The sequence below is a fragment of the Coregonus clupeaformis genome, chromosome 38 (assembly GCF_020615455.1).
Source record: "Coregonus clupeaformis isolate EN_2021a chromosome 38, ASM2061545v1, whole genome shotgun sequence".
NCBI lineage: Eukaryota > Metazoa > Chordata > Actinopteri > Salmoniformes > Salmonidae > Coregonus > Coregonus clupeaformis.
Window position 1 is genome coordinate 3497870 of NC_059229.1, and position 116559 is coordinate 3614428.

The 116559-nt window shown below is 43.7% G+C and overlaps 3 protein-coding genes and 1 long non-coding RNA gene across 4 annotated transcripts in view; 3 read left to right on the forward strand and 1 right to left on the reverse strand.

Annotated features, from left to right (window-relative positions):
- Positions 1-13551, reverse strand: part of LOC121553967 — a 17842-nt gene extending 4291 nt beyond the window's left edge. Inside the window, exons 1-2 of the long non-coding RNA XR_005997603.1 lie at positions 13163-13551; positions 12844-12900 (exon numbers count right to left, since the gene is read on the reverse strand). This is a non-coding gene — a long non-coding RNA (uncharacterized LOC121553967). The remainder of the gene's footprint in view (positions 1-12843; positions 12901-13162) is intronic.
- Positions 13552-16210: 2659 nt separating this feature from the next.
- Positions 16211-79941, forward strand: LOC121554008 (low-density lipoprotein receptor-related protein 12). Its single transcript, XM_041867438.2, has 10 exons — positions 16211-17373; positions 24510-24566; positions 31613-31748; positions 33628-33830; positions 34699-34877; positions 35186-35416; positions 61111-61332; positions 73828-74297; positions 74702-74834; positions 77907-79941. Exons 1-10 carry the CDS (start codon positions 17295-17297, stop codon positions 78837-78839), a joined length of 2643 nt encoding a protein of 880 aa, XP_041723372.1. The 5' UTR covers positions 16211-17294; the 3' UTR covers positions 78840-79941.
- LOC123482801 (zinc finger BED domain-containing protein 4-like) lies at positions 26662-28103 on the forward strand. The gene is made up of 2 exons (XM_045211714.1): positions 26662-27230; positions 27435-28103. Exons 1-2 carry the CDS (start codon positions 26845-26847, stop codon positions 28093-28095), a joined length of 1047 nt encoding a protein of 348 aa, XP_045067649.1. The 5' UTR covers positions 26662-26844; the 3' UTR covers positions 28096-28103.
- Positions 79942-89601: 9660 nt separating the features above from the next.
- On the forward strand, positions 89602-106594 carry LOC121553973 (vacuolar protein sorting-associated protein 72 homolog). The gene is made up of 6 exons (XM_041867385.2): positions 89602-89878; positions 91484-91636; positions 92028-92142; positions 97563-97739; positions 98312-98456; positions 105901-106594. The coding sequence occupies exons 1-6, from the start codon at positions 89765-89767 to the stop codon at positions 106292-106294; spliced, it is 1098 nt and encodes a 365-aa protein (XP_041723319.1). The 5' UTR covers positions 89602-89764; the 3' UTR covers positions 106295-106594.
- Positions 106595-116559: the final 9965 nt, after the last annotated feature.

Below are 116559 nucleotides of genomic sequence, written 5' to 3' on the forward strand. Positions count from 1 at the left end.
AATTGGTGTCCCTGCAGGCCAACTCACGTTGAACGTCCTCCCGTAGGCTACATCGAAATTGGTCGATGAGGGCCCGTTCATTCCACCCTGCGTCTGCCGCTAGAGTCCGGAACTCCAGCGCGAACGCCTGTGCGCTCCTCCTCCCTGTCTCAGGTGGAATAGACGCTCCCCGCCGCTTTGCCCTCAGGTGGATGGTCGAACACGGCCTTGAAGCGACGGGAGAACTCGGCGTAGGAGATGGTGGTGGCGTCCATCCTCCTCCACTCGGCGTTGGCCCATTCCAACGCCTTGCCCGTGAGACAGGAGATGAGGGCGGAACGCTCTCGTGTCCCGAGGGCACCGGGTGTACAGTGGCCAGGTAGAGCTCCACCTGCAGGAGGAACCCCTGACACCCGGCAGCTGTTCCGTCATACGCCCTCGGGAGCGAGAGCCGAATCCCACTGGGTTCCGGACCTGGGACTGGTGGACCGGCCGATGGGGGTGGCAGGGTAGGTGGAGGTGTGGGTACCCCTCTGGACTCCCATCGGTGCAGGGTGTTGATGACGTCCTGCAGAGCGGTCCCCAGTTGTCTGATCTGGTCATCCTGGCCGCGGACATGCTCCTCCAGCGACTCAGGCGTGACTGTTGCTCCTGCTGATTCCATTCATAAAGGTGTGTGATTCTGTCAGGGGTGCTGAAGGTGGGTGTGGTGCAGGAATTAAGCGCAGGACGCAGAAGCTAAGTCCAAAAGACTTTAGTGAATTATTCACGTAGTACACGAGCACAATAAGCCCAGAGGCGAAATAAAGGCGCACACAGGCGTCAAACAAAAGGCGCACTAACATGTGCGAAAACCTCTCCAAACAACGGAGGGAAGTACGTAGCTCAGAACACCAAACAGAAGAGCAATCACACACAACACCAAACACACACAACGAGAACTAAATAGGACACTAATGAGGACTAACTAGACACAGGTGTACAACATCAAGACAAAACCAAACGAACATGAAACATAGATCGGTGGCAGCTAGTACTCCGGGGACGACGACCGCCGAAACCTGCCCGAACAAGGAGGAGGAGCAGCCTCGGCCGAAACCGTGACAGCGCCCCATGCATTGACTCAATCACTGAAGGAATGAGGGGGAGAGGATAACTAAATCTTATTGTCTCCTTGTTCAGTGGTCGATAATCAATGCAAAGGCGCAGACTGCCGTCTTTGTTCTTCACAAAAAAAGAAACTTGAGGAAGCGGGTGAAGTGGAGGAACGTATATACCCCTGGCGCAGGGACTCAGTGACGTATGTTTCCATAGCCTCCGTTTCAGCCTGTGACAGGGGATACACATGACTCCTGGGAGGCACAGCGTCTACCCGGAGGTTTATCGCGCAATCCCCCGCCCGATGAGGTGGTAACTTGGTCGCCCGTGTTCTAGAAAACTTGTGCACCAATTCAAGGTATTCGGGGGGAATGCGCACGGTGGAGGTACTGTCTGGACTTTCCACCGTGGTTGCACCAACGGAAACACCTAGACACCTACCCTGACACTCTCGCGACCACCCCGTGAGAACCCTCTGCGGCCATGAGAAGGTGGGGTTGTGGAGTGCTAACCAAGGGATACCTAATACCACAGGGAAAGCAGGAGACTCAATAATAATGAAAAGTGACTTGCTTGCAATATATCTCATGGGTAATCATGATGACTGGTGCTGTAACTTCCCTAACAAACCCGGACCCTAATGGTCGACTATCAAGTGCTCTGATGGGGAGTGGAATGGATAGGGGAACCAATGAAATGCCTAGACTGTGTGAGAATGCCCTGTCCATAAAGTTCCCAGCTGCGCCTGAATCGACTAGTGCCTTACACTGGGGAACTACCATGTGATCAGGAAAGTAGATGGGTAGGGTACAGTGCGCAGCAGAGGGCTCTGAACGAGTGTGGGTGTTCGATACCTGGGGTGATGCAAGAGTGCCCTGCCTGCCGCGTCCAGAACCAAAAGAATGCTGACGACAACGTGCGGTGTAATGTCCCTTCGTGCCACCAGAGTGACACTGGCGCTGTCATCCTCCACTCTCTCAGATCGTGGTTCCACCCAGCTCCATCAGCTCGGGATCCGAGTCGGCCGGGGTGGGAACGGGCAGACCCCCTCCAGGACATCCTCTGGCTGCCAGCAGGTTGTCCAAACGGATGGCCATGTCCACCAGTTGTGTGAAGGACAACATGGTGTCCTGGCAGGCTAGCCTACTTCGGACGTCCTCCCGCAGATGGCACCGGAAGTGGTCGATAAGGGCCCGCTCGTTCCACCCGGACCCAGCTGCTAGAGTCCAAAACTCCAAGGTGAAGTCCTGCGCAGTCCTCATCCCCTGCCTCAGACGGACCAGCTGCTCGCCTGCCTCTCGACCTTCGGGCGGGTGATCGAAGACAGCTCGAAAGAGGCGAGCGACCTCCCCGTAGTTGTCCAACGCGGCTCCTCCTTCGTTCCAGACCGCGTTGGCCCACTCCAGGGCTTTCCCCGAGAGGCAGGAGACGAGGGCGGACACCTTCTCCCGCTCTGATGGGACCAGCCTGATGCTGGAGAAGTAGAGCTCCAGTTGGAGGAGGAATCCTTGGCAGAGAGCAGCTGTCCCGTCGAACTCCCGTGTTCGGGATATATGGATCCCTCTGGGTGCTGGAGTGTGGGTGGCTGGATCGGGTTGCCCAGCTGGTCTCGACAGACGGGTCCTGTCCTCTCCAGGCGTTGGACGACCTGAAGAACCCGATCCATCGCTTCTCCCAAGCTGGCTAGCATCGTTGAATGCTCCTGGACCCGTGCCACGACTCCAGGCATGCACTCCTCTCCCGCTGACTCCATAGCGGGTGGGTGATTCTGTGAGAGTGTGATTTGAAGGAGTCAGGTGCAGGAGGGTAAATCACAGAATACAGAGTTTATTTCTGTAGTACACAGTTACGCTTGATAGCGTGAACAGTCCAGTGCGCAAAACAGGCGCACTGGAACAAATACAGGCACACAGGGAAAATATACCCGGGCAATACAAAGTACAGGTAGCGCCACCGAGCTACACTCATCTCACATGACACAATCACCCACAAGAACAAGGGGGCAGAGGGAACACTTATACATGTACTAATGAGGGGAATATGAACCAGGTGTGTGTAATTGACAAGACAAGACACATGGAATGATGAGATATGGAGCGGCAGTGGATAGAAGGCTGGTGACGACGAATGTCAAAGCATGCCCGAACAAGGAGGGGAGGTAGCTTCGGAGGAAGTCGTGACACTCATTCAAGGGTTTTTCTTTATTTTTACTATTGTCTACATTGTAGAATAATAGTGAAGACATCAACACTATGAAATAACACATATGGAATCATGTAGTAACCAAAAAAGTGTTAATCAAAATATATTTTATATTTGAGATTCTTCAAATAGCCACCCTTTGCCTTGATGACAGCTTTGCACACTCTTGGCATTTTCTCAACCAGCTTCACCTGGAATGCTTTTCCAACAGTCGTGAAAGAGTTCCCACATATGCTGAGCACTTGTTGGCTGCTTTTCCATCACTCTGCCGTCCTACTCATCCCAAACCATCTCAATTGGGTTGAGGTCGGGAGATTGTGGAGGCCAGGTCATCTGATGCAGTACTCCATCACTCTCCTTCTTGGTAAAATAGCCCTTACACAGCCTGGAGGTGTGTTGGGTCATTGTCGAGAAGGCCAGCCGAGTGTCAGCTGAGACCCTGCAGAAGAACCTGGAGCAGATGGGCTGTGCGCTGAAGACTCTGGACAAAGACCTGGAGACCTTCCCTCCTCCACAGAGTGATAGGGACATGTTCATAGAGAAAATGACTAGCTTTGTGGCCAGTGCCAGTGCCAGAGAGCAACATGAGAAGTTGGACATGATGCATAAGAACATGGAGAAGCAGTACTCTGACCTGGGGGAATACTTTGTGTTCCCTCGCAAGATTTCTGTCGAAGAGTTCTTCATTGACCTCAACAACTTCAAGAACATGTTCCAGCAAGCAGTGAAGGAGAATGCGAAGAGGAGGGAGTCAGAGGAGAAGATGAAGAGAGCCAAGCTGGCCAAGGAGAAGGCTGACAGGGAGAAGGAGGAGAAACAGAAGAGAAGCCAACAACTGGACCTCAAGGCAGAGGGTGATGAGACTGGTATCATGGATGGCCTGATGGAGGCGCTGCAGTCTGGTGCTGCCTTCAGGAGGAAGAGAGGACCACGACAAGCTGCCAACCATAGAGCTGGTCATGCAGTGACGAACATCTTGGCCAAAGAGTTGATGCCGTAGGACACCCCGCCCAGCTTCAGCAAACCCCCCATTAAGAAGACCAAGATGGAGCAGAAGGAGGAGCCTAGCACAGAGGGGGCGGGGTCACTAGAGGACCTCTTAGAGGACAGCCTATCACGGTCCAGTTAAAGGAGATGGGTAGAGGTTGTCCCTTAGCCACAGATCTAGGGTCAGCTCATCTTACCCATATCCTAACCTTAACCATAGAAAAATGTAGACACTACGGCAACTTCATCCTCCTGCCAGTTAAAGGAAGAGTCTGTGCCCCTTGTCCTTCATGGGACCACGGGACTGGACATACTGGGTCTGAAGGGACTAATGGGTGAGGGCGGGGCTCTCAACATGACCACACCCCCAGGGTTTTCCATGCTGAGGGACGACTCTTGCTTTGCTATATAAACATATCAATGTTCAAGCATCAGCATCTGCACACAGCCACTGCACTCTATCTATTTCTCTCTCTATTTCTCTCACACAGACTATCACTATGTATCCATCTACTTTCCTCTGTCTGAAGTGCATTGTGAGAATCCAAAGACTCTTTCTCAGGAGTGGTCCTACATTTTTCCAGAGGGATATGATGGAATTCCCAACTGCTTTTTTTCGACATGGTTTGATTTAAACCCTATTAAATGTTGCTCTTTAATTGTCAAATATACTGTATGTAAATGTAAATGAAAAAGAAACAAGTGCCAACCAATACAATTCCAAGCTTCAGATTTCAGCCGTTGTGTTGTCCAATAGGGATAGGGCGGACCAATCAAAAGCCTACCTAAACTGTGTCTGTATCTATCTCTCTCTGTGTGTGTGTGTCTCTGTGTGTGTCTCTGTGTGTGTCTCTGTGTGTGTGTGTGTGTGTGTGTGTGTGTTTGTGTTATATGATATTACATGTTGAGTGTGTTCCACAATCCTCATCTCTACTGTTCTAGCTCTCTGGTTCACAGGGAGGAGTCACTGATTTACTGGCTATATATAGAGCACTAATGGGCTTTTTCAAAGGTTGTCTCCATGTAAGTCGCTTTGGATAAAAGCGTCTGCTAAATGGCATATATTATTATTATATATTATTGTCCTGTTGAAAAACAAATGACAGTCCCACTAAGCCCAAACCAGATGGGATGGCGTATCGCTGCAGAATGCTGTGGTAGCCATGCTGGTTAAGTGTGCCTTGAATTCTAAATAATTCACAGACAGTGTCACCAGCAAAGCACCCCCACACCATAACACCTCCTCCTCCATGCTTTACGGTGGGAACTACACATGCGGAGATCATCCGTTCACCCACACCGTGTCTCACAAAGACACGGCGGTTGGAACCAAAAATCTCAAACTTGGACTCCAGACCAAAGGACACATTTCCACCGGTCTAATGTCCATTGCTCGTGTTTCTTGGCCCAAGCAGGTCTCTTCTTATTGTTGTCCTTTAGTAGTGGTTTCTTTGCAGCAATTCGACCATGAAGGCCTGATTCACACAGTCTCCTCTGAACAGTTGATGTTGAGATGTGTCTGTGACTTGAACTCTGTGAAGCATTTATTTGGGCTGCAATTTCTGAGGCTGGTAACTCTAATGAACTTATCCTCTGCAGCAGAGGTAACTCTGAGTCTTCCATTCCTGTGGCGGTCCTCATGAGAGCCAGTTTCATCACAGCGATTGATGGTTTTTACGACTGCACTTGAATACATTTTAAGGGTTCCTGACATTTTCCAGATTGACTGACCTTCATGTCTTAAAGTAATGATGGACTGTCATTTCTCTTTGCTTATTTGAGCTGTTCTTGCCATAATATGGACTTGGTCTTTTACCAAATAGGGCTATCTTCTGTATAACCCCCTACCTTGTCACAACACAACTGATTGGCTCAAATTCATTAAGAAGGAAAGAAATTCCACAAATTAACTTTCATGAAGGCACACCTGTTAATTGAAATGCATTCCAGGTGACTACCTCATGAAGCTGGTTGAGAGAATGGCAAGAGTGTGCAAAGCTGTCATCAAGGCAAAGGGTGGCTATTTGAAGAATCTCAAATATAAAATATATTTTGATTTGTTGAACACTTTTTTGGTTACTACATGATTCCATATGTGTTATTTCAAAGTTTTGATGTCTTCACTATTATTTTACAATGTAGAAAACAGTAAAAATAAAGAAAAACCCTTGAATGAGTAGGTGTGTCCAACCTTTTGACTGGTACTGTACGTCTGCTTTTTTTTTCTCTATTTCTGTACATGCTGTATACATGTAAATTTTTTCATTGTCATTATCCTCCCCCCTTGACAATGTATAGAGGATTGATCCACTTATGTTACTTGCATGATCAGAGGACAGGCAGACAGGTCCTCATGCATGTTGACTGGCAACATGCGTTTTTATAGCATAAGGAGTCTACTGCAGAACTATGTGCATGTGGTACCACCCATTGTGGAATAGTTTCTGTACTGCAGATATTGTAGCTAATACCTCACGAAAGATGGACTTACATCCAAGTCAGTTCCTTGAAAAACTAAGAATAGGTCTCAGTAAACCCACAGTTTTACTCCTTGATGTTTAAACCACATTCTAACATGAAAGGGCAATATGGTTCTGTTGATAAAGACTCTTTTGGGGTAGAGTTTCAGCCTGGCTTTGAACTGGTCAAAGCTTAATCCATTTAAGTTATTAAGACCATGGAAGATGTAATGAGCTCAGCCCTCTTGCTTAAGAGCAGGGAATAGATGTGTGTGAATGTCACGGTTTACTAAGCCAGAACCCAGAAGCAGACCAGGACAAGGTAAGTGGTGTCAAAAGGTGAGTGTTTATTTACTGAACCAAGGGTGAAGGGAAATAATCCAGGGAACAGAGCGGCGGCGTGGAGGAGTTGTAGAGGGTCCAGTGGTTGATCCGATGATGGCTCGGCAGCCGCCGACCATCAGGCAGAGGTTGGGTAGAGGTTCCGGACGAGTGATGTTCATGGCTAACGATCCGGCAGGAACTGGATGTTGGGCCAGACCCTAAGAAGGGTGATGATTAGGCCCAGGTGTGCCGATTGCTGATGGGAAGCAGGTGCGGAAACAAGCGCGCTCCCCGGAGCGTTCCCGAACCCTCGGGAAACAGGAGCTACGACCAGAAACACTCGTCACCAGACAGGACCCGACTCAGACCGCCGGGATCGTTACAGTACCCCCCTCCGCGAACGCCACCGGGCGGACTCCCGGAGCGCCAGGATGGAGGCGGTAGAAGTCCCTGATGAGATCCGGATCTAGGACCTGTCGCCGCGAATCCAACTCCTCTCCTCAGGACCATACCCCTCCCAGTCCACGAGATACTGGAAACCCCGGCCCCGCCGTCGGGGAATCCATGATGCGCCGCACCGTGTAGGCAGGACCACCTCCGATCATCCGAGGAGGAGGAGGAGGAGGCGGAGGAGGCAACAGAGGACTGAGGAGGACAGGCTTGAGGCAGGAGACATGAAAGGTGGGATGGACTCTGAGCGTCCTCGGTAGTTTGAGTCGAACTGCCACTGGATTGATCACCTTCTCCACCACAAACGGACCAATGAACCTCGGTAACAACTTCCTAGACTCAGTCCGTAACGGAAGATCCCGTGTGGCCAACCAAACCCTATCTCCGATGGTATAGGTGGGAGCGGGGATCCGGCGACGATTCGCCTGGAGCTGATACCGGTCCGAACCTCTAAGGAGTGCCTTTCTGGCCCGATGCCAGGTCCGGTGGCAACGACGAATGTGGGCCTGAACAGAAGGCACTGAGAGCTCCTTCTCCTGAGAAGGGAACAGGGGAGGTTGGTAGCCATACAGGCACTGGAAGGGAGACATCCCAGTGGCAGATGTAGGGAGAGTATTGTGGGCATACTCAACCCAAGGCAACTGAGAGGCCCAGGAGGTGGGGTTGGAAGAGACCAGACAGCGTAGCGTGGATTCCATCTTCTGGTTGGCTCTCTCCGCCTGACCATTGGATTGGGGGTGAAAACCAGATGTGAGACTGACTGTAGCTCCAATGGCCGAACAGAAGGACTTCCAGACAGCAGAGGTAAACTGAGGGCCACGGTCGGAAACGATATCACTGGGCAAACCGTGGACCCTGAAAACCTCCCTAACCAGGATCTCGGACGTCTCCGAGGCAGAGGGAAGCTTGGCAATCGGCACAAAGTGGGCGAACTTGCTGAATCTGTCCACGATAGTCAGAACGACCGTGTTCCCCTCAGAAGCGGGCAACCCCGTGACGAAGTCCAGGGCCAGATGCGACCATGGACGCCGGGGAATAGGAAGGGGGTGAAGTAGTCCAGAGCTGGGCCGATTGGTACTCTTATTCTGCGCACACACTGGACAGGCAGCAACAAAACCCCGAGTATCCTCGGCCATGGCAGGCCACCAAAAACGTCTGCGAAGAAACGCCATAGTCCGAGCCACGCCAGGGTGACAAGCCATCTTACTGGCGTGGGACCACTTGAGAACAGCAGGACGAACCGACTCAGGCACAAACAACCGACCGGGTGGACCGTTACCGGGACCGGGCTGAGTCCGAAGGGCCGCCAGCACCTCCTCCTCAATCTTCCACATGACTGCTCCCACGACGCAGTTCCGGGGAGAATAGTCTCGGTCTTGGACCCACTCTCCTCCGTCTTGGAGAACATCCGGGACAAGGCGTCCGCCTTGCCGTTCTTAGACCCAGGTCGGAACGTCAGGACAAACTTGAATCGTCCGAAAAACAACGCCCACCTGGCCTGGACGGGGAGTTGAGACGTTTCGCCGATTGCACGTAAGCAAGATTCTTGTGGTCAGTCCAGACAATAAACGGTTGCTCCGCCCCCCTCCAACCAGTGGCGCCACTCCTCCAAGGCAAGTTTCACCGCGAGAAGCTCCCGGTTACCCACATCGTAATTCCTCTCCGCAGGTGAAAGGCGACGAGAGTAGTAGGCGCAGGGATGGAGTTTACTGTCCGTGGAGCATCGCTGCGACAGGATGGCGCCAACTCCCACATCAGACGCGTCCACTTCAACAACGAACTGACGGGCCGTGTCCGGTTGAGAGAGAATCGGTGCGTTGGTGAATCGCCTCTTCAAATCCAGAAACGCTCGATCCGCCTCCGGATTCCACTTGAAGGTCCTGATGCTGGAAGTCAAGGCAGTTAATGGAGCGGCCACACGGCTGTAATCCCGGATGAATCTGCGGTAGAAATTCGCAAACCCCAAAAATCTCTGGAGCTGCAATCTCGTACCGGGCTGGGCCCATTCCAGAACCGCTCTAACCTTCTCCTGGTCCATCCTAATCTCTCCCCTGGAGATGATGTACCCGAGAAAGGATGTTGTGTGGGCGTGAAACTCGCACTTCTCGGCCTTCACGAACAGGCGATTCTCCAACAATCGCTGCAGAACCTGCCGGACATGCTGGACGTGGTCGGTAGGTTCCTTCGAGAAGATCAGAATGTCATCCAGGTAAACAAACACGAAGAGACCGATCATATCTCTCAGGACGTCGTTCACCATACTCTGGAATACCGCTGGAGCATTGGTCAGTCCAAACGGCATCACCTGATACTCGAAGTGCCCCATCGGTGTATTGAAACCCGTCAACCACTCGTCCCCCTCTCTGATCCGGACCAGGTGATACGCATTGCGTAGGTCTAACTTGGTGAACACCGTAGCACCCTGTAAGGAGTCGAAGGCAGAACTCATCAAGGGCAGGGGATACTTGTTCTTGACCGTGATGTCATTCAACCCCCGATAGTCAATACATGGTCGAAGAGAGCCATCCTTCTTACCCACAAAGAAGAATCCTGCCCCCAGGGGTGATGACGAGGACGAACGAGACCAGCAGCTAGGGACTCCTTGATGTAGGTCTCCAACGCCTCACGTTCAGGTCGGGAGATACTGTATAACCTTCCCTTGGGGTAGACAGCTCCAGGGACCAGGTTGATGGCACAATCATATGGTCGGGTGGGGAGGGAGTGACAGAGCCTTCTGCTTACTGAAAACCTCCCCCAAATCGTGATATGTCTCGGGAACCAGGGACAAATCTGGAGGTTTAGCCTCAATCACCTGACTGGGAACCGAATGGGGGCAGGCAGTCTTGAGACAGTTAGCATGACAATCCAGGCTCCAACTCGTTACCTTGCCCGTCACCCAATCGAACGTGGGATTGTGTTCCTTCAGCCAGGGGTATCCAAGGACCAGAGGAACATGGGAAGACGGCAGAATGAAAAATGAAATCATCTCAGAATGATTCCCTGACAACCGCATCTTAACCGGTTCAGTCCTCATCGTGATACGTGCCAGACTACTGCCGTTCAGAGTGGTCGCTTCAATGGCTTCCGGCAATTGCTCCTTGGAAAGCCCCAGCTGTTCCACCAACTCGGCATCAAGAAAGCTTCCATCGGCACCTGAATCGATAAAAGCGTTAAGCGCTAAGCTCTGATTCCTGTTCACAAGGGTAGCCGGGAAGCGGGGTCTGACAGAGGTACTGAGAGGTTGAAACTGGCTCGCTAAAAGTCCTCCCAACTTTAGCGAGCCGGGCAGTTTGACGACCGCCGGGAACAAGTGGAGATGTAATGTCCCGAGCTACCACAGTAGAGGCAGCAGTTGGTCTTACGTCTATGTTGACGCTCCTCCTTGGTTAACCCGTGCCGCCCCACTTGCATGGGTTCCGAATCGGGAGAGAGGACCTCTCCACTAATCCACTGTGGTGGAGAATGATCGATGTGTTCTGGTCCACCACCCGACCCGACTGGGAACTGAGAAACTGATCGATTGGACGGACCCCATTGCTTCTCCCTCCTTCGCTCTCGGACTCGATTATCCACCCGAATGGACAAGGCTACCAAGCTGTCCAGGTCACTAGGCTCGGATAGGAGATCAACTCATCCTTGAGCTGCTCCGACAGACCCTGGTAAAAGGCCGCTTGCAGAGACTCCTCGTTCCACCCACTCTCCACAGCCAACGTCTTGAACTCAATCACGAAGTCGGCCACGCTGCGAGTTCCTTGGCGAAGCGAAAACAGGCGCCTAGCTGCGTCCCTCCCTCGGACGGAATGGTCGAAGAGCTTCCTCATCTCGGTCGTGAACCCCTGGTATGAAGCCATGCAGGGATCCTGTCGTTCCCAAACGGCTGAAGCCCACTCCAGCGCACGACCACGCAGCAACTCAATCACAAAGGCTATCCTAGCCTTGTCTGTGGCATAAGAGTAGGGCTGTAGATCGAACACTAGTCCACACTGCATAAGGAAGGAACGGCATCTTCCCAGCTCCCCCTCATATTTATCCGGCGTCGGAACCTTGGGCTCACGGATGGCCACAGCTTCAGAAGCGGCAGGCGAGATGGATGAAACCGGTAGTGGATCCTCCACCGGCCACTTGCGTTGGTTCTGGACCTCCGTCAGACCGGTAGAAAGGTTCCGAACTGACAACGCGATCTCCTGTAGTACCGTGCTATGATGACCCAACATCTTCTCCTGCTGGGTAATAGCATGGCGAACAGAGTCCAGGTCCGCTGGGTTCATTACTGGCCGGATCGTTCTGTCACGGTTTACTAAGCCAGAACCCAGAAGCAGACCAGGACAAGGTAAGTGGTGTCAAAAGGTGAGTGTTTATTTACTGAACCAAGGGTGAAGGGAAATAATCCAGGGAACAGAGCGGCGGCGTGGAGGAGTTGTAGAGGGTCCAGTGGTTGATCCGATGATGGCTCGGCAGCCGCCGACCATCAGGCAGAGGTTGGGTAGAGGTTCCGGACGAGTGATGTTCATGGCTAACGATCCGGCAGGAACTGGATGTTGGGCCAGACCCTAAGAAGGGTGATGATTAGGCCCAGGTGTGCCGATTGCTGATGGGAAGCAGGTGCGGAAACAAGCGCGCTCCCCGGAGCGTTCCCGAACCCTCGGGAAACAGGAGCTACGACCAGAAACACTCGTCACCAGACAGGACCCGACTCAGACCGCCGGGATCGTTACAGTGAATACAAAGCCAAATGTGGATATGTTTAGCACCGTGTAGATACAACCAACTAACATTGCCTTTTGGATCACACTTCCATGGATCTTTTCTTCATTCATATTGGGGTTGTTTCTTCAAGCAATTGTATGTGTACAGAGAGAACTTGAATTAAAGAATGTAAATAATAATCAAATCAAATCGTCTCGTCTCACATCATCATTACATCTGTCACTCTCACTCTCACCATAAGGTCACGTTAAATTGTTGATACAAAAGTGGGATTTTATGTTATTCACTCGATTTTAAGAAAAGTAGCTTTGATGAGTCTGACAAGGAATATCATGCCTAACCGAATTTGTAGAAATGTGTGAATGCTATTATTTTCTACATTACCAAAAATGTTACCATTTTTTATTCAAAGACACTGTTTATCATGAACAACGCCTGGATTAACAAAATAACATGAACAGATCGAACATTGCAGTATGAACAACTGCAAAATAAAGTCATTTCACATGGAAAGAAAATACAATTTATTACAGCATTTATTTGGGTAAAAAGTATGCTATTTGGGAAAAATATTACTATGTTATGTTGACTTCACTTTCAATGTGAAATGTGTATCTAATTAATGTTATTAACATACCTGCACATGAGGTGAATGGCCATACTTCTCCTCACTCTCCTTACACCATGCAGTTATCTAGGTAACATACATGACACCGATCAGTGAACCACAAGATATCCTGTCTTTTTATCAATGTGATCTAAATACACGTATAAAGTCACAAATATAGGCTATATTCTATTTAAACATACTCTTAGTTAGATAAGGTAAAATTATCTGTTAGCATTAATTTATAATTATTCTACAGACCTATATTGAAACTATATCTGTCAAATAACAAAATAGTATTGTACTTGACAGGCTACTGTGGAATTTCAATGGTCATAATGACATTTACCTTTTTTTCAATAGACTGCCAGCATGAGAAATGGAACCTCCACTGTTTATAGTTCTCATTTCTCGGCCGGAACTTGGGTGTCTCGGAGACAGAAAATATAATTAAGAAACATAATTAAGAAACACCATGAACATAGTCTGAATGGTTCTACAGGCATTACAGATGTAGAACACTGGAACAATTCTGGAATACCGGAGCTAAGGTGGATGAGAGTTTTGCCACCGATTGGATGCTGGAAGTCATTGGCCACAAGCTTGACCCAAGACAGCTTGGATGCAAAAATGGCAGGTCGACGACAGATGTCTTGGTCACCCTCCTATCCATTATGTAAGTCCCCTGTAGCTCAGTTGGTAGAGCATGGCGCTTGCAACGCCAGGTTTGTGGGTTCGTTTCCCACGGGGGGCCAGTATGAAAAATGTATGCACTCACTAACTGTAAGTCACTCTGGATAAGAGCGTCTGCTAAATGACGAAAATGTAAAAAATGGAAATGTAAAATTCACTAATGCAAGTAAGACCATTACATATGCACTATAATAACAGCAGCTTCATCTCCAAAAGGAAGCAGAGGGTGCGGTACTAAGGCACCCTTTCGCCATGGCAACATCTGACCTGTGGAGTGACTCAAGGTACACTTCTTGGACCCCTTATCTTCCTGGCCCTCATCGACAGCGCACTTCAGAAGTTCGATCACAGGTGGAAATACATTGATGACATGAACATTGCAGAGTGCATTAGGGTAAGGCAGCTCTCCAGCCTTCAACATGGTCTAGAAAATATGTGCTCCTAGGTAGATGAGAACTCCACGCAGCTCAACCCAAACAAGTGCAAAGTCCTGCATGTTTGCTTTACACACAACCCACCCCCTTTGGAACCCTTGTACCTAAATGGGAACACTCTGCAAACAACATCTGATATTAAACTGCTGGGATCCAGGATGACCTGAGCTGGACCAACAAGTGGAAAAGCGTAACCAGAAACTCTTTGTGGTTCTCTGTGGCTCAGTTGGTAGACGTTGCAGTTGCAACGCCGGGATGATGGGTTTCATTCCCAAACCCAGCCTAGTAACCATCTACACCACCAACTTTGGGCCTGTACTAGAATACAGTGCCCCTGCACGGCACTAGTATCTCACCTCAACCATTACTGGACATTTGGAGTGAATAAAGAAACAAGCATGCTGGAATATCCTTGGACCATGATACAGCAGCTACACATCAGCACACTCAACCCTCAATCTCTGCCCAGTCTGCCCATCATCTCCTCCAGTCTGGCAACAGGAACTTCCTACCACAACCAATCATCACAACCTCTGGAAGTCAGGAAACTCAGAGCTGTCAATGCAAGAACTGAATGATCTAAAAGATCATCCATCCCGTACATGACTCAATTATTGAACGGCAACTCATAACATCCACAACAATAGTTCCCTAAACTTATGTTACATGTATGTTAGTTTTGTTGTCTTTTTATTAAATGTTCTATCATGCAATTCAGAATCCAATTGTATTCTGCCATTTGAATGAACTAAATGAATTTGAACTTGTAATAGCTCATGAAAAATAAGGACAAAGCCCTAGTCATGTCTTATAGATATGTCACTGTGTAATTTTAGCCATGAATTTGCTATGAGCCACAGCATCCTGAGAAGTTTTCTAGATTGCTTGTCATCCACATGCCGTATGCGGCGGACAAGGCTCCCTTGCTATCAGAGTATGACAGGGTCAACAACTTTAAGAGAATGGCCTTTATCTTCTCCCAATGTATTTATCAGATACATCATGCAACATATTTACAATTAAACATTTCAGGTTTTAATGCAGTTATTAATGCTAGCACACACTGAGGAATCAGTTTTAACTTACGATGACGATGCAAGTGCGGATATTGCCCTCCCCTTAAAGCCAAGGTAACTTATGACCTGCCCTGCGAGTACTAAGTGGTCACCATCCAACCCTGCCTATCATAAATAGGCATAGTCTACCATATCTGCTCTTATACCTGTAGCTATGTTGTAGAGTAATTATATAGCATGCCTACATGCAACAGGACAGTAGACAATATTTAACCATGTGGAGCTGTGGGGTAAGCAGTGGGGTCAAGCCCAACACTTACAAACCCTCCAGTGTATTAGTCCTCATAGTGTTAGCTGGGACAGAAGCCCGCATGCCCTGTGGCTCTCCAGGAACAGGGTTGGTGAGCAATGCATATATACCATGACAGGTCAGGAAAGACTGATCCCTACTAACCCTAGTATAGGCAGGCTTACTATACTTAATAGCACAGACAGTCTCTTGTTATTGTGGTGTTGGCCATTAGACCACATAAATGCAGTGTTGATCTGGCCTGGACTCAGAGCCCAGGGTCTTGGTCCATTGCCACTAATCCCTGAAACTTGTTGTGTAGCTCCATCTTGACATCTGATAGGCCAGGTGGGATTATGGAAATGTCCTGTTGTGGTGTGTTGTTTTTGTATGGGTATTGGTACACACGGTTAGCTAAACAATTGCCAGCTGATCGTTATCTGAATAGGACTTGTGTGCATCTCATTCAGATATTTTTTTTATATTTTTTTAATGAAATATGTTTTGCAGTACACTAACTATGTAGCTATACACTTAGCTATCTATATGTAGCAGTTTCTGATGATCCATAGATCTCATCCATGATGTATTGACGTTTGTGTCGCAAGCTACATGCAGAAAACGTAAACAGATTATTACGACCAATGAGAGTAGAGCTACTAAATGCTGACGTCACACACATGTCCACATATGGTATTGCGTTGGCAGCCATATTGGATTTTCTATCCGGTGATGTCCTTGGAACCTGGACCACGTTATACCTCTACTGGAGCGCCCCCGCCTTCCGCCTGTCCTAGCTCAGATGCAGGAATGCCCACATGCAGGAACACCCCGAATTGCAGGCCGCAATTGCACCCTTCCCCAATGCGAATGCAGCTAAACCAATGAAAACGCGTGGTGGGCGGGGCAGGGCGTTCCATGTGCCGCAGCAAGGAGAGGAGGAGGGTTTACGATACCCTATCCATGGCTGTAACAACATTCAGCCAATGCGAAGCTAGTTGTGGCTACACGGGGTGTACATACAGTTTAGGGCCCGGAGTGTTACGGACTTATGCTTTAGAACATTTTCAATGATGATTAAACATTTTAGCCACCTTCATTAGAAGAAGACAGTGAAGTGACATTTCAAGGATACCTCTCAGGAATATTTTCGTTCCGTTCTGACATTGCTTTGGAAGCTAGCTAACGGTAGCAGGCTAGCTTGTAGCTAGCATTAGCGAGACCAGATGCGTTAAAACGAGAGAAGAGACGCAACCCTCGTTAGTTTTTTTAGTTCACAGTTTTCTTTCGGTTATATTTTATTTATTTATTTAGTTTATATTTGGTGACAATGTTGGGAAGGAAACGTAATTGTGATAACGTAGCTAGCTAACTTTGTTAACGATTCCTAACGTTAGCGTTGATCACTAACGTTATTTAGCTAACACAAAGGGGAGTTCTAGCTGGTTAGCTAACCGGGAAGTTGACTATTGCTAGCAATGCCTTTGTCGTTTCCTCTGTTCTGGCACAATGCTTAACACGAAGGTTCATCTCATACTAGGAGATGGAGATCCACTCAGACATATATCAACACATGTAATGTAAAGATACATTAATATTGGCTAGGAATAGATAGCTTACGTTAGCGTAATAGTTGCTAACAGTTTGATTAGCTAGAATTCAATTTCGCTCCTTTGTTGTTATGCTAGCTAACTAGCCAGACAGTTTCAACGCATTGTTTTGTTTAACCGTTTGATTGCAGTATTTTGTCAAGACATTTACATTTACATTGTCATCTAGCTAGCATTATAACTTGATCTGTATTGGCTGTATAATTGATTGTCAATCAGTTTCTGTTGTCTGGCCAGAAAGGAATTGGCTAACGTTAGCTAGAATAACTTTAAATCCATATTAATCTATTTTGTTGCTTTTTGTTTTTGACACTGCTTATGTGTTTTTGGGACCCCAAAGAAGAGAGCTTGCTTAGTTATATTTTTGGGAACAGTGTAACTATCTGAAGCAAGTAACAAAGTAGCAACAAATATAATTAGGGCTAGTTCAATAGCTATAATGGCCTACTACTACACTTTGGCCTCAAATGGGATGTCATCATGGATATCTCTACACATGGTCCTCTTCATATTCACTGGTAAGTATTTGATAATGGTTAAATATTCGTTAGAACTCGCATACAATTTATACCACAGCAACTCGAACACACTCAAGCACACAGCAGGATATGGTCATGTCCATCTAAAAGTACCCATGAACACCAACATGAAGTTTATAGGAGCATATAACATTTGGTGTCAAATGAAAGCCGAGTATATTTTTGGGAGATTCGATATTGCGATTTGATGATCCAAACATATTACTCGTCTGCTGCAGAGAGACGAGAGAACATGAGTTTTTCATCTATTGAAGAAAAAAAAAACTGACTTTTAATATAAAGCGCATAGTTTAAAACGCAGATTTCTGAAAGCTAATATGAGCCTTGCTGTACTCAACTGTGCTGTACTTTACTCTACTGTGATTAGGGATGGGCATGATTAATTGAGTACTCGAACTGACGTCAAAACACCATCTTTACAATATATATATTTTAAAATCGAATACTGTAAAACTATTTGGTGGAAATGCTGTTTTGAAAACAACGTTAATTTGCTTTGACTAGTGTTCCATTTCTACGTGTATTTGCCCTCCATGTCTCACTCACTCGCGTTCTGAACGCTCCCTCTACACACGGGTGCTGTGTTCGCCTACAGAAACAAATGACTATAAAAACATATCTAACTGATGGGATACACAAGCTACATTCCTTGCCAAATGGACTTTTTGACTGAAGTAGAGAAATATGTGTTCCAACAATGAGCTGCAGTTTTGGAATAATTGCGTTATTTCCCGCTTTGGCTGCTTTGCGGTTGTCACTAGTTACCACATCCACAAAGTGAAAATCATAAAAACAAACATTTGCTATTTAGGCATATTTAAGGTTAGCTTTTTAGGCATATTAAAGGTTAGCAGTGTGGTTAGGGTTAAAATGAGATTTTAAGAAGTTAAATTGTAGAAATAGGCAGCGTTATGACTTTGCGGCTGTGGTAACTAACATTAGTGGCGACCCTACTTTGCGAACTGCTAGTGGCATTTAGACGTGGTTAGCCTATTACCCCACTAAACATAAACATGTTCCACACTGAAAATATGCAAAAACATTAGTTTGAAAAAGACAGCGTATTTTCATTAAGAATCATTAAGCCTAGGCCTACTCACAAACGGATGTCCTGGACATAGTTCATCCCCATGCAGTGTTCAATGTAGAATTGTTAATCCATTTAGAAAATTCCAAGGAATAGGCATAGTAAACTAAATCGAACGTCTGTATATCGAAAAGAAGACAGATTGTATTTTGTTACCCTGAATTTTTTTTGGCCCTGTTTCAAGTTATCACTCTTTGAGAATAACTGTTCCAGAGGCGAGATGCGAATCACATCGCAATATTCTGTTCTATTTTATTCTGTTATATTACATCATGTTTTTTTTACTGTAAAATAGGTGTCTTGACTGTGATAAGGGCTCGGGAAATAAGTGTCTTGTCTGCTAAATTAAGAAAACAAGGCTATGCCATTGCACAGCCATAGGCTTCTACAAGCAAGCGCCACACTGCTGAGGTTAGTACCTTTTTGAAGATTGTCTTCCACGATATAATATAACCGGTTTATATTACAGTTTCAATAAATGAATCTTAAAAGGCATTCGTTTTTTTATTGACTGTATATGAGGCAATTAGGATTTGCTATCTGCAATCGTTATGATAAATTAGTAATTGTTGCTCACTGTTGGCATAGACAAATGCGCACTTTAAATACTTTTTTGGGTAGTCATACTTGGGGAAAAATAATGTGAATACTCAAACAGTCAAAAAAGGTAAAATGGCCATCCCTAACTGTGATGTCCAAACTTGTGAAACGTGTTCACATCTATGATTGGTAGAGATTTGGTCCTGTCTGGACCAACCAAATTTGGTCTTGTTTAGGGGCTGAGCTCCAGTGTGTAGAATAATACCCAAAAATGCAAAGGAGGATATTACATTTTTCTACCTTTGTACATCACCATGATGAGAATGACATTCATAATTATGCATTTCTCTATAATACAGATCAAGGACCCATGATGTCATTCTGTTACCGGGTGCTGATCCACTTTACTTACTGTAATTCAAAAACCCAAATATATATTTTTTAATTAACTCAAGGTGTCAGTGTGGCGCAGTGGTCTAAGGCACTGCATCGCAGTGCTAGCTGTGCCACTAGAGATCCTGGTTCGAATCTCTGTCGTAGCCGGCCGCGACCGGGAGACCCATGGGGTGGCGCACAATTGGCCCAGCATCGTCCAGGGTAGGGGAGGGAATGGCCGGCAGGGATGTAGCTCAGTTGGTAGAGCACGCTTTTTGAAAAATTAATAACAAATAATGTATGCACTCACTAACTGTTAATCGCTCTGGATAAGATCGTCTGCTAAATGACTAAAATGTAAAATGTGTCATATCATAGCTGACACCCCATTCTTTCAGCAGACATCTTTGAATCTTAATTTGGAGTAGATACCAAACTTTGCATCTGCACTGCATTGTTTAAAGTATACTTTTGCGTATGGTTTGTTAAACTTTGCAATCAATTATTTTTTTGGAATACATTTTAAAGTGAAAAAATGAGTCTCAACATCCCTCTGTTTCTGTGGAATTGCCCATATGAGAATTGCATTCAGGATTTGTTTTCTCCTTCTAGGATACATCAAATCACAGTGGAAAAGACAGGTAGAAATTGGTTTGTGATTTACTGAATTATTTCTCCTATTCAGAGCCTATGCCTATGTGAAATCGTGCAGCTGTGTATCTCAATGAGGGATATGAGCCTGAGAAGTGTGACAGATGTGATCTAGTGACAGTGTGACAATAGCATCACTCTTCCGGTTAATGAAAACCATCTCCAAACTGTCAAATACTTCTGCTTCACAGTGTAGTGTTGAGAGAAAGCCATGGGAGCAGCTCTAATGTTGTGCTTCTCAGAATTTAGCATTAGCCTATTCAGAGACATAGGGCATTAGTATGTGTAGTATGACATGAATAACCATTACCACCAACCTCAGTCAAAATACTGTAAACGTACCTATTAAGCCAAGAACCGGAGTTCTACTGTTAGCACTGAGGCGGTGTGCCCTAAATCAAATCACATTTTATTTGTCACATACACGTGTTTAGCAGATGTTATAGCGGGTATAGCGAAATGCTTGTGCTTCTAGCTCTGTCAGTGCAGTAATATCTAACAAGTAATATCTAACAATTTCATAACATATACCTAATACACACAAAACTAGTAAGGAATGGAAATTAAGAAAATATACATATATGGACAAGTAATGACAGAGCGGCATGGACTAAGATACTATAGAATAGAATGCAGTATATACATATGAGATGAGTAGTGCAAGATAGAGTTGAAGTCGGAAGTTTACATACATCTTAGCCAAATACATTTAAACTCAGTTTATCACAATTCCTGACATTTAATCCTAGTAAAAATGCCCTGTTTTAGGTCAGTTAGGATCACCACTTTATTTTAAGAATGTGAAATGTCAGAATAATAGTAGAGAGTGATTTATTACAGCTTGTATTTCTTTCATCACATTCCCAGTGGGTCAGAAGTTTACATACACTCAATTAGTATTTGGTAGCATTGCCTTTAAATTGTTTAACTTGGATCAAACGTTTCGGGTAGCCTTCCACAAGGTTCCCACAATAAGTTGGGTGAATTTTGGCCCATTCCTCCTGACAGAGCTGGTGTAACTGAGTCAGGTTTGTAGGCCTCCTTGCTCGCACACGCTTTTACAGTTCTGCCCACACATTTTCTATAGGATTGAGGGCAGGGCTTTGTGATGGCCACTCCAATACGTTGACTTTGTTGTCCTTAAGCGATTTTGCCACAACTTTGGAAGTATGCTTGGGGTCATTGTCAATTTGGAAAACCCATTTGTGACCAAGCTTAAACTTCCTGACTGATTTCTTGAGATGTTGCTTCAATATATCCACATAAAAGTCCTTCCTCATAATGCCATTTATTTTGTGAAGTGCACCAGTCCTTCCTGCAGCAAAGCACCCCCACAGCATGATGCTGCCACCCCGTGCTTCACGGTTGGGATGGTGTTCTTCGGCTTGCAAGCGTGCCCCTTTTTCCTCCAAACATAACAATGGTCATTATGGCCAAACAGTTCTATTTTTGTTTCATCAGATCAGAGGACATTTCACCAAAAAGTACGATCTTTGTCCCCATGTGCAGTTGCAAACCGTAGTCTGGCTTTTTTATGGCGGTTTTGGAGCAGTGGCTTCTTCCTTGCTGAGTGGCCTTTCAGTTTATGTCGATATATGACTCGTTTGACTGTTTTATATAGATACTTTTTTACCTGTTTCCTCCAGCATCTTCACACGGTCCTTTGCTGTTGTTCTGGGATTGATTTGCACTTTTCGCACCAAAGTATGTTTATCTCTAGGAGATAGAACGCGTCTCCTTCCTGAGCGGTATGACGGCTGCGTGGTCCCATGGTGTTTATACTTGCGTACTATTGTTTGTACAGATGAACGTGGTACCTTCAGGCGTTTGGAAATTGCTCCCAAGGATGAACCAGACTTGTGGAGGTCTACAATTATTTTCTGAGGTCTTGGCTGATTTCTTTTGATTTTCCCATGATGTCAAGCAAAGAGGCACTGAGTTTGAAGGTAGGCCTTGAAATGCATCCACAGGTACACCTCCAATTGACTCAAATAATGTCAATTAGCCTATCAGAAGCTTCTAAAGCCATGACATCATTTTCTTGAATTTTCTAAGACGTTTAAAGGCACAGTCAACTTAGTGTATGTAAACTTCTGACCCACTGGAATTGTGATACATTGAAATAATCTGTAAACAATTGTTGGAAAAATTACTTGTGTCAAGCACAAAGTAGATGTCCTAACCGACTTGCCAAAACTATAGTTTGTTAACAAGAAATTTGTGGAGTGGTTGAAAAACGAGTTTGAATAGCTCCAACCTAAGTGTATGTACACTTCCGACTTCAACTGTATGTAAACATTATTAAAGTGACTAGTGTTCCATTTCTTAAATTGGCCAGTGATTTCAATAGGCAGCAGCAGCCTCTAATGTGCTAGTGATGGCTATTTAACAGTCTGATGGCCTTGAGATAGAAGCTGTTTTTCATTCTATCGGTCCCAGCTTTGATGCACCTGTACTGACCTCGCCTTCTGGATAATAGTGGGGTGAACAGGCAGTGGCTTGGGTGGTTGATGTCCTTGATGATATTTTTGGCCTTCCTGTGACATCGGGTGATGGATGTGTCTTAGAGATGGGTAGTTTGCCCCCAATAATGCGTTCGGCAGACCGCACCACCCTCTGGAGAGCTCTGCGGTTGCGGGCGGTGCAGTTGCTGTACCAGGTGGTGATACAGCCCGACAGGATGCTCTCAGTTGTGCATCTGTAAAAGTTTGTGAGGGTTTTAGGTGCCAAGCTGAATTTCTTCAGCCTCCTGAGGTTGAAGAGGCTCTGTTGCGCTTTCTTCACCACATTGTCTGCGTGGGTGGACCATTTCAGTTTGTTGGTGATGTGTACGCCAAGGAACTTGAAACTTTGCACCTTCTCCAATGCGGTCCCGTCGATGTGGATAGGGGGGTGCACCCTCTGCTGTTTCCTGAAGTCCACGATCATCTCCTTTGTTTTGTTGATGTTGAGTGAGAGGTTATTTTCCACTCCCAGAGCCCTCACCTCCTCCCTGTAGGCGGTCTCGTTATTGTTGGTAATCAAGCCTACTACTGTTGTGTCGTCTGCAAACTTGATGATTGAGTTGGAAGCGTGCCTCCCGAGTGGCGCAGTGGTCTAAGGCACTTCATCGCAGTGCTAGCTGTGCCACTAGAGATCCTGGTTCGAATCCAGGCTCTGTCGTAGCCGGCCGCGACCGGGAGACCCATGGGGCGGCGTACAATTGGCCCAGCGTCGTCCAGGGTAGGGGAGGGATTGGCCGGCAGGGATGTAGCTCAGTTGGTAGATTATGGCGTTTGCAACGCCAGGGTTGTGGGTTCGTTTCCCACGGGGGGCCAGTATGAAAAATAAAACAATAATGTATGCACTCACTAACTGTAAGTCGCTCTGGATAAGAGCGTCTGCTAAATGACTAAAATGTAAATGTGCTTGGCCACGCAGTCATGGGTGAACAGGGAGTACAGGAGGGGGCTGAGCACGCACCCTTGTGGGGCCCCAGTGTTGAGGATTAGAGAAGTGGAGATGTTGTTTCCAACTTCACCACCTGGGGGCGGCCCGTCAGGAAGTACAGGACCCAGTTGCACAGGGCGGGGTTCAGACCCAGCGCCTCGAGCTTGGAGGGGACTATGGTGTTGAATGCTGAACTATAGTCAATGAACATCATTCTTACATAGGTATTCCTCTTGTCCAGCTGGAATAGGACAGTGTGCAGTGTGATGGCGATTGCATCGTCTGTTGATCTATTGGGGCGGTAAGCAAATTGAAGAGGGTCTAGGGTGGCAGGTAAGGTAGAGGTGATATGATCCTTGACTGGTCTCTCAAAGCACTTCATGATGACAGAGGTGAGTGCTACGGGGCGATAGTCATTTAGTTCAGTTACCTTTGCTTTCTTGGGTACTGGAACAATGGTGGCGTCTTGAAGCATGTGGGAACAGCAGACTGGGAAAGGGAGAGATTGAATATGTCCATAAACACACCAGCCAGCTGTTGTGTTTGTTATTTTTTTTCTTCATTTTGTATGATCCTCGTAACCTGCAAGAATGTTTAGTCTTGTTTTCCATTTCCACCCTTTTTCACTCAGTTGTTGACCAACGTTTACGTGTGACATTTTGGGCTAGTGTAATCGTCCTCTGTAACTGCCCTTTGTTCCCTTACACATTAGCCTACACACTGTCTCAAAGCTTCTCAAATTCTCCCGCTGCAAGACTACAAATGTAATTTCAGTTGCCTGTTGATCGACCCGTTGTTTTTAGCCCATGTCTAAAGTCAGTCTTAGGTTTTATTGATTCAATAGGTCAACATTTATATTTTCCCTAGAACCAGTGGACTTGCCTCCGAGGGGCCAGAGTTGTTATGAATAAGCCCAAGTTCCAAATCATTTTTACACAAAAGATATGTGTCCAAAGCTCCATCTTGTGATCCCACGGTCATTCATCAGAAAAATAAAAACCTGTTTATTGAATTTTTGTCTTATCTTTTCTAGGAAATGCAGTTTGCTCCCAGCACAACGAGAACATTTACGTATCAGGGATTTCTAATGGTAAGTTGGTTTCATCATAAATAATCTCTCAGCTCCCGAGTGGCGCAGTGGTCTAAGGCATTGCATCGCAGTGCTAGCTGTTCCACTAGAGATCCTGGTTCGAATCCAGGCTCTGTCGTAGCCGGCCGCGACCAGGAGACCCATGGGGCGGCGTACAATTGGCCCAGCGTCGTCCAGGGTAGGGGAGGGATTGGCCGGCAGGGATGTAGCTCAGTTGGTAGAGCATGGCGTTTGCAACGCCAGGGTTGTGGGTTTGTTTCCCACGGGGGGCCAGTATGAAAAATAAAACAGTAATGTATGCACTCACTAACTGTAAGTCGCTCTGGATAAGAGCGTCTGCTAAATGACTAAAATGGAAGACATTCACACATAGCATTTTGTGTGACAGTGTTGAGTTACTACTGTGTTTTTAGGCAGGAGAGTGGGATAGGCCTACTCTCTTAAGAGGCGTTACGGAAGCCTGAAAACTACTTATGTTTTTATTTAAACCTCCCGTTTTCGGCTTGACTTGTCAATGTATTTTATGCATTTTTCTTAGCGTTTTAACATTAAGAACAATTGTCCATTTGTCACATCCCTAGGCTGGACCAGAAATAACAATCGATGTGAAATGTGTGGGCATTTCAGCCGCAAATACATTTGATCATTTTCAACCCGAGCAGAAACAGTGGTCACAATCCTATTTCCTAAATGGTGTCACTGATGTGCGTTGTTGAATTTGGGGACTATTTCATAAGGATTTTAGCTTACTATTTTGTATTTTGTACCCTGTTTTTCTCCCCAATTTTGTGATATCCAATTGCGATCCAATCTTGTCTCATCGCTGCAACTCCCCAACGGGCTCGGGAGAGGCGAGTCATGTGTCCTCTGAAACATGACCCGCTGCTTCTTAACCCGGAAGCCAGCCGCACCAATGTGTCGGAGGAAACACTGTTCAACTGACGACAGAAGTCAGCTTGCAGGCTCCCGGTCCCCCACAAGGTGTCGCTAGAGTGCATTTAGCCAAGGAAAGCCCACCGGCCAAACCCTCTTCTAACCCGGACAACGCTGGGCCAATTGTGCACCGCCCTATGGGACTCCCGGATCCCCAGGCTGTAGTGACGCCTTAACACTGCAATGCAGTGCCTTAGACCGCTGCGCCACTCAGGAGGGCCACGACACATTTTTAGTCACTCCATAAATGTATACGCTACAGAAGCTAACAGTTTTCTTTCACCCACTATTGATAAGAAAATTGTGGACTACCTTCCTGATTCCATAGTGTCCTTTATTATTATTATTATTATTATTATTATTATTATTATTATTATTATTATTATATATCTTTTTTAATTTAGGGGGTAGATCAGCTTTAATATTGCAGATAGATTGTAACTTCCTTCAATGTAATTGTTTGCATCACTTCCAATCCCCCATGTTTTCTTTCTTTAAAAAAAATAATATATATATATATTAGGGCTGTCAAAAATAGCGCGTTAACGACGTTAATTAGTTGTTTGCTGTTAATTACGTCAAATTTTTTAACGCATTTCACGCATGCGCAGTGTGACAAATTATTCAGGTCAGGAAAGTGGTTGGGAGCTAGAGGCGAGATGGAGCAAGGTGAGCAAAGTGGGCCTATTGACGGATTCAAATATAAAAAGAATGATGATGGTACAGTTAACAAGTACAAGGTTATTTGCAAGATTTGTAAGAAGGAGTTTCAATTTCACCGGAGCTGTTCAAGCTTGAAGTACCATGTCAACGCCAAACATGCGTTTGCTGGGCCGTCAGATTCAGCAAGTGGTTTGCGCCAGACCACGCTGAATGTTTGCAGGCAATTAACAAAATCAACCTCAGATAATTTGACCAACACAATAGCAAAATGGATTGCAAAGGATTGTAGACCCATTAGCATTGTAGAAGACTCAGGTTTCCTTGATGTTTTGCAAGTGGCGTCTCAAGACTCATTCTATAAGCCACCGTCAAGAGCCACAGTTATGAAGAAAATCCACGAGCTCTATGAAAACGAAAAGAAAAAAGGAAAGAGGTCTTGGCTCAAGTAAATCATATCGCCCTGACAGGAGACCATTGGACATCAGTGAGTAACAACAATTACCTCGGAGTAACTGCACATTTAATCAGTGACACGTGGGAACTGAAGTCTTTTGCGCTGACTATATTAAAAACTGAGGAGCGTCATTTTGCGGAGGCTTGTAAAGAACAGTTCCTGTCTGTTGCACGTGAGTGGGACATCGAGGGCAAGACTACAACCATTGGGACTGACAGTGCACGCAACATGGTTGCCGCAATTCGACTTACACGCTATGAACACATGAACTGTGTCGCTCACATGGTGCAGAGAAGTGTCACAGTGAGTCTTGCTGACAGCGGCTTTGTAAATGCTTTGGCCAAGGCTCGCAAAGTTGTCGGTCATTTTAAGCACAGCCCAGCAAATGCTGCGGAGCTTCAAGCACAACAAGTCAGCCTGGGAAAGAAGCAAGAGCCATTGATCCAGGATGTTCCAACACGTTGGAATTCGACGCTGGAAATGGTCAAGCGCGTGAGCAGAAATAAAGAGGCTGTCATCGCAGCCCTGGACAATCAGGAGCACAAACTCGTTTTGCCGACCGCAGCAGAGTGGGATAAACTGCAGAGGCTGGAGACACTTCTAGAGCCATGCAGGTAAATCAGTCTGTAACTTATCAAATAACATCGCTTTGATTATTTTCTGGAATGAATTAAACCAAGTCAAATATCAATAACATGTATCTATGTAAAAAATGATGATGATAATAATAATAATAATAATAATAATAATAATATGTTGATAACCACTGTTCTAATAATACACTGTCTCTGTGTGCATGTGTGTGTTTGTGTGCGTAGGTATGTAACTGAGCTCCTGGGTGGAGAGGCCTATGTCTCCTGTTCTGTGGTACTACCTTCTCTCTGCCACTTGCGTCTCAAGATGGAAGCCTGTGATGAGGACCCTGCATATGTGGTGAGATTCAAGACCAAGTTCAAGGAGGATCTAGCATCCCGTCAAGAACAGCTCAACAATGCATGGCTCCAGATTGCTACAGTTTTGGATCCTCGTTTCAAAGACTTGAAATGCCTGCCCAAGACAGACAGGGAAGAGGTGTGGACCACACTTGAAGGGATGCTGCAACAAGAATCACCCAGAAGGTCTTCACAGACACATGATGATGGGCCACCCAGGAAGAAAATCAGCCTTCTGCAAATGGGCTCAGATTCAGAATCAGAAGATGAAGAGGTCCAACCTGCCATACAGAGGTACAGAGCAGAGCCCACCATTAAATTGGAGGACTGCCCCTTGAGGTGGTGGGCATCTCATTCAGGAGCCCATGAGAAGCTGGCCTCACTAGCTCACAAATATCTAGCCACTCCTGCAACCACTGTTCCCTGTGAACGACTTTTCTCAGTTGCAGGTCACATTGTGAACAAGAAAAGGTCAGCTTTACTTTCAGAAAATGTGAACAAGTTAGTTTGCCTCAGCAACTGGCTGAAAGATGATGAAGCTCAGTAGATTTGAAAGGTGATGTTCAAACAAAAAGACCAGTTTCAGTGCAACATGTTATAGTAGTTAGCAACTGGATTTTTGAGCAACTGGATTAAAGAATGGAGGAAAAGGTAAAAGATTGTTCTTTGGTTTGATTTAAAAGTTTTATTGAAAATGTTTTTTTCCACAGATGACTCAAATTGTGCAAAAATGTGGTAGGTCACTGTTATGATTTGACTACATTTATTGCTTTCTGTTCAATTGAATACTGTAAATTGTACATCCTGGTTAAGAGGAATGCCAAAGAGGAAGTGATGGAACATTACAAAGACAAATATTATGGTGTGTAGTATGTTTCAGCTTGATTTAAAACACTATTATTTGGCTGTGTTAATAAACAGACATAATATGAAAATTATGTATCTGTGTCCTGTTATTTATCTTTTGGTATGCATTTCAGGAAAAAAATTGTTAGGATTCAGGTGTAATTGCAAATAGTGATTAATCATGATTAATCCACTGAAAATTCTGATTAATTTGATAAAAATTTTTAATCATTTGACAGCCCTAATATATATATATATATATATACAGTGAGGGGAAAAAAGTATTTGATCCCCTGCTGATTTTGTATATTTGCCCACTGACAAAGACATGATCAGTCTGTAATTTTAATGGTAGGTTTATTTGAACAGTGAGAGACAGAATAACAACAACAAAATCCAGAAAAATGCATGTAAAGAATGTTATAAATTGATTTGCATTTTAATGAGGGAAATAAGTATTTGACCCCTCTGCAAAACATGACTTAGTACTTGGTGGCAAACCCTTGTTGGCAATCACAGAGGTCAGACGTTTCTTGTAGTTGGCCACCAGGTTTGCACACATCTCAGGAGGGATTTTGTCCCGCTCTTCTCCAAGTCATTAAGGTTTCGAGGCTGACATTTGGCAACTCGAACCTTCAGCTCCCTCCACAGATTTTCTGGAGACTGGCTAGGCCACTCCTGGACCTTAATGTGCTTATTCTTGAGCCACTCCTTTGTTGCCTTGGCCGTGTGTTTTGGTTCATTGTCATGCTGGAATACCCATCCACGACCCATTTTCAATGCCCTGGCTGAGGGAAGGAGGTTCTCACCCAAGATTTGACGGTACATGGCCCCGTCCATCGTCCCTTTGATGCGGTGAAGTTGTCCTGCCCCCTTAGAAGAAAAACACCCCCAAAGCATAATGTTTCCACCTCCATGTTTGACGGTGGGAATGGTGTTCTTGGGGTCATAGGCAGCATTCCTCCTCCTCCAAACACGGTGAGTTGAGTTGATGCCAAAGAGCTCGATTTTGTTCTCATCTGACCACAACACTTTCACCCAGTTCTCCTCTGAATCATTCAGATGTTCATTGGCAAACTTCTGACGGGCCTGTATATGTGCTTTCTTGAGCAGGGGGACCTTGCGTCGCTGCAGGATTTCAGTCCTTCACGGCGTAGTGTGTTACCAATTGTTTTCTTGGTGACTATGGTCCCAGCTGCCTTGAGATCATTGACAAGATCCTCCCGTATAGTTCTGGGCTGATTCCTCACCGTTCTCATGATCATTGCAACTCCACGAGGTGAGATCTTGCATGGAGCCCCAGGCCGAGATTGACAGTTCATTTGTGTTTCTTCCATTTGCGAATAATCACACCAACTGTTGTCACCTTCTCACCAAGCTGCTTGGCGATGGTCTTGTAGCCCTTTCCAGCCTTGTGTAGGTCTACAATCTTGTCCCTGACATCCGTGGAGAGCTCTTTGGTCTTCGCCATGGTGGAGAGTTTGGAATCTGATTGATTGATTGCTTCTGTGGACAGGTGTCTTTTATACAGGTAACAAGCTGAGATTAGGAGCACTCCCTTTAAGAGTGTGCTCCTAATCTCAGCTCGTTACCTGTATAAAAGACACCTGGGAGCCAGAAATCTTTCTGATTGAGAGGGGGTCAAATACTTATTTCCCTCATTAAAATGCAAATCAATTTATAACATTTTTGACATGTGTTTTTCTGGATTTATTTGTTGTTATTCTGTCTCTCACTGTTCAAATAAACCTACCATTAAAATTATAGACTGATCATTTCTTTGTCAGTTTTTTCCCTCACTGTATATATACATTATATATATTATATATATATATTAGGTCTGCACGATATATCGTTTCAGCATCGACATTGCGATGTATGCATCCGCAATAGTCACATCACAGAATGTGCGATTTAGTAAGGTAAACATATATCAGTCTACAATGTATATCTTTTTAAAATGTTAAACTAGTATTATATCTGTCTGATATAATGTAATTTACTCCGATTTATGGGTTATTGGATACACAGTTTATTATTATTATTATTATTATTATTATTTTAAACACTGAGTTCGTTGCTGCACGTAGTTGACATGCAGGCTCTGCTTGCGTGTGACGAAATAATTAGCGAGGAACAGGCAAAAAAGACCGAAATGGATAATGTGGTTGCAAAAAGAAATGCTTTGGAGGGCATTGAGATGCTTTGCACTCGTCATACGAAGATTTGTGGTGCCGCCTTAAATGATCAAACAAATTGGTCGTGTTGCCTCGTGTTTTGCCAACAATTGCAAGGCACTCTCGACAAAGTACCTGTTTTTGGTCAACATCATCCTGTCTGTAGCCAAAATATTTCCACATAATTGACGATGCATTTCGAAATTCTCCATTTCGGTCTTTTTTGCCTGTTCCTCGCTAATTATTTCATCACATCGCACGTTCTGCGACGTGACTATTGCGGATGCATACATCGCAATGTCAATGCTGAAACGATATATAGCCCTAGTTTTAAGAAAAATAATTGTTAAGTACAAAATAGATAAGTAACAAATAATTAAGGAGCAGCAGTAAAATAAAATAACAATAGGGAGGCTATATACAGGGATACCGGTACAGAGTCAATGTGCTTATTTGAGCTGTTCTTGCCATAATATGGACTTGGTCTTTTACCAAATAGGGCTTTCTTCTGTATACCCCCCCTACCTTGTCACAACACAACTGATTGACTCAAGCTCATTAAGAAGGACAGGAATTCCACAAATTAACTTTTAGCAAGGCACACCTGTTAGTTGAAGTGCATTCCAGGTGACTAACTCGTGAAATTGAGAGAATGCCAAGAGTGTGCAAAGCTGTCATCAAGGCAAAGGGTGGCTACTTTGAAGAATCTCAAATATAAAATATATTTTGATTTGTTTAACACTTTTTTGGTTACTACATGATTCCATATGTGTTATTTCATAATTGTGATATCTTCACTCTTATTCTACAATGTAGAAAATAGTACAAATAAAGAAAAACCCTGGAATGAGTAGGTGTGTCCAAACCTTTTGACTGGTAGTGTATGTAAGGTGGTTCCCAATCGGGGACCCGTTTTGGCTTGCGAGCACTACTTTCAAAACTACCGGCCAAAATAATTCAAAACCTCTAACATCACTTGAAATGCTCATTTGTGTGTGTGTGTGCGCGCCTGTCTGTGTCCGTGTGTGTCTCTCTGGCCAGCCTGTGGAGATATGGCGGAGCAGATCAGGGCGTCCAGTGGAGTGATAACCAGCCCTGGCTGGCCCTTCCAGTACCCGTCCAGGATCAACTGCAGCTGGAACATCAGGACCAACCCTGGGGAAATCATCACCATCAGGTACAGCTGAACACCATCTCCTCTCCACAATCTATACCTCTCCTCCTTTCCTCTTCCTCCTCTCCCTCAGCACTTCTCTCCATCTCTCCCCTTCCTCTTCCCTCCCTCAGTCTGTCATCAGCCTGGCTGGCTGCGCACACTTCCCACGCGCTAAAAGGGCCTGATTAATGCAGAGGCTGAAGCCCCGGGGCCCAAGCCAGTATGGTGCCCTTGAGCAGATAAATATGTGTATCTTTAATTTTGTTTTACTGCAACCACCAACCACAGGAGCCCGCTCTCAATGAGTGTAGATAGTCTGCCACTCTGCAAATCAACAGATGGGGGAGGAGGTCGGGGGAGAGTAATTTTAGCAGTTTTAAAGCTAATTACCAGCAATTCTACACATTTTGCCATGACATGCCATGTTAATGATGTCTGAATGAGATCGATTAACAAAATCAATGGGGGCCCACTGGAGCCCTGTGTGTCCAGTCGGTATTCGGCCATGATTACTACAAGTTTAGATTGCTGGTAAGGATATGACAAATGGACAATTTTTCATAACATTTAAATGACCTTTTATTTTTATTTTATATTGGTTTTCTGTTAAAACTGTTAAGAAAAAAACAAAGCCCTGGGGCCTATGATTTGTTAATCCGGCCCTGCGTGCTAGCTTCTCCTCAGAGTACTAGCTCAGCTCAGCTGAAACAGTTAGGGCTTGGATTTGCGGTACTGTAGACTATAGGCCTAGGTGCTGCTGTGTAATGCTCTGATGAAGGTCTGTTTAGACCGAATGCTTCGCTCATGAAATGTCAGTGTGCAGAGATCTTTCTTCAGGTACTGTATACTGCACATGACAACGCCCTCTCTCACACTCATTGTGTGTTTTATACAGTTTAAATGTGTCCATTTGAAGTAATGTGTTTTTTATTCATTTTGATGATGCTCTTCAGATGGGCTTTCATTGTGCTTGTAGTGTCCTGTTTGTTCGCGAAGCATCAGCTCAAGTACAAGTATTGTGTTTTCTGTCTGGACCGACCAGAGCGCTGAAAGGAACCCGCCTTTTCTTTATTCCAGTGCTGTGTCCATGGTTACCAGCACAGAAATAGACCCTCTGTGTTTGTGTTGTTTTTTCTACAGGATGTGATTTAATTGCAAGATGAAAACCGAAAACGCAATCTATCAATGACCAAAAATGGGCAACAGAGCTTGCACACAAACACTTGATAAATTCACTAAATTAGTGAATGTGTTAGTAATAGGTTAGTAGTAAGTGTTTATACTCAAGTGGTGGTTATGCACATTAATAATATAAGTGGTTATGCTTTACTTTTAAGTAAAAGCAGTTGAGTTATTTGCTATGTCATTGATTTAACTGTTTTCATTGAGTCTCATCCAATGTACTCTAACCCTGGAGGAAAGTCACTCAGTCTTACCAGTGATCATCTTTATTGTTGGGGAATTTCTTTCAACTGTTTGCTTTTTTCCAGCATGTACCCTATGAAAGTCGCTCATATCGGTGACATCCAGTTTACAGACTTCGACTAGCAATTAATGTGATGTGGTTTTCTTACCTACTTCAGTTGAATGCACTTATTGTAATTCACTCTGGATAAGAGTGTCCAAAAGCTAGAATCCTTAATTGGTGAAACTGCCACGTCCGTTTGGGATATTACAAGAAGTTACTGCAAACAACAAACACTTTTTTTCCCTCTAACATCAATGCACGTATCATAGAACAGCAGAACATTTACTGAAAAACAATAAAGGCGCTGGGGCGAACAGTGGTGCTCTTTCCCCAAATGCGGATTTGTCCTTTAACTTAGTAAAATGTACAGTACATGAATCATTTTTACTGTCTGTAAACCTTATTTAACCCCTTTGCCATTTCTCCCCCCAGCTTCCAGGACTTCGAGATCCAGAACTCTCACCGTTGCGGGCTGGACTGGGTTTCCATCGGCACCTACAAGAACGTGGATGGCTACCGGGCATGTGGCTCGTCCATCCCAGCCCCCTACATTTCTTCCCAGGACCACGTGTGGATCAAGTTCCACTCGGACGACATCATGACCGGCAAGGGCTTCAGGCTGTCTTACATAACAGGTAGCACAGCTCGCAGAGTCATCTTATTTATATCTGTCAGCGAGGGCTACTGTACGGTCTGGTCAGCGATGACACCCGGTGTCATATGGACGGACGTCTAGTGGTGGTGGTGATGATTTTGCCGTGGCCAGGCAGTGCGGCTGACAGCTGAGCTGAGCTCCTGTACAGTAGTCTCTCAAATCCCTGTCTCATCCCGCTCTCGCGCTCTGTCTTTCTCTCTCTCTCTCCCTGACTGTGTGCAATTCCCTCTCTCACACAAGGTGCGCCTTCACCGCAGTCCAGACACTAATTCAATGTGACCGAGCAACAATGTGTGACCAGCGCACCTTGACCAAATAATTGAATTAGTCATGTATTTGTAACACTAGTGAGACACGCACACTTTAACTGGAAATATATATACATTTGTATCCTAACGAGCTCGGAGGAGAGAATGATGACGGGTTGTAAATGGCTTACAGCTGCAATGTGAGCCTCTATTCCTCGAACGCTGCGGCCTCTGGAAAAACTGGAAATGAATAATTGTCTCGCTTGGCACTTTATGCACTTGAAGCAGCCTTTAGTTTTTTTGTACTGCTCTCTCTCACTATGCCCTTCTCTCTCTGTTGTCTCCAAGCATTGGCTTTTCAAATGTGTCTGTGACAGAGGCTCAGAGGCTCATGGACTGTGAACATCTATAAATGACTGTATGAAGCACTGCTTATATAATGTTGATGGTGCACAGCTTGATCAATAGGCACTATCATTGTACATAATTCAACTAAATGATCCCACATGATTTCCCCTCGATTGTCACTAATGGTAAAATATTTGTAAGTGGTCACTCAGTGCATTAAATGGTGGTATTTCCTAATACTCTCAATTTCAGGAAAATCGGAGATGATCAGCTGTGACTCGGACCAGTTCCACTGCTCCAACGGGAAGTGCATCCCGAAGTCATGGAAGTGCAACACCATGGACGAGTGTGGTGACAACTCTGACGAGGAGCTGTGCGTCCAGCCCAACCCCTCCGCAGCCTTCTCCTTCCAGCCCTGTGCCTTCAACCAGGTAGAGATTACTGACTTTGTGTAGTCTAGGTCAAGGGGATTGTGTATTTGTATATATTGTATGTATTTTCCAATTTAATTGAATATAAAGTGCCTTTGGGGTGTTAAATGTACAGCCAATCTTGTGCGCTGTCCATTCTTTTGGCCACCTGATAAAAACAAGGACCACAATGGAAATAGGTTTGTAGACTTTATTGTGTTTTTAATCTCCTACGATTTTTGTTGAATGTATTGTTGTACTCCCATGGCCGAGGCAACAATATGTATTTTTAAATTTGTCAAATAAAATTCCTTCATTACTTTATTCAGTTTCCCTGCCTGTCCCGCTACACCCGTGTCTACACCTGCCTGCCCGAGTCGCTCAAATGTGATGGCAGCATCGACTGCCAGGACCTTGGTGACGAGATTGACTGCGATGTGCCGACCTGCGGCGACTGGCTGCGGAACTTCTACGGCACCTTCAGCTCGCCCAACTACCCTGACTTCTACCCACCAGGCAGCAACTGCACCTGGCTCATCGACACAGGCGACCACCGCAAGGTTGGTACTCTGATTCTTTTGCCTGTCTGAGAACGAGGACCGAACAAAATGGATGTGGCTAGGACTGTTAATTTTATTGTTTGTTTGTGTATTGTTGTACAGCAGGGGTGTCAAACTCATTTTAGCTCAGGGGCCACATGGAGGAAAATCTATTCCCAAGTGGGCCGGACCGGAAAAATCATGGTATATATAACTTAAAAACAACAACTTCAGATTGTTTTCTTTGTTTTAATACGATCAACATACAACATAAAGCTGGAGCCTGAGGACAGTGTGTCCAAAATAGTACAAGCACAACATCACTATTAATCATAAAACACGTCAAGTTTATTTGAAAATTCTAAAGAAAAAAAACACACAATGCCTCAGTGATTAACAGAACTGTTTCACAGATCACAGAACTATATCAGGGTGTCATTTCTCAGGCAGAAATGTAGATAAAAAGAATGAAATCCTGTTCCCCAAACAAGTGCAAGAACCACAGAGTCAAGAATAGGTTAAATATACAAATAAAATAAAATCAATTAAAAACAATAGCACATCAACATAAAAACATATAAACATAAATCTGAAAGCGTTGCTCAAACTCCCGTAACAGTCCCATTATTTTATCTTTGAACCGCTTCATGTCTGCCACATGTTGGGTCGCGCACACATTTTTCAGACAGGGGAAGTGAGCTGCATCACCACCGGCAAGTTGCGTCTCCCACAATGACAGCTTCAACTTGAAAGAACGTATGCTGTCATAATACTGCGTGACAACTTTGTTGCGCCCTTGCAGCTGTTTGTTCAAGTTATTCAGGTGCTCTGTAACATCCACCATAAATGCAAGGTCCGGCATCCATTCTGCGGAATGAAATTCTAACACTGGTTTGCCCTTTTCTTCCATGAACTGTTCAATTTATTCTCGTAAATCAAAGAAACGCCTCAGCACAGCACCTCGGCTTAACCATCTTACCTCAGTGTGGTATGGCAGGCCATAGATGTGGTCTTTCTCTCTGAGAAGGCTGTCAAACTGACTGTGATTCAGGCTTCTGGATCGGATGAAATTAACAGTTTGGATGACCACCTTCATGACGTTATCCATCTTTAATGACTTGCAACACAAAGCCTCCTGGTGCAAAATACAGTGAAAAGTCAAAAAATCACGTCCTCCATTTGCAGATTGCACTTTCTCTCTGAACTTTGTCACAACGCCTGCTTTTTTTCCCGATCATTGAGGGCGCACCATCTGTAGCCAGGCTGACAGCGCGGGACCAGTCCACTCCGACCCTGTCCAGCGCGCCCGACGAGTGCGGTAAAAATATCAGCTGCTGTCGTTGTATCTGTCATCGGCACCAACTCCACGAACTCCTCGGTGACGGTCAATGTGTCATCAACTCCGCGGATGAAAAAATGGCCAGTTGTGCAACATCTGTAATGTCCGTGCTTTCATCAATTGCAACCGAAAACACAATAAATGACTTTACTTTTTGCTTCAACTGGCTGTCCAAATCCACTGAAAGATCGGAAATCCTGTCTGCAACTGTGTTTCTTGTCAGGCTGATATTTGCAAAAGCCTGCCGCTTTTCAGGGCACACAATCTCCGCTGCCTTCATCATGCATGTTTTTACAAATTCACCCTCACTAAATGGTTTTGAAGCCACTGCGATTTCATTAGCAATGAGGTAGCTAGCTTTCACTGCAGCGTCACTGATGTCTCGGCTGTGAGTAAACACAGACTGCTGTTTCTTCAGACCCGCCAACAGTTCATTCACCCCCTTGGTTTGTGCTGTGGTGGAGACCTCTGTGGGCTATACTCGGCCTTGTCTCAGGATTGTAAGTTGGTGGTTGAGGATATCCCTCTAGTGGTGCGGGGGCTGTGCTTTGGCAGAGTGGGTGGGGTTATATCCTTCCTGTTTGGCCCTGTCCGGGGGTTTCTTCGGATGGGGCCACAGTGTCTCCGGACCGCTCCTGTCTCAGCCTCCAGTATTTATGCTGCAGTAGTTTATGTGTCGGGGGGCTGGGGTTAGTTGGTTATACCTGGAGTACTTCTCCTGTCTTATCCAGTGTCCTGTGTGAATTTAAGTATGCTCTCTCTAATTCTCTCGTTCTCTCTTCTCTCTGAGAACCTGAGCCCTAGGACCATACGTCAGGACTACCGGGCATGCTGACACCTTGCTGTCCCCAGTCCGCCTGGCCTTGCTGCTATTCCAGTTTCAACTGTTCTGCCTGCGGTTACGAAACCCCTACCTGTCCCAGACCTGCTGTTTTCAACTCTTAATGATCGGCTATGAAAAGCCAACTGAGAGACCTGAGCCCTAGGACCATACGTCGGGACTACCGGCCGTGGTGACTCCTTGCTGTCCCCAGTCCGCCTGGCCTTGCTGCTATTCCAGTTTCAACTGTTCTGCCTGCGGTTATGGAACCCCTACCTGTCCCAGACCTGCTGTTTTCAACTCTTAATGATCGGCTATGAAAAGCCAACTGAGATTTATTCCTGATTATTATTTGACCATGCTTGTCACTTATGAACATTTTTGAACATCTTGGTATGGTTCTGTTATAATCTCCACCCGGCACAGCCAGAAGAGGACTGGCCACCCCTCATAGCCTGGTTCCTCTCTAGGTTTCTTCCTAGGTTTTGGCCTTTCTAGGGAGTTTTTCCTAGCCACCGTGCTTCTACACCTGCATTACTAGCTGTTTGGGGTTTTAGGCTGGGTTTCTGTACAGCACTTCGAGATATTAGCTGATGTACGAAGGGCTATATAAAATAAAATTGATTGATTCACCTTCTCTCATCTCCGCTGTCCTTGAAAGTTGTCATATTTGTCGGCATGAAGACTCACATAGTGGCGACGAAGGTTATATTCTTTCAGCACTGCAACATGCTCTGAACACACCAAACATACAGCTTTCCCATTCAATTCCGTGATTAAATAGGATGACCATTTTTCTTGGAACACTCTGCACTCTGCGTCCACTTTTCTCTTTTTTGACAGAGACATATTGGGGCAATGAGGGTCCCAAAGCACATAATGTTAAAAGTAGAAGCCGTAATAAATATCGCGGGCAAAACAAAGTAGCTCATTGGCTGCACGTGCTTGACCTACTTGCTCTGCCCCGGTATAAACAGTTTGCTTGCTTAACGCTATTGCGCCATCCAGTGGACGCAATTGGAACAGCAGTTTATTTTATTGAAAAATTGCAGCGCATTTTTATACTTTACAAAAAAATTAATAAATTATTATTATTATTTTTTTTTTATCATCTCGCGGGCCGGATTAAACCTGTTTGCGGGCCTGATCCGGCCCGCGGGCCGTACTTTTGACACCCCTGTTGTACAGTATTCACATGGCTGAGATAACTGTGGGTTTGTCTAAAATGACACCTTATCCCTATATATCCCTATCCCTATATTTCCACGCCACGCTGCTCTTTCACGCCACGCTGCTCGTTGGTAAGCAAATGCTCCTGCTACCTGTCTCTTCTTAACTTGTTGACTGGTGTTTTGGCTCACTGCCCTGCAATTTATTGCTTGCTTCTACAGCACCAACTTGCGAGTTGGACATCTCCCGCTCGTAGTGTCTATGTGTGTGACTAAGGTGTGTATTGCTTGTGTGTTTGCCATTTCACAGGCTGTGCTTGTTTCAGGAGGCTGGGTGCGGCCTGTATTTGCAAACCCACTGTAGCTTATAGCAAACTCGTAGTAAATTCCTGTCAAGAAGAGCGACACGGAAGCCCAGTTAGCCTAGCTAGCCTGTAGTTTCAAATGGAGGTCGCTAACAAACGGTTTCAACGCTGCAGGAGCTGTGTTTATTTTGCTCAATTCGAGGACAATGTGCACCGTCCAGACTTTCAATGTAGCAGCTGTTTGCTCGCGGAGGACTACAGTGGCGAAGTGGCTACTCTTAGCAAACAAGTAGCAAACTTACACAAGCTACTGGGGAATCCACATCCGCCCAACTTTCTGTTTCTCTTCTACTCCAGTAGCTGGACGCCATTCTGACCTGATGGAAGTGTCGCCGCTGTGTCGTCTCGCCATAACCGATTGGCCGGTGCTCTGCAGGGATCCCTCCCCCGAAGGGGTCTCCGCCTTCCCTGGTGAATGGAGTTAGTGGGATGCTTCTGGAGGACTTAGTGGACGTTCCTAGTCTTGACCCTGCCAACCAGCCATGGAGTCAAGTCACTCGCCGTGGAAGTCGAAAGCAGCGGCCTTTGGCAATTGGGGCCTCCTTGGCGGTGGGAAGACTTCAAACAGATTCACCACCCTGGATCCAGAGGTTCCGGCGCCTTCATCCCTGGGGGCTTCAGCTTCGAGATCGGATCCGGAGGTACCTGCAACTTCGTCCCCTGTTCTGACTCCCTCTCCGGTGGCTTCTACGGCGAATGAGGCTTTGTTGGTTATAGGAGGCTCGAACTGGGTGCCTTGGCACCACGCACGCCCGGAACCTGCTGGCGTGCGAGGTTCCACCTCTGGTAAATCCTTGATGGGTCTCTCGAATCATGCGAGGTGTAGGAATGGGCGGATTTCTACGTCAGCACACAGAGATCGATGCGGTTGTAGTCCATGGGGGATTTTAATGACGTTAGGAATGGTTGCTCGGAACGGATGAAACAGGATTTTGAAGAATATATTGGGTCTCTGCTGGATGCCAAAAAACGTCCTATCATTTCTGGCCCTGTGCCCTCGCTGGGTCAAGGTAGTGAACATTTTAGCACGCTACTAGCACTTCACAATTGGCTACGTGACTACTGCAGCTCCTTGGGTGTGACCTTGTGTAGAAAACTTTGACAACTTTTGGAAGCAGAGGATGCTCTGTAAAGAGGATGGGATCCACCCTAATCATTTGGGTGGATGGATCCTGTCCAAACACTACAAGGCAGCGCTGAGGCAATGACTGATCAAATCAAGCTCCTCAAAGGTATTTACTCCCATTTAAATTGCAGCGATATCATTCCGCCACAGCTTCCCATGTTGATAGGGGGTATTGTAAATAGTAATTCTGTGCCTGTTAATTTAAATTCCATTGATAGCTCTCTTAGCTTCCTTAAGGAACCCACTGTTGTTAGCGCCACCTAATGCTATTAATAGTTTTATGCTATCAGTTGTTTTATAAAAAACAATGTCCTATCCCAGAGCTCGAGTAAATTACATTACTAAGCTGCTCCCGAATGTTCTACGTCAGGACATGGAAATCGATTCTATCGTAGTCCATGTGGGTTTTAATGACATTATGAAGGGCAGCTCTGAACAGTTGAAACTGGATTTTAAAGAGCTGATGGACTCTCTGCTAGACAAATAAAAGACTTGTCATATTTGGCCCTGTGCCCTCTCTGAATAATGGCATTGAATGCTTTAGCATGATTCTTTCTCTTCACAACTGGCTACGTGATTATTACAGGTCAATGGGTGTAACTTTTGTTGACAATTTCGATACCTTTTGGAAACAAAACCCGCTTTATAATGAGGATGGGATCCACCCAAATCATTTGGGTTCATGGATCCCTTCATAGCATTATATGGCGGCGTTGAGACAATGACTTCAAATCAAATTTTAACAGGTGTAGACCTTACAGTGAAACGCTTACTTACAAGCCCTTAACCAACAATGCAGTTTTAAGAAAAAAAGTGTTAAGTAAAAAACAGATGAGTAAAAAATAATTAAAGAGCAGCAATAAAATAACAGTATGGAGGCTATATACAGGGGGTACCGGTACAGAGTCAATGTGCGGGGGCACCGGTTAGTCGAGGTAGTTGAGGTAATATATACATGTGGGTAGAGTTAAAGTGACTATGCATAGATAATAAACAGAGAAGCAACAGCGTAAAAGAGGGGGTGGGGGGACAATGCAAGTAGTCCGGGTAGCCATTATTAGCTGTTCAGTAGTCTTATGGCTTGGGGGTAGAAGCTGTTAAGAAGCCTTTTGGACCTAGACTTGGCGCTCCGGTACCGCTTGCCGTTCGGTAGCAGAGAGAACAGTCTATGACTAGGGTGGCTGGAGTCTTTCACCATTTGTAGGGCCTTCCTCTGACACCACCTGGTATAGAAGTCCTGGATGGCAGGAAGCTTGGCCCCAGTGATGTACTGGGCCGTACGCACTACCCTCTGTAGTGCCTTGCGGTCGGAGGCAGAGCAGTTGCCATACCAGGCGGTGATGCAACCAGTCAGGATGCTCTCGATGGTGCAGCTGTATAACTTTTTGAGGATCTGAGGACCCATGCCAAATCTTTTCAGTCTCCTGAGGGGGAATTGGCTTTGTCGTGCCCTCTTCACGACTGTCTTGGTGTGTTTGGACCATGATAGTTTGTTGGTGATGTGGACACCAAGGAACTTGAAGCTCTCAACCTGTTCCACTACAGCCCCGTCGATGAGAATGGGGGCGTGCTCAGTCCTCTTTTATTTTTTTTCTGTAGTCCACAATCATCTCCTTTGTCTTGATCACTTTGAGGGAGAGGTTGTTATCTTGGCACCACATGGCCAGGTCTCTGACCTCCTCCCTATAGGCTCTCATTGTTGTCTGTGATCAGGCCTACCACTGTTAATTGCCTTGCGGAGTGAGTAGCTACACTGTTTTTATTCTGCCATATTCCCAGTCACCTTGCCATTGTTAAATGCGGTGGTTCGCGCTTTCAGTTTTGCGTGAATGCTGCCATCTGTCCACGGTGTCTGGTTAGGGTAGGTTTTAATAGTCTCACAGTTGGCACAACATCACCTATATACTTCCTGATAAACTCAGTCACCGGTTTCAGTGTATTCGTCTAAATTATTTTCGCAAGCTACCCGGATGCATACACACACACGATAACATACGCACTATACACACACGTACACATGGATTTTGTGTTTATAGATATGTGGTAGTGGGGTAGGGGCCTGAGGGCACACACTTAGTGTGTTGTGAAATCTGTTATGAATGTATTGTGATGTTTTTAAAATTGTATAACTGCCTTAATTTTGCCGAACCCCACGAAGAGTAGGTAATGCCTTGGCAGCAGCTAATGGGCATCCATAATAATGCTCATAAGCATAGGGGTATTGTCGGTAGTAATGTTGTGCACATTTACCTGAATTGTACAGGTTTTTTTTTTTTTTTTTTTTTTTTTTTTTTTTTTGGGTGTAGATCATCTTAATATTGCAGATAGATTGTAACTTCCATCAATGTAATTGTCAGCATCATTTCCAATCCCCCATGTTTTTTTTAAATATATATATACATACATACATACATACAGTGGGGAAAAAAAGTATTTAGTCAGCCACCAATTGTGCAAGTTCTCCCACTTAAAAAGATGAGAGAGGCCTGTAATTTTCATCATAGGTACACGTCAACTATGACAGACAAATTGAGAAAAAAAAATCCAGAAAATCACATTGTAGGATTTTTTTATTAATTTATTTGCAAATTATGGTGGAAAATAAGTATTTGGTCACCTACAAACAAGCAAGATTTCTGGCTCTCACAGACCTGTAACTTTTTTCTTTAAGAGCCTCCTCTGTCCTCCACTCGTTACCTGTATTAATGGCACCTGTTTGAACTTGTTATCAGTATAAAAGACACCTGTCCACAACCTCAAACAGTCACACTCCAAACTCCACTATGGCCAAGACCAAAGAGCTGTCAAAGGACACCAGAAACAAAATTGTAGACCTGCACCAGGCTGGGAAGACTGAATCTGCAATAGGTAAGCAGCTTGGTTTGAAGAAATCAACTGTGGGAGCAATTATTAGGAAATGGAAGACATACAAGACCACTGATAATCTCCCTCGATCTGGGGCTCCACGCAAGATCTCACCCCGTGGGGTCAAAATGATCACAAGAATGGTGAGCAAAAATCCCAGAACCACACGGGGGGACCTAGTGAATGACCTGCAGAGAGCTGGGACCAAAGTAACAAAGCCTACCATCAGTAACACACTACGCCGCCAGGGAATCAAATCCTGCAGTGACAGACGTGTCCCCCTGCTTAAGCCAGTACATGTCCAGGCCCATCTGAAGTTTGCTAAAATGCATTTGGATGATCCAGAAGAGGATTGGGAGAATGTCATATGGTCAGATGAAACCAAAATATAACTTTTTGGTAAAAACTCAACTCGTCGTGTTTGGAGGACAAAGAATGCTGAGTTGCATCCAAAGAACACCATACCTACTGTGAAGCATGGGGGTGGAAACATCATGCTTTGGAGCCGTTTTTCTGCAAAGGGACCAGGATGACTGATCCGTGTAAAGGAAAGAATGAATGGGGCCATGTATCGTGAGATTTTGAGTGAAAACCTCCTTCCATCAGCAAGGGCATTGAAGATGAAACGTGGCTGGGTCTTTCAGCATGACAATGATCCCAAACACACCGCCCGGGCAACGAAGGAGTGGCTTCGTAAGAAGCATTTCAAGGTCCTGGAGTGGCCTAGCCAGTCTCCAGATCTCAACCCCATAGAAAATCTTTGGAGGGAGTTGAAAGTCTGTGTTGCCCAGCGACAGCCCCAAAACATCACTGCTCTAGAGGAGATCTGCATGGAGGAATGGGCCAAAATACCAGCAACAGTGTGTGAAAACCTTGTGAAGACTTACAGAAAACGTTTGACCTGTGTCATTGCCAACAAAGGGTATATAACAAAGTATTGAGAAACTTTTGTTATTGACCAAATACTTATTTTCCACCATAAATTGCAAATAAATTCATTAAAAATCCTACAATGTGATTTTTCTGGATTTCTTTTCTCATTTTGTCTGTCATAGTTGACGTGTACCTATGATGAAAATTACAGGCCTCTCTCATCTTTTTAAGTGGGAGAACATGCACAATTGGTGGCTGACTAAATACTGTTTTTCCCCACTGTACATACATACATACATACATACATACATATCCTTTTAAAGAATATATATATATTCCCCTTTATTACTTTCCAACCCCGCCACCCTTTCCCCACTTGGAGTAAACTAGTGAACAACAACGCCTAGGCCACTACTTCCAGCCCATACCCACTATCTACATTTTATGGACACAGTCAATTTTTAAGTAATTACATTTTGTTTGTTCTTTCTCCTGAACTTCTTCTACTCTCAACCTTTCCGATCATTTTCATGATGTCCATCCGGTTTGCTTCTATATGCCATATCTTTCTAACTGTGCTCCTTCACAAAAGCTCTCAACCTACAACCCATAAACTTATTATGGACACAGCGTGCCTACATTATTAGTTATCTTGTTATTGTTTGTTGTTAGCTGTTATTAGTCCCATCCTTCAATTCCATTCAACACCTCCCATCTATCTTTTAACACCATCCATATAGGATTTCTATTTGCCATATATATTTCAACTGTACTGTGATGTCTTACAAAAGTTCTGAACCTTTCTATTCTCATTGTTTCTACAGATTGTAAATTGAAAAAAAAAAAAAATTTGCTAATAGTATTAGCAAAATAAATCTGCAGGGTTAGCTCCAGGTAAATATTGCAATCCTTTAGCCATTCCTGGACCTGTGTCCAAAAACAAGCTACAAATGGACAGTACCAAAACAAATGATCTAATGATTCTGTCTCTTCGCAGCAAAATCTGCAGAGCTGGGAAGATTGTATCCCCCATATAAATAACATTCTACTTGGTAGCAAGAATTGTATATAATAATTTAAATTGAAAGATTCTAAGTTTTGAATCCGGTGTTGTTTTGCGTATCAGTTCATTAACACTATGCCATGGGATCGGTACGTCAAAAATCTCTTCCCAACTATTTTGCTATCTATATGGGACGGCTGTCAATCCTTTGGTCCTTAAATGAAACTGATATACCTTTTTATTTATCACAGTTTTCCTTAACCAATTATGTTCTTTAATGCAAGGCCGACAGACAAGTTCCTTACTTTCTCCTCCTTCCACTTTCCTCTTAAATTTTTGCGGTAAGGCTGCAATTATTTGGTTGTAATTTTGGGTAGAGCAGACATTTCCATATGTTTTTGTTAGCTGCATGTGCGACATAACTCCACCAGTCCTACCGATGATATCATTTACAAAGATTATACCTTTTTTAAACATTTTGTCAAAACAAATGTTTTTTTGTCAATTATTATAATTGAGTTTAACCACAATATTTGTTGCATTATTTGTTCTGTCGTTTCTGGAGGATTAAATTGAAATTGCAACCAACTTTCTATGGCTGGTTTTAGAAATAGTAATATCTGGGAGATGATTTCCTTTTCAAATAACTGAAAGTGAGTGGTTGTAATCAGAATAAAGGGAAAAAGGCCATTCTTGAACATTGGGTGAGACAATCTTACTAATTTACTAGAGAACCAGTTCGGATTTAGCAAAAATAGATAAGATCTTGCTAGTATAACTTTTGTATGACTGAAGCTTTTAGTGATAGGTCTAATGCTTTAATATATAACAATTTCTGTCCTCCGAATTCATATTCATTATATAAATAGGTCCGTTTAATTTTGTCTGGCTTGCCGTTCCAAATAAAATTGAATCTTTTTTTCTCATATAATTTAAAAACTGTTCTCTAGGCGTAGGCAAGACCATAAGCAAATAGGTAAACTGGGATAATACTAAAGAGTTAATCAGGGTGATTTTTCCACAAATTGACAGGCACCCACCTTTCCATGGTAGCAAGATCTTATCTATTTTTGCTAACTTTCTATTATAATTTATTGAAGTGAGATCATTTATTTCCTTTGGGATATGTATTCCGAGTATATCCACATCACCATCAGACCATTTTATTGGTAAACTACATGGCAATGTACATTTGTTATTTTTTATTGATCCAATACGTAATATAGTACATTTGTCATAATTTGGTTGTAATCCAGAGGGGTTAGAAAATGTATCTAGATCCTCTATGCGGCTGTGGATTGATTCTAGTTGTGGATTTAAAAGAAAACATGAATCATCAGCGTACAATGACACCTTTTGTTTTTAAGCCCTGGATTTCTAATCCCCTGATATTATTGTTGGATCTGATTTTAATAGCTAACATCTCGATGGCCACAATAAATAGATATGCCGATAGTGGACAACCTTGTTTCACTCCATTGACAGTTTATAACTTTCTGAGAAATAGCCATTATTTACTATTTTACACCTAGGGTTACTATACATGATTTTGACCCATTTTATAAGAGATTCACCAAAATTGAAATGCTCCAGGCATTTATATATAAACCCCAGTCGTACTTTATCAAATGCCTTTTCGAAGTCTGCTATGAATAGCAAGCCTGGTTTCTCCGATTTTCCATAATGTTCTATTGTTTCCAATACTTGCCTTATATTATCTCCAATGTATCTTCCATGTAAAAAACCTGTCTGAATGAATAATATCCGACAATACCTTTTTAATTCTATGCGCTATACATTTTCCTATAATTTTTGCATTACAACACTGAAGTGTAAGGGGCCTCCAATTTTTTTAATGGACTGGATCTTTATATTTTCCACTTGTGTCCTGTTTCAGTAATAATGAGATCAGACCTTCTTCTTGAGTGTCAGATAATCTACCATTTGCATAGGAGTGGTTAAAACATGCTAATAGCGGTCCTCTTAGTATATCAAAAAAGGTTTGGTATACTTCGACTGGTATGCCATCCAACCCTGGAGTTTTCCCAGACTTAAAGTTTTTAATTGCATCCAGAAGTTCCTCCTCTGTAATTTCACCTTCACATGAGTCTTTCTGTTTGGCTGTTAATTTTACATTATCAATAGAAAAAACATCTCTACAATTAGCTTCAGTTAGAGGAGATGGAGGCGACTGAAACGAAAACATATGCTTAAAGTACCTTGTGGGGTAGGGGCATGAGGGCACACACTTAGTGTGTTGTGAAATCGGTTATGAATGTATTGTGATGTTTTTAAAATTGTATAGCTGCCTTAATTTTGCCGGACCCCACGAAGAGTAGGTAATGCCTTGGCAGCAGCTAATGGGGATCCATAATAATGCTCATAAGCATAGGGGTATTGTCGGTAGTAATCTTGTGCACATTTACCTGAATTCTACTGTTAGCTTGTTGATAATGGCACCGGAGGGGATGGCTGCCGTTTTACGGGCTCCTAACCAACTGTGCTATTTTGTGTGTTTTTTTGCGTTGTTTGTAACTTATTTTGTACATAATATTGCTGCTACCGTCTCTTATGACCGAAAATAGCTTCTGGATATCAGAACAGAGATTACTCACCTCGAACTCGACTAAGATTTTTTCTTTAATGAGTCTGACGCGATGGATATGCTGCTTCTCCGAGACCAGGCCCAAATCCCCGTCATTCGCGTGAAGAAAAGACGGAAATACAGGGGGTGGAGATCGGTGTGCCTTGTTAGAATTCGTTGCAGAGTGGGTAACCCGCCTCTACCATCCGCTCTATTGGCCAACGTGCAATCACTGGAGAATGAAGTTGATGATCTCCGTTCAAGACTATCCTACCAACGGGACATTAAAAACTGTAATATCTTATGTTTCACCGAGTCGTGGCTGAAAAACGACACAGATTATATACAGTTGGCTGGGTTTTCCGTGCATCGGCAGGACTGAACAGCTACGTCTGGTAAGACGAGGGGTGGGGGTGTGTCTATTTGTCAATAACAGCTGGTATAAGGCCATAAGCAAAAAAGAAAATGCTCACCCAGAAGTGGCGCTCCTAGTGGCCGGGGACTTGAATGCAGGCAAACTTAAATCTGTTTTACCTCATTTCTACCAGCATGTCACGTGCAACCAGAGGAAAAAAACCTGAAGACCACCTTTACTCTACACACAGAGATGCGTACAAAGCTCTCCCTCGCCCTCCATTTGGCAAATCTGACCATAATTATATCCTCCTGATTCCTGCTTACAAGCAAAAATTTAAGCAGTGACTCGCTCAATACGGAAGTGGTCAAATGACACGGATGCTATGCTACAGGACTGTTTTGCTAGCACAGACTGGAATGTGTTCTGAGATTCATCCAATGGCATTGAGTTATGATGAGTTTCTCGGGTATCAAGTAATTCATGATGCAAGAAGATATTTAACACTTAGATGGAGAGTTCATACAAATATTTAATAGATTCGGTACTGGATTCGTCTAACAAAAGGCGCGTGCTTCTCCTCTTGCCATATCAACTACCAGACAAAGAAAACCTCTCAGTTTATATACGTCATGTTACACGTTTCTTCAACAACATCTGGTAACCATCAGTGGGCACTCTTCTTCTTTGATGTTATTACCTTGTCAGTATATCATGTCCATCAATCATTCTAAGATAAACCTCAGTAAGCTCCCTCAACATAATATAATCCTTGGTATTCAGACTGTGCGGCACCCAGAATCACTTATCTACTAAATTTGACCTGGCTCCCACAACGCTATGAAATGAAATCATAACAATCCTCTTTTTTTTCTTTTTCTTTGTGGTAAGTAACATTACTCAGATATAAATAACATTACTTAACCCCAACAATTCACATATAACTTGATATAAAATGTTCTCCAATCAGTAGTATACAGTGAGGGAAAAAAGTATTTGATCCCCTGCTGATTTTGTACGTTTGCCCACTGACAAAGACATGATCAGTCTATCATTTTAATGGTAGGTTTATTTGAACAGTGAGAGACAGAATAACAACAAATAAATCCAGAAAAACACATGTCAAAAATGTTATAAATTGATTTGCATTTTAATGAGGGAAATAAGTATTTGACCCCCTCTCAATCAGAAAGATTTCTGGCTCCCAGGTGTCTTTTATACAGTTAACAAGCTGAGATTAGGAGCACACTCTTAAAGGGAGTGCTCCTAATCTCAGCTTGTTACCTGTATAAAAGAAACCTGTCCACAGAAGCAATCAATCAATGAGATTCCAAACTCTCCACCATGGCCAAGACCAAAGAGCATTCCAAGGATGTCAAGGACAAGATTGTAGACCTACACAAGGCTGGAATGGGCTACAAGACCATCGCCAAGCAGCTTGGTGAGAAGGTGACAACAGTTGGTGCGATTATTCGCAAATGGAAGAAACACAAAAGAACTGTCAATCTCCCTCGGCCTGGGGCTCCATGCAAGATCTCACCTCCTGGAGTTGCAATGATCATGAGAACGGTGAGGAATCAGCTCAGAACTACACGGGAGGATCTTGTCAATGATCTCAAGGCAGCTGGGACCATAGTCACCAAGAAAACAATTGGTAACACACTACGCCGTGAAGGACTGAAATCCTGCAGCGCCCGCAAGGTCCCCCTGCTCAAGAAAGCACATATACAGGGCCGTCTGAAGTTTGCCAATGAACATCTGAATGATTCAGAGGAGAACTGGGTGAAAGTGTTGTGGTCAGATGAGACCAAAATCGAGCTCTTTGGCATCAACTCAACTCGCCGTGTTTGGAGGAGGAGGAATGCTGCCTATGACCCCAAGAACACCATCCCCACCGTCAAACATGGAGGTGGAAACATTATGCTTTGGGGGTGTTTTTCTGCTAAGGGGACAGGACAACTTCACCGCATCAAAGGGACGATGGACGGGGCCATGTACTGTCAAATCTTGGGTGCGAACCTCCTTCCCTCATCCAGGGCATTGAAAATGCGTAGTGGATGGGTATTCCAGCATGACAATGACCCAAAACACACGGCCAAGGCAACAAAGGAGTGGCTCAAGAAGAAGCACATTAAGGTCCTGGAGTGGCCTAGCCAGTCTCCAGACCTTAATCCCATAGAAAATCTGTGGAGGGAGCTGAAGGTTCGAGTTGCCAAACGTCAGCCTCGAAACCTTAATGACTTGGAGAAGATCTGCAAAGAGGAGTGGGACAAAATCCCTCGTGAGATGTGTGCAAACCTGGTGGCCAACTACAAGAAACGTCTGACCTCTGTGATTGCCAACAAGGGTTTTGCCACCAAGTACTAAGTAATGTTTTGCAGAGGGGTCAAATACTTATTTCCCTCATTAAAATGCTAATCAATTTATAACATTTTTTACATGTGTTTTTCTGGATTTTTTTGTTGTTATTCTGTCTCTCACTGTTCAAATAAACCTACCATTAAAATTATAGACTGATCATGTCTTTGTCAGTGGGCAAACGTACAAAATCAGCAGGGGATCAAATACTTTTTTCCCTCACTGTGGGGAGAACAAGTATTTGATACACTGCCGATTTTGCAGGTTTTCCTACTTACAAAGCATGTAGAGGTCTGTACTTTTTATCATAGGTACACTTCAACTGTGAGAGACGGAATCTAAAACAAAATTCCAGAAAATCACATTGTATGATTTTTAAGTAATTAATTTGCATTTTATTGCATGACATAAGTATTTGATCACCTACCAACCAGTAAGAATTCCGGCTCTCACAGACCTGTTAGTTTTTCTTTAAGAAGCCCTCCTGTTCTCCACTCATTACCTGTATTAACTGCACCTGTTTGAACTCGTTACCTGTATAAAAGACACCTGTCCACACACTCAATCAAACAGACTCCAACCTCTCCACAATGGCCAAGACCAGAGAGCTTTGTAAGGACATCTGGGATAAAATTGTAGACCTGCACAAGGCTGGGATGGGCTACAGGACAATAGGCAAGTAGCTTGGTGAGAAAGCAACAACTGTTGGCGCAATTATTAGAAAATGGAAGAAGTTCAAGATGACGGTCAATCACCCTCAGTCTGGGGCTCCATGCAAGATCTCACCTCGTGGGGCATCAATGATCATGAGGAAGGTGAGGGATCAGCCCAGAACTACACGGCAGGACCTGGTCAATGACCTGAAGAGAGCTGGGACCACAGTCTCAAAGAAAACCATTAGTAACACACTACGCCGTCATGAATTAAAATCCTGCAGCGCACGCAAGGTCCCCCTGCTCAAGCCAGCGCATGTCCAGGCCCGTCTGAAGTTTGCCAATGACCATCTGGATGATCCCAAGGAGGAATGGGAGAAGGTCATGTGGTCTGATGAGACAAAAATAGAGCTTTTTGGTCTAAACTCCACTCGCCGTGTTTGTAGGAAGAAGAAGGATGAGTACAACCCCAAGAACACCATCCCAACCGTGAAGCATGGAGGTGGAAACATCATTCTTTGGGGATGCTTTTCTGCAAAGGGGACAGGACGACAGCACCGTATTGAGGGGAGGATGGATTCGGCCATGTATCGCGAGGTCTTGGCCAACAACCTCCTTCCCACAGTAAGAGCATTGAAGATGAGTCGTGGCTGGGTCTTCCAGCATGACAACGACCCGAAACACACAGCCAGGGCAACTAAGGAGTGGCTCCGTAAGAAGCATCTCAAGTTCCTGGAGTGGCCTAGCCAGTCTCCAGACCTGAACCCAATAGAAAATCTTTGTAGGGAGCTGAAAGTCCGTATTGCCCAGCGACAGCCCCGAAACCTGAAGGATCTGGAGAAGGTCTGTATGGAGGAGTGGGCCAAAATCCCTGCTGCAGTGTGTGCAAACCTGGTCAAGACCTACAGGAAACGTATGATCTCTGTAATTGCAAACAAAGGTTTCTGTACCAAATATTAAGTTCTGCTTTTCTGATGTATCAAATACTTATGTCATGCAATAAAATGCAAATTAATTACTTAAAAATCATACAATGTGATTTTCTGGATTTTTGTTGTCTCTCACAGTTGAAGTGTACCTATGATAAAAATGACAGACCTCTACATGCTTTGTAAGTAGGAAAACCTGCAAAATCGGCAGTGTATCAAATACTTATTCTCCCCACTGTATGTGTGTATGTACCTGTGTGTGTCTCTTAACAGTTCCCGCTGTTCCACAAGGTGTATTTTTACCTGTTTTTTAAATCTGATTCTACTGCTTGCATCAGTTACCTGATGTGGAATAGAGTTCCTAGTAGTCATGAATCTATGTAGTACTGTGCTCCTCCCATAGTCCGTTCTGGACTTGGGGACCTCTGGTGGCATGTCTTGTGGGGTATGCATGGGTGTCTGAGCTGTGTGCTAGTCGTTTAAACAGACAGCTCGGTGCTTTCAACATGTCAATACCTCTCCCAAATACAAGTGGTGATGAAGTCACTCTCCTCCACTTTGAGTAAGGAGAGATTGACATGCATATTATTAATGTTTGCTCTCTGTGTATATCAAAGGGCCAGCCGTGCTGCCCTGTTCTGAGCTAATTGCAATTTTCCTAAGTCCCTCTTTGTGGCACCTGACCACACGACTGAACAGTAGTCCAGGTGTAACAAAACTAGAGCCTGTAGGACCTGCCTTGTTGATAGTGCTGTTAAGAAGGTAGAGCAGTGCTTAATTATGGACATACTTTTCCCCATCTTAGCTACTGTTGTATCAATATGCTTTGACCATGACAGTCTACAATCCAGAGTTACTCCAAGCAGTTTAGTCACCTCAACTTGCTCAATTTCCACATTATTCATTACGAGATGTAGTTGAGGTTTAGGGTTTAGTGAATGATTTGACCCAAATACAATGCTTTTAGTTTTGGAAATATTCAGGACTAATTTATTCCTTGCCACCCATTCTGAAACTAACTGCAACTCTTTGTTAAGTGTTGCAGTTATTTCAGTTGCTGTAGTAGCTGACGTGTATAGTGTTGAGTCATTTGCATACATAGGCACACTGGCTTTACTCAAAGCCAGTGGCATGTCGTTAGTAAAGATGGAAAAAAGCAAGCGGCCTAGACAGCTGCCCTGGGGAATTCCTGATTCTACCTGGATTATGTTTGAGAGGCTTCCATTAAAGAACACCCTCTGTGTTCTGTTAGACAAGTAACTCTTTTATCCACATTATAGCAGGGGGTGTAAAGCCATAACACATACGTTTTTCAAGCAGCACACTATGATCGATAATTTCAAAAGCCACATTGAAGTCTAACAAAACAGCCCCCACAATCTTTTTATCATCAATTTCTCTCAGCCAATCATCAGTACTTTGTGTAAGTGCTGTGCTTGTTGAATGTCCTTTTCTGTAAGCATGCTGAAAGTTTGTTGTCAATTTGTTTACAGAAAAATAGCATTGTATCTGGTCAAACACAATTTTTCCCAATAGTTTACTAAGGGTTGGTAACAGGCTAATTGGTCGGCTGTTTGAGCCAGTAAAGGGGGCTTTACTATTCTTAGGTAGCGGAATGACTTTTGCTTCCCTCCCAGCCTGGGGGCACACACATTCTAGTAGGCTTAAATTGAAAATATTGAAAATAGGAGTGGCAATATCGTCCGCTATTATCCTCAGCAATTTTCCATCCAAATGGTCAGACCCCGGTGGCTTGTTATTGTTAATAGACACCAATCATTTGTTCACCTCTTCCACACTCACTTTACGAATTCAAAATTACAATGCTTGTCTTTCATAATTTGGTCAGATAAACTTGGATGTGTAGTGTCAGCAATTGTTGCTGGCATGTCATGCCTAAGTTTGCTAATCTTGCCAATGAAAAAAGTATTAAAGTAGTTGGCAATATCAGTCGGTTTTGTGATCAATGAGCCATCTGATTCAATGAATGATGGAGCTGAGTTTGCCTTTTTTCCCAAAATGTCATTTAAGGTGCTCCAAAGCTTTTTACTATCATTCTTTGTCATTTATCCTTGTTTCATGGTGTTGTTTTTTTCTTCTTTTTATTCAGTTTAGTCACATGATTTCTCAATTTGCAATACGTTTGCCAATCAGTTGTGCAGCCAGACTTATTTGCCATTCCTTTTGCCTCATCCCTCTCAACCATACAATTTTTCAATTCCTCATCAATCCACGGGGATTTAATAGTTTTTACAGTCATTTTCTTAATGGGTGCATGCTTATTAGTAACTGGAATAAGCAATTTTCATAAATGTGTCATGTGCAGTGTCTGTTTGCTCCTCATTACCCACCATGGACCACAGTATATTCTTTACATCAACAACATAGGAATCACTACAAAACTTATTGTATGACCTCTTATACACAATATGAGGCCCAGCCTTCGGAACTTTGGTTTTCCTAGATATGGCTACTATATTGTGATCACTACATCCAATGGATGTGGATACTGCTTTCAAACAAATCTCTACAACATTCGTAAAGATATGATCAATACATGTTGATGATTTCATTCCTGTACTGTTTGTAACCACCCTGGTAGGTTGACTGATAACCTGAACCAGATTGCAGGCACTGGTTACAGTTTGAAGCTTTCTCTTGAGTTGGCAGCCTGATGACAGCCAGTCAATATTCAAATCACCCAGAAAGTATACCTCTCTATTGATATCACATACATTATCAAGCATTTCACACATGTTATCCAGATACTGACTGTTAGCACTTAGTGGTCAATAGCAGCTTCCCACCAGAATTGGCTTTAGGTGAGGCAGATGAACCTGTAGCCATATTACTTCAACAGTATTTAACATGAGATCTTCTCTAATCTTCACAGGAATGTGGTTCTGAATATAAACAGCAACACCTCCACCATTGGCATTTCCATATTTTCTGTAAATGTTATAACCTTTTATTGCTACCACTGTACCATCAAAGGTATTATCCAAGTGAGTTTCAGAGATAGTCAGAATATGAATGTCATCTGTTACTAGCAAATTATTGATTTCATGAACCTTGTTTCTTAAGCTACATATGTTAACGTGGGCTATTTTGAGCACTTTTCTTCTGGGATGCTTACTTGTTTTTATTGCTTTACTGGGAAGCTTTGCAGCAGTTAGTGCAGGGTGAGCAGCACACAGTGGACTGCCTCCTCGGGCACACCGGCTCAGTGCTAACAGTATAAATCTGGTACCTAGGCACATGATCACTGCACACAACAGCTGCAGGATCAGCAGAGGCACCCAGGGCAGCTAGAGGGACACAAACCAGGTTACCCACATTGTGTCTACTGACACACCTGATGTAATGTACATTTGCTGAAGTCACAATGGTAGGGATTAGCTGCGCTGGGCTTGGGTCATTGCTAAATCATTGTCTCAACGCAGCCTTATAATGCTGTGAAAGGATCCAGGAACCCAAATGATTTGGGTGAATCCCATCCTCCTTATATAACGTGTTTTGTTTCCAAAAGGTATCGAAAATGTCAACAAAAGTTACACCCATTGAGCTGCAATAATCACGTAGCCAGTTGTGAAGAGCAAGAATCCTGCTGAAGCGTTCAAAGCCACCATTCAGAGAGGGCACAGGGCCAGATATGGTGGGTTTTTTGTTAGTGTCTAGAAGAGAGTCAATCAGCTCTTTTAAAATCCAGTTTCAACTGTTCAGAGCTGCCCTTCATAATGTCATTAAAACCCACATGGACTACGATATAATCGATTTCCATGTCCTGACATAGTACATTCGGGAGCAGCTTAGTAATGTCATTCGCTCGAGCTCTGGGATAGTGTCGTATAAATATTTGACCAAAAAAATAGTCAACTCAAAAATCTCTCTCAAGAGACCGGAGCTTGTGAATCCAAGAATTAGACTTTATTGCATAATAAAGCCGAGCTTGTTCCACGGAGCAACTGTCTCTCTTTGGCTTAGAGATCTCTTATATACACACACAAATGCACAGTCATGTATACATAGCTTACAAAGCTACTCCCCTTAAGATCACTGATTAACATCTTTAACTGCCACGCCACTATTATCTTTGAAAGTCCAATAACACATGTTGTTTACTCCAAAAAGGCCATGGGCACTTTAGCCTCTTTCCCTTATCTCATTATATTGGTGGCATGGCACAAACACTTTTTAAAAATAAAATACATACATTCATCAAAGCATGTTTACACATTGTATTGACTATATTCCTTATTTAGACATGCATCTAGACTTATAAAATGTCAATCATGTTTACTATATTTTATCTTTGACATTTCCCAACATTTTCCTTAATGATACATAAAATATTACCATAATAGGACATTGTTTTTGCACCAGAAACGGTCACATTTCTTACCATGGAGCTGCCCAAAATCACGGCAGGCGAGAAGGACAAGGAAATTCCCACACTTCACAGGATGCAGGCCTCCGACAGATGGAGAATCCCCGCTCGATCCAGAGCGGGGATGGAAGGTTGCCGACTTCGAAATCGTAGTAGTAGGCACTGCGGCCGCAGACACAGGCATCCCCAGCGACAAAGGTGTAGGAAGATCAGGCTCCAGTATGGCGGAACTATTCGTTGTTTGTATCCGCTCCGGGCCTCTCGTTGGAAGTGTAGACTGCTTTGCGGGAGGTCACTGTCTTCGGCTTCCCCGGCTCGTGACATGCGACCAACGTTGATTGCCTCCTCATGCTGTGCTCCTTCGACAGCGCTATCAGATGGTGGAGCACTGGGCAACACTGGCCAGTCGGATAATGACAAACGACAAGGATTAATGTACATTACATTAGGAACGTATTCCCTTTTTGACATTTTGTTACAGCCTTATTCTAAAATTGATTAAATAAAAACAATTCTTCATCAATCTACACACAATACCCCATAATGACAAAGCGAAAACAGTTTTTTAGATATTTTAGCAAATGTATTTAAAAAATAAAAAACGTATTTACATAAGTGTTTAGACCCTTTGCTATGAGACTCGAAATTGAGCTCCAGTGCATCCTGTTTCTACAACTTGATTTAGAGTCCACCTGTGGTAAATTCAATTTATTGGACATGATTTGGAAAGGCACACACCTGTTTATATAAGGTCCCACAGACAGTTGACAGTGTATGTCAGAGAAAAAACCAAGCCATGATATCGAAGGAATTGTCCGTAGATCTCAGAGACAAGATTGTGTCGAGGCACAGATCTGGGGAAGGGTACCAAACCATTTCTGCATCATTCAAGCTCCCCAAGAACACAGTGGCCTCCATCATTCTTAAATGGAATACATTTGGAACCACCAAGACACTTCCTAGAGCTGGCCGCCCGGCCAAACTGAGCAATCGGGGGAGAATGGCCTTGGTCAGGGAGGTGACCAAGAACCCGATGGTCAATCTGACAGAGCTCCAGAGTTCCTCTGTGGGGATGGGAGAAACTTCTAGAAGGACAACCATCTCTGCAGCACTCCACCAATCTGGCCGTTATGGTTGAGTGGCCAGACGGAAGCCACTCCTCAGTAAATGGCACATGACAGCCCGCTTGGAGTTTGCCAAAAGGCACCTATAGACTCTCAGACCATGAGAAACAAGATTGACTGGTCTGATGAAACCAAGATTGAACTATTTGGCCTGAATGCCAAGCGTCACGTCTGTTGGAAACCTGGCACCATCCCTACGGTGAAGCATGGTGGTGGCAGCATCATGTTGTGGGGATGTTTTTCAGCGGCAGGGACTGGGGGACTAGTCAGGATCGAGGGAAAGATGAACGGAGCAAAGTACAGAGAGATCCTTGATGAAAACCTGCTCCAGAGCGCTCATGAACTACCTCAGACTGGGGCAAAGGTTCACCTTCCAACAAGACAACAACCCTAAGCACCCAGCCAAGACAACGCAGGAGTGGCTTCGGGACAAGTCTATGAATGTCCTTGAGTGACCCAGCCAGAGCCCGGACTTGAACTCAATCGAACATCTCTGGAGAGACTTGAAAATAGCTGTGCAGCGACGCTCCGCATCCAACCTGACAGAGCTTGAGAGGTTCTGCAGAGAAGAATGGGAGCAACTCCCAAAGTACAGGTGTGCCTGTAAACAAATTGACAAACTTTCAGCATGCTTATAGAGAAGGACATTCAACAAGCACAGCACTTACACAAATTACTGATGATTGGCTGAGAGAAATTGATGATAAAAATGTTATAGGGGCTGTTTTGTTAGACTTCAGTGCGGCCTTCGACATTATCGATCATAGTCTGCTGCTGGAAAAATGTATGTGTTATGGCTTTACACCCCCTGCTATAATGTGGATAAAGAGTTACTTGTCTAACAGAACACAGAGGGTATTCTATAATGGAAGCCTCTCAAACATAATCCAGGTAGAATCAGGAATTCCCCAGGGCAGCTGTCTAGGCCCCTTGCTTTTTTCCAGCTTTACTAATGACATGCCACTGGCTTTGAGTAAAGCCAGTGTGTCTATGTATGTGGATGACTCAAGACTATACACGTCAGCTACTACAGCAACTGAAATAACTGCAACACTTAACAAAGAGTTGCAGTTAGTTTCGGAATGCGTGGCAAGGAATAAGTTAGTCCTGAATATTTCCAAAACTAAAAGCATTGTATTTGGGTCAAATCATTCACTAAACGAACCCTAAACCTCAACTACATCTCGTAATGAATAATGTTTAAATTGAGCAAGTTGAGGTGACTAAACTGCTTGGAGTAGCCCTGGATTGTAGACTGTCATGGTCGAAACATATTGATACAACAGTAGCTAAGATGGGGAGAAGTATGTCCATAATTAAGCGCTGCTCTGCCTTCTTAACAACACTATCAACAAGGCAGGTCCTACAGGCCCTAGTTTTGTCGCACCTAGACTACTGTTCAGTAGTGTGGTCAGGTGCCACAAAGAGGGACTTGGGAAAATTGCAGTTGGCTCAGAACAGGGCAGCACGGCTGGCCCTTAAAAGTACATGGAGAGCTAACATTAATGACATGCATGTCAATCTCTCCTGGCTTAGAGTGGAAGAGAGATCGACTTCATCACTGCTTGTTTTTGTAAAAGGTGTCGACATACTGAATGTACCGAGCTGTCTGTTTGGAATACTGGCACACAGCTCAGACACCCATGCATACCCCACAAGACATGCCACCAGAGGTCTCTTCACAGTCCCCAAGTCCAGAACAGATTATGGGAGGCGCACAGTACTACATAGAGCCATGACTACATGGAACTCTATTCCACATCAGGTAACTGATGCAAGCAGTAGAATCAGATAAAAAAAACAGGTAAAAATACACTTTATGGAACAGCGGGGACTGTTAAGCAACACAAACATAGACACATTCATACAAACACACAATAACATACGCACTATACACACATGTACACATGGATTTTGTGTTATAGATATGTGGTAGTAGAGTAGAGGTCTGAGGGCATACACTTAATATATTGTGAAATCTGTTATGAATGTGTTGTAATGTTTTTATAATGTATAACTGCCTTAATTTTGCTGGACCCCAGGAAGAGTAGCTGCTGCCTTGGGATCCATAATACATAAAAATACAAATCACGTGTCAGGTGGATGGATTATCTTGGCAAATCTGGCTTTATTCGCCATGTGCTCTTATAATCTCCACCCAGCACAGCCAGAAGAGGACTGGCCACCCCTCAGAGCCTGGTTCATCTCTAGGTTTCTTCCTAGGTTCCTGCCTTTCTAGGGAGTTTTTCCTAGCCACCGTGCTTCTACATCTGAATTGCTTGCTTTTGGGGGTTTTAGGCTGGGTTTCTGTATAGCACTTTGTGACATCTGCTGATGTAAAAAGGTATTTATACATTTGATTGATTGAAAGGAGAAATGCTCACTAACAGGGATGTAAACTAATTTTTGCACACAATTTGAGAGATAAGCTTTTTATGCGTATGGAACATTTCTGGGATCTTTTATTTCAGCTCATGAAACATAGGACCAACACTTTACATGTTGTGTTTATATTTGTGTTCAGTATATTTAGGCAATTGAGAAATCGGTGCACTGCCTCGTTTTAAACAGGCCAAATCAAACTACTTCCTTAGCGCTGTGACAGACTGTTAGTGATCCCACTAAATTCAGGAAAATTGTTAATTCACTGAAGCGGGGTAATTCCTCTACTTCCCTGCCTAAGCAAGTAGTTTTAGACTCCTGCATCATTACTGAAAAAGTAAATGTTTGATGCTTTTAATCAGCATGTTATCTCAGCTGGTTTCCTATTTGAAAGAAATGGTGGTCATACTGGTCTTGACCAGTCAGTGACTGTTCTGCTCACATACAGCCTCAATGGATGATCAGTCAACCTCACGCGACTTGGGAAATGGTAGTCAGGGTTTTTCATTTTGGCAGCTCACAGAAACAGAAGTTATTGCAGAATTTCTGGCTCTAACCAGAATAGAAAGAAGAGTGGGAGGCCACGGTGCACAACTGAGCAAGAGGACAAATACATTAGTGTCTAGTTTGAGAAACAGACGCCTCACAGGTCCTCAACTGGCAGTTTCATTATATAGTACCTGCAAAACACCAGTCTCAACGTCAACAGTAAAGAGGCGACTCCGGGATGCTGACCTTCTAGGCAGAGTTGCAAAGAAAAAGCCATATCTCAGACTGCCCATCTGAATATTTTCTTTTTATTGGCCAGTCTGAGATATGGCTTTTTCATTTCTCAGAACAAGAATAGACTGACGAGTTTCAGAAGAAAGCTCTTTGTTTTTGGACATTTTGAGCCTGTAATCAAACCCACAATTGCTGACACTCCAGATGCTCAACTAGTCTCAAGAAGGCCAATTTTATTGCTTCTTTAATCAGCACAACAGTTTTCAGCTGTGCTAACATAATTGCAAAAGGGTTTTCTAATGATCAATTAGCCTTTTAAAATGATAAACGTGGATTAGCAAACACAATGTGCCATTGGAACACAGGACTGATGGTTGTTGATAATGGGCCTCTGTACGCCTATGTAGATATTCCATTAAAAATCAGTCGTTTCCAGCTACAATAGCCATTTACGATATTAACAATGTCTACACTGATGTTATTTTAATGGACAAATAAATTGCTTTTCTTTCGAAAACAAGGACATTTCTAAGTGACCCCAAACTTTTGAACGGTAGTGTGTATATAGTAAACTATTTTTGACAAGGGCTCACCAGATGCAGACTATATGTATTTAAAATTTTATAAAACGTAATTCATTCTTTAATGGATTGATTCCAGGTGATCCTGCGTTTCATGGACTTCAAGCTGGACGGGACGGGCTACGGGGACTACGTGAAGGTGTATGATGGCTTGGAGGAGAACCCTCGCCGCCTACTACGTGTCCTCACTGCCTTCGACTCCCGTGCCCCCGTGGCCGTGGTCTCGTCCTCGGGCCAGCTGCGCGTTCACTTCTATGCTGACAAGATCAATGCGGCAAGGGGCTTCAACGTCACCTACCAGGTAGGCATGAGTTCAACCGAAATTTCTCACAGAATCAATTAATTTATATTGGTTTGTTTGCTAGGGCCGATTTTAATTGATTCGTCCTATAGTTGTCCGGCAAAATATTGTAAGAGGTACTTACATCGTTGCATACTAGCTTCTTATTTATTGCAGGGGGAGAAAAGCTACAGTTTTTTTTATAATACATAAATACAAATATATACAGTGCCTTTGGAAAGTTTTCAGACCGCTTGACTTAATTACACGTTTTGTTACATTACAGCCTTATTCTAAAAATAGATAAAGTAAAATATTTTCCTCAGCAATCTACACACAATACCCCATAATGACAAATTAATGACAAATAATGACAAATAATGACATAATGACTTTTTTTAGAAAGTTTAGCAAATGTATTAAAAATAAAAAACAGATACCTTATTTACATAAGTATTCAGACCCTTTGCTATGAGACTCGGAAATGAGCTCCGGTGCATCCTGTTTCCATTGATCATCCTTGAGATGTTTCTACAACTTGGTTGGAGTCCACCTGTAGTAAATTCAATTGATTGGACATGATTTGGAAAGGCACACACCTGTCTATATAAGGTCCCACAGTTGGCAGTGCATGTCAGAGCAAAAACCAAGCTATGAGGTCGAAGGAATTGTCTGTAGAGCTCCGAGACAGGATTGTGTCGAGGCACAGATCTGGGGAAGGGTACCAACAAATGTCTGCAGCATTGAAGGTCCCCAAGAACACAGTGGCCTCAATCATTCTTAAATGGATGAAGGTTGGAACTCTTCCTAGAGCTGGCCGCCCGGCCAAACTGAGCAATCGGGGGAGAAGGGCCTTGGTCAGGGAGTTCCTCTGTGGCGATGGGAGAACCTTCCAGAAGAACAACCATCTCTGCAGCACTCCACCAATCAGGCCTTTATGGTAGAGTGGCCAGATGCAAGCCTCTCCTCAGTAAAAGGCACATGACAGCCCGCTTGGAGTTTGCCAAAAGGTACCTAAAGGACTCAGACCATGAGAAACAAGATTCTCTGGTCTGATGAAACCAAGATGGAACTCTTTGGCCTGAATGCCAACCGTCACGTCTGGAGGAAACCTGCCACCATCCCTACGGTGAAGCATGGAGGTGGCAGCATCATGCTGTGGGGATGTTTTTCAGTTGCAGAGACTGGGAGACTAATCAGGATCGATGGAAAGATGAGCAGAGCAAAGTACAGAGATCCTTGATGAAAACCTGCTCCAGAGCGCACAGGACCTCAGACTGCAGTGAAGGTTCACCCTCCATCAAGACAACGACCCTAACCACACAGCCAAAACAACGCAGGAGTGACTTCGGGACAAGTCTCTGAATGTCCTTGAGTGGCCCAGCCAGAGCCCGGACTTGAACCCGATCGAACATCTCTGGAGAGACCTGTAAATAGCTGTGCAGCGATGCTCCCCATCCAACCTGACAGATCTTATGAGGATCTGCAGAGAAGAATGGGAGAAACTCCCCAAATACAGGTGTGCCAAACTTGTTGCGTCATACCAAAGAGGACTCGAGGCTGTATTTGGGGAGGGGGTTTATAGATTTGGAAAACAAATTACCAACCTGTTTTTACTTAGTCATTATGGGGTATTGTGTGTAGATTGATAGATTGATGAGGGGAAAAATTACAAAAACAAATCCTCATCAGAAAAGTCGGAGTCTGAATGCTTTCCGAATGCACTGTATATTTAAAGGGACATTTCACCTTAGCTTTACCACTGAGTGCACAAAACATTAGGAACAGCTCTTTCCATGACAGACTGACCAGGTGAATCCAGTTGACGGCTATGATCCCTTATTGATGTCACCTGTTAAATCCACTTAAATCAGTGTAGATGAAGAGGAGGGGACAGGTTAAAGAATACTTTTTAAGCCTTGAGACAATTGAGACATGGATTGTGTGTGTGCCATTTAGAGGGTGAATGGGCAATACAAAATATTGAAATGCCTTTGAACGGGTTATCGTAGTAGAGGTATGGTAGTAGGTAGGTCTGTTACAATGACCGTATTACCGCCACACCGGCAGTCACGAGTCATGACCGCAGTCAAATTCCACGTGACCATTTAGTCACGGTAACTAAGCTTCTCCAAGCGTTGCTACTGGATATTAGTAGCCTGACAAACTTGCTAGCTGCCTGGTACTCAGCACTCTATTGTCCCTCTAATCACTCTGACATCAATGCAAATGTTTTTGAAAATCAAGTCAAACACTTCATGAGAGCCCATGAGCTCGTTGCGCAACATTCCTATAGGCTATGCGATTGCGTGAGAAAACAGTATTGATGGCCTCTATTAAAAAGAAGAGGACTCCATCAGCTTTCTATAGGCTAGGCCTACTATATTTATTTATCAACTTTCCTAAGATTAAGCACATTGCTTCACTTTACAACAGGAGCATAGCCTACCTGTCTGGCATGAGTGAACCACGGGAAAAGCTCCTCCATTCGCTATTTAAGTGCATAGATTACATAAAAAATAAACAGGTGCATGATAATGGTCCCATTGTAAATCAAAACTAATGTCACACATATATTTTTTAGTATATGTAAAGACAACATTAAATTAAGAATATGGGTGATGGGTGACAACATTTGCCTATCACTTGTGAATGATGCCCAGCGTGTGCAGTAAGGCAAGAAACAGCACATGCCTTTTTTGCCGACTTTTTCAAATCATAGTCGCACACCACATGTAGCCTAGCCCATAGGTCTATATGTTTTGATACGTTTTGTATCATAATTGAAGTGGCCAAATAATTTCTTACAATTAAACACATTAATCCGCTTTACAAACGGTGTAGAGCCTAACTGGCATTCATGGGCAGCGCGTGAGTTTCAAGTTTGAGGAAGATCATTTTCAACATAAAAATGCGCCTTTATAATAAGGCATAACATGCAGAATCGCATTTGCGGTCACTTTTGAGAACAGTGTTTTCCCGCTAATTGATTGTATTTTGGGACATTTGTGCTAATAGCCTACTGCTGTGTGTGCATTGTTGCGCTTATAATGTGAAGAAATAGCCTAATAGTTTATCAACATTTTAAGCTAAACGTTCTGATCTGTTGCATCAGTCTCATTGCTTTTTAAATGTTTTTTGATGTGATTGGTTGTATTAATTTGGGCTCTATTGCATCCCACAACTGTCCCACAGTATGTTTGGAAGATTTATTTATTGCACAGAAGGACAAGTTGACCAGTAGAATAGGCCAACTTTTGTACTATGGGGGATAGTAGATTGACATAGGCTAGTGCTTTTGCTGTTCGTTAGGCCTACTCATCTTGTTGGCTGACGAAAAGTAAATGTGGACAGTTCTTACATCTTCTTCTTCCTCGGAATTCGATAAGAGCACAGTTGCGTACCCGATGTGTCTGTCTTTACTTGTAGCCTACTTCTTAGCTGAGATGCCTGTGAGAAGGACCCGCATTGGCTAATAAGAATTGAGATCTGAGAGAGCCATGTGAGTGAGAGGTGCTTCAGAGCACAGCAGCCGGGAGAACAGAATGATAATTGTTATATTCAGCCCAAGGGCACAACGGCCACTTTGGCCGCAAAATACATGGATTTTTTAGGGGGCATTACTGCCACACAAGGAGGATGGTGAGAATATGATCAAGTGCTTGTCAAATTGTGGATGAGAGACTGATGTGTGTGCAGCCTGCACAAGAAACAAATCAACGATCATGCCTTTCATGTGACTTCTTTAAAATCATAATTAAAGTTGCATCATGCAGTCTTAGAATGTATTAAAAATGAAAACATATAGCCCAACGTTTGTATCACAGCTACAGTTGCATAAATAACTCTAAATTAAGCATATAGGAGGACCTGTTTCTTTGTTAACCGCGCAACACAGAATAGAATGTGCGCACTTCCTTGGAAATCATTTGGAGGCGATATACTTTCTTTTATTCAGCTATGTTCAATTGTATTCTTCTTACTTTAAAAGAATAAAAAATAATGCCATGGAATTCTAAGCAAATCTTGTCTGCTAAATGAACTAGTGTAGCCCACAGTCATATGGCATAGCCATATCAGGGCCTAACATAAGGACAATTCAGAGTATGCTATTCTGTTCTTCTGAAATAGACACACTTTTCATCATATCATGTTTCTTTAGACCAGTCTAAAATAAATAATGGATTTATTGTGATGGTGTAGGCTATATTACATGGACTTATTATACTTTTTTAAATGTAGATGTTCCAAAGGTCTGCATCAGTGGCTTGTAGGCTATGCATAGAAGCCAGGAGATGCTAAACGTGTTTTGTTAATTAATGGTCAATTACCGACAGTTATTTACTGGCTCAAATAGCCGACCAATCAGCCTGTTACCAACCCTTAGTAAATTTTTGGAAAAAATTGTGTTTGACCAGACAAGGCAGTAAACAAATTGACAAAATACTTTCAGCACGCTTATAGGGAAGGGCATTCAAGAAGCACAGCACTTACACAAATGACTGATGATTGGCTGAGAGAAATTGATGATAAAAAGATTGTAGGGTCTGTTTTGTTAGACTTCAGTGCGGTTTTTGACATTATTGATCATAGTCTGCTGCTGGAAAAACGTATGTGTTATGGCTTTACACCCCCTGCTATATTGTGGATAAAGAGTTACCTGTCTAACAGAACACAGAGGGTGTTCTTTAATGGAAGCCTCTCAAACATAATCCAGGTAGAATCAGGAATTCCCCAGGGCAGCTGTCTAGGCCCCTTCGTTTTTAAAATCTTTACTAATGGCACGCCACTGGCTGACTCAACACTATACACGTCAGCTACTACAGCGACTGAAATGACAGCAACACTTAACAAAGAGCTGAGTTAGTTTCAGAATAGTGGCAAGGAATAAGTTAGTCCTAAATATTTCAAAAATTAAAAGCATTGTATTTGGGAAAAATCATTCACTAAACCCTAAACCTCAGCTAAATCTTGTAATAAATAATGTGGAAATTGAGCAAGTTGAGGTGACTAAACTGCTTGCAGTAACCCTGGATTGTAAACTGTCATGGTCAAAACATATTGATACAACAGTAGCTAAGATGGGGAAAAGTATGTCCATAATAAAGCACTGCTCTACCTTCTTAACAGCACTATCAACAAGGCAGGTCCTACAGGCCCTAGTTTTGTTGCACCTGGACTACTGTTCAGTCGTGTGGTCAGGTTCCACAAAGAGGGACTTAGGAAAATTGCAATTAGCTCAGAACAGGGCAGCACGGCTGGCCCTTTGATGTACACAGAGAGCAAACATTAATAATATGCATGTCAATCTCGCCTTGCTCAAAGTGGAGGAGAGATTGACTTCATCACTACTTGTATTTGTGAGAGGTATTGACATGTTGAAAGCACTGAGCTGTCTGTTTAAACAACTAGCACACAGCTCAGACACCCATGCATACACCACAAGACATGCCACCAGAGGTCTCTTCCGTCCCCAGGTTCAGAACAGACTATGGGAGGCGCACAGTACTACATACAGCCATAACTACATGGAACTCTATTTCACATCAGGCAACTGATGCAAGCAGTAGAATAACATTTAAAAAACAGATCAAAATAATGCTTATGGAACGGCGGGGACTGTGAAGCACACACACATGCATACACAAACGATAACTAACGCACTATACACACACACATGGATTTTGTGTTGTAGATATGGGGTAGTGGAGTAGGGGCCTGAGAGCATACACTTAGTGCGATGTGAAATCTGTAATGAATGTCTTGTAATGTTTTTAAAACTGCCTTCATTTTGCCAGACCCCAGGAAGAGAGTAGCTACTGCCTTAGCAGCAGCTAATGGTGATCCATAATAAAATACGAATACAAATTTGCTTTACGATCACCGTCTGACAAAATGTCATGACCGCCACAGCCCTAGTAGTAGGTGCCATTCAGAGAGTAAATGGGTAAGACAAAAGATTGAAGTGCCTTTGAATGGGGTATGGTAGTAGGTGCCAGGCGCACCGGTTTGAGTGTGTCAAGAAATGCAACGCTGCTGGGTTTTTCACGCTCAACAGTTTCCTGTGTGTATGAAGAATTGTCCATTTGCCTTGATGACAGCTTTGCACACGCTTGGCATTCTCTCAACCAGCATCACCTAGAATGCTTTTCCAACAGTCTTGAAGGCGTTCCCACATTCTGAGCACTTGTTCTTGGTAAAATAGCCCTAACACAGCCTGGAGGTGTGTTGGGTCATTGTCCTGTTGAAAAACAAATTATATTCCTACTAAGCGCAAACCAGATGGGATGGCGTATCACTGCAGAATGCTGTGGTAGCCATGCTGGTTAAGTGTGCCTTGAATTCTAAATAAATCACTGACTGTGTCACCAGCAAAGCACCCCCACACCATCACACCTTCTCCTCCATGCTTCACGTTGGGGACTACACATGCGGAGATCATCCGTTCACCTACTTTGCATCTCACAAAGACACGGCGGTTGGAACCAAAAATCTCAAATTTGGACTCATCAGACCAAATGACAGATTTCCACCGGTCTAATGTCCATTGCTCGTGTTTCTTGGCCCAAGCAAGTCTCTTCTTCTTATTGGTGTTCTTTAGTAGTGGTTTCTTTGCAGTAATTCGACCATGAAGGCCTGATTCACGCAGTTTCCTTTGAACAGTTGATGTTGATGTGTCTGTTACTTGAACTGGGCTGCAATTTCTGAGGTTGGTAACTCTAATTAACTTATCCTCTGCAGCAGAGGTAACTCTGGGTCTTCCGTTCCTGTGGCGGTCCTCATGAGAGCCAGTTTCATCATAGCGCTTGATGGTTTTTCCAACTGCACTTGAAGAAACTTTCAAAGCTCTTGAAATGTTCCATATTGACTGACCTTCATCTCTTAAAGTAATCATGGACTGTCATTTCTCTTTGCTTATTTGAACTGTTCTTGCCATAATATGGAATTGGTCTTTTACCAAATAGGGCTATCTTCTGTATACCCCCCTACCTTGTCACAACACAACTGATTGGCTCAAATGCATTAAGAAAGAAAGAAATTCCACAAATTAACTTTCAACAAGGCACACCTGCATTCCAGGTGACTACCTCATGAAGCTGGTTGAGAGAATGCCAAGAGTGTGCAAAGCTGCCATCAAGGCAAAGGGTGGCTACTTTGAAGATACTTTTTTGGTTACTAGATGATTCCATATGTGTTATTTCATAGTTTTGATGTCTTCTATTATTCTACAATGTAGAAAACAGTAAAAATAAAGAAAAACCCTTGAATGAGTAGGTGTGTCCAAACGTTTGACTGGTACTGTAGATATATATGTATTTTTTTTAAATACTTGTATTTATACAGGGGATCAACTGAGACCAAGGTCTCATTTGCAGTAGAGCCCTGTTTTCAATACAAAGAAAAAAGCACATATGTACACATACACAAGACATATGTACACGTACACAAGACCCCCCCCCCCAAAAAAAATAAAAATAATAATAATAATATTTTGGAAAGTGGTTATCCCACTGGCTATAGGGTGAATGCACCAATTTGTAAGTCGCTCTGGATAAGAGCGTCTGCTAAATGACTAAAATGTTAAATGTAAATGTATATACACATTAAGAAAAACTATCACAATTAACATTTAAAATATTAGAAATCAATTTTTTGAATTGCCCAAGAGTTACCAGAACATCCATTCTAATAGTTTTTTGTAAATTGTTCCACATCTAAGGTGCAGCGTTGCTTGACACAACTGTGGGAAGCTTTGGAGTCAACATGGGCCAGCATCCCTGTGGAACGCTTTCGACACCTTGTAGAGTCCATGCTCTGATGAATTGTGTCTTTTCTGAGGGCAAAAGGGGGTGCAACTCCATATTAGGAAGGTGTCCTAAGTGTACAGTTGAAGTCGGAAGTTTACATACACCTTAGCCAAATACTTCTAAACTCAGTTTTTCACAATTCTTGACATTTAATCCTAGTGAAAATTCCCAGTCTTTGGTCAGTTAGGATCACCACTTTATTTTAAGAATGTGAAATGTCAGAATAATAGTAGAGAGAATGATTTATTTCAGCATTTATTTATTTCATCACATTCCCAGTGGGTCAGAAGTTTACATACACTCAATTAGTATTTGTTAGCATTGCCTTTAAATTGTTTAACTTGGGTCAAACGTTTCGGGTAGCCTTCCACAAGCTTCCCACAATAAGTTTGATTGATTTTGGCCCATTCCTCCTGACAGAGCTGGTGTAACTGAGTCAGGTTTGTAGGCCTCCTTGCTCGTACACGTTTTTTCAGTTCTGCCCACATATTTTCTATAGGATTGAGGTCAGGGCTTTGTGATGGCCACTCCAATACCTTGACTTTGTTGTCCTTAAGCCATTTTGCCACAACTTTGGAAGGATGCTTGGGGTCATTGTCCATTTGGAAGACCCATTTGCGACCAAGCTTTAACTTCCTGACTGATGTCTTGAAATGTTGCTTCAATATATCCACATAATTTTCCTTCCTCATGATGCCATCTATTTCGTGAAGTGCAACAGTCCCTCCTGCAGCAAAGCACCCCCACAGCATAATGCTGCCACCCCCGTGCTTCACGGTTGGGATGGTGTTCTTCGGCTTGCAAGCATCCCCCTTTTTCCTCCAAACATAACAATGGTCATTATGGCCAAACAGTTCTATTTTTGTTTCATCAGACCAGAGGACATTTCTCCAAAAAGTACGATCTTTGTCCCCATGTGCAAACCGTAGTCTGGCTTTTTTATGGCGGTTTTGAAGCAGTGGCTTCTTCCTTGCTGAGCAGCCGTTCAGGTTATGTTGATATAGAACTCGTTTTACTGTGGATATAGATACTTTTGTACCTGTTTCCTCCAGCATCTTCACAAGGTCCTTTGCTGTTCTGGGATTGATTTGCACTTTTCGCACCAAAGTACGTTTATCTCTAGGAGACAGAATGCGTCTCCTTCCTGAGCGGTATGATGGCTGCGTGGTCCCATGGTGTTTATACTTGCGTACTATTGTTTGTACAGATGAACGTGGTACCTTCAGGCGTTTGGAAATTGCTCCCAAGGATGAACCAGACTTGTGGAGGTCTACAATTTTCTTTCTAAGGTCTTGGCTGATTTCTTTTGATTTCCCATGATGTCAAGCAAAGAGACACTGAGTTTGAAGGTAGGCCTTGAAATACATCCACAGATACACCTCCAATTGACTCAAATGATGTCAATTAGCCTATCAGAAGCTTCTAAAGCCATGACATCATTTTCTGGAATTTTCCAAGCTGTTTAAATTCACAGTCAACTTCTGACCCACTGGAATTGTGATACAGTGAATTGGGTGGTCCTCTGTAGCTCAATTGGTAGAGCATGGCGCTTGTAACGCCAGGGTAGTGGGTTCGATCCCCGGACCACCCATACGTAAAAATGTATGCGCACATGACTGTAAGTCGCTTTGGATAAAAGCGTCTGCTAAATGGCTTACAGTGGGGGAAAAAAGTATTTAGTCAGCCACCAATTGTGCAAGTTCTCCCACTTAAAAAGATGAGAGAGGCCTGTAATTTTCATCATAGGTACACGTCAACTATGACAGACAAAATGAGAATGCAATGACACAGGTCAAACGTTTTCTGTAAGTCTTCACAAGGTTTTCACACACTGTTGCTGGTATTTTGGCCCATTCCTCCATGGAGATCTTCTCTAGAGCAGTGATGTTTTGGGGCTGTCGCTGGGCAACACGGACTTTCAACTCCCTCCAAAGATTTTCTATGGGGTTGAGATCTGGAGACTGGCTAGGCCACTCCAGGACCTTGAAATGCTTCTTACGAAGCCACTCCTTCGTTGCCCGGGCGGTGTGTTTGGGATCATTGTCATGCTGAAAGACCCAGCCACGTTTCATCTTCAATGCCCTTGCTGATGGAAGGAGGTTTTCACTCAAAATCTCACGATACATGGCCCCATTCATTTTTTCCTTTACAAGGATCAGTCGTCCTGGTCCCTTTGCAGAAAAACAGCCCCAAAGCATGATGTTTCCACCCCCATGCTTCACAGTAGGTATGGTGTTCTTTGGATGCAACTCAGCATTCTTTGTCCTCCAAACACGACGAGTTGAGTTTTTACCAAAAAGTTCTATTTTGGTTTCATCTGACCATATGACATTCTCCCAATCCTCTTCTGGATCATCCAAATGCACTCTAGCAAACTTCAGACGGGCCTGGACATGTACTGGCTTAAGCAAGGGGACACATCCTGCACTGCAGGATTTGAGTCCCTGGCGGCGTAGTGTGTTACTGATGGTAGGCTTTGTTACTTTGGTCCCAGCTCTCTGCAGGTCATTCACTAGGTCCCCCCGTGTAGTTCTGGGATTTTTGCTCACCTTCTTGTGATCACTTTGACACCACGGGGTGAGATCTTGCGTGAAGCCCCAGATCGAGGGAGATTATCAGTGGTCTTGTATGTCTTCCATTTTCTAATAATTGCTCCCACAGTTGATTTCCTCAAACCAAGCTGCTTAACTATTGCAGATTCAGTCTTCTCAGCCTGGTGCAGGTCTACAATTTTGTTTCTGGTGTCCTTTGACAGCTCTTTGGTCTTGGCCATAGTGGAGTTTGGAGTGTGACTGTTTGAGGTTGTGGACAGGTGTCTTTTATACTGATAACAAGTTCAAACAGGTGCCATTAATACAGGTAACGAGTGGAGGACAGAGGAGCCTCTTAAAGAAGAAGTTACAGGTCTGTGAGAGCCAGAAATCTTGCTTGTTTGTAGGTGACCAAATACTTATTTTCCACCATAATTTGCAAATAAATTCATAAAAAATCCTACAATGGGATTTTCCTCAATTTGTCTGTCATAGTTGACGTGTACCTATGATGAAAATTACAGGCCTCTCTCATCAAGTGGGAGAACTTGCACAATTGGTGGCTGACTAAATACTTTTTTCCCCACTGTATTATTATTATTATTATTATTATAAGTGAAATAATCTGTCTGTAAACAATTGTTGAAAAAAGTACTTGTGTCATGCACAAAGTAGATGTCCTAAGCAACTTGCCAAAACTATAGTTTGTTAACAATAAATTTGTGGAGTGGTTGAAAAACAAGTTTTAATGACTCCAACCTAAGTGTATGTAAACTTCCAACTTCAACTGTATATAGTCATAACAATATTATTAACGTTACGTTTTGTCATAAACATAATCTCCTCACCACAAGCTAGAACGAGCGCATTTTCATTTCACAGATGGAATCAGGAAGTTTCGACTTTCTGTCTATTCATCTGCTCATAGGGTACCACAAGATCTGGCAGTCATAGCGAATGCACGACGGGGCCAGAGCAGGAAGCACCACCCCACACTGAGCTGTTTATTTCAGAGGCTGGAAAAAATGTATTTGTATGTATACACTGAGTGTACAAAACATTAGGAACACCTTTGCACCCCCTTTTGCCCTCAGAACAGCCTCGATTTGTCAGGGCATGGACTCTACAAGGTGTCAAAAGCATTCCACAGGGATGTTGACTCCAACGCTTCCCACAGTTTTCAAGTTGGCTGGATGTCTTTTGAGTGGTGGAGGATTATTGATACACACAGGAAACTGTTGAGTGTGAAAAACCCAGCAACGTTGCATTTCTTGACATACTCAAACCGGTGCGCCTGGCACCTACTACCATACCCCTTTCAAAGGAATTTAAATCTATTGTCTTGCCCATTCACCCTCTGAATGGCACATATACACAATCCATGTCTCAATTGTCTCAAGGCTTTAAAATCCTTCTTTAACCGGTCTCCTCCCCTTCATCTACACTGATTTGAAGTGGATTTAACAGGTAACATCAATAAGGGATCATAGCTTTCACCTGGTTAGTATATGTCATGGAAAGCTTTTCGTGCTCAGTGTATGTAGCAATGAATCCGCCGTTAGGAACATTGCTGAAAGACATCCAAAGACCCATGGGGCGGCGCACAATTGGCCCAGCGTCGTCCAGGGTAGGGGAGGGAATGGCCGGCAGGGATGTAGCTCAGTTGGTCGAGCATGGCGTTTGCAACGCCAGGGTTGTGGGTTCGATTCCCACGGGGGGCCAGAATGAAAAAAAAAAAATGATGTATGCACTCACTAACTGTAAGTCGCTCTGGATAAGAGCGTCTGCTAAATGACTAAAATGTAAATGTAATGGCTCTATCGAACAAGGACAACCATATCTACACGCACACAAATATTTTTAGTGCGATCGGTATAACAGAGGACTAAATGCCATAAAGCAGGACGACTTTCATTTTCTGATCTTGTCCACCCCATCAATACACCGTATTGTTGTCATCAGGTGTATCGTTTGGCGCACAAAACCCAGACCTGCCGCCTTTGACCTAGAACTGCGTCGGACAAGATCAAAACAAACCCAGTCATATTTGAGTGAAATGTCCCTTTTAAACTCCCTTGAAAATATCACTAAGCTTTTTCGATTTCTTGATTTTGGAATCGTTACGGACGCCCTCGATTTGACTAATTTAATGAAATCTTCCTCATCTCTCCTGCCAGGTGGACGGTTTCTGTCTGCCTTGGGAGATCCCGTGTGGGGGCAACTGGGGCTGCTACACGGAGCAGCAGCGCTGCGACGGTTACTGGCACTGCCCCAATGGCCGCGACGAGGTCAACTGCAGCACCTGCCAGGTGGATGAGTTCCCCTGCTCCAGGAACGGCGCCTGTTACCCGCGCTCGGACCGCTGCAACTACCAGAACCGCTGCCCCAACGGCTCAGACGAGAAGAACTGCTTCTTCTGCCAGCCGGGCAACTTCCACTGCAAGAACAACCGCTGTGTGTTCGAGAGCTGGGTGTGCGACGCGCAGGACGACTGCGGCGACGGGAGCGACGAGGAGAGTTGCCCGGTCATCGTGCCCACACGGGTCATCACGGCGGCGGTTATAGGAAGTCTCATTTGTGGCCTGCTGCTGGTCATCGCCCTGGGCTGCACCTGCAAACTCTACTCCCTCCGGATGTTTGAGCGCAGGTAATAAACTTAGACCCTGTGCTATTACTCTTGTTGTTAAACAATTATACGGTGCCCACAGAAGTCATAACACTTTGTTTCTGTCTGTTTGGTTTGCTACGACAGCTTTAGTATGTCTCACACTTACTTCGAGAGATGATTGGTAATCCAGACTAGTCTTTAGGCTTTTATAAATGCTTTCTTTGGATTCATATAGCTAGTTAGCGCTCTAATTTCTGTCTTTGATCTTCATCAAAAAGGACACTGAATGAACTTTGAAATGCCATTTCTTGTGTCCCTCTAACTGATCTGGTGTGTGTGTGTGTGTGTGTGTGTGTGTGTGTGTGTGTGTGTGTGTGTGTGTGTGTGTGTGTGTGTGTTTACTCCAGTCCTTTGAGTCCCTCTAACCGGTTATGTTTCCCCAGGTCATTTGAGACCCAGCTGTCCAGGGTTGAGGCTGAGCTCCTGAGGAGGGAGGCTCCCCCGTCGTATGGCCAGCTGATCGCCCAGGGCCTTATACCCCCGGTGGAGGACTTCCCTGTCTGCTCTGGCAACCAGGCAAGTCTACATCTAGATCACACTGCCCTCTCTTCTTCTCCTCAGAAGATGTGATCCTCTTGTCCATGCATGACTTACGCTTAAGTCTGTGTGTTAAGAGTGCACATTTCAAGTCCGGCCATGAATGCCTATCTTTGTCATAGGATTGTTGACACCAAGGATCAACTGTGTAATGTCTAACAAACTGACCTCAGGTAACAAGAGATGGTGAAGAAGTTGAACTGTGATTCACTGTGAGGAAGTTCTTTTGAACTTACTTCTGAAGCACGGTGAATGAGTTACTCAGTGACTGTGATTGTTTATTTGAACATGAACTGCTTTATGGGGACCATTAGGCCGTTTACACTATATAGTAAGGTTTATACAGTGCATTCGGAAAGTATTCAGAACCCTTCCCTTTTTCCACATTTTGGGGCGGCAGGTAGCTTAGTGGTTAAGAGCGTTGTGCCAGTAACCGAAAGGTCGCTGGTTCTAATCCCCGAGCCCACTAGGTGAAAAATCTGTCGATGTGCCCTTGAGCAAGGCACTTAACCCTAATTGCTCCTGTAAGTCGCTCTGGATAAGAGCGTCTGCTAAATGACTAATTATTTATATTATTTATAGTTGCGTTACAGCCTTATTCTAAAATGGAATAAATACATTATTTCCCTCATTAATCTACCACACAATACCCCATAATGACAAAGCGAAAACAGGTTTTTAGAAATGTATGCACATTTATAAAAAATAAATAAAAAAAGATACCTTATTTACATAAGAATTCAGACTCTTTGCTATGAGACTCGAAATTCAGCTCAAGTGCATCCAATTTCCATTGATCATCCTTGAGATGTTTCTACAACTTGCTTGGAGTCCACCTGTGGTAAATGCAATTGATTGGACACACACCTGTCTATATAAGGTTCCACAGTTGACAGTGCATATCAGAGCAAAAACCAAGCCATGAGGTCAAAGGAATTGTCCGTAGAGCTCCGAGACAGGATTGTGTCGAGGCAGAGATCTGATGAAGGGTACCAAAACGTTTCTGCAGCATTGAACACAGTGGCCTCCATCATTCTTAAATGGAAGAAGTTTGGAACCACCAAAACTCTTCCTAGAGCTGGCCGCCCGGCCAAACTGAGCAATCGGGGGAGAAGGGCCTTGGTCAGGGAGGTGACCAAGAACCTGATGGTCACTCTGACAGAGCTCCAGAGTTCCTCTGTGGAGATGGGAGAACCTTCCAGAAGGACAACCATCTCTGCAGCACTCCACAAATCAAGCCTTTATGGTAGAGTGGCCAGACGGAAGCCACTCCTCAGTAAAAGGCACATGACAGCCCGCTTGGAGTTTGCCAAAAGACACCTAAATTACTCAGACCATGAGAAACAAGATTCTCTGGTCTGATGAAACCAAGATTGAACTCTTTGGCCTGAATGCCAAGCGTCACGTCTGGAGGAAACCTGGCACCCATCCATACAGTGAACCATGGTGGTGGCAGCATCATGCTGTGGGGATGTTTTTCAGCGGCAGGGACTGGGAGACTAGTCAGGATCGAGGGAACGATGACCTTCGCCCCAGTCAGGATCAAAGTACAGACAGAGCTTTGATGAAAACCTGCTCCAGAGCGCTCAGGACCTCAGACTGGGGCGAAGGTTCACCTTCCAACAGGACAATGACCCTAAGCACACAGCCAAGACAACGCAGGAGTGGCTTCGGGACAAGTCTCTGAATGTCCTTGAGTGGCCCAGCCAGAGCCCGGACTTTAACCTGATCAAACATCTCTGGAGAGACCTGAAAATAACTGTGCAGCAATGCTCCCTGTCCAACCTGACAGAGCTTAAGAGGATCAGCAGAGAACAATGGGAGCAACTCCCCAAATACAGGTGTGCCAAGCTTGTAGCCTCATACCCAAAAAGACTTGAGGATGTAATCGCTGCTAAAGGTACTTCAACAAAGTACTGAGTAAAGGGTCTGAATACTTATGTAAATGTGATATTTCCGTTTTTATTTGTAATATATTTGCACAATTTTCATAACGTTTTTTGTTTTGTCATTATGGGGTATTGTGTATATATTGAGGTGGAAAAAACTATTTAATCAATTTTAGAATAAGGCTGTAACATAACAAAATGTGGAAAAAGTCAAGGGGTCTGAATACTTGTACACATTCACATTACAGTATATAGACAAAAAGGAAAGAAAAGTAAGATTTTATGGGAAAATGAAGAGTTGATTAAAGCAGTTCGGGACTGCACCGCTTCCTCCTATACCCTCCTTTTTCTTGGTCTCCAGTAGTTTCCCCAACTAAGTAAAATGTCTTCCACAGATCTGACTTCCCCTTTCCCTCCTGAGCAACCAGTAAACATTCACGTCCTCCACATCCACTTTGCTGTCACATGTGTTACGATGTTCGGAGTTTGTTATAACCAATTTATTGATGTGATTATAGGTCAGGCCCTATTGGTCACGTGCATTCGATGCATACATGTTTCACGTAAAGAGAGCAAGGGTTGAGGGAATAGAGAATGTTTTTCCTAAATAAATGAGGGATTTTGGTATAATAACTTTTCAGTCAGAGAAACAAGTAAGAAACTAAATGGCTGAAATGATGTTGCAGCATCAGCACGAACAGCGCGATAAACATTTGCTGTGCTGTGGTGCCTTTTCGCTGCAGCAGGGAGGAGAGTGAGAAAACATGCGACAGTGACACAGGCATTCGCTGTCTTTTTTTTTTTTACACAGTGTGGCCCTCTTGAATCAATTTGTGTCTTAGTTATTTAAGCAAACAGTGTGCTTAAAGCATCAGACAAGCTCAGTGCATATAGTTCATTTTATTCAAACACATAGGCTGTGTGTATATATGGAAAAATACACGTTTTAAAATTTAAACCAATAAATTGGTCGACAGAACAGTCAACCAAGATTTTCTTTAGTTGGGGTCAGCCCTAGAGGAGTTTGATGTTTATTGTCGTCTGTAATACGCTGGGTTACTGTAAAGGACATTGTCACAACTGTTGAAAAGGGATTTATTATTTGATTGATTGATTGATTGATACTAACAGTCTTGCTGTTCTCCCTGTGTGTGTGGTCCAGGCGTCTGTGTTGGAGAACCTGAGGTTGGCGGTTCGCTCCCAGCTGGGTTTCACCTCCATCCGCTTGCCCACCTCCGGTCGCCACAGCAACATCTTGCGACGCCTCTTCAACTTCACACGCTCACGGCGCTCCGGCTCGCTGGCCCTGGTGTCTGCTGACACCGAGGATCAGAACACTGGCAGCGGTAACGGCGGCAGCCTGGCCCGCGAGCCCGAAAGGACTGGACCCCACCGGGGACTGCTGCCCCTCGATTCAGACGACACTGATACGGAGAGCGAGCGCCTGGACATCCCCGGAGCCGTGGGGGGCCTTGTAGCCCCCCTCCCCACAAAGACCCCTCCAGCAACCGCAGTGGAGGCCATCGTCTCAGTGTCTACGTGCACCAGCAGCAGGGACAGCCACCGGGCCAGGCACAGGGCCAGCCCAGGAGTGGTGGAGACCCACACCATGGACACCCCAGGGGGAGAGGCAGCAGACCCTCAGTGTGCTTTGGCCGGGAGGAGCCAGCTGAGCAGTGCTCTGAGCCGGGTCACCCGCACCCTGCGCTGGGTACGTTTCTCCCTGGGCCGCTCTGGAGACTCCTCAGGTGGGGTGACCCACAACCACAGCCCACTGAGGCACCTAGAGCAGGGAGCAGGGACCAGGGAGGATGAAGATGACGTGGAGCTGCTCATCCCCGTGTCGGATGCCGCCTCGGACACTGACTCCACCAGCGAGACCTCTAGGCTCCTCAACCTGGAGGTAGGCCTGGATCAGGCTGCCCGCCACCTATTGTTCCCAGCCTCTCTCAGGTCAGGCCGGATGTCCCTGGGCCGGGACGGGCCCTGTGAACACTGTAGCATGGTTCACACTGCACAGATCCCAGACACCTGTCTTGAGGCCACAGGCAAGACTGAGACCAATAGTGATGACGAGTTACTGTTGCTCTGCTAATAGCTCTAACCTAAAGGGACGTTTACGGTATGACTCAACTGACTGTCAACATGGACCGTCCCTGTCAAAGCTTGCCATTTCTTTTGTCTGGAAGAATGGGGGTTCAGAAGGGGAGACAATGTCATTTTTATTCCCCTTTTTAAGATGTTTATGTGAAGTGTGTTTTTGAAAAGCCTGTAGTTCGTACTGTATTAGTCTTCTTTATTCTGTATTCATCAGATGGCACGATCTCGCCCAACCTCCCCCCTCTTCCCCTCCGTGTTCCAGTTCCAGACTTTTCCCTAGGGAGTTCCAACTCAGCCTGGGGACTGGAAAGTAGCACCAGCAGCGGTAACGCCGGCTCAAACTACTCAACTTTGACTTTGTCTAGCCGAGGAAAAGTTGAATGGCCTCCATAGCAAGAAGACACGTGCACCTGTGAGTGTGAGTTAGGCTTAACGCAAGGTGAATACAATGCAGCCACAGCAACTGCTGTTCTGTTCCTCTTCTTCTCACACTAAATTTGGGATTAAGCAGAGTAAATACGCTGCCTTTTTATGTTTAAGAATAATGGTACGAGAGAACTATAGAGTACAGCCGAAATTAAGATCTAGAGCCTGTGAAAAGCTAAACGAGATTTAAAGATGTCTGTCAGATGTATTTAATGTCAGTTTCTTCTCCTTCAGTATAGAGAATCTGAAGGTGAGGGCTCTGACTATCTATGGCTTCCCATGTGATGGTATGTTTGTTTCATTTCAATTCAATGGGAGGCAGTGTAACTCCTTTCCTATTGAAAGGTACTGATGTATTCTCATGCGTGATCACGGCAAGAGCATTTAATTTATAAAATGGAAAAGTGAATTGCAAATAACCTCTTTCTAAAAACAAAACATTGTATAATGTCCACAGATGTTTGTTGTATTTATTGTTTTGGTAACCTCAATGTTTTGGTACTGAGAATACTTGTGTGATTGTGTATTTATTTCAATTTCAGTAGCTGTTACTTGAGAAGATGCATGTAAAAAATTGTCTTGTGCTATTTTTTTGTTCAAGTGTTGGGAAAAAAGTATATAAACATAACTGTTTACTGCACTAAGAAAATATAAAGCATTCATCCTGCTAACTTGCTTGTTTCTTCTTTGGGATATGAGGTGACATTTTATAATGCTCAAAGTCAACTGTAAACATTGTGGACTAATGTTCGCACCTGTAGTGCTATGCCAGAATAAATCAATTATTATGAGGGCCATGAAAAGTACCTAGTAATGCTGTATACTGCTAGAAAGCTCAGATCTTCAGCTTTCTTTATTATTTATTTGTATTCACTTTTCACACCAAGATTTAGTAAATATGAGTTAATATGCTACGAACAAACGACATCCTATAAGATTTCAGCTCCCTTATTACTGTAATAATTAATCATCTAACTAGTTGGTAGGGAAAGGTAGCCTTCATTTTCAGGGGCACTGATTACATTTGTTCTCGTCTTCTTCGTCTCCTGAACCACACAGGCGGCTAGCAACTAAACAAATTCTTTACCGTCTCACCTTTCTTCTCCTAAATGTTGTCCGTCTGTGAGGAACACTGGTTTTGTTTCACATCTACAAATTATGTTAACGTTTTTATTTTTATTAAATTAGATATAATACCATTTGTTTGTCATAGATGGGACTAGTTGCAGAAGGTTCTTAGCTTTCCAACGCTGTGCTGCATATGGGGCTGCGACTTATCCTTACGCCACAAATTGACGTAGAGTCAGACCAGCTAATTCAAAGTTAGCTAGGCGGAACCTCCTAGCCTCCGATGGCTGTGGAAACAGTGCATTCGGAAAGTATTCGGACCACTTCCCTTTTTCCACATTTTGTTATTAATGTATTTAAAATAAGAAATACCTTATTTACATAAGAGACTCTTTCCAGATCTTAGGGATAACCCCAGAATTAATTGTCAAGTTAAAAATATTGGTCAATGATTCTGCAATGAGTGGGGCAAAAAAGGGATCAAGTGAGTCAGCCCCAGTGGATTTTTTTTTTACATCAATCTTCAATAAGGCACTTAGTACATCATAGACATCTAATGGTTGAAATGAGGAATGTGTATCTGGAATTTGTGTATTTGGGGCGGCAGGTAGCTTAGTGGTTAAAAGCGTTGTGCCAGTAACCGAAAGGTCGCTGGTTCTAATCCCCGAGCCGACTAGGTGAAAAATCTGTCGATGTGCCCTTGAGCAAGGCACTTAACCCTAATTGCTCCTGTAAGTCGCTCTGGATAAGAGCGTCTGCTAAATGACCAATTATTATTATTTATTTTAATGTACCATTCTCTGCAACCTGGCTTGAGGTGAGTAAAGGACTCCCTTTACTGGGATCAGCGTTTTCAGAAGCTATTTTATTAAATACGTGGCCTGTTGAGGTAAAGTGGTTATTAAAAGCACCACAAATGTCCATTGTATCTGTTATGAGACCAGAGACTGTCATAACCTGCTGAGGTAATGAAGACGTGGAGTTTTGTTTCAGAGATTTGACTACCTTCCAAAAGGCTGCTAGATTTAAAGCGTACATGTGTCCATGTACGCTGACGATTCAACCGTATACACGTCGGCTGCAACAGTAAAATAATTAACTGACACCTTTAACATAGAGCTCCAGTCCGTTTTAGAATGGGTAACTAGCATAATTTTTGGGACAAATCACACTCAACCCTAAACCTCATCTGGATCTATTATTGAATAATGTGGCTGTTGAGGAAGTTGAAGAGACTCAACTGCTGGTTATCACCCTAGATAGCAAGCTATCATGGTCAGAACATATAGATTCAACGATTACTAAAATGGGAAGAGGTCTGTCCATGATAAGGCGTTGCTCTGCTTTCTTGATAGCTCAGTCAACCAGACAGGTCCTACAGGGCCTAGTTTTGTCGCACCTGGACTACTAGTTGTGTGGTCAGGTGTGGCAAAGAAGGACATAGGCAAATTGCAGTTGGTCCAAAACAAAGCAGCATGTATTACACATGGAGGGCGAATGTCAATCTCTCCTGGTTCAAAGTTGAGGAGAGATGTGCGAGTTGTTGAAGCTACCGAACTGTCTGTTCAAGCAGCTGGCACACAGTTAAGATACTCACCAGTATCACACAGACATGCAACCAGAGATCTCTTCACAGTCCCCAGGTCCAGAACAGAGGCTGGGAAACACAGAGTATTAGAGCCATGACTAAATGGAACTCTCTGACACCCCAGGTAACTCAAGATAGCAATAAAAACAGATAAGAACACCTTACGGCACGTCGGGGACTATGAAGAGTCACACAGACATTTTTATGCATTTTGTATTGTATTTTGCATTTTATTATGTATTGTATTATGTATGTGATACGGGGTTGGGATACGAATGTGATATGTGGTTGTCTCGTCTGGCTATCTTAAGATGAATGCAGTAGCTGTGGGTGGTTCTGGATGGGAGTGTCTGCTGAATGGCTAAATTGTAATGTAAATGTAGTGCTATGTATATTTATGTATTGTATTTGTTATGTTGTTTCCTGTTTGGACCACAGAAAGCTGCCTCGGCAGCAGCTAACTGGGGATCCTAATAAATATTCAATTCCAACCATTCTCAGATACACAGTTCAAGAAGTACAGTGCATTCGGAAAGTATTCAGACCTCTAGATTTCCACATTTTGTTACGTTACAGCCTTATTCTAAAATTGATTAAATTTTGTTTTTCTCATCAATCGACACACAATACCCCATAATGACAATGCAAAAACAGGTTTTTAGAAATGTTTGCAAATGTATTACAAATAAAAAACTGAAATGTCACATTTACGTAAGTATTCAGACCCTTTACTCAGTACTTTGTTGAAGCACCTTTGGCAGCGATTACAGCCTCAAGTCTTCTTGGGTATGACGCTACCAGCTTGGCACGCCTGTATTTGGGGAGTTTCTCCCATTCTTCTCTGCAGATCCTCTCAAGCTCTGTCAGGTTGGATGGGGAGCGTTGCTGCACAGCTATTTTCAGGTCTCTCCAGAGATGTTCGATCGGGTTAAAGTGCGGGCTCTGGCTGGGCCACTCAAGGACATTCAGAGACTTGTCCTGAAGCCATTCCTGCATTGTGTTGGCTGTGTGCTTAGGGTAATTGTCCTGTTGGAAGGTGAACCTTCGCCCCAGTCTGAGCACTCTGGAGCAGGTTTTCATCAAGGAGCTCTCTGTACTTTGCTCCGTTCATCTTTCCCTCGATCCTGACTATTCTCCCAGTCCCTGCCGCTGAAAAATATCCCCACAGCATGATGCTGCCACCACCATGCTTCACCGGAGGGATGGGTGCCAGGTTTCCTCCAGACGTGACGCTTGGCGGGAGTACAGGTTAGTCGAGGTAATTTCAACATGTACAGTTGAAGTCGGAAATTTACATACACTTAGATTGGAGTCATTAAAACTTGTTTTTCAACCACTCCACAAATTTCTTGTTAAACTATGGTTTTGGCAAGTCGGTTAGGACATCTACTTTGTGCATGACACAAGTCATTTTTCCAACAATTGTTTACAGACAGATTATTTCACTTATAATTCACTGTATCACAATTCCAGTGGGTCAGAAGTTTACATACACTAAGTTGACTGTGCCTTTAAACAGCTTGAAAAAAGCTTTAGAAGCTTCTGATAGGCTAATTGACGTCATTTGAGTCAATTGGAGGTGTACCTGTGGATGTATTTCAAGGCCTACCTTCAAACTCAGTGCCTCTTTGCTTGACATCATGGGAAAATCAAAAGAAATCAGCCAAGACCTCAGAAAGAAAAGTGTAGACCTCCACAAGTCTGGTTCGTCCTTGGGAGCAATTTTCAAACGCCTGAAGGTACCACGTTCATCTGTGCAAACAATAGTACGCAAGTATAAACACCATGGGACCACGCAGCCGTCATACCGCTCAGGAAGGAGACGCGTTCTGTCTCCTAGAGATGAACGTACTTTGGTGCGAAAAGTGCAAATCAATCCCAGAACAACAGCAAAGGACCCTGTGGAGATGCTGGAGGAAACAGGTACAAAAGTATCTATATCCACAGTAAAACGAGTCCTATATCGACATAACCTGATCAATCAGCCTGCTACCAACCCTTAGTACATTTTGGGTAAGAAAATGTGTTTGACCAGATACAATGCTATTTCACAGTAAACAAATTAACAACTGACTTTCAGCATGCTTATTGGGAAGGGCACTCAACATGTATGGCACTTACACAAATGACTGATGACTGGCTGAAAGAAATTGATAATAAGAAGCTTGTGGGAGCTGTTTTGTTAGACTTCAGTACAGCTTTTGACATTATCGATCATAATCTGCTGCTGGAAAAACGTATGTGTTATGCTTTATATCCCCTGATATATCGTGGATCGAGAGTTACCTGTCTAATAGAACACAGAGGGTGTTCTTTAATGGAAGCCTCTCCAACATAATCCAGGTAGAGTCGGGCATTCCCCAGGGCAGTTGTCTAGGCCCTTTGAAAAAAGTAATCTTTACTAATGACCTGCCACTGGCATTGAGTAAAGCCTGTGTGTCTATGTATGCCGATGACTCAACATTATACAAGTCAGCTACCACAGCATGTGAAATCATTGCAACACTTAACAAAGAGCTGCAGTCAGTTCTAGAATGGGTGGCAAGTAATAAGCTAGTACTAAAAATGTCTAAAACTAAAAGCATTGTTTTTGGGACAAACCATTCACTAAACCCTAAACCTCAACTAAATCTTGGGATGAATAATGTGGAAATTGAGCAAGTTGAGGAGACTAAACTGCTTGGTGTAACCCTGGATTGTAAACTGTTATGGTCAAAACATATTGATGCAATGGTAGCTAAGATGGGTAGAGGTTTGTCCGTAATAAAGCGCTGCTCTGCTTTCTTGACATTGCTATCAACAAAACAAGTCCTGCAGGCCCTAGTTTTGTCGCACCTGGACTACCGCCCAGTCATGGTCAAGTGCCACAAAGAGGGACAAGAACAGAGCAGCACAGCTGGCCCTTAAATGTACACGGAGAGCTAACATCAATGACATGTACAGTGGGGGAAAAAAGTTTTTAGTCAGCCACCAATTGTGCAAGTTCTCCCACTTAAAAAGATGAGAGAGGCCTATAATTTTCATCATAGGTACACGTCAACTATGACAGACAAATTGAAGAAAAAAAATCCAGAAAATCACATTTGTAGGATTTTTAATGAATTTATTTGCAAATTATGGTGGAAAATAAGTATTTGGTCACCTACAAACAAGCAAGATTTCTGGCTCTCACAGACCTGTAACAACTTCTTTAAGAGGCTCCTCTGTCCTCCACTCGTTACCTGTATTAATGGCACCTGTTTGAACTTGTTATCAGTATAAATGATCACAAGAACGGTGAGCAAAATTATCACAAGAACGGTGAGCAAAAATCCCAGAACCACACGGGGGGACCTAGTGAATGACCTGCAGAGAGCTGGGACCAAAGTAACAAAGCCTGCCATCAGTAACACACTACGCCGCCAGGGACTCAAATCCTGCAGTGCCAGACGTGTCCCCCTGCTTAAGCCAGTACATGTCCAGGCCCGTCTGAAATTTGCTAGAGTGCATTTGGATGATCCAGAAGAGGATTGGGAGAATGTAATATGGTCAGATTAAACCAAAATATAACTTTTTGGTAAAAACTCAACTCGTCGTGTTTGGAGGACAAAGAATGCTGAGTTGCATCCAAAGAACACCATACCTACTGTGAAGCATGGGGGTGGAAACATCATGCTTTGGGGCTGTTTTTCTGCAAAGGGACCAGGACGACTGATCCGTGTAAAGGAAAGAATGAATGGGGCCATGTATCGTGAGATTTTGAGTGAAAACCTCCTTCCATCAGCAAGGGCATTGAAGATGAAACGTGGCTGGGTCTCTCAGCATGACAATGATCCCAAACACACCGCCCGGGCAACGAAGGAGTGGCTTCGTAAGAAGCATTTCAAGGTCCTGGAGTGGCCTAGCCAGTCTCCAGATCTCAACCCCATAGAAAATCTTTGGAGGGAGTTTAAAGTCTGTGTTGCCCAGCGACAGCCCCAAAACATCACTGCTCTAGAGGAGATCTGCATGGAGGAATGGGCCAAAATACCAGCAACAGTGTGTGAAAACCTTGTGAAGACTTACAGAAAACGTTTGACCTGTGTCATTGCCAACAAAGGGTATATAACAAAGTGTTGAGAAACTTTTGTTATTGACCAAATACTTATTTTCCACCATAATTTGCAAATAAATTCATTAAATTCCTACAATGTGATTTTCTGCATTTTTTTTTCTCATTTTGTCTGTCATAGTTGACGTGTACCTATGATGAAAATTACAGGCCTCTCTCATCTTTTCAAGTGGGAGAACTTTCACAATTGGTGGCTGACTAAATACTTTTTTCCCCCACTGTATATCAATCTCTTCTAGCTCAAAGTAGAGAAGAGACTGACTGCATCACTACTGGTCTTTGTGAGAGGTATTGACATGTCGAAAGCACTGAGATATCTGTTCAAACGACTAGCACACAGCTCAGACACCCATGCATACCCCACAAGACATGCCACCAGGGGTCTCTTCACAGTCCCCAAGTCCATAACAGACTCCAGGAAACGTACAGTACTACACAGAGCCATGACTACATGGAACTCTATTCCACATTAAGTAGCTCATGCAAGCAGTCAAATCAGATTTAAAAAACATTAAACTACACTTTTTGAAACAACGCAGGTATTGTTGAATGGGGATATTGTACATTTTGTGTTGTGGATATGTGGTAGTGTAGTAATGTTATATGACGTACTGTTTTATTTATTTTTATATGTAATGTGCCTTAATGTGTTTGGACCCCAGGAAGAGTAGCTGCTGCCTTGTGGATCCATAATAAGATACCAAATAAAACACAAAATACAAATATAGTACTCTTTCTAACAAATATATGTACATATATTTCAGGATGTTGTGTATCCCTGGAAATAATCAGAATTCATGTAAACATAACAGTTTTGAAAACATTGTTTGTCCAAAAAAGTGGTCTCTTGGCACAACTGGGGTAAATTGAGCATAGGGACACATTTATAACGCTGTACTTTTTAAAACACTTTTATTGTTATACTTTTGCGCTAGGTGGCAGTATACACCTTTTAGTTTGTTTTCCAACTCATTGAAGTTGCAGAAGAAGATAATTGACTACTTCAAAATGGAGATTGCCTGAATGTAGTTTTGTCTACATTTAGATTATATTCAGTTTACATTGTTCACACCATTTATTAATATATTGTTGTAGTTGATCTTCAATTTCCTCAATTTGTACAATGTCAATAATCATTGCTTTGGCAATGTAAACATATTTCCCATGCCAATAAAGCTCCTTTGAATTGAACAGATATCGTTCACACAAATACTTTTCCCTAGTGCTTCAATGGCCAATGTGATATCTTTATAGAGAACAGAATAGGTGATAGAATGCAATCCTGCTTCACAAACTATGAGCTTGAATTGTGAATGTATAAAGCTTGATTTGATCATGGGACTCCCCGCCAAGCACAGAGTGGGTTCAGGAGAGGGAGGCCTGCCATGGATGCCCTGGTGACAGTTAGCACAGAGATAGCCAAAGCCCTGACAATAAAATAAGTGATGAGAGTTGTGTATTTTGACATTGAGAAAGCTTACAATACCATGTGGAGGGAAGGGTTGTTGACCAAGTTGAGTGCACTGGGGAACGTCTCTATAACTGGTTCATGGACTTCCTGTTCGATCGGGTCATATGGGTGAGAGTGGGGTCAGAATTGTCAATGTGGTTTGAAGTGGACAATAGTACTCCTCAGGGAAGTGTGGTTAGTCCGGTGTTGTTCACCCTGATGATAGATGACATATTTAAGGAGATGGGAGTGGGTGTGGCCCTGTATGCTGATGATGGGGCTGTATGGAAGAGAGGTGGGAATGTGAAATATGTGATCAGGAAGATGCAAGAGTAGTGGAAGATAGGTCTCTAACATGGGGGTTTAGGATGTCTGTGGCCAAGTCCTTCTTTATGGTGTTTTCTAGGAGGAAGGTTAAAGATGTTAGGCTGCAAATATACGGTCAGGATATAGGTAGGGTGTCTGAGTTTAAGTATTTAGGTATGTGGTTTGATGAGAGGCTTACGTGGAAGAGACATGTTGAGTATATTGAAATTAAGTGTAGGAAGGTGCTGAACCTCATGAGGGCAGTGACAGGATATGATTGTGGGTTGGATAGACAAACACTTGTGTATGTTTCAGGCACTTATCAGGTCATCTTTGGATTATGGGCGCTTTGTATATGGATTGGCAGCCAAAACGGTACTACAGCACCTGGATAGGATACAGTCAAGGGCCCTGAGGTTGTGTGTGGGATCCTTCAGGACGACACCTGTTGAGGCATTGCAGGCTAACTTTCATTAGCATACTGGGCAAGGATGAAAGGGAGTTCAGAAGGACATCCTGCGGTCACGGCAACTGGGGTATGCTGGGAGCGAGGAGTGGGTAAGCAGAGGGTGTACGGGTGGACAGTCGGGCAGAAAGTGGTTGAATATGGACTGGGGGAGAGAGAGAGAGGGCCGGCAATTGCATTGGGGAATATTCCTCCGTGGCTTTTTCCGAAACCAAGTGTAGATGTGGACATGATCGAGGGCAGGAGAGAATGAGGTGAGACGGTGTGTGGAGAGATCTGTTGGACCAGGTCTCTCTTGAAAAATATATTTGATCTCAATGAGAAAAACCTGTATAAATAAAGGTTAAATAAAATAAGGAAGATGTATAGATGATCGGTTTATTCGTTTTTAAGGTTATATACAGATGTCTCAAAGGATCCAGTCAGTGCTAGGGTGGGGGCAGGGGTGTATATCCCAGATTTCAATGTTAGAGTATGTAAGTGGTTAACTGATTAAGTGTCAGCGTGTGCGGCCAAGTTGATGGCCGTGATTATTAGGTTTGAGATGGGTGGAGTAGGTGAAACCACTTAGTGGTGATCTGCTCTGATTCGGCTGCAGTGTTGAGTAGTGTGAAGACGGGCAGGTCGGATAGGGGAGACTTGTTTGTGGAGATGATGGTGCCGTTAATGAGATTGGAGAGGATGGGAGGGGTGGTAAGCTTTTGATGGGTTCCAACCAATAGGGGTGTGGGGGGTAATGAGAAGGCTGATGTGGTGGCTAAGAGTGCGGTGAGGAGAGCGGGGGTAGATATTCAGGTCGCGTTGGGCCGCAGGGAAGTCAAGTCCTTGATCAGGGCAAAAGGGCTCGATCTTTGGCAAAGGGAGTGGAATGCTAGTAGTAAGGGGAGGCAATTTTATTGCGTGCACCGGTCAGTTAAGGAAGAGGTGGGGAGTATGGAAGTTGTGTGGAGTAGACTACGGTTTGGGTACACAGGTTTGAATGCCACGTTGTGGATATTAGCGAGACATGAAACAGGTCTGTGTGATGAGTGGAGGAAACTGTGGAGCATGTGTTGATATTTTGTGAACTGTATGACGTAGATAGGGAGAGATTGTGTGAAAGGGTTAGAGAGGTTGGACAGGGTTGGGGTTTGGGTGGTGTAGTGGGGGGAGGACAGGGGAGGGAAGTGGTGTCTAGGGCTCTATTTCACTTTCTTAGAGGAACAGGACTAATGAAGAGAATTTAATGTGGGTCAGCTGTGATTGGCCTCACACTCCAGTACAGTAGGTGGCGGTGTATGCACCTTCAAAGTTGGATGCGATCTGCCAACCCAATATCAAAGAAGAAGAAGACTCTTCTCCAGTTGGTGGCGGCAACACGCTGTAGGGAGTCAGTGTGCCATCAAACCTGAAGAAGAAAAAGCAGGTCGCACCATATTGACGTCATTAGATGCCTGCACAGTATTTCGTGGTAGCTAACAATAACAAAGTTCAGTTTTTTTAGTTAGCACGTTCCCTATTAATCTATCTAGCTGAGTTAGATCAAAATGAGTTTAGCATTTAGCAAAGAGCCCCGTAAGACGGCGGGGAACCGCATGTCGAAGTTATTGGATGCTGAAGAAGATGAATTCTACAAGACCACCTACGGCGGATTCAACGATGTAAGTAGGTAACTTAGCTTGCTGCAGTAGCTAACTGTCTTGGTAGCCAAAGATGGAGCCTACCGTCGTTACTCATTAAGTAGGCTGGGCAAATGACATTTTTAGCGCTTTTTTCTGATTCAAATTAGTTCATTGCATCCGACATGGAGCCCAATTTCATAATATTACCGCATGTCCCAGCAGCTTGTCATAGTTTTGAAGTAATCATGAAAAATACAGGCCTCATTTTAGGGAATTTTTCACCCTACCAGCTCCTATTAGTTCTGTTGAGTTACTAAAACAGCTGTATTGTTAGATCCGTATAATATATTGTTGTTCCGTGAACATATTTGAATGGCAGAGAAGTAGACTAATGTCAATATGCTCTAACTTTTTGTCTTAAGTTGTTGGGAAAGTGGTCAAAGTAGCTGATTTGTGTCAAAAGTTGCATTGTTGCATTTATAGGTAATGGAATGTTGGAAGGGATGACGTCTCAATGGGGCCTTTTAGAATCTTGAGGAAATGCCATGAAAGTGAATGAAGGACAAAGTTTAATAGTTTTAGATGTATAGAAGATATCAAAAAGTTGTATACAAGTACACTATTCCATACCAATCTGCACGTTTTAATGATGTTTCTAGCTTAAATGGTGTAGGAGGAGTAGCATTCCAAATAATAATAATAAGAATGACGAAGTATGATGAAAATATAGAATGGGACGTTTGCTTCGAAAGTCCCATTAACAAAGAGATTGGCTGATTTGACTTGTTTTATCACTGTCTTCTTTTTTTAAACATCCTATGATTGATTGCAGGAATCCATACTTGTTGATAAAAAATGCATTACAGGTGGCCTTTGCTAAAACACATATCAGAGATCTAATCGAGTTCCAAACCAGAACTTTTGTCCAATCAAATGTTTAATTGTTGAGATGGAGCTTCATGTTTGGTTGTGATGCACGGCAGCCATTTACAGATCTGATGGGAATTTTGGTGGAGACCTCGTTCATCATTTATTTTTAAAAAAAAGTATGGATTACAGCAACCAATGAAAGCCCTTAAGCTACACAGGACAGATATGGGTATACGTCGCTGGCTCACATTTTCACACCAAACAATAATAATAACTTTTTTATTATTAGAACAGACATTCCCATTCAAGTCAATGTTCTGTGGGGACAGTGTTGTAGGGGCTACTGGGGACGGTGTTGTGGAGATGGTGTTGTGGGGACTACTGACAGTAAGTGAGTCAGTGAGTGATATACTGCACTCTTTTGAGCTTATTTCTACTAGCGGACGATCATAAAGATGGCGGCCTACATGCACTTAACCCAAATGCCTTGTTTGCTAACTTTGCCGTATTGTAGATTGCTCTCTGCTAATGCAGATACAAAAACAGAGAACCAGAGTATGAATGGTCCCAATTATAGCTCCCGGCCTCCGAAAATGTTAAGAACTTAAAAAGTAGAATGTGTTGATTTATGGGTGCATTTGTACCATGTGGGCCGCCGTAGCAAAGAAAAAAAGACATACAGTAAATACAATACTGTATTTGGCTGTACTGCTGGTTCCCCATTTTCAATCGGACATTATTAATATGTATGTTTGATTTGGATTCTCCCTCAAGGAATCAGGAGATGATGAGTACAGAGGGGAGCACTCGGACACAGAGGACGAGGTCGACAGTGACTTTGACATAGATGAGGGTGACGAGCCTGATAGTGACCTGGAGGACGATGCTCCTCGCAGGAAGAGTCGAGTTGTCACCAAAGCGTATAAGGTAACTTAGTGCACTTGCATCCTCACTACTTCTACCAAACAACCTTTTGAAATGGTTGGAATCAGGACCACGTGTATGTTTAGCAGACTTTGGCAAACCCACTGATAGAACATCTTCTTGGCACAAAACTCAGGAGCAGAAGGTGCTCAAAGTTGACCCATTTTGGAACCCCCACCCTACCATGAGACCTCAGTATCCTCATGCATGCATAGGTTGATTTTGGTATCGTTTTAAAGATAATGGCATTTATGAAAAGTGAGATTTATCGAAGTATGAAGTTCTGAGGTGAATGAACTCATGTGGGTTTTGCATGCATTTTTCATACACATACTATATGCACATTTTCCATGCACATGTTGATAGATGAGTCCCAAAATTGTTTTATTCCAAGGAACCTCTGAAGGTGACCAAGCCTAAACCAAAGAGGCCCTCGGAGGAGCTGAAGAAGACTGAGAAAGCCAAAGTGGAGAGGAGGGCCCCGCAAGAGTTTCCGGAGTTTGAAGAGAGTAAGAGGGCTCTATCTGTATTTTCAGCAAAGTAACATATTGCCCAAACTTAAGCAGGTTTACAGTATTGGCTATTTTCCTACCATAACGCAAGGATTTGCAATTTTCCAGTATAACATAAGCAAGCTGAGGTGAGAGGGCTGGCATTACCTGAGGTGTGTCCTTGAAAATGTGTGCTGAAGTGCCAGTTTCAGGCAGTGCAAGTGGGGAGATTTAAGACTCACCAACGCATCGCTTAGCGTAAATTTAGTTGTTAATGGAGGGAATTTAGTCAGTGGCGCGCAGTGCCCATGGAAAATTGCTAATCTCATTGAAAATCTCATGTTTAAATGGAATTCCGTGTAAACGTCGCAAATATGATGCATGGTGGAAAGCATACAGTAAATTAATAAAGATAGCTACATCTAGGCTATACAGTGCATTCGGAAAGTATTCAGACCCCTTGACTTTTTCCACATTTTGTTACGTTACAGCCTTATTCTAAAATGGTTTAAATACATTTTGTTCCTCATCAATCTACACACAATACCCCATAATGACAAAGCGGAAACATTATTATTAGAAATACCTTATTTACATAAGTATTCAGACCCTTTGCTATGAGAAATTGAGCTCAGGTGCTTCGTGTTTCCATTGATCATCCTTGAGATGTTTCTACAACTTGATTGGAGTCCACCTGTAGTAAATTCAATTGATTGGACATGATTTGGAAAGGCGCACACACCTGTCTATATAAGGTCCCACAGTTGACAGTGCATGTCAGAGCAAAAACCAAGCCATGAGGTCGAAGGAATTGTCCGTAGAGCTCCGAGACAGGATTGTGTCGAGGCACAGATCTGGGGAAGGGTACGAAAAATGTCTGCTGCATTGAACACAGTGGCTTCCATCATTCTTAAATGGAGGAAGTTTGGAGCCACCAAGACTCTTCCTAGAGCTGGCCAAACTGAGCAATCGGGGGAGAAGGGCCTTGGTCAGGGAGGTGACAAAGAACCCGATGGTCAAACTGCCAGAGCTCCTGAGTTCTTCTGTGGAGATGGGAGAACCTTCCAGAAGGACAACCATCTCTGCAGCACTCCACCAATCAGTCCTTTATGGTAGCGTGTCCAGATGGAAGCCACTCCTCAGTAAAAGGCACATGTCAGCCTGCTTGGAGTTTACCAAAAGGCACCTAAATGACTCTTACCATGAGAAACAAGATTCTCTGGTCTGATGAAACCAAGATGGAACTCTTTGGCCTGAATGCCAACCGTCACGTCTGGAGGAAACCTGGCACCATCCCTACGGTGAAGCATGGTGATGGCAGCATCATGCTGTGTGGATGTTTTTCAGCGGCAGGGACTGGGAGACTAGTCAGGATCGAGGGAAATATGAACGGAGCAAGGTACAGAGAGATCCTTGATGAAAACCTGCTCCAGAGCACTCAGGACCTCAGACTGGGGCGAAGGTTCACTTTCCAACAGGACAACGACCATAAGCACACAGCCAAGGCAACGCATTAGTGGCTTCAGGACAAGTCTGAGTGTCCTTGAGTGGCCCAGCCAGAGCCCAGACTTGAACCTAACATCTCTGGAGAGACCTGAAAATAGCTGTGCAGCGACGCTTCCCAGAAAACTGTGCAGCGTCATACCCAGAAGACTCGAGGCTGTAATCGCTGCCAAATGTGTTTCAACAAAGTACTGAGTAAAATGTCTGAATACTTGTGAAATTCCTGGTATTTTTTTGTACATTTGCACAAATTTCTAAAACCTATTTTTTTTTACTTTGTCATTATGGGGTATTGTGTGTAGATTGGTGAGGAAAAAACAAACAATTTTAATCAATTTTAGAATAAGGCTGTAAAGTAACAAAATGTGGAAAAAGTTAAGGGGTCTGAATACTTTCCGAATGCACTGTATGTCTTATTGAAAAGCCTGTTTCTGATGACAGCATGGTAGCGATTGTCATTTTGAGACCAAATTATAAATATTTATTGGCATACATTTTGAGACATAGCTATGGGTAATTTCGCAAATACCAACAACAATTGCAGTGTTTTTTGTTTTTGTTTTTTTTACTGTCAGAAGTTACTTATGAAGCGAAACTACCAGCAGTCAACTCCTGGGGCTGATACACACATATGCAAATCTATGCGCCAATAGGATCTCGCTAGCTCGTGCTTGGCTCTGCCCACCTCCTTGGTTGTTTTGCCCACTGCCCGCCTTGCTAATTTGCATAATAACTGGATTCAAATTCGGGTGTCACCACCTGCACCATAGCTTGATCTACACAACCGATATCTCTGATATACAGGACCAGTCAAAAGTTTGGACACACCTACTCATTCAAGGGTTTTTCTTTATTTTTGCTATTTTCTACATTGTAGAATAATAGTGAAGACATAAAAATAATGAAATAACACATGGCCCCGTGTAGCTCAGTTGGTAGAGCATGGCGCTTGCAACACCTGGGTTGTGGGTTCGTTTCCCACAGGGAGCCAGTATGAAAAAATTTATGCACTCACTAACTGTAAGTCGCTCTGGATAAGAGCGTCTGCTAAATGACTAAAATGTAAAAAAAAATGTAAATGGAATCATGTAGTAACCAAAGAAAACATATATTTTAGATTCTTCAAAGTAGCCACCCTTTACCTTGATGACAGCTTTGCATACTGTTGGCATTCTCTTAACCAGCTTCACCTGGAATGCTTTTCCAACAGTCTTGAAGGAGTTAGCACATATGTTGAGTACTTGTTGGCTGCTTTTCCTTCACTCTGCGGTCCAACTCATCCCAAACCATCTCAATTGGGTTGAAGTCGGGTGATTGTGGAGCCCAGGTCATCTGATGCAGCACTCCATCACACTCCTTCTTGTTCAAATAGCCCTTACACAGCCTGGAGGTGTGTTGGGTCATTGTCCTGTTGAAAAACAAATGATAGTCCCACTAAGCGCAAACCAGATGGGATGGCGTATCACTGCAGAATGCTGTGGTAGCCATGTGCCTTGAATTCTAAATAAATCACAGACGATGTCACCAGCAAAGCACGTTCACACCTCCTCCTCCATGCTTCACGGTGGGAACCACACATGCGGAGATCATCCATTCACCCACTCTGCTTCTCACAAAGACACAGCGGTTGGAACGAAAAATCTCAAATTTGGACTCATTAGACCAAAGGACATATTTCCACCGGTCTAATGTCCGTTGCTAGTGTTTCTTGGCCCAAGCAAGTCTTCTTCTTATTGGTTTCCTTTAGTAGTGGTTTCTTTGCAGCAATTCGACCATGGAGGCCTGATTCACGCAGTCTCCTCTGAACAGTTGATGTTGAGATGTGTCTGTTACTTGAACTCTGTGAAGCATTTATTTGGGCTGCAATTTCTGAGGCTGGTAACTCTAATGAACTTATCCTCTGCAGCAGAGGTATCTCTGGGTCTTCCTTTCCTGTGGCGGTCCTCATGAAAGCCAGTTTCATCATAGCGCTTGATGGTTTTTGCGACTGCACTTGAAGAAACGTTCAAAGTTCTTGAAATTTTCCAGATTGACTGACCTTCATGTCTTAAAGTAATGATGGACTGTTGTTTCTCTTTGCTTATTTGAGCTGTTCTTGCCATAATATGGACATGGTCTTTTACCAAATAGGGCTATCTTCTGTACACCACCCCTAACTTGTCACAACACAACTGATTGGCTCAAACTCATTAAGAAGGAAATAAATTCCACAAATTAACTTTTATGAAGGCACACCTGTTAATTGAAATGCATTCCAGGTGACTACCTCATGAAGCTGGTTGAGATAATGCCAAGAGTGTGCGAAGCTGTCATCAAGGCAAAGGGTGTCTACTTTGAAGAATCTAAAATATAACATATATTTTGATTTGTTTAATACTTTTTTGGTTACTACATGATTCCATATGTGTTATCGTTTTGATGTCTTCATTATTATTCTACAATGTAGAAAATAGTTTTAAAAATGTAAGAAAAACCCTTGAATGAGTAGGTGTGTCCAAACCTTTGACTGGTACTGTACATCATTTCAGCTTTCTATGATAGCTATTTAACGTGGTATCACCGTTTTTCACATTAACAATGTAGTATGCTGGAGCAAGGAGTTTAAAAAATGTAACTTTTGAATACCCAGAACTAATTCATGAAAATATTTAATGAGCTATGGCATCAATTGACATTGCAAGATTTACCATTGTGTGTGGTTTGTCACAATGTAGCCCCGTAAGTTCAATCATTGTAAGAAGCAATGATGCTTTCCTCAGGGTATTACAAAGCTTGTGTTAAGTGCTGTTGCCACACTTAAAGCTACTGGGATCCAAAAAAAAAACAACGGCTGCCCTGCCATGTGTTTAGGTAAACTGCTGAGGGGAGTGACTATTGAAAAAACACCTATTGAAGTTATACATTGTTTACAAATGATGGATTAAGAGATGCATATATTTTGGTTTAAATGGGGTAAGACAATTTTACTCAAAAGGAATGTATAAGCTATATTCTTCAAGAATCAATGGCTTTAAGAATCATTAATTTGAAGGTCCAGAAATGGATGGACCAATCACAGATTGTAGCTTTTTAAATAATCTCAATAAAGGAAAGATAAATAATTTTCTTTAACTATGTGCTGTCTCTTAATGGGATGTCCCACTCAAAATTCAACCTAATGTGATTTTTCCACTGGCACAACGCCTTACGAACACTCCAATCAGACTTGTATTAAAAACAAAACAAAAAATCGGAAGAATGGGCCTACATTGCATTTTTTTAAATAGTCACATATGTAATAAATCCAAATTTTGATTTGGATGTTTTGATGCATCACAAAAAATGGATCATAAGAACACATAGGTAGAAAGGGGACAAGGCACAATTGGGACAAAAGACTGATAGCATGCAACAACTGGGTGGGACTTGTTATGGGGGATCACAGAATTTCATCCAGGAGGGAACAGCCAATTAATTATACATTTGAGTCATTTAGCAGACACTCTTATCCAGAGCGACTTACAGCAACAGCCTGAGCAACAGTACAGCACTACTGTGGGCAATAAATCATTAAAGGGATACTTTGGGATTTTGGCAATGAGTCCCTTTATCTACTTCCCCAGAGTCAGATGAACTTGTGGATACCATTTTTAGGTCTGTGTTTAGTGTGAAGGAAGTTAAGAGGTAGTTTTGTGAGCCAATGCTAACTAGCGTTAGCGCAATGACTGGAAGTCTATGGGTATCTGCTAGCATGGTGTAACAGAAGCGATTCATGGCAAAGATAGGATGTGCGTCCTCTACCTTTTCTAACTCTGTGATTGAACCAATAGTGTCAAATCTAATGCAGACACGTATTGGGGAATTGCCTACAGCCACGGTAAGTGGAAAAACATGTTAAATTGTATTGAGTGGAACATCCCTGTAAGCCTAGTCACTGACTGGCAACTCTTCCCCAGCTCGGAAGTCTGTGCGCCAGTCGACCAGCGAGCATACGCGGAAGACCAACCTGCGACTGCAAGAAAGGCAGGATGCCCCACGACGGCGGAGGGGAGCCCACCACGACCGACCCCTGGCACAGGAAGAGTTGCTGGCTGAGGCCAAAATAACTGCTGAGATCAACCTCCGATCACTGGGTAAGACTTAAGGGGGAATCTCAATAGTCTAGAGTTGCCCTGTTAATTCCCAATAACGGCGACGTGGTTCAAGGTACACTAAGTTTACTGATTCATAACATTACAGTCCATAATGGCCATCACACATAGGCACAGTGAAACAGTAACAAGAAACTGTAATTGCAGGTGTTTAGACTACCTCAATAGCAATTAGACACAGGCACCTGAATATACAAGTTAACAGCTCATGTTACCTGATTTGATTACAATGGGTTCCTATTAATCCCTATTACATGAGTTGATATTAGTGAAGTTGGTGGGAAATAACCTGTCTACAAATCTATTTAAAATAGAGGTTCAAGGACAAAAGCAGGGAAGGAAAATGAGATGTCTCACAGAATGAGACAGATGGGAGATTTGTCCATGCACAGTTTATGGGTCTCATGCCCGTCCCGAATAATTAACAGAAAGAAAAGACCTAGTGTTAAAAGACATGACACATGGTTGTGCATACTGAACAATGGGACAAAATATGGACGTAGCTTGGCCAGGGTCACATTAATTGACTTTCTGTATGTGTTTTTCTTTTAAAGAGAACTACGAGCGTCTTGAGGCCGACAAGAAAAAACGGGTCCATAAGAAGCGGCGATTTGAGGGCCCCACCATCCGCTACCACTCTGTCCTCATGCCCCTGGTGCCCAACTCCATCTTTAAAGAGGAAAATGTGGATGTGGAAGGGTAAGGAGACTCAGTTTTAGGGGTGTGAGTGTTTTGTTTTCCTTTATTGAGAAATTGACAAAATGTCAGTATTGTCTCGTAAAAAATACTGAAACTCAATCTGGCTAGCATTTTTGGAGAATGTAACAATGCTAGTGTAAACAGATTGTTAAAAGCATTCCAGTAACTGGATAAATGGTTTTAAAATACTTTCTTCAAAAGTTTGATGCATTTTTAACAATGCATTTGATGAATACTTATTTACATGAAAGGAGTTTTCACAGGTCCATCCGTACCCGAGGCCCTGCCTGGAACCCGAGAAACCTCGGCCAGGAGAAACTGTAATCCAGGGTTCAGTGTTCTTTAAACAGCCACAACAAATGTCTCAATGAGCTCTAGCTTGGCTTCCTGAGCTTGTTAGGAACTCGCCTTTCATCTCATATTAATGTCCGTCTATGACAAACAGAAGGTGTTTTTTGTTTCAAATCTATGAATTATTTTAGATTAATGGCTATAAATCGATCTCTGAATGTACTACCTGATGAAACCATGCTCTCATGCTGCGCTATGATGTAACAATTGCAGGCATGTGCTTTGTCAGTGGCTGTGATGTAGGGTTCAGCCAGGAGTTGGACAGTCAGATGAGTGAATGAAATGGTAGGAGGGACATCCCAGCTTCAAGTGGTTTCAGATTTCACATCCTACATCACACAGATTCAGAAAAAAATACTACCGTGTCCGTGGGAACCAGGGCTCAATGCAAGTCATTTCGATCTAAGGTATCCACAGATTGATTTATAAGTGGAAATGTCGGTCAGAACCAGTACCAGAACCACGCAGGGGACCTTACATCTAAGACGTTTTAATGGAGGCATTTTAATGGTCCATTTCTTTTTTTACAAGGTACTGCATACCCCATTTCCACTGATTTTAGAACATCATATTTACAGTAGTATGAAAGGCAACTTTGCTATCTTAAATCAAACAAACACACGGACAGGATTTAGGAGCTTTGTTGCTGAAATCAAGTACTATTTGGATGTTTTTATTTAACCTTTATTTTAACATGGAAGACATATTGAGACGTACAGTGGGGAGAACAAGTATTTGATACACTGCTGATTTTGCAGGTTTTCTTACTTACAAAGCATGTAGAGGTCTGTAATTTTTATCATAGGTACACTTCAACTGTGAGAGATGGAATCTAAAACAAAAATCCAGAAAATCACATTGTATGATTTTAAAGTAATTAATTTGCATTTTATTGCATGACATAAGTATTTGATCACCTACCAACCAGTAAGAATTCCGGCTCTCACAAACCTGTTAGTTTTTCTATAAGAAGCCCTCCTGTTCTCCACTCATTACCTGTATTAACTGCACCTGTTTGAACTCGTTACCTGTATAAAAGACACCTGTCCACACACTCAATCAAACAGACTCCAACCTCTCCACAATGGCCAAGACCAGAGAGATGTGTAAGGACATCAGGGATAAAATTGTAGACCTGCACAAGGCTGGGATGGGCTACAGGACAATAGGCAAGCAGCAGGAAGAAGGATGAGTACAACCCCATGAACACCATCCCAACCGTGAAGCATGGAGGTGGAAACATCATTCTTTGGGGATGCTTTTCTGCAAAGGGGACAGGACGACTGCACCGTATTGAGGGGAGGATGGATGGGGCCATGTATCGCGAGATCTTGGCCAACAACCTCCTTCCCTCAGTAAGAGCATTGAAGATGGGTCATGGCTGGGTCTTCCAGCATGACAACGACCCAAAACACACAGCCAGGGCAACTAAGGAGTGGCTCCGTAAGAAGCATCTCAAGGTCCTGGAGTGGCCTAGCCAGTCTCCAGACCTGAACCCAATAGAAAATCTTTGGAGGGAGCTGAAAGTCTGTATTGCCCAGCGACAGCCCCGAAACCTGAAGGATCTGGAGAAGGTCTGTATGGAGGAGTGGGCCAAAATCCCTGCTGCAGTGTGTGCAAACCTGGTCAAGACCTACAAGAAACGTATGATCTCTGTAATTGCAAACAAAGGTTTCTGTACCAAATATTAAGTTCTGCTTTTCTGATGTATCAAATACTTATGTCATGCATTAAAATGCTAATGAATTACTTAAAAATCATACAATGCGATTTTCTGGATTTTTGTTTTAGATTCCGTCTCTCACAGTTGAAGTGTACCTATGATAAAAATTACAGACCTCTACATGCTTTGTAAGTAGGAAAACCTGCAAAATCAGCAGTGTATCAAATACTTGTTCCACGTAGGTCTCTTTTACAAAATGTGTCCTGTATATACAACATAAATATACACATTATACTATATATATATTACACAGTACATTTACATCATTTAGCAGACGCTCTTATCCAGAGCGACTTACAAATTGGTGCATTCAACTTATGATAGCCAGTGGGACAACCACTTTTTTTAATATTTTTTTTTTTAATGGGGGGTGGGGGAAGAAGGATTACTTTATACTATTCCAGGTATTCCTTAAAGAGGTAGGGTTTCAAGTGTCTCCGGAAGGTGGTCAGTGACTTCGCTGTCGTGGGGGAGCTTGTTCCACCATTGGGATGCCAGAGCAGCGAATAGCTTTGACTGGGCTGAGCGGGACCTGTGCTTCCGTAGAGGTAGGGGAGCTAGCAGGCCAGAGGTGGATGAACGTAGTGCCCTCGTTTGGGTGTAGGGTCTGATCAGAGCCTGAAGGTATGGGGGTGCCGTTCCCCTCACAGCTCCGTAGGCAAGCACCATGGTCTTGTATTAGATGCGAGCCTCCACTGGAAGCCAGTGGAGTGTGCGGAGGAGCGGGGTGACATGAGTTAACTTGGGAAGGTTGAACACCAGATGGGCTGCAGCGTTCTGGATAAGTTGTAGGAGTTTAATGGCACAGGCAGGGAGCCCAGCCAACAGCGAGTTGCAGTAATCCAGACGGGAGATGACAAGTGCCTGGATTAGGACCTGTGCCGCTTTCTGTGTAAGGTAGGGTCGTACTCTGCGAATGTTGTAGAGCATGAACCTGCAGGATCGGGTCACCGCTTTGATGTTAGCGGAGAACGACAGGGTGTTGTCCAGGGTCGCGCCAAGGTTCTTTGCACTCTGGGAGGAGGACACAACGGAGTTGTCAACCGTGATGGCGAGATCATAATAATATAATAATAATAATAATAATAATATGCCATTTAGCAGACGCTTTTATCCAAAGCGACTTACAGTCATGCGTGCATAAATTTTTTGTGTATGGGTGGTCCCGGGGATCGAACCCACTACCTTGGCGTTACAAGCGCTGTGCTCTACCAGCTGAGCTACAGAGGACCACAGAGCGGGCAGTCCTTCCCCGGGAGGAAGAGCAGCTTCGTCTTGCCAAGGTTCCGCTTGAGGTGGTGAACCGACATCCACACTGATATATCTGCCAGACAGAAAGAAGAAAATTAATTGTGTGTCGTCTGCGTAGCAATGATAGGAGAGACCATGTGAGGATATGACAGAGCCAAGTGACTTGGTGTATAGAGAGAATAGGAGAGGGCCTAGAACTGAGCCCTGGGGGACACCAGTGCTGAGAGCACGTGGTGCGGAGACATATTCTCGCCACGCCACCTGGTAGGAGGGACCTGTCAGGTAGGACGCAATCCAAGAGTGAGCAACACCGGAGATGCCCAACTCGGAGAGGGTGGAGAGGAGGATCTGATGGTTCACAGTATCAAAGGCAGCGGATAGGTCTAGAAGGATAAGAGCAGAGAGGAGAGAGTTAGCTTTAGCAGTGCGGAGATCCTCTGTGACACAGAGAAGAGCAGTCTCAGTTGAATGACCAGTCTTGAAACCTGACTGGTTTGGATCAAGAAGGTCATTCTGAGAGCGATAGCAGGATAGTTGGCTAGAGACGGCACGCTCAAGAGTTTTGGAGAGAAAAGAAAGAAGGGATACTGGTCTGTAGTTGTTGACATCGGAGGGATCGAGTGTAGGTTTTTTGAGGAGGGGTGCAACTCTCGCTCTCTTGAAGACGGAAGGGACATGGCCAGCGGTCAAGGATGAGTTGATGAGCGAGGTGAGGTAAGGGAGAAGGTCTCCGGAAATGGTCTGGAGAAGAGAAGAGGGGATAGGGTCAAGCGGGCAGGTTGTTGGGCGGCCGGCCGTCACAAGTCGCAAGATTTCATCTGGAGAGAGAGGGGAGAAAGAAGTCAAAGCATAGAGTAGGGCAGTGTGAGCAGGACCAGCGGTGTCATTTGACTTAATAAATGAGGATCGGATGTCGTCAACCTTCTTTTCAAAATGGTTGACGAAGTCATCCACAGAGAGGGAGGGGGAGGAGGAGGAGGAGGATTCAGCAGGGAGGAGAAAGTGGCAAAGAGCTTCCTAGGGTTAGAGGCAGAGGCTTGAAATTTAGAGTGGTAGAAAGTGTCTTTAGCAGCGGAATCAGAGGAAGAGAATGTAGAGAAGGGAGTGAAAAGATGACAGTACCAGTCAAGGTTGGACACCTACTCATTCCAGAGGTTTTCTTTATTTTTACTATTTTCTACATCAAAACTATGAAATAACACATATGGAGTCATGTAGTAACCAAAAAAGTGTTAAACAAATCAAAATATATTTTATATTTGAGATTCTTCAAATAGCCACCCTTTGCCTTGATGACAGCTTTGCACACTCTTGGCATTCTCTCAACCAGCTTCATGAGGTAGTCACCTGGAATGCATTTCAATTAACAGGTGTGCCTTGTAAATTTGTGGAATTTCTTTCCTTAATGCGTTTCAGCCAATCAGTTTTTGTGACAAGGTAGAGGTGGTATACAGAAGATAGACCTATTTGTTAAAATACCAAGTCCATATTGTGGCAAGAACATCTCAAATAAGCAAAGAGAAACGACAGTCCATCATTACTTTAAGACATGAAGGTCAGTCAATCTGGAAAATTTCTAGAACTTTGAAAGTTTCTTCAAGTGCAGTCGCAAAAAGCGCTATGATGAAACTGGCTCTCATGAGGACCGCCACAGGAAAGGAAGACCCAGATTTACCTCTGCTGCAGAGGATACGTTCATTAGAATTAACTGCACCTCAGATTGCAGCCCAAATAAATGCTTCACAGAGTTCAAGTAACAGACACATCTCAACATCAACTGTTCAGAGGAGACTGCGTGAATCAGGCCTCCATGGTCGAATTGCTGCAAAGAAACCACTACTAAAGGACACCAATAAGAAAAAGAGACTTGCTTGGGCCAAGAATGAGCAATGGACATTAGACCAGTGGAAATCTGTCCTTTAATCTGATGAGTCCAAATGTAAGATTTTTGGTTCCAACCGTCGTGTCTTTGTGAGACGTAGAGTAGGTGAACGTATGATCTCCGCATGTGTGGTTCCCACCGTGAAGCATGGAGGAGGTGTGATGGTATGGGGGTGCTTTGCTGGTGACACTGATTTATTTAGAATTCAAGGCACACTTTACCAGCATGGCTACCACAACATTCTGCACTGATATGCCATCTCATCTGTTTTGCGCTTAGTGGGACTATCACCCAAAACACACCTCCAGGCTGTGTAAGGGCTATTTGACCATCAGATGACCTGGCCTCCACAATCATCTGACCTCAAACCACCTAAAATGGTTTGGGATGAGTTGGACCGCAGAGTGAAGGAAAAGCAGCCAAACAGTGCTCAGGATATTGGAACTCCTTAAAGACTGTTGGAAAAGCATTACAGGTGATGCTGGTTGAGAGAATGCCAAGAGTGTGCAAAGCTGTCATCAAGACAAAGGTTGGCTACTTTGAAGAATATAAAATATATTTTGATTTGTTTAACATGTTTTTGGTTACTACATGATTCCATATGTGTTATTTCATAGTTTTGATGTCTTCACTAGTATTCTACAATGTAGAATGCACCTAGTCATTCAAGGGGTTTTCTTTATTTTTACAATATATATTGATTTAAAATACAAGAAGTCATGCAATGTCTCATTCTTAATTATGCCCAAGTGGCCACAGTATAAACCTGGAGTAGAGTACAGCATTGTTTACAATAAAGCTATTATTGTCCTTTGTTAGTAGGGTGATGGTTGCTGACATTTTATTACATTTTAATAGTATTTGTATTGAACCTTTATTTAGCCAGGGAGTCTACAGTGAGGGAATAAAATATTTTGTCCCACTCCTCTTTGCAGATCTTCTCCAAGTCATTAAGGTTTCGAGGCTGACGTTTGGCAACTCGAACCTTCAGCTCCCTCCACAGATTTTCTATGGGATTAAGGTCTGGAGACTGGCTAGCCCACTCCAGGACCGTAATGTGCTTCTTCTTGAGCCACTCCTTTGTTGCCTTGGCCATGTGTTTTGGGTCATGCTGGAATACTCATCCACGACCCATTTTCAATGCCCTGGCTGAGGGAAGGAGGTTCTCACCCAAGATTTGACGGTACATGGCCCCGTCCATCGTCCCTTTGATGCGGTGAAGTTGTCCTGTCCCCTTAGCAGAAAAACACCCCCAAAGCATAATGTTTCCACCTCCATGTTTGACTGTGGTGATGGTGTTCTTGGGGTCATAGGCAGCATTCCTCCTCCAAACACAGCGAGTTGAGTTGATGCCAAAGAGCTCGATTTTGATCTGACCACAACAATTTCACCCAGTTCTCCTCTGAATGATTCAGATGTTCATTGGCAAACTTCAGACGGGCATGTATATGTGCTTTCTTGAGCAGGGGGACCTTGCGGGCGCTGCAGAATTTCAGTCCTTCACAGCGTAGTGTGTTACCAATTGTTTTCTTGGTGACTATGGTCCCAGCTGCCTTGAGATCATTGACAAGATCCTCCCGTGTAGTTCTGGGCTGATTCCTCACCGTTCTCATGATCATTGCAACTCCACGAGGTGAGATCTTGCATGGAGCCCCAGGCCGAGGGAGATTGACAGTTATTTTGTGTTTCTTCCATTTGCGAATAATCGCACCAACTGTTGTCACCTTCTCACCAAGCTGCTTGGCGATGGTCTTGTAGCCCATTCCAGCCTTGTGTAGGTCTACAATCTTGTCCCTGACATCCCTGGAGAGCTCTTTGGTCTTGGCCATGGTGGAGAGTTTGGAATCTGATTGATTGATTGCTTCTGTGGACAGGTGTCTTTTATACAGGTAACAAGCTGAGATTAGGAGCACTCCCTTTAAGAGTGTGCGCCTAATCTCAGCTCGTTACCTGTATAAAAGACACCTGGGAGCCAGAAATCTTTCTGATTGAGAGGGGGTCATACTTATTTCCCTCATTAAAATGCAAATCAATTAATAACGTTTTTGACATGCATTTTTCTGGATTTTTTTGTTGTTACTCTGTCTCTCACTGTTCAAATAAACCTACCATTAAAATTATAGACTGATCATTTCTTTGTCAGTGGGCAAACGTACAAAATCAGCAGGGGATCAAAAACTTTTTTCCCTCACTGTATGTAGCATTAACTAAAGTTCATTTGTTTGTATTTTTTTAAGGTTCGACCAGGACACACCGCAGTCCGTTGCTCCTGTGGCACCAAGTCCCATGCCTTCCAAGCAGCCCATGGGAGGTCTTTGCTCCCGCACTTACATCACCTTTAGCGACGAGGAGGCTTTTGAGGCTGCCTTCCCCCAGGCAGTGCGGACTGGCTCCCAGCCCCCCACCCAGGAAGTCTGTCCTGTCACCCACAAGGCTGCACTGTACAAAGACCCAGTTACAGACATCCCCTATGCCAACACACAAGCCTTTTGCATTATTCGTGAAGCTTACCGCAAATATGTGGCAGCTCATGGATTCCCCAACTCTGCAGGGGGTTTCTCTGTGGTTGATGCCTCAGGTGCCAGGGGTGCCCGCCAGAAAATGGTCAAGCAGAGCACAGTTGCAACATAGAAGTTTATGTTCTCTCACAAGTCATATGAAAGAGTCTGTCCTCCTCCAATTTAGAGCCCCTCATCTGTTCAAAGATTTAAGGCTACAGTCTGGGATTAATCTTTCAGCGAAATGGCAGCCCCACCGCTTTTTTTGTATACCTGGCTATGGCATGGGGCTACAGAAATTATTGTTTGTAAACATTGGAATAATACAATGTACATTTGGGATAGAGCAGGGCTTTCCAATCCTGTTGCTGGAGAGCTACCATCCTGTAGTTAAAAAAATAAATAAAAATGTTCAATAAATTTCCTTTTAACATCCTGGGCCCTTTTTTGGCTGGCGCTAAGGAGGCGCAAGTTTCAAATGCACGTTAGTTTGCAATTTCGTCATGGAAAAACTGCCGCACTGGCATTTTCCAGCCCTAACGCCAGGTTCAGCAATTTACCTGTCTAACATCCGCTCGCTTGCACTGAGGTAGGAGGGGTGGCAATATTTGAGGTGTGTCCTTAAAAACAAGTGCAAAAGTGAATATTTCATGCAGCGCTAATGGGAAGTTTTAAGATCCACAAAAAGTAGTTCTTAACGGTAACGCAGTTGATAATGGCATGGATTTTTAGAGCGGAAACGCAGCCTATCCAGCCATGACGTACAGTGTCCAGGGAAGGAGAGACGTGCCTTTTGTGCCGGTGAATCTCGTATTTAGAAACCTAAATAAACGATTGGTTTTCCCCCTTTTCTTTTAATTTGATTAAAAACCAAGCATAGCCTATCCTCCTTTTTAATCAAGGCTGGTTTAGAAGCATCGTATAGGTGCGTCTTTTTATGCTGGCCATTAGCCAAACGTAACCTATGATTAAAAGGGTTTTAGATGGTCTACTTAGAGTGCTTTTAAATATTGGAGGTTTTTGCCCTCATGCTTTTATAATTCACATATCAACAGCTGATTTTAAAAATATATATCTGCCTCGCTCTAGGCAACGATGCAATTGACAGGTGCCTAGTATTTGGTATAGACGTGCAAATGTTATGCGTAAAGACATTTAGGCCTACGTGTGCACAAGGTGCCATGGAACGAGAGAAGTGATTTTATGCTATAGTGCTTCTAACCCGAACCTGTTTAGAAATATTGTTGTTGGTTTAAAAAACTGATTGTTTTTCATTTAATTTGATTTAAAACCAAACTTATTAGAAAGATTCCATGGGTCCATGGCTTGAATGCAATACAATACAATTTGTGAGCAGTATAACGGGTGGACATTCCCCCTTTCTCTTTATGTTGGAACTTTATCCAGCTCCTGTGAACAGTTTGGATGTGCATAAAACCCTCCATAGTCTGTTGCCTTGTCTGTATTTAGACATACAGTGCCTTCAGAAAGTATTCCCGCCCCTTGACCTTTTCCACATGTTGTTGTGTGTACAGCCTGAATTTAAAATGGAATAAATGTAGATATTGTGTCACTGGCCTGCACACAATACCCCATAATTTCAGTGGAATTATGTTTTTCAAAATGTTTACAAATTAATTTAAAATGAAAAGCTAAAATGTAGTGAGTCAATAGGTATTCAACCCCTTTGTTACGGCAAGCCTAAATAAGTTCAGTATTAAACATTTGCTTAGCTCACATAAGTTGCATGGACTCACTCTGTGTGCAATAATAGTGTTAAACATGATTTTTGAATTACTACCTCATCTCTATACCCAACGCATACAATTATCTTTAAGGTCCCTCAGTCAAGCAGTGAATTTCAAACACACAAAATCCTGGAGGAAAACCTGGTTCAGTCTGCTTTCCAACAGACCCTGGGAGATAAATTCACCTTTCAGCAGGACAATAACCTGAAACACAAGGCCAAATATACACTGGAGTTGCTTATCAAGATGACATTGAATGATCCTGAGTGGCCTAGTTAGTTTTGACTTAAATTGGCTTGAAAATCTATGGCCAGTCTTGCAAATAGCTGTTTAGCAATGATCTACAGCCGACTTGAAAGAGCTTGAAGATTTTTCTTTAGAAGAATGTGCAAATATTGTACCATGTGTGCAAAGCTCTTAGACTTACATAGAAAGATTCACAGCTGTAAACGCTGCCAAAGGTGATTCCATCATGTATTGACTAAGGTGTGTGAATAATTAAGTAAATGAGAGATTTATGCATTTCATTTTTTTATAAATTAGCAAACATTTCCAAAAGCATGTTTTCATTTTGTCATTATGGGATATTGTGTGTAGATGAGTGAGAAAAAATAATAATATTTAATCCATTTTGAATTCAGGCTGTAACTAGGGCTGTTGCGGTGATCGTATTATCACCACACCGGCAGTCATGAGTCATGACCGCAGTAAAAATCTGTGACTGTTGAGTCATGGTAATCTATGCACTCTGGACATGCGTTAGTAGTACCCAACTCGCTAACGATCATCAGGTAGCCAATGGCCTGGTACTCAGGCTCTATTGTCCCTCTAATCACTCTGACATCAATGCAAATGAAAATCACATCAAATACTTATCAAAACAGTATGTGCTTTTAAAACTCACCTCACTGTGATTGATCAATTTGTAAATAGTTCAACATGTTGAAACTGAGTGGGAAACATGGTTGTTGTGTATGTTTCAAATTAAATGAAATTTTATTGGTCACATACAGTTGAAGTTGGAAGTTTACATACACTTAGGTTGGAGTTATTAAAACTAATTTTTCAACCACTCCACACATTTCTTGTTAACAAACTATAGTTTTGGCAAGTCGGTTAGGACATCTACTTTGTGCATGACACAAGTCATTTTTCCAACAATTGTTTACAGACAGATTATTTCACTTATAATTCACTGTATCACAATTCCAGTGGGTCAGAAGTTTACATACACTAAGTTGACTGTGCCTTTAAACAGCTTGGAAAATTCCAGAAAATGATGTCAGGGCTTTAGAAGCTTCTGATAGGCTAATTGACATTATTTGAGTCAATTGGAGGTGTACCTGTGGATGTATTTCAAGGCCTACCTTCAAACTCAGTGCTTCTTTGCTTGACATCATGGGAAAATCAAAAGAAATCAGCCAAGACCTCAGAAAAAAAATGGTAGACCTCCACAAGTCTGGTTCATCCTTAGGAGCAATTTCCAAATGCCTGAAAGTACCACGTTCATCTGTACAAACAATAGTACACAAGTATAAACACCATGGGACCACACAGCCGTCAGGAAGGAGACACGTTATGTCTCCTAGAGATGAACGTACTTTGGTGCGAAAAGTGCAAATCAATCCCAGAACAACAGCAAAGGAACTTGTGAAGATGCTGGAGGAAACCGGTACAAAAGTATCTACAGTAAAACGAGTCCTATATCGACATAACCTGAAAGGCCGCTTAGCAATGAAGAAGCCACTGCTCCAAAACCGCCATAAAAAGCCAGACTACGGTTTGCAACTGCACATGGGGACAAAGATCGTACTTTTTGGAGAAATGTCCTCTGGTCTGATGAAACAAAAATATAATTGTTTGGCCATAATGACCATCGTTATGTTTGGAGGAAAAAGGAGGTTGCTTGCAAGCCAAAGAACACCATCCCAAACGTGAAGCACAGGGGTGGCAGCATCATGCTGTGGGGGTGCTTTGCTGCAGGAGGGACTGGTGCACTTCACAAAATAGATGGCATCATGAGGAAGAAAAATTATGTGTAGATTTGAAGCAACATCTCAAGACATCAGTCAGGAAGTTAAAGCTTGGTCGCAAATGGGTATTCCAAATGGACAATGACCCCAAGCATACTTCCAAAGTTGTGGCAAAATGGCTTAAGGACAACAAAGTCAAGGTATTGGAGTTGCCATCACAAAGCCTTGACCTCAATCCTATAGAAAAGTTGTGGGCAGAACTGAAAAAGCTTGTGCAAGCAAGGAGGCCTACTAACCTGACTCAGTTACACCAGCTCTGTCAGGAGGAGCTTGTGGAAGGCTCACCCAATTTATTGTGGGAAGCTTGTGGAAGGCTACCCAAAATGTGTGACCCAAGTTAAACAATTTAAAGGCAATGCTACCAAATACTAATTGAGTGTATGTAAACTTCTGACCCGCTGGGAATGTGATGAAAGAAATAAAAGCTGAAATAAATAATTCTCTCTTCTATTATTCTGACATTTCACATTCTTAAAATAAAGTGGTGATCCTAACTGACCTAAGACGGGGAATTTACACTAGGATTAAATGTCAGGAATTGTGAAAAACTGAGTTTAAATGTATTTGGCTAACGTGTATGTAAACTTCCGACTTCAACTGTACGTGTTGAGCAGATGTTATTGCGGGTGTAGCAAAATGCTTGTGTTTCTAGCTCCGACAGTGCAGTATATCTAACAAGTACATTTACATTTTAGTCATTTAGCAGACGCTCTTAACCAGAGCGACTTACAGGAGCAATTAGGGTTAAGTGCCTTGCTCAAGGGCACATTTACGTCATTTAGCAGACGCTCTTATCCAGAACGACTCACCAATTGGTGCGTTCACCCTATAGCCAGTGGGATAACCACTTTACAATTTTTGGGGATATCTAACAGTAATATCTAACAATTTCACAACATATACCCAATACACACAAATCAAAGTAAAGCAATGGAATTTATAAGAATATCTAAATAAATACACGGACGAGTAATGTCAGAGCGGCATAGACTAAGATACAGTAGAATAGTATAGAATACAGTATATACATGTGAGATGAGTAATGCAAGATATGTAAACATTATTAAAGTGACTAGTGTTCCATTTATTAAAGTGCCAGTGATTTCTAATCTATGTATATAGGCAGCAGCCTCTAATGTGCTGGTGAAGCTGTTTTGCAGTCTCTTGGTCCCAGCTTTGATGCACCTGTACTGACCTCACCTTCTGGATGATAGAAGGGTGAACAGGCAGTGGCTCGGGTGGTTGTTGTCCTTGATTATCTTTTTGGCCTTCCTGTGACATCGGGTGCTGTAGGTTTCCTGGAGGGCTGGTAGTTTGCCACCATCAGGAAGTACAAAGGCAGGATCGGCGCATGCGTAGCTGTATTCAGCACCGTTGTATGGACATCGCTTGTGCTGCATCTCCACTCACGACACGGGTAATAGGGGAGCTCCGTGGTGCTGAAATGGACAGCGCCTCTGCCCAGTTGCCAAGGGATATTTCCCGTTTGAGGGACTTTTGACACGCTATAGGCACAGTTCAGTACACCCCTCATCCAATAGACCCCAGCAACTTCCTTTTGGATCCATGTTTACGGTATAGGGGATGCATTTGAGACATACCTTACGTCTCTGATCTTGTCAATATCAGCATTTTGCTCTACTTAACGTGAAGTTACATCATAATAGTCATCATCATAATAGTAGTACATTACAGTATATGTTTGAGTAAAATAGTACCATTTAAAGGGAGTATGTCAGGGTCAATTACTGACAAATGAGAACACACTAATCCTCAGGGGTCATTTTGGGGCAAAACGCACCACTTTGTGAAGGTTTTGTTTTGATTGAAGAGCAAGAAAAGTATGATTTGGTTCCACTTCTTTCCCTTCTAAATGCGTTTGCCTAAGGACAGCCAGTATGCACATATCTAAATGTAATAAAACATTTAATTTAATTTTTTTGCCACTCAGAACACAGACATTTACCTTAAGGGGAGTTACCCTCATTTTAGAATTCCCACCCATACATTTTCATGACAGTGTTCCTAATCTGCAGTAGGCAAAGCAGTTGAAAATCGGTAGGTTAACACCAAACCGTGAAGTGATTATGAATTCAGAGCAGTCGGATTAAGTCCTAGTCAAATATATTTGAACAAACGAACAACAATATCACACGGAAAGTGATGTGAGCATTGCATTGTGGAAAGCAATGACTTTACAAGAACACGTATTGCAATGCGAAGCATGTATTTCTAGATGAAACACTGATTCAGTGTTGTGAACAAGTACCTGTACGATTTGGTGTGCTCTACTTGAACATGCGCTTAGAGTTTTGAAACCACTGCCTATACGATGAGTTGTTGTTGTTGTTTTTTTTACCACATACTTATGGAAATTGCACCGGTTGAGAGATGATGGCTCTCTTGTGCCTACGGTGAAGGGTACTTCTGATCCAGCAGGTGGTGCTAAGATCCCTCCCTATATGACTTGAATGATGAGTTGATTTATTCCTTATAGCTCCTAATGATTTTAAGGCCAGTGTTGGCAAACATTACTTCTGCTCCAGCAGGTGGCCATGAAATCCCCCCCTATATGACTTGACTGACCAGGTAGTTGATGGACTCCTTATAGCTCTTAATGATTTCAGGCAGAGTGTTGGCCACATGACTTCTGGTCCAGCAGGTGGTGGTGAAATTAGTCCCTATAGGAGTTGACTCATTTCTTTGAGGTCCTAAATGAAGCATAGGGCGTCAACAGTGCATCTCGGCCGAACCCTGTTCCGGGCCCATTGCTTCACTCGATTCCAGATGATTCCGGTGTTCTTCGTCTCCTCTTCAATAGTCCTTCTCCACGTCTTCCTTCCCGTCTTGCCCTGTGTGTTCCACTGAAGTGTCTGTGTTTTTATGTCGTTAGGAGTTTTCCTCAGTGTGTCCCCCTTCCATTTCCACTTTCTGTCCCAGTTGGGTAGCTATCCATTATACTGTAGCCTACTTACTACCAATGTCACTGTAGTCAAAGGTGATTTTGGATGATTATATATGATTATTATTACGATATGTTATTATATTATTATTGTCAAGCCTATAGGGTGTGGTAACAGGCCCTCTGTGATTTGTTGTTGTACTGTACATGTCAAGTATCTGCACTCTAGCCTAATTCTCCTAACCCGCTAGGGAAAAGTCACTTCCGGTCGTAGCTGTATCCCACCTAGTCAAAACCTTGTTAGTCCTTATCCTAAAAGGCACCCTCTGTTCCTCGATATACTCCACCGAGGGCCGGCAGCCAGTAAGTACAGGTAAGTGACAATTATGGCAACAATAAGTTGTCCTATGAAAGCTAGTCACATCTGAGATGTTAAACTGCACTGAATGATAAAGTGGCAGTCTGTGCTCTTGGGCCCTTATGGCATCAGTGCCCCCCTCCAATTTGTCCCTTTTGAAATGAACAGTTGAGATGGGCCCTCTTTCTGTGGCCGTCCTTTGACGACACATCTGAGGCTATCCTGCGGGAATACAAATGATCAACATCATAACAATAATCCCCATTATAAGAAGCTTTATTATTGGTTTGCAAAGAAAGGTACCATACAATATTGGCACATCACTATCACCTCTGTATGGGTAGGAAATCAATCCCTTCATTGTGTGTGTGTGGGTGTGGGTGTGGGTGTGTGTGTAAAGGTACGCCACTCTCGGCCTCACCGTTTATGCATACGGTCGTCTTTATGCAACAAAATAGAAGACATTCCCAAATGTGCTTACATCATAGCGTAATGTCAGGGAGTCACACAAACAGTGTGTGTTGTTTGGCTGCAACACACATTAGGCATAAGGATGATGACAACTATTTTCTAAATGCTCCAGCTTTCAGAGGGATCACCACCCCTCCCATCCGCACCCCAGGTCCTCTTGGCCCCCTTACTGTCAGGCCGAGTGCTGTCTAGGGAAGAAAGAAGAAGAGCGATGTTATTAATGACAGTCAATACGACACGTCCTTCCATAGCTAAACAGACTGATCCTACTAGTTCAGTGTTTCCCAACTCCAGCGGTAGAGTAGCCTACCCCCAACAGGACCCATTTTTCTTGTAGGCCTGGACAGCCACAGCTGATTGAACAACCTGTCACCTAAATTACCAAGTCCTCAATGAGTAGAATCAGGTGCAACAACAACAACAACAACAATATGAGGAGAGGGACACAGTGTACTAGCTGATCTCCCAGTTGTCACAGTTTGGCCTTGTGTTCCACATAGCCTATATCAGTATTTGAGTATGTTTCCCGCGCACGTTAGTTGCTTTCACGTCATCTTTGAAATCGCTCCTCCCTAGTCCCCTAGAACGAGCGCCCTCCCCTTTGCAACGCCTCCGAACATATAACAGACGCGCGCTTTCTGTGCCGCCGGCCTCAATCAGGTCGACCAAACGCAGATAATAGCGCACCGCGCACCGGCGCTGAAGTCATTCATTCACTTGAACTCAACTAGCGAACACACCATGTCCGGAAGAGGCAAAGGCGGCAAGGGACTCGGAAAAGGAGGCGCCAAGCGTCACCGCAAAGTTCTCCGCGATAACATCCAGGGAATCACCAAACCCGCTATCCGCCGTCTGGCTCGCCGCGGCGGCGTGAAGCGTATTTCGGTCTGATCTACGAGGAGACCCGCGGTGTCCTGAAGGTGTTCCTGGAGAACGTGATCCGTGACGCAGTCACCTACACCGAACACGCCAAGAGGAAGACCGTTACAGCCATGGACGTGGTCTACGCTCTGAAACGTCAGGGACGCACCCTGTACGGTTTCGGCGGTTAAACCCACTCTCTTCGGAACCTCAACACCCCGACTCGAACCCAAAGGCTCTTTTAAGAGCCACCCACATCCGCTTAAAATGGGCCCATTCCATGTAGTGTTATATATAACAACAAATGTTTAGTATGCAATTTAGTAAGAAAGTATGAGCCACTTCGAGTGGACAGGGAGTATTAATTAGAGGATTCTAATGTCCCGTCCACTTTTAGCGCACAGAGGGAGGCCTATATCTGACAGTGGCAAAGTGTAAGAACGTTATTATTTTGGGTCAAGCAATAGTGGAATTTGGACAACATAAAGCCACCACGAGTCGGTAGACGTGGCTCGAAAAAAGAGGGGACAGCGCGCACACACACACACAGTCCAAAATGGGAGCCCTATGTCTGACGGTGCCAAAGTGGGCAATTTATCACCAGCATTATTTGGCACAACAATCGTGCCATTTGGACACCTATTAAAGCCCCCCTTTTGAAACACACAATTCCCCCATCGGTCACAGAGCATAGACTATAGAGAGGAGGGAGGGAGGGAGGGAGGGAGGGGAGCAAGCAGGGGAGTGTCTACGGCCGCTGACTTTGCTTAGCTTCCTCTTCATAAGACGGGTAAGCGCCCTTCACCCCCTCATTCGTTTCTGAGAAGCAACGAGACATCATCATGCCCGAGCCAGCAAAGTCAGCGCCCAAGAAGGGGCTCCAAGAAAGCCGTCACCAAGACCGCAGGGAAAGGCGGCAAGAAGCGCAGAAAGTCCAGGAAGGAGAGTTACGCCATCTACGTGTACAAAGTCCTGAAGCAGGTCCACCCCGACACCGGCATCTCCTCCAAGGCCATGGGAATCATGAACTCCTTCGTGAACGACATCTTCGAGCGTATCGCCGGAGAGTCCTCTCGCCTGGCCCACTACAACAAGCGTTCTACCATCACCTCCAGGGAGATCCAGACCGCGGTACGCCTGCTACTCCCCGGTGAACTTGCCAAACACGCCGTGTCCGAGGGCACCAAGGCCGTAACCAAGTACACCAGCTCCAAGTAAACAGCGCATTTGGACTGCTCTACTAACCCAAAGGCTCTTTTAAGAGCCACCCACTCTGTCAGTAAAAAAAAGCAATTCCATCGCCACCGAATGAATGCGTAGGTAGGCTGCGTTACATTGTACGACCGCGGTTACATTATATCATTGTTTAATGGGCGCCGCGTGCCGCCTCGGAGAGCGGCTACATTGTATCATTGTTTAATGGGCGGCGCGCGCCTGCTCAGAGAGCGGCTACATTGTATCATTTCCCCTGGCCGTTCCAGCGTAGGGGTTTAGCGCGCCTTTTTTGGTGTCTTTGCGCGCTGAATAGTAACCCATGTTTGTCGGGCTCCATTCCAGGTGAAGGCAATGTAAAATGGCACCATTTGACAAAGGGTGTAAATAAATAAATCAAAAAGGCAGTAAGTTGGGTTTGATTGGAAAGAAATTCCTTTTATCATCTAATGAGCAGATAGTCATTTTGAGTTGACTTCCTGAATCGGTAGGACAAGGATGGAGTGAATGGATGCTCAATCATTGGACTATACCCTAATGATGTGAACGAGAATGATGATGGCAAGAATAAAAAGGTGGTGAATAATATGAATGTATATTATATAGATATATATATATGAACGTAGCCCTTTTGGCCTACAGGTCATTTCCGGTCAAGGTCGCATCATCCATGTAGTCCCCTGTAGCTCAGTTGGTAGAGCACAGCGCTTACAACGCCAGGGTTGCGGGTTTGTTTCCCACGGGGGGCCAGTATGAAAATGTACGCACTCACTTACCTGTAAGTGGCTCTGGATAAGAGCGTCTGCTACATGA

Excerpts from the sequence above, each read along its gene's own strand:
- LOC121554008 (XM_041867438.2), top strand. The coding sequence starts at position 17,295 with ATGGCCTACTACTACACTTTGGCCTCAAATGGGATGTCATCATGGATA. Across the intron at positions 17,374-24,509 it reads GGTCCTCTTCATATTCACTG|GAAATGCAGTTTGCTCCCAG; the intron begins GTAAGTATTTGA and ends TATCTTTTCTAG. Across the intron at positions 61,333-73,827 it reads GCTTCAACGTCACCTACCAG|GTGGACGGTTTCTGTCTGCC; the intron begins GTAGGCATGAGT and ends CTCTCCTGCCAG.
- LOC123482801 (XM_045211714.1), top strand. The coding sequence starts at position 26,845 with ATGGTTGCCGCAATTCGACTTACACGCTATGAACACATGAACTGTGTC. Across the intron at positions 27,231-27,434 it reads ACACTTCTAGAGCCATGCAG|GTATGTAACTGAGCTCCTGG; the intron begins GTAAATCAGTCT and ends TTGTGTGCGTAG.
- LOC121553973 (XM_041867385.2), top strand. The coding sequence starts at position 89,765 with ATGAGTTTAGCATTTAGCAAAGAGCCCCGTAAGACGGCGGGGAACCGC. Across the intron at positions 92,143-97,562 it reads GTTTCCGGAGTTTGAAGAGA|CTCGGAAGTCTGTGCGCCAG; the intron begins GTAAGAGGGCTC and ends ACTCTTCCCCAG. Across the intron at positions 97,740-98,311 it reads GATCAACCTCCGATCACTGG|AGAACTACGAGCGTCTTGAG; the intron begins GTAAGACTTAAG and ends TTTCTTTTAAAG.